This window comes from Coregonus lavaretus (assembly GCF_964263955.1).
Source record: "Coregonus lavaretus genome assembly, chromosome: 24".
Taxonomy (NCBI): Eukaryota; Metazoa; Chordata; class Actinopteri; order Salmoniformes; family Salmonidae; genus Coregonus; species Coregonus lavaretus.
In genome coordinates, this window is record NC_140011.1 from 30,225,661 (window position 1) to 30,369,839 (window position 144,179).

A 144,179-nucleotide genomic window follows, 5' to 3' on the forward strand; every position below is an offset into this window, starting at 1 on the left:
AGTAGCAGCAGCGTAAAAAGGATGGGGTGGGGGGGCAGTGCAAATAGTCCGGGTAGCCATGATTAGCTGTTCAGGAGTCTTATGGCTTGGGGGTAGAAGCTGTTGAGAAGTCTTTTGGACCTAGACTTGGCACTCCGGTACCGCTTGCCGTGCGGTAGCAGAGAGAACAGTCTATGACTAGGGTGACTGGAGTCTTTGACAATTTTGAGGGCCTTCCTCTGACACCGCCTGGTATAGAGGTCCTGGATGGCAGGGAGCTTTGCCCCAGTGATGTACTGGGCCGTACGCACTACCCTCTGTAGTGCCTTGCGGTCAGAGGCCAAGCAGTTGCCATACCAGGCGGTGATGCAACCAGTCAGGATGCTCTCGATGGTGCAGCTGTAGAATTTTTTGAGGATCTGAGGACCCATGCCAAATCTTTTTAGTCTCCTGAGGGGGAATAGGCTTTGTCGTGCCCTCTTCACGACTGTCTTGGTGTGTTTGGACCATGATAGTTCGTTGGTGATGTGGACACCAAGGAACTTGAAGCTCTCAACCTGTTCCACTACAGCCCCGTCGATGAGAATGGGGGCGTGCTCAGTCCTCTTTTTTTTCCTGTAGTCCACAATCATCTCCTTTGTCTTGGTCACGTTGAGGGAGAGGTTGTTGTCCTGGCACCACACGGCCAGATCTCTGACCTCCTCCCTATAGGCTGTCTCATCGTTGTCGGTGATCAGGCCTACCACTGTTGTGTCGTCGGCAAACTTAATGATGGTGTTGGAGTCGTGCCTGGCCATGCAGTCATGGGTGAACAGAGAGTACAGGAGGGGACTGAGCACGCACCCCTGAGGGGCCCCCGTGTTGAGGATCAGTGTGGCAGATGTGTTGTTACCTACCCTTACCACCTGGGGGCGGCCCGTCAGGAAGTCCAGGATCCAGTTGCAGAGGGAGGTGTTTAGTCCCAGGATCCTTAGCTTAGTGATGAGCTTTGAGGGCACTATGGTGTTGAATGCTGAGCTGTAGTCAATGAATAGCATTCTCACGTAGGTGTTCCTCTTGTCCAGGTGGGAAAGGGCAGTGTGGAGTGCGATAGAGATTGCATCATCTGTGGATCTGTTGGGGCGGTATGCAAATTGGAGTGGGTCTAGGGTTTCTGGGATTATGCTGTTGATGTGAGCCAGCAGAGTTACCTCTGCTGCAGAGGATAAGTTCATTAGAGTTACCAGCCTCAGAAATTGCAGCCCAAATAAATGCTTCACAGAGTTCAAGTAACATACACATCTCACCATCAACTGTTCAAAGGGGACTGTGTGAATCAGGCCTTCATGGTCGAATTGCTGCAAAGAAACCACTACTAAAGGACACCAATAAGAAGAAGAGACCTGCTTGGGCCAAGAAACACGAGCAATGGACATTAGACCGGTGGAAATGTGTCCTTTGGTCTGGAGTCCAAATTTGAGATTTTTGGTTCCAACCACCGTGTCTTTGTGAGACGCGGTGTGGGTGAACGGATTATCTCTGCATGTGTAGTTCCCACTGTAAAGCATGGAGGAGGAGGTGTTATGGTGTGGGGTGCTTTGCTGGTGAAACTGTCTGTGATTTACAGTGGGGAGAACAAGTATTTGATACACTGCCGATTTTGCAGGTTTTCTTACTTACAAAGCATGTAGAGGTCTGTAATTTTTTATCATAGGTACACTTCAACTGTGAGAGGCGGAATCTAAAACAAAAATCCAGAAAATCACATTGTATGATTTTTAAGTAATTAATTTGCATTTTATTGCATGACATACAGTGGGGAAAAAAAGTATTTAGTCAGCCACCAATTGTGCAAGTTCTCCCACTTAAAAAGATGAGAGAGGCCTGTAATTTTCATCGTAGGTACAAGTCAACTATGACAGACAAAATGAGGAAAAAAAATCCAGAAAATCACATTGTAGGATTTTTAATGAATTTATTAGCAAATTATGGTGGAAAATAAGTATTTGGTTAATAACAAAAGTTTCTCAATACTTTGTTATATACCCTTTGTTGGCAATGACACAGGTCAAACGTTTTCTGTAAGTCTTCACAAGGTTTTCACACACTGTTGCTGGTATTTTGGCCCATTCCTCCATGCAGATCTCCTCTAGAGCAGTGATGTTTTGGGGCTGTCGCTGGGCAACACGGACTTTCAACTCCCTCCAAAGATTTTCTATGGGGTTGAGATCTGGAGACTGGCTAGGCCACTCCAGGACCTTGAAATGCTTCTTACGAAGCCACTCCTTCGTTGCCCGGGCGGTGTGTTTGGGATCATTGTCATGCTGAAAGACCCAGCCACGTTTCATCTTCAATGCCCTTGCTGATGGAAGGAGGTTTTCACTCAAAATCTCACGATACATGGCCCCATTCATTCTTTCCTTTACATGGATCAGTCGTCCTGGTCCCTTTGCAGAATGTTTCCACCCCCATTCTTCACAGTAGGTATGGTGTTCTTTGGATGCAACTCAGCATTCTTTGTCCTCCAAACACGACGAGTTGAGTTTTTAACAAAAAGTTATATTTTGGTTTCATCTGACCATATGACATTCTCCCAATCCTCTTCTGGATCATCCAAATGCACTCTAGCAAACTTCAGACGGGCCTGGACATGTACTGGCTTAAGCAGGGGGACACGTCTGGCACTGCAGGATTTGAGTCCCTGGCGCCGTAGTGTGTTACTGATGGTAGGCTTTGTTACTTTGGTCCCAGCTCTCTGCAGGTCATTCACTAGGTCCCCCCGTGTGGTTCTGGGATTTTTGCTCACCGTTCTTGAGATCATTTTGACCCCACGGGGTGAGATCTTGCGTGGAGCCCCAGATCGAGGGAGATTATCAGTGGTCTTGTATGTCTTCCATTTCCTAATAATTGCTCCCACAGTTGATTTCTTCAAACCAAGCTGCTTACCTATTGCAGATTCAGTCTTCCCAGCCTGGTGCAGGTCTACAATTTTGTTTCTGGTGTCCTTTGACAGCTCTTTGGTCTTGGCCATAGTGGAGTTTGGAGTGTGACTGTTTGAGGTTGTGGACAGGTGTCTTTTATACTGATAACAAGTTCAAACAGGTGCCATTAATACAGGTAACGAGTGGAGGACAGAGGAGCCTCTTAAAGAAGAAGTTACAGGTCTGTGAGAGCCAGAAATCTTGCTTGTTTGTAGGTGACCAAATACTTATTTTCCACCATAATTTGCAAATAAATTCATTAAAAATCCTACAATGTGATTTTCTGGATTTTTTTTTCTCAATTTGTCTGTCATAGTTGACGTGTACCTATGATGAAAATTACAGGCCTCTCTCATCTTTTTAAGTGGGAGAACTTGCACAATTGGTGGCTGACTAAATACTTTTTTTCCCCACTGTAAGTATTTGATACATCAGAAAAACAGAACTTAATATTTGGTACAGAAACCTTTGTTTGCAATTACAGAGATCATACGTTTCCTGTAGGTCTTGATCAGGTTTGCACACACTGCAGCAGGGATTTTGGCCCACTCCTCCATACAGACCATCTCCAGATCCTTCAGGTTTCGGGGCTGTCGCTGGAAATTCGGACTTTCAGCTCCCTCCAAAGATTTTCTATTGGGTTCAGGTCTGGAGACTGGCTAGGCCACTCAAGGACCTTGAGATGCTTCTTACGGAGCCATTCCTTAGTTGCCCTGGCTGTGTGTTTCGGGTCGTTGTCATGCTGGAAGACCCAGCCACAACCCATCTTCAATGCTCTTACTGAGGGAAGGAGGTTGTTGGCCAAGATCTCACGATACATGGCCCCATCCATCCTCCCCTTAATACGGTGCAGTCATCCTGTCCCCTTTGCAGAAAAGCATCCCCAAAGAATGATGTTTCCACCTCCATGCTTCACGGTTGGGATGGTGTTCTTGGGGTTGTACTCATCCTTCTTCTTCCTCCAAACACGGCGAGTGGAGTTTAGACCAAAAAGCTCTATTTTTGTCTCATCAGACCACATGACCTTCTCCCATTCCTCCTCTGGATCATCCAGATGGTCATTGGCAAACTCAGACGGGCCTGGACATGCGCTGGCTTAAGCAGGGGGACTTTGCGTGTGCTGCAGGATTTTAATCCATGACGGCGTAGTGTGTTACTAATGGTTTTCTTTGAGACTGTGGTCCCAGCTCTTTTCAGGTCATTGACCAGGTCCTGCCGTGTAGTTCTGGGCTGATCCCTCACCTTCCTCATGATCATTGATGGAGCCCCAGACCGAGGGTGATTGACCGTCATCTTGAACTTCTTCCATTTTCTAATAATTGCGCCAACAGTTGTTGCCTTCTCACCAAGCTGCTTGCCTATTGTCCTGTAGCCCATCCCAGCCTTGTGCAGGTCTACAATTTTATCCCTGATGTCCTTACACAGCTCTCTGGTCTTGGCCATTGTGGAGAGATTGGAGTCTGTTTGATTGAGTGTGTGGACAGGTGTCTTTTATACAGGTAATGAGTTCAAACAGGTGCAGTTAATACAGGTAATGAGTGGAGAACAGGAGGGCTTCTTAAAGAAAAACTAACAGGTCTGTGAGAGCCGGAATTCTTACTGGTTGGTATGTGATCAAATACTTATGTCATGCAATAAAATGCAAATTAATTACTTAAAAATCATACAATGTGATTTTCTGGATTTTTGTTTTAAATTCCGTCTCTCACAGTTGAAGTGTACCTAGGATAGAAATTACAGACCTCTACATGCTTTGTAAGTAGGAAAACCTGCAAAATCGGCAGTGTATCAAATACATGTTCTCCCCACTGTATTTAGAATTCAAGGCACACTTAACCAGCACGGCTACCACAGCATTCTGCAGCGATATGCTATCCCATCTGGTTTGGGCTTAGTGGGACTATCATTTGTTTTTCAACAGGACAATGACCCAACACACCTCCAGGCTATGTAAGGACTATTTGACCAAGAAGGAGAGTGATGGAGTGCTGCATCAGATGACCTGGCCTCCACAAACCCCCGACCTCAACCCAATTGAGATGGTTTGGGATGAGTCGGACGGCAGAGTGAAGGAAAAGCAGCCAACAAGTGCTCAGCATATGTGGGAACTCCTTCAAGACTGTTGGAAAAGCATTCCAGGTAAAGCTGGTTGAGAGAATGCCAAGAGTGTGGAAAGCTGTCATCAAGGCAAAGTGGCTATTTGAATATAAATATATTTTGATTTGTTAACACCTTTTTGGTTACTACATGATTCCATATGTGTTCTTTCATAGTTTTGATGTCTTCACAAAACCCTTGAATGAGTAGGTGTGTCCAAACTTTTGATTGGTACTGTATATCATTGAGTTAATAAAGCCGCATACAAACATGGTCTCTTTTTTGTTTTCTTGAGTAACGCAGCTCCAAAATGCAGGTGTTTCAGCCTAGCTCAGTGCTTTCTGTGGTGGTGGGGCAAGCCAGCAAAAAATACAGAGCGTTGCGCCGTGATTGGCTCAGTGTTCTGTCACTCATGGGGACACTTCCTCACCGCCAAGTCTAAGGGTAGAGCTAGAAAATTCAAGCCCCTTGGGTGCTGCCATAGAGTTACATTAGAAGTGCCCATCCAAGAAGGCTCAAGGTCATTGGCCACAGATAAAATGACGTCAAATCACATTATATGTACAGTAGCTTTGATTGGACTGATCATGTCAACATCATACTTTCAAAATCTTAGCTAGCAGTCATCATCATGAATCAAGTCAACAATCTACTGGCAAATTCTTTTTAATCCTTTTCATATGAAGAGAAATAATGAAGAGAAATTATAGATAAAATGTATCGGTGCTCATCGGCCATTGGACATAAACATTACACAACAAGTTGGAAATCGCAAATTCAACAGTGAGTGTTTGGAAGGAATTGGTGACAGTGGCTAACTGCAAGCATTGCAAAGCAGCCACCAGCCTGCTATTCAGTGGAGCGGCTGTGTGGTCCCAAATCTGGGATTATGGGGCTCTTTTCCAAGTTTAAATGATAAACATTCAACATTGGCCATGCTGTCAATGAAGCATGATTTGTGCCACGCTCAAAACAACTGTTAACTCGGAACTGCGAAAACTGAACTTCAGTGAGTTCAAGACAACTGGGAAGTTAGGAATAAACGAGCTCCGACTGGGAAAATACGTTTTGAACGGTCATCCAAATCGGAATTGTAAATCTGGTCTCTTTCTCTCTCTTTGATGACATAATTTGCCCACGAAGGACCGCCGCGCCACCTTCCTGTTCAAGTGAGCACAGCACAACAAGGTGAGTCCAAAAATGTATTGTATGCTGCTGCATAAATTATGTAATATGCCAGAGAGATATGTATACTGTAGCTAAGAAAGTAATACTAAGTGTGTGTTGTGTAGTAAGATGTTAGTAGCCCATGTGCCTCACCCTAATAATTTGGTCTATTTACCCCTCATAATTATGCCATAGTTTGTACATCTCAATTGTCATTAGAAACCACATTTGTTTAAGCAAGTCAGCCATATCAGCTATGTTTTTTTAAAGGCAGTAAATGAGGCTGAATGAACTGTTTCGCTGCCAGACAAGGCTCCGCTGATAATATACTACAGGTGTAGCAGTGGTAAGATGTTGGGACTGCTGTTGGGACAGCTTTATGTTGGCCTTAACAGTTTGTTGGCACCGTTTGTCACCATTATAGTGCAATTAATGTATTGTTTAGTGTTGTGTAGTGGCTTTGCTGGCATGCATCCCACTTTCTTGTTTTTTTGCCCCACCAAGATTGACATGCTAAAATCGCCACTGCAGACTGTGTGTATAGCGTTGTGCGGACAAGCGGTTTGCTGATGTCAATGTTGTGAATAGAGTGCCCCACGGTGGTGGAGTTATGGTATGGGCAGGCAGGCATAAGCTACGGACAATGAACACAATTGCATTTTATTGGTGGCAATTTGAATGCACAGAGATACCATGACAAGATCCTGAGGCCCATTGTCATGCCATTCATCCACTGCCGTCACCTCATGTTTAAGCATGATAATGCACAGCCCCATGTCGCAAGGATCTGTACACAATTCCTGGAAGCTGAAAATGTCCCAGTTCTTCCATAACCTGCATACTCACCAGACATGTCACACATAGAGCATGTTTGGGATGCTCTGGATCAACGTGTACGACAGCATTTTCCAGTACCCACCAATATCAGCAACTTCGCACAGCCATTGAAGAGGAGTGGGACAACATTCCACAGGCCACAATCAACAGCCTGATCAACTCTATGCGAAGGTGATGTGTTGTGCTGCATGAGGCAAATAGTGGTCACACCAGATACTGACTGGTTTTCTGAGCCACGCCCCTACTTTTTTTTAAAGGTATCTGTGACCAACAGATGCATATTTGTATTCCCAGTCATGTGAAATCCATAGATTAGGGCCTAATGAATTTATTTCAATTAACTGATTTCCTTATATGAACTGTAACAAAGTAAAATAAAATAAAATGTTGCATGTTGAGTTTATATTTTTGTTCAGTGTAATTTGAGTGTCCCGGATTTACTTTTACGATGTTTTTAATTATAGTCTATGAGACCAGGCTGAGGCCACAAATGACACAATGCAGGACATGATAGGATATATTAGAACAGTTAATTATTGACATGGTTGAGCCTTTAAGGAAGTGAATTAAAGTAAGCTTGTGGCAAATACTGAAGGATGCCTCTCCTGCCCCCTAAATCTGTGGTTGTGTTGGTAGGAACAGATTGTACATACTATCTAAAAAGAACAGCAGCTCCTTGCATATTTTGGCAATCCTAGGCTAGGGCTGCACGATTTGGATAAAATATCAAATAGTATTTTTTTTGTTGCAATATATTGCAATTGCAAGTTTGAATTCCAATTCTGTTTGAATTCCATCAGACAAGAGTCAGGGTAAAGAACATCTCTTCAAAAATGAGATCATATGAATCAATACATACTGTGTTAACTGAATACAAAACCAAATGAAATATTCTTATACTTATGATAATAGATAGGATTATTACACCTACATATTAACAAACATTCATTTTGAACATGATCATCAAAAGATAGTGTGCTATAACCGCAACACTTATTCATTAATTAATAACATTGAGTTCCTACTTCACAATTATGAGTTCTTAAATAACCTAAGTTAATTATTTATTCAGGCAGCCATAGGCTGCAGATGGAATAGGAAGCTTATAATTGTGTAATTATGTATAAGTAGGATCATTATAAACATTTAAATGGTAAGTCAAAGTGCCTTAAAAACATGTAACACGTAGTCTACCAACTGCAAGGTGCAGCCTGTGTCCAAAACATTGTGTCCATTCATTCAACACGTTTGCACCGTTATCATTATGCATACTTGCTGCTCCTCATTCAGGACCCAGGCGACTAAAGCGTCTCGCAACCCCAGAGCGATGTTTTCTCCCGTGTGATCTCCGGGGAGGTAGCCTATGATGTTTGCAAGCACCGGGCTTTCAGTTGAAACTCATCAGCAAGTGTATTGTCAAACGAATGAAGCTAGGGCTAGGTTGTTCTTGTTCTACTACATTTTGGGGAAGGTGACTTTTGAGAAATATGTGCGAGATGGAATCTTGTATCTCCTGTCCAGCTTGTTTATCATCTTGAAGCCGTCTTTGTGTCAAGGGGTGCTGAAGGTGGGTGTGGTGCATGAATCAAGCGCAGGACGCAGAAGCTCAGTCCAAAAGACTTTAGTGCAATAGTCACGTAGAAAATAAGCACAATAAGCCCGAAGGCGAAATAACGGCGCACACAGGCGTCAATCAAACGGCGCACTAACATGTGCGAAAAACCTCTCCAAAACACTGGAGGGAAGTACGTAGCTCCAACACGAAACAGAAGAGCAATCACACACAAAGACAAACACACACAAAGAGAACTAAATAGGACACTAACAAGGACTAACAAGACACAGGTGTACAACATCAAGACAAAACCAAACGAACATGAAACATAGATCGGTGGCAGCTAGTACTCCGGGGACGACGACCGCCGAAGCCTGCCCGAACCAGGAGGAGGAGCAGCCTCGGCCGAAACCGTGACAGTACCCCCCCCTTGACGCGCGGCTCCAGCCGTGCGCCGACCCCGGCCTCGGGGACGACCAGGAGGACGCGGAGCAGGGCGCGCGGGATGGTCCCGGTGGAACTCCGACAGGAGAGATGGTTCTAGGATGTCCCTCCGCGGCACCCAGCACCGCTCCTCCGGGCCGTACCCCTCCCACTCCACGAGATACTGGACACCCCCCATCCGGCGTCTTGAGTCCAAGATGGACCGAACGGTGTACGCCGGAGCCCCCTCGATGTCCAGTGGGGGCGGAGGAGTCTCCCCTATCTCATTGTCCTGGAGTGGACCAGCTACCACCGGCCTGAGAAGAGACACATGGAACGAGGGGTTAATATTCTTATACTCAACAGGTAGATGTAACCTATAACACACCTCGTTCAATCTTCTCAGGACTTTAAAGGGCCCCAAAAACCGCCAACCCAGCTTCCGGCAGGGCAGGCGGAGGGGTAGGTTTCTGGTAGAGAGCCAGACTCGATCTCCGGGTGCGTACACCGGCCCCTCACTGCGGTGGAGATCGGCGCTCGCCTTGTGACGAAGGACGGCCCGCTGCAGGTGGACGTGGGCAGCGTTCCACGTCTCTTCCGAGCGCCTCATCCAATCATCCACCGCAGGGGCCTCGATCTGGCTCTGCTGCCAAGGTGCCAGAACCGGCTGGTAACCTAACACACATTGGAAGGGGGTTAGGTTGGTAGAGGAGTGGCGGAGAGAGTTCTGGGCCATCTCGGCCCAGGGAATGTACCGTGCCCATTCCTCCGGCCGGCCCTGGCAATAAGACCTCAGAAACCTACCCACATCCTGGTTGACACGTTCTACCTGCCCGTTACTCTCCGGGTGGTACCCTGAGGTAAGGCTAACCGAGACCCCCAAACGCACCATGAACGCTCTCCAAACACGGGAGGGAAACTGGGGGCCTCGATCAGACACTATATCCTCGGGTACCCCGTAATGCCGGAAGACGTGGGTAAATAGGGCCTCAGCGGTCTGTAGGGCAGTAGGAAGACCCGACATAGGGAGAAGACGACAGGCCTTAGAGAACCGGTCCACAACGACCAGGATGGTGGTATTCCCCTGAGAGAGGGGAAGGTCTGTCACAAAATCCACCGAGAGGTGGGACCATGGTCGTTGTGGAACGGGCAGGGGTTGTAACTTACCCCTGGGCAGATGTCGGGGCGCCTTACACTGGGCGCACACCGAGCAGGAGGAGACATAAACCCTCACATCCCTAGCCAAAGTGGGCCACCAGTATTTAGTGCTAAGGCAATGCACTGTCCGGCCAATACCCGGATGTCCAGAGGAGGGTGACGTGTGAGCCCAGTAAATGAGTTGATCCCGAATCTCGAGCGGAACGTACTTCCGACCCTCAGGACACTGTGGAGGGCTGGGGTCGGTACGCAACGCTCGCTCGATTTCGGCATCGACCTCCCACACCACCGGTGCCACAAGGCAAGACTCCGGTAGTATGGGAGTAGGCTCAACGGACCTCTCCTCCGTGTCATACCGCCGGGACAGCGCATCTGCCTTACCATTCTGGGACCCAGGGATGTACGTGATTTTAAATACGAACCTGGTGAGAAACATACTCCATCGAGCCTGGCGAGGGTTCAGTCTCCTCGCTGCCCGGATGTACTCCAGGTTCCGATGGTCAGTCAAAATGAGGAAAGGGTGTTGAGCCCCCTCAAGCCAATGCCTCCACACCTTAAGGGCTTGAACTACAGCTAACAGCTCCCTGTCCCCAACGTCATAGTTACGCTCCGCCGGGCTGAGCTTTTTTGAGTAAAAAGCACAGGGGCGGAGTTTAGGTGGCGTGCCGGACCGTTGAGAGAGAACGGCCCCTATACCAGCCTCAGACGCGTCTACCTCAACCTGAAAGGGTAATGCGGGATCCGGATGCGCCAGCACCGGAGCCGACGTAAACAGGTCCTTCAGTCTTCTAAAGGCCCTGTCCGCATCAGCTGACCACTGCAGGCGCACCGGACCCCCTTTCAGAAGGGACGTGATGGGAGCTGCCACCTGTCCAAAACCCCGGATAAACCTCCGGTAGTAATTCGCAAAGCCCAAGAACTGCTGCACCTCTTTTACAGTGGTTGGAGTTTGCCAATTACGCACAGCGGACACACGATCCACCTCCATTCTCACCCCTGACGCGGACAACCGATAACCCAAAAAGGAGACCGACTCCTGGAAAAACAGACATTTCTCTGCCTTGACATATAGGTCGTGCTCCAACAGCCTCCTCAATACACGACGCACCAGGGTTATATGCTCGGCTCGGGTAGACGAGTACACCAGAATGTCATCAATGTACACGACCACCCCTTGTCCCTGCATATCCCGGAAAATGTCATCTACGAAGGATTGGAAGACTGATGGAGCATTCATCAACCCATATGGCATGACGAGATATTCGAAATGACCTGACGTGGTACTAAACGCTGTCTTCCATTCGTCGCCCTCCCTAATGTGCACCAAGTTATACGCGCTCCTGAGATCCAATTTTGTGAAAAACCACGCTCCATGCAATGACTCTGTCATGGTCGCAATCAGAGGGAGTGGATAACTGTATTTCACAGTAATCTGATTGAGACCACGGTAATCAATGCACGGGCGCAACCCTCCATCTTTCTTCTTCACAAAAAAGAAACTCGAGGAGGCGGGAGAAGTGGAGGGCCGAATGTATCCCTGTCTCAAAGATTTGGCTATGTAAGTCTCCATAGCTTTTCTCTCCTCTTGAGACAAAGGATACACGTGGCTCTGTGGGAGCGCTGCTCCTGCCTGGAGATCAATCGCACAATCCCCCTGTCTATGAGGAGGCAACTGCGTTGCCCTAGTTTTACTAAACACGAGAGCTAAATCCCCATATTCAGGCAGAATGTGCAGTGCGGGCACTTGGTTTGGACTTTCCACCGAAGTCGCCCCCACGGAAACACCCAGACATCGCCCCTCGCACTGAGCAGACCACCCATCGAGAGCCCTCTGTTGCCACGAAATAGCACGGTTATGGGTGCTTAACCAGGGAATTCCCAGCACCACTGGGTACGCAGGAGAATCGATCAGATACAGCTGTATAGTCTCTTCATGACCCCCCTGCGCACACATCCTAAGTGGTGCTGTGATCTCCCTAATCAACCCCGACCCCAACGGGCGGCTATCTAAGGCATGAACGGGAAAAGGTTTGTCAACAGGTAGGAGAGGGATCCCTAAATCTAAACAAAACTTCTGATCAACAAAATTCCCAGCTGCGCCTGAATCTACTAGCGCCTTATGCTGGGAATGAGGTGCAACCTGTGGAAAACACACAGGTATACAAAAGTGCGCAACAGAAAGCTCTGGGTAAGTGGGACGTCTACTCACCTGGGAGGCCCCCCCAGTGCGTGGCCTGTTGCCTTCTCCCCCGGAGAACCCTCCCCAGCACCTGGCCGCAGTGTGCCCTCCACGACCGCACTTGGTGCAGGAGACAGGCCCCCTCGGGCTCCTCCTCCTCCTTTCTCTAGCGCCGGCACCCCCGAGCTCCATAGGGCTCGGCTCGGAGGTGCCGGAGGGCGGAATGGACGGACCCCCCTCGGGACGTCCACGGGTGGCCAGCAGGGTGTCCAGACGGATGGACATATCGACCAACTGGTCGAAGGTGAGATGGGTATCCCTGCAGGCCAACTCACGTTGAACGTCCTCCCGTAGGCTACATCAAAAATGGTCGATGAGGGCCCGTTCATTCCACCCTGCGTCCGCCGCTAGAGTCCGGAACTCTAGAGCAAACGCCTGTGCGCTCCTCCTCCCCTGTCTCAGGTGGACTAGACGCTCCCCCGCCGCTTTGCCCTCAGGTGGATGGTCGAACACGGCCTTGAAGCGGCGGGAGAACTCGGCGTAGGAGATGGTGTTGGCGTCCATCTTCCTCCACTCGGCGTTAGCCCACTCCAACGCCTTGCCCGTGAGACAGGAGATGAGGGCGGAAATGCTCTCGTGTCCCGAGGGCACCGGGTGTACAGTGGCCAGGTAGAGCTCCACCTGTAGGAGGAACCCCTGACACCCGGCAGCTGTTCCGTCATACGCCCTCGGGAGCGAGAGCCGAATCCCCCTGGGTTCCGGACCTGGGACTGGTGGACCGGCCGATGGGGTTGGCAGGGTAGGTGGAGGTGTGGGTACCCCGCTGGCCTCCCATCGGTGCAGGGTGTTGATGACTTCCTGTAGAGCGGTCCCCAGTTGTCGTATCTGGTCATCTTGGCCGCGAAGATGCTCCTCGAGCGACTCAGGCGTAGCTGCAGATCCTGCTGATTCCATTTTGGTGTGTGATTCTGTCAAGGGGTGCTGAAAGTGGGTGTGGTGCATGAATCAAGCGCAGGACGCAGAAGCTCAGTCCAAAAGACTTTAGTGCAATAGTCACGTAGAAAATAAGCACAATAAGCCCGAAGGCGAAATAACGGCGCACACAGGCGTCAATCAAACGGCGCACTAACATGTGCAAAAAACCTCTCCAAAACACTGGAGGGAAGTACGTAGCTCCAACACGAAACAGAAGAGCAATCACACACAAAGACAAACACACACAACGAGAACTAAATAGGACACTAACGAGGACTAACAAGACACAGGTGTACAACATCAAGACAAAACCAAACGAACATGAAACATAGATCGGTGGCAGCTAGTACTCCGGGGACGACGACCGCTGAAGCCTGCCCGAACCAGGAGGAGGAGCAGCCTCGGCCGAAACCGTGACACTTTGCTTACTGTGTAAATAGAACTCATGGCTTTGGCTATGTGATGGATACACTACATGGCCAAAGGTATGTGGACACCCCTTCAAATTAGTGGATTTGGTTATTTCAGCCACACCCGTTGCTGACAGGTGTCAGTGACTTTCAACGTGGCACCATCACAAGATGTCACCTTTCCAACAAGTCAGTTCGTCAAATTTCTGCCCTGCTAGAGCTGCCCTGGTCAACTGTAAGTGCTTTTGTTGTGAAGTGGAAATGTCTACGAGCAACAACGGCTCAGCCACGAAGTGGTAGGCCACACAAGCTCACAGAACGGGACCGCCAAGTGCTGAAGCGTGTAACGTGTAAAAATCATCTGTCCTCGGTTGCAACACTCACTACCGAGTTCCAGACTGCCTCTGGAAGCAACGTCAGCACAAGAACTGTTCGTCGGGAGCTTCATGAAATGGGTTTCCATGGCCGAGCAGCTGCACACAAGCCTGAGATCACTATGCGCAATGCCAAGCGTCGGCTAGAGTGGTGTAGAGCTCGCCACCATTGGACTCTGGAGCAGTGGAAATGCGTTCTCTGGAGTGATGAATCACGTTTCACCATGTGGCAGTCCAACGGAGGAATCTGGGTTTGGTGGATGCCAGGAGAACGCTGACTGCCCGAATGCATAGTGCCAACTGTAAAGTTTGGTGGAGGAGGAATAATGGTCTGGGGCTGTTTTTCATGTTTCGGTCTAGACCCCTTAGTTCCAGTGAAGGGAAATCTTAACGCTACAGCATACAATGACATTCTAGACAATTCTGTGCCTCCAACTTTGTGGCAACAGTTTGGGGAAGGCCCTTTCCTGTTTCAGCATGACAATGTCCCCGTGCACAAAGCGAGGTCCATACAGAAATGGTTTGTCGAGATCGGTGCGGAAGAACATGACTGGCTTGCACAGAGCCCTGACCTCAACCCCATCGAACACCTTTGGGATGAATTGGTACGCCGACTGCGAGCCAGGCCTAATCGCCCAACATCAGTGCTTAACCTCACTAATGCTCTTGTGACTGAATGGAAGCAAGTCCCCGCAGCAATGTTCCAACATATAATGGAAAGCTATATAGCAGCAAAGGGGGGACCAACTCCATATTAATGTCTATGATTTTGGAATGAGATGTTCAGCGAGCAGGTGTCCACATACTTTTGGCAATGTAGTGTAGGTGAAGCCCTTTCTCTCCAGCACCTAACTGCGCGCTCTAAGCAGGGACACTTGTGATTGGCCAGCATGTGCATGCCATGCAGAGTGCTAGAGCCCACTTATGATTGGTCAGCATCCTCTGTGCATGTAGAGAGTGAATGAACAGAGTCAAGTGCATCTAATTGGAGGATGCACCGTAGTCTAGTTGTTGTTGTAGTGTCAAAGAAAGGAGAAAATCGCAGCGTCTTGTGATATGGATATTGCACGTCAATATCGCAATTTCGATCTGAATTCGATTAATCGTGGGGAGGGGGAATCCCTGACCCTATGTATCGCCTCTTCGTCCATCCCAGCAAAGGCACCATACCTAATATCCTGTCCCCATGTTCACTGTGGTCAACTATGGCTATTGCATCCATTTCCTTAGAGTTGACTAGGCGTGAAACTAACCGGTTGTACCACAAGCTTAACTGTTACACTCTTCTGCTCAAAAATGCCATAATATGCATTGGTTATGGCTAGCTCTCAAACGCTAGGCGGCATTCTACCTTCTCCCTACAGTTCTCAGCCATTAGCTTCGCCCATGACTGCCTCATTTGACCTACAATCCCGACGCTGTATTTTAACGTTTACAAACATCAGCAATCATCGCTTGCGATATGGCTTTCGAAACATATGGCCCTTATCTTTCATCAGTGAGAAAGAATCCTTCAAATAAAATAGATACACTTAATTCTTCTACACTTCCCGAGTTGCACCTACACACAGGTGTTCGGAGATAGCTAATTAGTACAGGTGGTCGCCTCTTGTCTTCCATCTGTTTTCCGTAAACAAACGCTGTAACATGGAACTCTGGCCATGTGGGAACACTAACCCTAACATGGCGTGTATCAATTTAACCTTTTGTTTTTTGAAAATTCTTCAAGTGTTTATTGGTGAATCACAACCAACTGACAGTTGCATTCATCGCCACCTACTGTACTGGAGCGCGAGGCTGGTCATGACCTATCTATACCACTATATTCTCTTAACTAACCCTGAAAAATATATTCTCTACGAACCTCACTACTCCCATCACCCCCACCCAAAATACCACCCCCTCCCCATTCCCGTCCAACCTCTCCCTTTCTACATCATACGTTTCACAAAATAATAATACATGTTCAACCGTTTCCTCTACCATACAGCCATTACACATTCCAGTACCATGTTTCCCTATCAACTTCAAAGAGGAATTCAATCCCATATGCCCTAATCTCATCCTACACAACATAACTTCCTTGCTATTATAGCTACTATATAATTTCCATAAACTCCTGTATGAGCCGGAATCCAACAGAACTGAATTTCAATACCATTTATTTGTAAACACAACAACAGCATCATTATTTCTAACCATAATTCCTCACCTTATGTATAAAACCACGGTGACACGTGTCCTATTGCCACAGATGGCCCTATAACAAGGTCCCTGAGTCCAAGGTCCCTGAAAGGCTGGTCATGGCTCACATCAACAGCATTATCCCAGAAACCCTAGACCCACTCCAATTTGCATACCGCCCCAACAGATCCACAGATGATGCAATCTCTATTGCACTCCACACTGCCCTTTCCCACCTGGACAAGAGGAACACCTACGTGAGAATGCTATTCATTGACTACAGCTCAGCATTCAACACCATAGGGCCCTCTAAGCTCATCACTAAGCTAAGGATCCTGGGACTAAACACCTCCCTCTGCAACTGGATCCTGGACTTCCTGACGGGCCGCCCCCAGGTGGTAAGGGTAGGTAACAACACATCTGCCACACTGATCCTCAACACGGGGGCCCCTCAGGGGTGCGTGCTCAGTCCCCTCCTGTACTCTCTGTTCACCCATGACTGCATGGCCAGGCACGACTCCAACACCATCATTAAGTTTGCCGACAACACAACAGTGGTAGGCCTGATCACCGACAACGATGAGACAGCCTATAGGGAGGAGGTCAGAGATCTGGCCGTGTGGTGCCAGGACAACAACCTCTCCCTCAACGTGACCAAGACAAAGGAGATGATTGTGGACTACAGGAAAAAAAAGAGGACTGAGCACGCCCCCATTCTCATCGACGGGGCTGTAGTGGAACATGTTGAGAGCTTCAAGTTCCTTGGTGTCCACATCACCAACGAACTATCATGGTCCAAACACACCAAGACAGTCGTGAAGAGGGCACGACAAAGCCTATTCCCCCTCAGGAGACTAAAAAGATTTGGCATGGGTCCTCAGATCCTCAAAAAATTCTACAGCTGCACCATCGAGAGCATCCTGACTGGTTGCATCACCGCCTGGTATGGCAACTGCTTGGCCTCCGACCGCAAGGCACTACAGAGGGTAGTGCATACGGCCCAGTACATCACTGGGGCAAAGCTTCCTGCCATCCAGGACCTCTATACCAGGCGGTGTCAGAGGAAGGCCCTCAAAATTGTCAAAGACTCCAGCCACCCTAGTCATACACTGTTCTCTCTGCTACCGCACGGCAAGCGGTACCGGAGTGCCAAGTCTAGGTCCAAAAGACTTCTCAACAGCTTCTACCCCCAAGCCATAAGACTCCTGAACAGCTAGTCATGGCTACCCGGACTATTTGCACTGCCCCCCCACCCCATCCTTTTTACGCTGCTGCTACTCTGTTAAGTATTTATGCATAGTCACTTTAACTCTACCCACATGTACATATTACCTCAACTACCTCAACTAGCCGGTGCCCCCGCACATTGACTCTACAACGGTACCCCCCTGTATATATAGCCTCCCTACTGTCACTTTATTTTACTTCTGCTCTTTTTTTTCTCAACACTTTTTTTTGTTGTTGTTTTATTTATTTTTTGTTTAAAATAAATGCACTGTTGGTTAAGGGCTGTAAGTAAGCATTTCACTGTAATGTCTGCACCTGTTGTATTCGGCGCATGTGACCAATAAAATTTGATTTGATTTGATTTGATATTCATCAACCCTTATCTACTGTACTACCCTTCAGTCTTGCCCAGTATGCCAGGGCTAGCTTAACTCGTCTAAGGGATAGTGGTATTTCCCCAGTATCTACTTGTAAAGCGTCAACCGGTGTAGTTTTAAATGCACCATCACACATTCTGAGTGCCCTCGCTTGCATCCTATCAAGACACAACAGTGATGTAAAAGCTGCAGAACCATATACAAAGCACGCATAATCTATGGACGATCTCATCAAAGTACGATAAATATTCAGTCAAAATTGCCTATCTGCCCCCCAATCATGCCCAACTATTGTCCTCATAAGATTTAATATTTTCTTACATTTAGTCTCAATACATGTAATATGATGTCTCCATGTAAGCTGTTCATCAAACCATAGCCCCAAATACTTACATTCTGTTACCCTTTCCATTCGTTCTCCATATAATTGAACACTGACATTTTTAGATACAGATAACTTGAAACCCCATGATAAGGTCCATTCCTCTACTGATACAACAGCACCTTGCATAAATATTTTTTTCCAAATGGCACCATCATCTGCATATAAGGCCTCCCCTATACAATGTCCCATATCCCCAAAGATACCATCAATCATCAACGTGACTAAGATAGGATTAATAGCACTACCCAGTGGAGTTCCATTTTCCACCTCATATTCTCTTGATAACTCCAAACCCACCCTGACCTGGAAGGTTCGGTCAAACAAGAAATCCACAATCCAGTTGTACATTCTCCCACTAATACCCATTCCATTCAACTTAATCAGTAGACCTTCCCGCCACATTTTACCATATGCTTTTTCAATGTCAAAATATACTATTGACATCACTTCCTTCATTGTCAAAGCTTTGGTTACCTCAGTACTAACTTTAACTAATGCATCAAGGGTAGTCCTTGATCTTTAACAGGCTACACAAAAGTCACCACAGCACGTTTCCATCCTGATGGTAGCACTCCTGTCCTCAAAATTTTGTTAAATAAACTCAAAATCTTTCCCAAAAATTCTGTAGGCAGATGTTTAAACATAATGTAGCATAATCGATCCTCACCTGGAGCTGTGCAACCACACCCCTCCAAAGCACTCTTTATTTCATGGTGAATTCAGCATCCAGTGATTCTTCAGATTCCCAGTTCTTATGGTATATATATATCTTCATGCATTCTTAGCTTTTATTCCTTACGTCTTTTATTTTCATCACTTAGATTGTCAACTTAATGCACTGCAGCAAAAGCTCTTCCTAGAGCATCTGCTTTTTCTTTGTTTCTTTTTTTAGGGGGTAGATCAGCTTTAATATTGCAGATAGAATGTAACGTCCATCAATGTAATTGTCTGCATCATTTCCAATCCCCCATATGTTTTTTTTTCTCGCAAATATATATATATGAATGAAGGAACTGTGTATATATATATATATATATATATATATATATATATATATATATACAGTGGGGGGAAAAAGTATTTAGTCAGCCACCAATTGTGCAAGTTCTCCCACTTAAAAATATGAGAGAGGCCTGTAATTTTCATCATAGGTACACGTCAACTATGACAGACAAATTGAGAGAGAAAAAATTCCAGAAAATCACGTAGTAGGATTTTTAATGAATTTATTTGCAAATTATGGTGGAAAATAAGTATTTGGTCACCTACAAACAAGCAAGATATCTGGCTCTCACAGACCTGTAACCTGTAACTGGCTCCTCTGTCCTCCACTCGTTACCAGTATTAATGGCACCTGTTTGAACTTGTTATCAGTATAAAAGACACCTGTCCACAACCTCAAACAGTCATACTCCAAACTCCACTATGGCCAAGACCAAAGAGCTGTCAAAGGACACCAGAAACAAAATTGTAGACCTGCACCAGGCTGGGAAGACTGAATCTGCAATAGGTAAGCAGCTTGGTTTGAAGAAATCAACTGTGGGAGCAATTATTAGGAAATGGAAGACATACAAGACCACTGATAATCTCCCTCGATCTGGGGCTCCACGCAAGATCTCACCCCGTGGGGTTAAAATGATCACAAGAACGGTGAGCAAAAATCCCAGAACCACACGGGGGGACCTAGTGAATGACCTGCAGAGAGCTGGGACCAAAGTAACAAAGCCTACCATCAGTAACACACTACGCCGCCAGGGACTCAAATCCTGCAGTGCCAGACGTGTCCCCCTGCTTAAGCCAGTACATGTCCAGGCCCATCTGAAGTTTGCTAGAGTGCATTTGGATGATCCAGAAGAGGATTGGGAGAATGTCATATGGTCAGATGAAACCAAAATATAACTTTTTGGTAAAAACTCAACTCGTCGTGTTTGGAGGACAAAGAATGCTGAGTTGCATCCAAAGAACACCATACCTACTGTGAAGCATGGGGGTGGAAACATCATGCTTTGGGGCTGTTTTTCTGCAAAGGGACCAGGACGACTGATCCGTGTAAAGGAAAGAATGAATGGGGCCATGTATCGTGAGATTTTGAGTGAAAACCTCCAGCAAGGGCATTGAAGATGAAACGTGGCTGGGTCTTTCAGCATGACAATGATCCCAAGCACACCGCCCGGGCAACAAAGGAGTGGCTTTGTAAGAAGCATTTCAAGGTCCTGGAGTGGCCTAGCCAGTCTCCAGATCTCAACCCCATAGAAAATCTTTGGAGGGAGTTGAAAGTCCGTGTTGCCCAGAGACAGCCCCAAAACATCACTGCTCTAGAGGAGATCTGCATGGAGGAATGGGCCAAAATACCAGCAACAGTGTGTGAAAACCTTGTGAAGACTTACAGAAAACGTTTGACCTGTGTCATTGCCAACAAAGGGTATATAACTAAGTATTGAGAAACTTTTGTTATTGACCAAATACTTATTTTCCACCATAATTTGCAAATAAATTCATTAAAAATCCTACAATGTGATTTTCTGGATTTTTTTTCCTCATTTGTCTGTCATAGTTGACGTGTACCTATGATGAAAATTACAGGCCTCTCTCATCTTTTTAAGTGGGAGAACTTGCACAATTGGTGGCTGATTAAATACTTTTTTCCCCCACTGTATGTATGTATGTATGTATGTATATATATATATGGGGCGGCAGGTAGCTTAGTGGTTAAGAGCGTTGTGCCAGTAACGGAAAGGTCGCTGGTTCTAATCCCGAGCCGACTAGGTGAAAAGTCTGTCCATGTGCCCTTGAGCAAGGCACTTAACCCTAATTGCTCCTGTAAGTCGCTCTGGATAAGAACGTCTGCTAAATGACAAAAAAATATATATACAGTATATATACACTGCTCAAAAAAATAAAGGAAACACTTAAACAACACAATGTAACTCCAAGTCAATCATACTTCTGTGAAATCAAACTGTCCACTTAGAAAGCAACACTGATTGACAATAAATTTCACATGCTGTTGTGCAAATGGAATAGACAACAGGTGGAAATTATAGGCAATTAGCAAGACACCCCCAATAAAGGTGTCTGGAGACAGGCCAGTACATCAGGAGACGTGGAGGAGGCCGTAGGAGGGCAACAACCCAGCAGCAGGACTGCTACCTCCGCCTTTGTGCAAGGAGGAGCAGGAGGAGCACTTCCAGAGCACTGCAAAATGACCTCCAGCAGGCCACAAATGTGCATGTGTCTGCTCAAACGGTCAGAACGGACGACTGCACCGTATTGAGGGGAGGATGGATGGGGCCATGTATCGCGAGATCTTGGCAAACAACCTCCTTCCCTCAGTAAGAGCATTGAAGATGGGTCGTGGCTGGGTCTTCCAGCATGACAACGACCCGAAACACACAGCCAGGGCAACTAAGGAGTGGCTCCGTAAGAAGCATCTCAAGGTCCTGGAGTGGCCTAGCCAGTCTTCAGACCTGAACCCAATAGAAAATCTTTGGAGGGAGCTGAAAGTCCCGAAACCTGAAGGTCTGTATGGAGGAGTGGGCCAAAATCCCTGCTGCAGTATGTGCAAACCTGGTCAAGACCTACAGGAAACGTATGATCTCTGTAATTGCAAACAAAGGTTTCTGTACCAAATATTCTGCTTTTCTGATGTATCAAATACTTATGTCATGCAATAAAATGTAAATGAATTACTTAAAAATCATACAATGTGATTTTCTGGATTTTTGTTTTAGATTCCGTCTCTCACAGTTGAAGTGTACCTATGATAAAAATTACAGACCTCTACATGCTTTGTAAGTAGGAAAACCTGCAAAATCGGCAGTGTATCAAATACTTGTTCTCCCCACTGTACATACTATATACATTTTATGGACACAGTCAATTTTACAATAATTCTATTTTGTGTGTTTTTACTCCTGAACGTGCTCTACCCTCAACCTCTCCGATCATTTTCATGATGCCCATCCGGTTTGATATGCCATATCTTTCTAACTGTGCTCTTTCACAAAAGCTCTCAACCTATAACCTATATACTTATTATGGACAAAGTATGCTTTACATTAGTTATCTTGTTGATATTAATTGTTGTTAGTTCTTATTAGTCCCATCCTTCAACTCCATTCAACACCACCCATCTATCTCTTAAAACCATCCATATTGGATTTCTATTTGCCATATATACAGTGGGGAGAACAAGTATTTGATACACTGCCGATTTTGCAGGTTTTCCTACTTACAAAGCATGTAGATGTCTGTAATTTCTATCATAGGTACACTTCAACAAAAAAATCCAGAAAATCACATTGTATGATTTGTAAGTAATTAATTTGCATTTTATTGCATGACATAAGTATTGTCTGCTATGAATAGCAGGCCTGGTTTCCCAGATTTTTCAGTGTTCTATTGTTTCCAGTACTTGCCTTATATTATCTCCAATGTATCGTCCATGTAAAAAACCTGTCTGGTTATAATGAATAATGTTCGACAATACCTTTTTAATTATATGCGCTATACATTGTGCTAGAATTTTTGCATCACAACACTGAAGTGTAAGGGGCCTCCAATTTTTTTAATGGACTGGATCTTTATATTTTCCACTTGTATCCTGTTTCAGTAATAATGAAATCAGACCTTCTTCTTGAGTGTCTGATAATCTACCATTTACATAGGAGTGGTTAAAACATGCTAATAACGGTCCTCTGAGTATATCAAAAAAAGGTTTGGTATACCTCGACTGGTATGCCATCCAACCCTGGAGTTTTCCCAGACTTATAGTGAGGGAAAAAAGGATTTGATCCCCTGCTGATTTTGTACGTTTGCCCACTGACAAAGACATGATCAGTCTATAATTTTAATGGTAGGTTTATTTGAACAGTGAGAGACAGAATAACAACAACAAAAATTAGAAAAACGCATGTCAAAAATGTTATAAATTGATTTGCATTTTAATGAGGGAAATAAGTATTTGACCCCTCTGCAAACCATGACTTAGTACTTGGTGGCAAAACCATTGTTGGCAATCACAGAGGTCAGACATTTCTTGTAGTTTGCCACCAGGTTTGCACACATCTCAGGGGGGATTTTGTCCCACTCCTCTTTGCAGATCTTCTCCAAGTCATTAAGGTTTTGAGGCTGACGTTTGGCAACTCGAACCTTCAGCTGCCTCCACAGATTTTCTATGGGATTAAGGTCTGGAGACTGACTAGGCCACTCCAGGACCTTAATGTGCTTCTTCTTGAGCCACTCCTTTGTTGCCTTGGCCGTGTGTTTTGGGTCATTGTCATGCTGGAATACCCATCCACTACCCATTTTCAATGCCCTGGCTGAGGGAAGGAGGTTCTCACCCAAAGTTTGACGGTACATGGCCCCGTCCATCGTCCCTTTGATGCGGTGAAGTTGTCCTGTCCCCTTAGCAGAAAAACACCCCCAAAGCATAATGTTTCCACCTCCATGTTTGACGGTGGGGATGGTGTTCTTGGGGTCATAGGTAGCATTCCTCCTCCTCCAAACATGGCGAGTTGAGTTGATGCCAAAGAGCTCGATTTTGGTCTCATCTGACCACAACACTTTCACCCAGTTCTCCTCAGAATCATTCAGATGTTCATTGGCAAACTTCAAACGGCCCTGTATATGTGCTTTCTTGAGCAGGGGGACCTTGCGGGCGCTGCAGGATTTCAGTCCTTCACGGCGTAGTGTGTTACCAATTGTTTTCTTGGTGACTATGGTCCCAGCTGCCTTGAGATCATTGACAAGATCCTCCCGTGTAATTCTGGGCTGATTCCTCACCGTTCTCATGATCATTGCAACTCCACGAGGTGAGATCTTGCATGGAGCCCCAGGCAGAGGGAGATTGACAGTTATTTTGTGTTTCTTCCATTTACGAATAATCGCACCAACTGTTGTCACCTTCTCACCAAGCTGCTTGGCGATGGTCTTGTAGCCCATTCCAGCCTTGTGTAGGTCTACAATCTTGTCCCTGACATTCTTGGAGAGCTCTTTGGTCTTGGCCATGGTGGAGAGTTTGGAATCTGATTGATTGATTGCTTCTGTGGACAGGTGTATTTTATACAGGTAACAAACTGAGATTAGGAGCACTCCCTTTAAGAGTGTGCTCCTAATCTCAGCTCGTTACCTGTATAAAAGACACCTGGGAGCCAGAAATCTTTCTGATTGAGAGGGGGTCAAATTCTTGTTTCCCTCATTAAAATGCAAATCAATTTATAACATTTTTGACATGCGTTTTTTTCTGGATTTTTTTGTTGTTATTCTGTCCCTCACTGTTCAAATAAACCTACCATTAAAATTATAGACTGATCATTTCTTTGTCAGTGGGCAAACGTACAAAATCAGCAGGGGATCAAATACTTTTTTCCCTCACTGTAAAGTCTTTAATTGCTTCCAGAAGTTCCTCCTCTCTAGTTTCACCTTCACATTAGTATTTCTGTATGGCTGTTAATTTTACATTATCAATAGAAAAACATCTCTACAATTAGCTTCAGTTAGAGGAGATGGAGGCGACTGAAACGAAAACATATGCTTAAAGTACTTTGTTTCCTCCTGGTGAATCATGGGTGACTCCGTCATTTGTAACCAGTTTCAGTAAATTATTTATGGTAGCATTTCTATGTTGAAGATTAAAAAATAATTTGGTGCATTTTTCCCCATATTCCATCCAGTTTGCTTTATTTTTATAATATATTACACTTGATCTTTCTTGAATAAGTTTCTGCATTTCTTTTTGTTTTTCCTCTAATTTATTCTGAGCCTCTATGTTACAGTTATTATTGCTATCTATCTGTTCTGTTAGACCTTCTATTTCCTTTGTTAGTGTGGACTCTTTTGACCTAAATTGCTTTTGTTTTCCAGATGAGTATTGAATTACATGGCCTCTAAAGGCACATACAAAAGTGTCCCATACAATAAGGGGATTTGCTGTACCTATGTTATGTCGGAAAAAATCAGTTATAAATCCCTCTGTCCTAGTTAAAAACAAGTTATCATCCAATAGGCTTTAATAAAATTTCCAATATCCTCACCCACGTGGAAATTCAGTAAGAGTAATGTATATGCCAATTATATGATGGTCCGACCGCATTCTGTCCCCTATCAACACTTTCTTAACTTTTGGTGCCAATGAGAATGACATAAGAAAGAAGTCAAGATGATTAGCTTGATTGAGTCTCTGCCATGTACAGTGGGGAAAAAAAGTATTTAGTCAGCCACCAATTGTGCAAGTTCTCCCACTTAAAAAGATGAGAGAGGCCTGTAATTTTCATCATAGGTACACGTCAACTATGACAGACAAATTGAAGAAAAGAATTCCCGAAAATCACATTGTAGGATTTTTTATGAATTTTTTTGCAAATTATGGTGGAAATTAAGTATTTGGTCACCTACAAACAAGCAAGATTTCTGGCTCTCACAGACCTGTAACTTCTTCTTTAAGAGGCTCCTCTGTCCTCCACTCGTTACCTGTATTAATGGCACCTGTTTGAACTTGTTATCAGTATAAAAGACACCTGTCCACAACCTCAAACAGTCACACTCCAAACTCCACTATGGCCAAGAACAAAGAGCTGTCAAAGGACACCAGAAACGAAATTGTAGACCTGCACCAGGCTGGGAAGACTGAATCTGCAATAGGTAAGCAGCTTGGTTTGAAGAAATCAACTGTGGGAGCAATTATTAGGAAATGGAAGACATACAAGACCACTGATAATCTCCCTCGATCTGGGGCTCCACGCAAGATCTCACCCCGTGGGGTCAAAATGATCACAAGAACGGTGAGCAAAAATCCCAGAACCACACGGGGGGACCTAGTGAATGACCTGCAGAGAGCTGGGACCAAAGTAACAAAGCCTACCATCAGTAACACACTACGCCGCCAGGGACTCAAATCCTGCAGTGTCAGACGTGTCCCCCTGCTTAAGTCAGTACATATCCAGGCCCGTCTGAAGTTTGCTAGAGTGCATTTGGATGATCCAGAAGAGGATTGGGAGAATGTCATATGGTCAGATGAAACCAAAATAGAACTTTTTGGTAAAAACTCAACTCGTCGTGTTTGGAGGACAAAGAATGCTGAGTTGCATCCAAAGAACACCATACCTACTGTGAAGCATGGGGGTGGAAACATCATGCTTTGGGGCTGTTTTTCTGCAAAGGGACCAGGACGACTGATCCGTGTAAAGGAAAGAATGAATGGGGCCATGTATCGTGAGATTTTGAGTGAAAACCTCCTTCCATCAGCAAGGGCATTGAAGATGAAACATGGCTGGGTCTTTCAGCATGACAATGATCCCAAGCACACCGCCCGGGCAACGAAGGAGTGGCTTCGTAAGAAGCATTTCAAGGTCCTGGAGTGGCCAAGCCAGTCTCCAGATCTCAACCCCATAGAAAATCTTTGGAGGGAGTTGAAAGTCTGTGTTGCCCAGCGACAGCCCCAAAACATCACTGCTCTAGAGGAGATCTGCATGGAGGAATGGGCCAAAATACCAGCAACAGTGTGTGAAAACCTTGTGAAGACTTACAGAAAACATTTGACCTGTGTCATTGCCAACAAAGGGTATATAACAAAGTATTGAGAAACTTTTGTTATTGACCAAATACTTATTTTCCACCATAATCTGCAAATAAATTCATTAAAAATCCTACAATGTGATTTTCTGGATTTTTTTTCCTCATTTTGTCTGTCATAGTTGACGTGTACCTATGATGAAAATTACAGGCCTCTCTCATCTTTTTAAGTGGGAGAACTTGCACAATTGGTGGCTGACTAAATACTTTTTTCCCCACTGTATATCTCACTAGATCAGGATATTTAAGCCATATATCTACTAGTTCTAATGTATCCATGACATTCACGATTTCCTTAAGAGCGTGAGGGTGATAGTTTGTAATGTGATTTCCTTTACGGTCCATTGTTATATTGAGCTATTTAAAACGATATTATAATCTCCCACCATAATAATAGAGTCTTGTATTGCTTGCAGGGTTGATCATTTATTATATACAGGTAAAAGTCAGTAAATTAGAATATTTTGAAAAACTTGATTTATTTCAGTAATTGCATTCAAAAGGTGTAACTTGTACATTATATTTATTCATTGCACACAGACTGATGCATTCAAATGTTTATTTCATTTAATTTTGATGATTTGAAGTGGCAACAAATGAAAATCCAAAATTCCGTGTGTCACAAAATTAGAATATTGTGTAAGGGTTACATTTTGAAGACACCTGGTGCCACAAAATAATCAGCTGATTAACTCAAAACACCTGCAAAGGGCTTTAAATGGTCTCTCAGTCCAGTTCTGAAGCCTACACAAACATGGGGAAGACTTCAGATTTGACAGCTGTCCAAAAGGCGACCATCGACACATTGCACAAGGAGGGAAAGACACAAAAGGTTATTGCAGAAGAGGCTGGCTGTTCTCAGAGCTCTGTGTCCAAACACATTAATAGAGAGGCAAAGGGAAGGAAAAACTGTGGTCAGAAAAAGTGTACAAGCGATAGGGATCACCGCGCCCTAGTCAAGATTGTGAAAAAAAACCCATTCAAAAATGTGGGGGAGATTCACAAGGAGTGGACAGCTGCTGGAGTCAGGGCTTCAAGATCCACCACCAAGAGACGCTTGAAAGACATGGGTTTCAACTGCCGCATACCTCGTGTCAAGCCACTGTTGACCAAGAAACAGCGCGAAAAGCGTCTCACCTGGGCTAAGGAAAAAAAGAGCTGGACTGCTGCTGAGTGGTCTAAAGTCATGTTTTCTGACGAAAGCAAATTTTGCATTTCCTTTGGAAATCGAGGTCCCAGAGTCTGGAGGAAGACAGGAGAGGCACAGGATCCACGTTGCCTGAAGTCTAGTGTAAAGTTTCCACCATCAGTGATGGTTTGGGGTGCCATGTCATCTGCTGGTGTCGGTCCACTCTGTTTCCTGAGATCAAGGGTCAACGCAGCCGTCTACCAGCAAGTTTTAGAGCACTTCATGCTTCCTGCTGCTGACCTGCTCTATGGAGATGGAGATTTCAAGTTCCAACAGGACTTGGCGCCTGCACACAGCGCAAAATCTACCCGTGCCTGGTTTACGGACCATGGTATTTCTGTTCTAAATTGGCCAGCCAACTCCCCTGACCTTAGCCCCATAGAAAATCTGTGGGGTATTGTGAAAAGGAAGATGCAGAATGCCAGACCCAACAACGCAGAAGAGTTGAAGGCCACTATCAGAGCAACCTGGGCTCTCATAACACCTGAGCAGTGCCAGAAACTCATCGACTCCATGCCACGCCGCATTAATGCAGTAATTGAGGCAAAAGGAGCTCCAACCAAGTATTGAGTATTGTACATGCTCATATTTTTCATTTTCATACTTTTCAGTTGGCCAACATTTCTAAAAAATCCCTTTTTTGTATTAGCCTTAAGTAATATTCTAATTTTGTGACACACGGAATTTTGGATTTTCATTTGTTGCCACTTCAAATCATCAAAATTAAATGAAATAAACATTTGAATGCATCAGTCTGTGTGCAATGAATAAATATAATGTATTTATCATTATATATGTTTGTAAATTTACCCCCCGGATCCCTAGGCCCCTGAGAGGCCAGGACCCATCCATCGAAAACAGCACACAGTGCCACCCACAAAACAAAAGCAGGTCAACCGCCAAAAGCATTTCCAATACTCTCACCTCAATATATATAGATATATATATATATATATATATATATATATATATATATATATATATATATATATATTTATTTTTTAAGATATATAGCTATTCAAATATCTTGCATATCTTAATTTCCATCATTAACAATTAATATGCGTAATAATGTCGGCAGTTCATGCGTAGGATTGTTACCTATAACCCGGATTGCCATTGTATTACATTACATTTTTGTAAAGCAAATATTATTTTAGCAAACAATTATTGTGGTTCATCCTATATTCTCCCTAACATCCTTACCCCCTTGCAACAGATGTGGGATAAACACACACGCACATACTCTAACACACTCAACCCCTTTCCTCCACAATCAACCATAAGATCAGATGCTCAACGGTTGTTACATCCCAGAGCCCAACTCAAGAAAGGACCTGATTTCCGAATGCATATACAGTTACAGCTGTTTGAGAAAGCATGCAAGATTTTGCAAAAATTGACAACAATGTGAGATTTGATTAATCTATGTCAAGTCCTAGGTGATGGAGATCAGATCGACCCTCTTCCCCTGAGACACAAACACTCTGGTCCCCCGTTGTAACCATTTTTCCCAAGCATCTCTGTGCACTCAGACCTTTGATTATTTTGTGCCACCAGGGCCACAATAATATGCCCCCTCTCTGCTTGTTCGAGTGTGACCCTCTCCCCATGGGTTACTGCAGCCAGTGTTGCCAGCACTGCCACTACCTGGGTGGGGGTACCCCACTGGAATCCCTTACCGGCTAGGTACAAGGTCGTCAAGGTTCTCATTAGCAGCTTTGAGAATTTATTTGAATATTATGCTCTCCCATCAGGGGTGTTCTGGCTTTGTAGGACCAACCCTGGCAGGCAGGCTCAGAATCTTGAGGGAGCGGTGCTGCTCAAGTAGGTCTCTGACCGCATTTATTTTTCTGTTTTGGCTGCATATAGGCAACTCACAGCAGGGCCATAAAACAGATGGGGACTTCTCTTTGGTGTATGGGTCGCTCAGGTGGGTGTCTAGGATATAGGGTTGGGGATCATTCCATCATGATAGGACAATAAAAAAATAGATTAGATGTATACTTTATTTGAAAATGTATATCCCTCATCTGCACAGAATTGAAAGCTCTCTCTCACAACCCCTGCTCACAGACACACGTTGGTTCTGGGATATGCAACCATTTCCTTTCTCACTCACTTATTGCCACACTTTTTCAAACACAAAAACGCATACCACACCTTCCATCACAATACATCCACACATACCCACAGACTGTGCCTTCTATGTCTTCTGTTTGCTATGTTTTTATCTCCACTATGTTGATTGAGTACTTGTGTTCTAATTAGTTGTATTTGAAGATGTATTATTTTGCTTGTTATCTTTTCTTGTAATACCGTCTCATCCCTTTATAAAATACTATAAATATTATAAATGTGCTTTATTATTACAATCCCTACCATGGCTAGTATTGGGTGTTCCATTATTCGACTCCTCTATTAGAACTTTCAGAATAGCCATGGAGTACTTTGTGTCGCGGAACATTTTGTTGTCAATATACAATTTATCGACAACGAGAGCAACACGCTTCCCTTTTAATCTATTTTCCTTGAAGATTGGGTACAGAACTTTGCGCAGTTCTGCATTCTCCCTCGGGAACTGATCATTCATGCCTATTTTTGTGCCAGCAAGTCTTTTACCTAGGCTTTTAACCATTACTTTATCCTTTAAAAAAGCAAATTTGGCAACGATTGGATGCTCATATCTCTGTCCGAAACGGTGTACACTTTCGAGTTGGATTTTATCGACAGCCTCGAGTGGGATTTGAAGCACTGTAAGAAAGTAACGGTAACCTCTCCTTCTTTTTCTTGGATACCCGTAAGTACTAGATTTTCTCTCATCGATCTAGTTTGTATGTCTAGTAAGACTTCTCTCAGAAAGTTGTTCTCCTTTTTAAGTTCCTTAACGTCCGTTTCCATCCTAGTGACTGTCCCTTTTAGTTTTTTTGTATCGTTTTCCATTATTGCAGCTTTTCCATCACTCATTTCAAGACTCGCCTTCAACTCTTTTACATCATTACTGACCAACTCTAGTATGCCTAGTTTGTCATTTATCGACTTCAACAGATCGCTTTCCACACTTACCAGTCCCAGTGGTGAAAAGCATAAATCATCTGTATCAGTCGAGGAGTCGCGTTTTCTCTTGGAGATTGATTCTCCTTGTTTATCCTCAGTCATGTTTGAGTGTTGCTTGTTGTTGTAATATTTGTCGATACATTACTCTAGCCTTATGATTTGTTTTATTATCCAGATTAAATGTTATTACCCGTGAATATATGAAGTGCTAATATTTAGTCTAACTTACTGATATTGAATATTATGTTTTTATCTTGAGGTGATTCGTACCACTGTGTATTCAATACGCCATCTTGTCAACCGGAAGTCCTACTACTGTTGGATAGCTCTTCTTACCCAAACTCTTTCTTTGTTTGAAACAGTCATAACATCTTCCTCAGCTAACACAGGTATCTGTACTGTCTTCATCATCCTCCTGAACATTTTCCACATATCCCCCAGTTGTTTCCCTTCCTATAGAAGAACAGAATTCCCGCCATACACCTGTGGTATAGTGCATCGGAGGCCACGTGACCACTTAGCGGACGCACAGCCTGTGCACAGGAGTTGGAGAGTGGGAGATTACAGCTCAATGCACTATACTTGTACGGCTCTGGTTAACTTGAATAAAGAATAACTTATGTTTTAAAGAACAATTGTTTTATTTAGTATTTCTTAGACAAGAAAATACAACATGGTACCAGGAGTGACAGAACTCGCCTTTGACTCAAGTTTTGGTCAAAAATGCTGAACGACGCCGAGAGGCTTTACGTCAACTAGCTAATGTTAGCTAACTAGCCACTGGGCTAACGAGTAGCAGTGCATGCAGTGCATGTAGCTAGTCGTTTTGCAGTGCTAGCTGGCTAACGACATGGAGCAGCTAAAGCCTCCAAGAGAACTGAAACTTAATGGCAACGTTGAAGAGCAATGGAAGCGATTCAAGCAGCGTTTCATGCCCCGTGTACACTAGCATGCGCCGCCGCAGGGTGAAAAGCCACGTTCAATGGAAGGAAAGCGGTGAGAAGCGGAGAGTGCAGGGGACCGTTGGGCGGCACGAACCTGGCGTGGGAGGAAGTGAAAAAGTTTGTCATAACGAATCATACAAAAAATGTACAGTTGAGAAGAATATGTTAGTTAATGCAGAGACAAACGATTATGCATATTTTTTTGTCAAAAGGTAATTTACTACAATCGCTATTTAGCAAGCTAGTTGACTAGCTAACATTAGCCAGCTAGCTGGCTAGCTTTATGGGCGTTGTGACATGAGTATGAAATAGTAATTCTGGTTGTTTAATATTTTAGGGACTCCTGAACCAACCAGCAAACCATGCTGTGGTCTTGTGAAAGAGTGGATGTAGAGAATCTAGCTAGCTAAAGCATTTACTGCAAAGTGAATGTACAATTTTGTAAGCTTGCCTTGCTCATATTTGCCATGCAATGTAGCTGAAGTAACAAAGCTAGCTAACTATTTTCTTGCTTATTGTGCAGTGGAGGATAAAAATACCTGTATGCCTATAGATGTGTATCTAGCTATGTAGCCGATCTGTGTATGGACCCTAAAACCTTTGGAATAAATATTAGTTCAGAACCTAGCTATGAGCCTTGGCTATCATAGCCTGTTGTATTGACTTCAAAACAGTCTGAATGGCATTAATGAAGCCTATGGATTGAGTAGAATATAATAACTTTGTGCCAAGGTTGCAAGTCCTATATACATGTAGTTCTTACCAAGCATGAGATCCCCACATTGCAGCCTGTACATGGAATATATTCACAGATCATGTACTCTACCTTGGCAAATAAAGGTGTGGTTCATCCATTCTATTGGCCAACGTGCAATCATTGGAAAACAAAATGGATGATCAAGAATATCCTATCAACGGGACATTAAAAACTGTAATATCTTATGTTACACTGAGTCATGGCAGAACGACGACATGGATAATATAGAGCTGGCGGGATTTTCCATGCATCGGCAAGACAGAGAAGCTACGTCTGGTAAGACGAGGGGCGGGGGTGTGTGTCTATTTGTCAATAGTCTCGAGGTATTGCTTGCCTGAGGTAGAGTACCTTATGATAAGCTGTAGACCACACTATCTACCAAGACAGTTCTCATCTATATTATTCATAGCCGTCTATTTACCACTACAAACCGATGCTGGCACTAAGACCGCACTCAACAAGCTGTATAAGGCCATAAGCAAACAAGAAAATGCTCATCCAGGAGCGGCACTCCTAGTGGCCGGGGAATTTAATGCAGTCAAACTTAAATATGTTTTACCTCATTTCTACCAGCATGTCACATGTGCAACCATAGGAAATAACACTCTAGACCACCTTTACTCCACACACAGAGACGCATACAAAGCTCTCCCTCGCCCTCAATTTGGCAAATCTGAACATAATTCTATCCTCCTGATTCCTGCTTACAAGCAAAAACTAAAGCAGGAAGTACCAGTGACTCGCTCAATACGGAAGTGGTCAGATGACGCGGATGCTACGCTACAGGACTGTTTTGCTAGCACAGACTGGAATATATTCTGGGATTCATCCAATGGCATTGAGGAGTATACCACCTCAGTCGTTGGCTTCATCAATAAGTGCATCGATGACGTCATCCCCACAGTGACCATACGTACATATCACAACCAGAAGCCATGGATTACAGGCAACATCCGCATCGTGCTAAAGGCTAGAGCTGCCGCTTTCAAGGAGCAGGACACTAATCCGGACACTTATAAGAAATCCCGCTACGCCCTCAGACGAACCATCAAACAGGCAAAGCGTCAATACAGGATTAAGATTGAATCCTACTACACCGGCTCTGATGCTCGTCAGATGTGGCAGGGCTTGAAAACTATTAGACTACAAAGGGAAACCCAGCCGCGAGCTGGCCAGTAATACAAGCCTACCAGAAGAGCTAAATGTATTTTACGCTCGCTTCGAGGCAAGCAACACTGAAGCATGCATGAGAGCACCAGCTGTTGCAGACGACTGTGTGCTAACGCTTTCGGTAGCCGATGTGAGCAAGACCTTTAAACAGGTCAACATTCACAAAGCCGCGGGGCCAGACGGATTACCAGGACATGTCCTCAAAGCATGCGCGGACCAACTGGCAAGTGTCTTCACTGACATTTTCAACCTCTCCCTGACCGAGTCTGTAATACCTACATGTTTCAATCAGACCACCATAGTCCCTGTGCCCAAGGAAGCGAAGGTAACCTGCCTAAATGATTACCACCCCGTAGCACTCTCGTCGGTAGCCATGAAGTGCTTTGAAAGGCTGGTCATGGCTCACATTAACAGCATCATCCCAGATACCCTAGACCCACTCCAATTCGCATATCGCCCCAACAGATCCACAGATGACGCAATCTTAATCGCACTCCACACTGCCCTTTCCCACCTGGACAAAAGGAACACCTATGTGAGAATGCTGTTAATTGACTACAGCTCAGCGTTCAACACCATAGTGCCCACAAAGCTCATCACTAAGCTAAGGACCCTGGGACTTAACACCTCCCTCTGCAACTGGGTCATGGACTTCCTGATGAGCCGCCCCCAGGTGGTAAGGGTAGGCAACAACACGTCTGCCACACTGATCCTCAACACTGGGATCCCTCAGGGGTGCGTGCTTAGTCCCCTCATATACTCCCTGTTCACCCACGACTGCGTGGCCAAACACGCCTCCAACACCATCCTTAAGTTTTCTGACAACACAACAGTGGTAGGCCTGATCACCGACAACGATGAGACAGGCTATAGGGAGGAGGTCAGAGACCTGGCAGTAGTGGAGCAGGTCGAGAGTTTCAAGTTCCTTGGTGTCCACATCACCAACAAACTATCATGGTCCAAACACACCAAGACAGTCGTGAAGAGGGCACGACAACACCTTTTCCCCCTCAGGAGACTGAAAAGATTTGGCATGTGTCCCCAGATCCTCAAAAAGTTATACAGTTGCACAATCGAGAGGATCTTGACCGGTTGCATCACCGCCTGGTATGGCAACTGCTCGGCATCTGACCGTAAGGCGCTACAGAGAGTAGTGTGTACGGCCCTGTACATCACCGGGGCCAAGCTTCCTGCCATCCAGGACCAATATACTAGGCGGTGTCAGAGGAAAGCCCAAAAAATTGTCAAAGACTTCAGTCACCCAAGTCATAGACTGTTCTCTCTGCTACTGCGCGGAAAGTGGTACCGGAGCGCCAAGACTAGGACCAAAAAGCTCCTTAACAGCTTCTACCCAAGCCGGACTATTTACATTGACACCCTCCACCCCCCTCCATTTGTTTTTACACTGCTGCTACCCACTGTCTATTATCTATGCATAGTCACTTTACCCCTACCTACATGTACAAATTACCTCGACTAACCTGTACTCCCGCACATTGACTCGGTACCGGTACCCCCTGTATATAGCCTCGTTACTGTTATTTTATTGTGTTACTTTTTATTATTTTTTATTTTAGTTTATTTGGTAAATATTTTTCTTTAACTGCATTGTTGGTTAAGGGCTTGTAAGTAAGCATTCCACGGTAAGTTCTACACCTGTTGTATTCGGCGCATGTGACAAACAAAGTTTGATTTGATGTGGCGTTTCACTGAAGAATGATGTGGTAGCCATGCTGGTTAAGTGTGCCTTGAATTCTAAATAAATCACAGACAGTGTCACCAGAAAAGCACCTCCACACCATCACACCTCCTCCTCCATGCTTCACGGTGGGAACCACACATGCAGAGATCATCCGTTCACCTACTCTGCGTCTCACAAAGACATGGCGGTTGGAACCAAAAATCTGAAATTTGGACTCATCAGACCAAAGGACAGATTTCCACTAATATAATGTTCATTGTTCATGTTTCTTGGCCTAAGCAAGTCTCTTCTTCTTATTGGTGTCCTTTGGTAGTAGTTTCTTTGCAGCAATTCAACCATGAAGGCCTGATTCACGCAGTCTCCTCTGAACAGTTGATGTTGAGATGTGTCGGTTACTTGAACTCTGTGAAGCATTTATTTGGGCTGCAATCTGAGGCTGGTAACTCTAATGAACTTATCCTCTGCAGCAGAGGTAACTCTGGGTCTTCCATTCCTGTGGCGGTCCTCATGAGAGCCAGTTTCATCATAGCGCTTGATGGTTTTTGCGACTGCACTTGAAGAAACTTTCAAAGTTCTTGAAATCTTCATTATTGACTGACCATGTCTTCAAGTAATGATGGACTGTCGTTTCTCTTTGCTTATTTGCGCTGTTCTTGACATAATATGGACTTGGTCTTTTACCAAATAGGGCTATCTTCTGTATACCACCCCTACCTTCTCACAACACAACTGATTGGCTCAAACGCATTAAGGAAAGAAATTCCACAAATAACTTTTAACAAGGCACACCTGTTAATTGAAATGCATTCCAGGTGACTACCTCATGAAGCTGGTTGAGAGAATGCCAAAAGTGTGCAAAGCTGTCATCAAGGCAAAGGGTGGCTACTTTGAAGAATCTCAAATATAAAATATATTTTGATTTGTTTAAGTATTTTTTGGTTACTACATGATTCAATATGTGTTATTTCATAGTTTTGATGTCTTCACTATTATTCAACAATGTAGAAAATAGTAAAAATGTCCAAACTTTTGACTGGTACTGTATGTATTACAATTATACACTTCAACAGTGTTTACCAATCCTGGTCCTGGGACATCAATGGTTACACATTGTAACTATGCAATAGATTAGAAACATGATTTAACTAGTTAAAGACGGATCTGTAATTCATATATACAGAAACAGAATTTTAAAAAACAGTACACTACACTTCCTATGCATCATGTAAATACTATAAAACCGGTTCATCTCAATATCTAATTTCCTTCATCTGCATTGATCTGAGGACACAGGATAGGTGTAGTATTTCATCAAAAGAGAGACTTAATTTCAACCAGTAGAGAATGTGAAACGCTTTATTGAAAGAAGTTCATTATCCAAGTGTTATATATACATAATACATGGATTCTAAATATTATAATTGTAATATTATATTATAAATACAAGTTCAATCTGTACTTCAACGCACATCTGGTGTGCATTATAAAAACAGAGGAAGAAAGAGGAGGTGGGGAGAGAGGTGTGAGAAAGAGGAGGTGGGGAGAGAGGTGTGAGAAAGAGGAGGTGGGGAGAGAGGTGTGAGAAAGAGGAGGTGGGGAGAGAGGTGTGAGAAAGAGGAGGTGGGGAGAGAGGTGTGAGAAAGAGTGTAAAAGACAGAAAGGAAGAAAGAGGAGGTGGGGAGAGAGGTGTGAGAAAGAGGAGGTGGGGAGAGAGGTGTGAGAAAGAGGAGGTGGGGAGAGAGGTGTGAGAGTGTAAAAGACAGAAAGGGAAAGAGATAAGAACAGAGGAGCAGGGAAGACAGTATATGATTAATGAATTACAGTGCTACTAAACGTCATATTCTCTCAGGTCATCACAATTACATAATAGTTTCTCTAGCGGTGTCTCCTAACCAGACTTGGGCTCCCAGTTGGCCTGAAGGTTATCTTAAGAGCGGGTGAGGTGGCGATGATAGGACTGGTGGTTGGCATCCTCTCTCACATCAAAACACACCTGCAGACGAGAGACAGATGGAGAGAGAGAGATAGAATAAAAAAAACTAGGCTTAATCATGCAAACACTGTCAGTCATCATAATCATCAGGAGGTGAAATGCAAAACTGACCTTGGATCATTAACTCTGGGACTACTACATCTCTATCTGTATTTCAATGTAAAGCATCTCTTTAATAATACTTCCTGTTGACCTGACCAAGTGACCTCTCACCTCTGATCATGTTGTTCCCTCTATGTAGCCAGTTCAGATGCAGGAGGGGTTCACCGACACAGCTGATATAACCTAGAGGATTTAGGGAGAAGGGGGGAGAGGGATGAAGTGAAGGAGAGACTTATTGAGAAAATAAGGTAGTTAAAGAGACAGTGTTCAACAGGAAAATGTGTGTGGCCTCACCTGGTGTCCACACTAAGTGGCTGCAGAGTACTTTATACCAGTGGCGGCTCCTGAAAAAATTCTCAGGGGGGGCAATTTTTCTGATGATTTAGGTGACCTACACACATTTTAAAAAAGATATGTCCAGCAACAACATGAAGACAGGGGCAGCATATAAGTCAATACCAGAAGCATTTATTGACTGATCTCAAAAGTGTTGGCTTACCAGGGTTGGTGGAGCCCTCAGTTTCATCTTTGCCTCGCAAAGCTAACTCAAACACTCCGCAAAACTTCACACACTGGATTAGCCGGCTGAGGATGTGGCGGTTCTTGCTAATGTCGTAGTAAATATATTTGTTATAGTGAATATGGAATATGATATGTTGAGTAAAATGTTGTGCTAAGATCTATTTAGGTCAGGAGCTGGTTATAAGTTCTGTTCCTATCCAATAACAATGGACAAAAGGGTCCTATCTTGTCAGTTTCAGTTCTCCAGTAAACTTGTGATTATCAACACTAACCTCATCGTTGTGGCGGCGGACAGCTAGCCTGTATCCCTCATCCAGTTGAGTGGGAATGTTCACTCTCCCCAAAGCAGACAATCTCAAACAGCTATCCATGTGGGTCTTTGACAGCTCATGTTTCTTAATCTTTCCTGAAAGATGGTGCATGTCCGTTACACACCAGTCGCTGTCCAAGCGGTGCTGTCTGCCGTGCCGCCTTCAGGGTGAAAGAGTAAGCAGGGGGTAGCAGAAGACTGCATTAGCTACATCGCAGCCTGCTAGCCAGGTTTTTCGTTCGTACCAATTTTTGGAAAATCCTCGGGTGTAGGACTTTCCCCCTTTAGTAGAAACCTGTTGAATTATTAAATTTGGTCTGGGAGGTCCTAATTGTTTCGTTGCCAATTTATCTTCATTTGTTCGCCGACAAAAAGGAACTTCTTTCAAAGACACAATCGAGTTGCACTGAAGCCTAGCCATTTTGACAGTAATAGTGAATTGATTGACGCTGCTACCCGCTCTTTTCTTAGTTACGTTCATGGTTATGTTACGTATAACGAAAGCGCGTAAATGCAAGCCCTCAGAAACCCATAGAGATTGTATTGAAAGCTCTGATATTTGAAAAAAATAGATTTTACATGGGAGTCTATGACAGACTTCTGGGCGATTTTCAACCTGACTGAAATCGCCCCAAAAGGGGGGGGGGCCATTTGAAGCACGACTTTAGCCTGATTGGACATTTAGTGGCACTGTGGCAGATCAGACGTCTAGATTACAACACTGATAACTACTGTTGCCGTGATATAATTGATTAGAAAAAAAATCCCTTCCTTTTCCCGTTTGGCAGTGCGTCGCCCATATCGCCCTATTGAACACACCGCCCCTGCTTTATACTGAAAAACATGCACAGACACACGAGGACAAACAATATAGCGTAGTTGTATAACTATTCTCCATGGTTGGTCCTCTTGCCTATTCTTTGAAGGTGGAAGGAGCCACAGCTATACACCTGAGCCTGCTTACAACACAATCCATCAATCAGATTGACACATGAGTGTGTAGGTGTGGGTTTTAGGGTGTGTAATTGTTCTAAATTTTTTCAAGATGGGTGACTTAAAATAGCCTGTTTTGTTTTTGTACAGACATCACCCTTACCTAAACAGAACCCTCACCTGAGAAGTAGAAATCAAAGGGGAGAGAAACTGGGAATTGACTAACTGCAGTTGACATAGCTAAATAAATGGAAGAATACTCTTATTGCAATGTGGATGGCTCTTAAAAGAACCTTTGGTTGTGCATAGTGTAGTCTATGGTGTTGCCAGGGAACAGCACCCTCTTCGAAGAAGTAGGAGGTAAAGATCTCCCGCACACGGATTGCCTCTCTTGCTGCGTTGTTGGACCCCATCCTTAAAACATCCTGCAGAGGAGCAGACTTCTCCTCTGGCACACGGTGGCGAGCTGCAGATCCCCTCCTGGTCCTCGTGTCCATTCTCATGAAGCTATGCAGGACACAGGTAGCCTTCACACACCTGAATTCCCTCAGGAGGCAGTCCCAGATGGCCCTTGTCACCCAACATTGTAACTATAGGCAATTGTTTTGAAGGAATCTCCAATTGCAAGGTATCTGTAGGAATATGGAAGATAATGTCATTATTAGACTTTTACCAGGTCATTCTGGATTACTAAAGTATAATATCTCATAACAAATCATGATAACATTGGATAGATGCATGTGCACACACATGTGCATGTGTAGCGTGTGACAACAGCAGGATCATATCAAGGATAGCATCACAAATGAATACCACTTGAAGATTGATGATGAGTTCATCATTTGAACCAGCTGTGTAGTGCTAAGGCAAAAACAAAAATGTGCCCCCCTTTGAGTCCCCAGGACCAGGACTGAGAACCACTGCTCTTCATTGGAACCTCTTCATCTGCAGACAGGCTTTCACAGTTATCTGTATCTGAGGACGGAAAACATCAGAAGAAACAAACTTCATTATACTCAAATTATACAGCACTGAACATTGTTACTATTGTTACTATTATCTCGGTCCTCTCTTCTAGGGACTAGAACTACACAAAAGTACCTGCCCTATCCAGAATAGCCTACTCTCTCACTTTGACAGTTGGGCTTCTATCCTTTCACCCTCCTCCATGGCTGTTAGCTAGCTACCTACAAATGCATTTGGAATTTGTTTTTTACAATGATAAATACACTACCGGTCAAAAGTTTTAGAACACCTACTCATTCAAGGGTTTTTCTTTATTTTTACTATTTTCTACATTGTAGAATAATAGTGAAGACATCAAAACTATGAAATTACACATATGGAATCATGTAGTAACCAAAAAAGTGTTAAACAAATCAAAACATATTATATATTTGAGATTCTTCAAATAGACACCCTTTGCCTTGATGATCGCTCTGCATTCTTTCAACCAGCTTCACCTGGAATGCTTGTCCAACAGTCTTGAAGGAGTTCCCACATATGCTGAGCACTTGTTGGCTGCTTTTCCTTCACTCTGCGGTCCGACTCATCCCAAACCATGTAAATTTGGTTGAGGTCGGGGGATTTGGAGGCCAGGTCACTCAATCACTCTCCTTCTTGGTAAAATAGCCCTTACACAGCCTGGAGGTGTGTTGGGTCATTGTCCTGTTGAAAAACAAATGGATAGTCCCACTAAGCCCAAACCAGATGGGATGGCGTATCGCTGCAGAATGCTGTGGTAGCCATGCTGGTTAAGTGTGCCTTGAATTCTAAATAAATCACAGACAGTGTCACCAGAAAAGCACCCCCACACCATAACACCTCCTCCTCCATGCTTTACGGTGGGAAATACACATGCGGAGATCATCCGTTCACCCACACCGTGTCTCACAAAGACACGGCGGTTGGAACCAAAAATCTTCAATTTGGACTCCAGACCAAAGGACACATTTCCACTGGTCTAATGCCCATTGCTTGTGTTTCTTGGCCCAATCAGGTCTCTTCTTCTTAATGGTGTCCTTTAGTAGTGGTTTCTTTGCAGCAATTCGACCATGAAGGCCTGATTCACACAGTCCCCTCTGAACAGTTGATGTTGAGATGTGTCTGTTACTTGAGCTCTGTGAAGCATTTATTTGGGCTGCAATTTCTGAGGCTGGTAACTCTAATGAACTTATCCTCTGCAGCAGAGGTAACTCTGGGTCTTCCATTCCTGTGGCAGTCCTCATGAGAGCCAGTTTCATCATAGCGCTTGATGGTTTTTGCGACTGCACTTGAAGAAACTTTCAAAGTTCTTGAAATCTTCATTATTGACTGACCATGTCTTCAAGTAATGATGGACTGTCGTTTCTCTTTGCTTATTTGCGCTGTTCTTGACATAATATGGACTTGGTCTTTTACCAAATAGGGCTATCTTCTGTATACCACCCCTACCTTCTCACAACACAACTGATTGGCTCAAACGCATTAAGAAGGAAAGAAATTCCACAAATTAACTTTTAAGAAGGCACACCTGTTAATTGAAATGCATTCCAGGTGACTACCTCATGAAGCTGGTTGAGAGAATGCCAAGAGTGTGCAAAGCTGTCATCAAGGCAAAGGGTGTCTATTTGAAGAATCTCAAATATAAAATGAATATTTTGATTTGTTTAACACTTTTTTGGTTACTACATGATTCCATATGTGTTATTTCATAGTTTGGATGTCTTCACTATTATTCTACAATGTAGAAAATAGTAAAAATAAAGAAAAACCCTTGAATGAGTAGATGTTCCAAAACTTTTGACTGGTAGTGTACATAAAGACAGCTAGCTAATATGAAGTTAGGTAGCTGGTGATATTTAATTCACTGGTCCTCTGTAGCTCAGCTGGTAGAGCACGGCGCTTGTAACGCCAAGGTAGTGGGTTCGATCCCCGGTACCACCCATACACAAAAAATTTATGCACGCATGACTGTAAGTCGCTTTGGATAAAAGCGTCTGCTAAATGGCATATTATTATTATACTTATCTAGCTAGTGATACCGTATGTAAAGTTGGCCTGCCCTGTAGCTAGTTAGCTAATAATACATTGTTTGTCTTTTTACATTTTAGAAATGTATTTACTTACTTGAATAGGTTCTCCAAGCCATGTGGACGATTGGAAACAGGGCAGCAAAGTTTGTCACCAGAGCGGTTTAGAGCATATTACTATTTACCTGTGAATAAATTCATTTAACGGTTCAAGAATTGTGATACCAAGTGTGTTACAGAAAAACTACAGGGCTACTCCACTAAAAGCTCCTGCAGAGCTGTTGTTCAACAGAAAACTCAAAACTAGGTTGCCAGTACTCCTAGAAACAGAGAAGGATGACATGGTAATTCTTAACAAACGGAGAGAAAAGAGTGAACAGAAAAGGTACTATGCCAAAGGGTCCAAGGTGCTCAGTGCGCTTAGTCCAAATGATAGAGTAAAAATGCATGATGGTAAAACATGGAACATTGAGGCTCATGTGGTGAAAACAGTGGCAACCAGGTCAAATAAACTAAAATGTTATTTGTCACATACACGTGTTTAGCAGATGTTATTGCGGGTGTAGCGAAATGCTTGTGCTTCTAGCTCCAACAGTGCAGTAATATCTATCAAGTAATATAATGGTCTGCTGTAGCTCAATTGGTAGAGCATGGCGCTTGTAACGCCAGGGTAGTGGGTTCGATCCCCGGGACCACCCATACGTTAACAAAATGTATGCACACATGACTGTAAGTCGCTTTGGATAAAAGCGTCTGCTAAATGGCATATTATTTATCTAACAATTTCACAACATATACCCAATACACACAAATCTAAGTAAGGAATGGAATTAAGAATATATACATATATGGACGAACAATGACAGAGCGGCATGGACTAAGATACAGTAGAATATTATAGAATACAGTATATACACATATGAGATGAGTAATGCAAGATATGTAAACATTATTAAAGTGACTAGTGTTCAATTTCTTAAAGTGGCCAGTGATTTCTAGTCTATGTCTATAGGCAGCAGCCTCTAATGTGCTAGTGATGGCTATTTAACAGTCTGATGGCCTTGAGATATAAGCTGTTTTTCAGTCTCTCGGTCCCAGCTTTGATGCACCTGTACTGACCTCACCTTCTGGATGATAGTGGGGTGAACAGGCAGTGGCTCAGGTGGTTGATGTCCTTGATGATCTATTTGGCTTTCCTGTGACATCGGGTGCTTTAGGTGTCCTGGAGGGCAGGAAGTTTGCCCCCGGTAATGCGTTGGGCAGACCGCACCACCCTCTGGAGAGCCCTGCAGTTGTGGGCGGTGCAGTTGCCTTACCAGGCGGTGATACAGCCCGACAGGATGCTCTCAATTGTGCATCTGTAAAGGTTTGTGAGGGTTTTAGGTGCCAAGCCACATTTCTTCAGCCTCCTGAGGTTGAAGAGGCTTTGTTGCACCTTCTTCACCACACTGTCTGTGTGCGTGGACCATTTCAGTTTGTCAGTGATGTGTACACCAAGGAACTTGAAGATTTCCACCTTCTCCACTGCGGTCCTGTCGATGTGGATAGGGGGGTGGACCCTCTGCTGTTTCCTGAAGTCCACGATCATCTCCTTTGTTTTGTTGACGTTGAGTGAGAGGTTATTTTCCTGGCACCACACTCCCAGAGCCCTCACCTCCTCCCTGTAGGCTGTCTCGTCATTGTTGGTAATCAAGCCTACTACTGTTGTGTCGTCTACAAACTTGATAATTGAGTTGGAGGCGTGCTTGGTCACGTAGTCATGGGTGAACAGGGAGTACAGGAGTGGGCTGAGCACGCACCCTTGTGGGGCCCCAGTGTTGAGGATCAGCGAAGTGGAGGTGTTGTTTCCTACCTTCACCGCCTGGGGGGCGGCCCGTCAGGAAGTCCAGGACCCAGTTACACAGGGTCAATGAACAGCATTCTTACATAGGTATTCCTCTTGTCCAGATGGGATAGGGCAGTGTGCAGTGTGATGGCGATTGCATCGTCTGTGGATCCATTGTGGTGGTAAGTAAATTGAAGTGGGTCTAGGGTGACAGGTAAGGTAGAGGTGATATGATCCTTGACTTGTCTCTCAAAGCACTTCATGATGACAGAAGTGAGTGCTACGGGGCAATAGTCATTTAGTTCAGTTACCTTTGCTTTCTTGGGTACAGGAACAATGGTGGCCATCTTGAAGCATGTGGGGACAGCAGACTGAGATAGGGAGAGATTGAATATGTCCGTAAACACACCAGCCAGCTGTTCTGCGCATGCTCTGAGCACGCGGCTAGGGATGTCGTCTGGACCGGCAGCCTTGCGAGGGATAATACGCTTAAATGTCTTACTCATGTCGGCCACAGAGAAGGAGAGCCCACAATCCTTGGTAGTGGGCCGCGTTGTTGGCACTGTGTTTCATGATTAACGACTCATGGTGTAATTGTAGTAACCTAAAGGAACTCAAGTCGTTTTGTTCACCCGACCTAGAATACCTCACAATCAAATGCCAACCGTATTATCTCCCAAGAGAATTTAATGACACCTGATGGAGTTAAATAGAGAAGAAATAGGATACATTTGTTACATGTACCTGAGCATTAGCTAACAGACAGGCAAGAGAGTGACATTAGAAGTCAGACAACATCAAGCCCAGACACTCCTGTGTCAGACTCACCAGGGCAGCCTGTTGAAATGAGACGGTCAGGTAGAGAAGTAAAAGCATTTCTGATGCTGATTGAGGAAGTGTAAATGTGTTATTGAAATGCAGTGTTCACTATGCAAAGAATTGTAAGCAGGATTAATAGAGAATTGTTTTTGTTTTTTCTTATACGGGAAAAGGCATATATTGATAAGGGGGATGTGGCATAGTGTTGGAAAGCGGGAGATTCCAGCTCAACGCACTATACTGGTACGGCTTCGGTTAACTTGAATAAAGAAGAACTTATGTTTTAAAGAACAATTGTTTTCATTAGTATTTCTTAGACAAGAAAATACAACAGCACCTTTCTTTGCATTCTTAATGACTTTCCTAGCCAACGCTCTCTTTCTCTGAAAGACTATCATGCTATCAAATGTCAAATTATTCTTCAAAGTTTAAAAGCATTATCACGATCATTGATGGCCTTATTACATGCTTCAGTCCACCAAGGAACTATCTTTCGTCTACCCCCCCCCCCTCTTATTGGAATAGCCAATAAGGCAGCATCCAATATGACAGAATTTACAGATGCAGCACAGTCATTTATGACCCTCATTTTCACACAAAGTGTGTAAAGTCCCCAGTTTGCTTTGTCAAAGCACCAATTTGAAACCAGTTCCCTTTCCTGAAAACATACTGTACGTCACGATCCATGTTGCACATGACTGGGAAATGAGCACAGCCTATTGTGGATTCTATCTTCACATCCCACTCACATAATAGTACCAGCAATGGAGAACGACACCAATGTAAGATCTAAACATCATTTATACAAACTAGTCCCCTCCGCTCCATAAAATCTTCAACCGCTAAACCATTGGCATCTGTGGTATTGCTCGCCCAGAAACTGTTATGCGCATTGAAATCTCCACACCATATCTCCTTATCACCTGAACTGGATTTCGCAACTATGTCTAATTCAGATAGAGAAATGGGTTTACAAGGATTATAGTAGTTAAACAACGTGATATTACTCGATTATCTACAAATCTCCACCGCCACACATTCATGTTCTTCGAAACCATTAATCACTCTATGTGCTACACCTTCTTTGATCAAATGTAGCACACCAACCACCCAAGCCCTCTATTCTATCACTTCTCACAGAGATAAACCCAGGTATAATATAATCCAATTCAGGTTTAAACCATGTTTCTTGTATACACATCACATCCGGTAAAACATCTAAATCATGTATTTTAAAAAAAGTGTCCATTGGCTATCAAACTCCTAGCATTCCATTGTACATCAAGGAACACCATAATAGTAGGCTACTTATTATCCTGGTCATCATTTTAATTTTGATTCAGCATCTGATGTAGGCCTATCATTTCTACCGTAACTTCAGAAATCCCCAGAATGTATTTGGCTGCCTTCACTTATTATTTTATTTGTGCAGTCCTGCTCATGTGGAGCTGTCATATTGATTGCCCTACACATGAAGGCCAAGTCTACATGATGTACTACCATGGTTTTCTTTATAATCGAGCATGTATGCTTGCATGTCACATTAAGTATCAGCTGAGGTTCCACTGGCCTCCTCGGAGAAGCCACTATCTGCCGATATGTTGTATCTGGAGCATTTTGAACAATCGGTTTGTTATTCACTTTCCGAACAGCCTCAGCATACGATACATTGTTTGTAATGTTGTACCTCTGCGCTTCCATGGCTTTCTGTTGTACTTAACATCCTCCATATGCTGCATCTCCATCAGTTACAACCAATGTTCCCTCAAATGTTTTGGGGCACTGAGCAAATTTTAGGTCTTGTGAGCGGACACTTGAACAGTGTGAGAATTTTGTGCAACTTCCAGTGCGCGTTTACAGTGAACACTGAGGCTGTACCTACCCTTACAGTTTTAGACAGTAGCCAATAGGCTATTGTGGCTATTTGAGCATAATGTAGGCCTACCAACAAAACCAATGGAGCTAATCCCATAACGTTTTCGGAAATAGCTTTTGATTTCTATTATATAGCCTACAGTAGCCTATATATGGTGTTCAATGCAGGCCTACATTGCATGAGACTTTTAAAAACGTTTTCACATTATGAAGGGCTTGACATTAATTCATTATTTTTTTACTTGGTCTGTAACACCATGGGGCCAAATATCTGACTGTAAATTGCATTGTATTGTGTTGTATGATGCAAGAAACCACTTTACAAAATAATATTAATTATTATTACCATACAGAGAATTAGACAATGTAGCCTACCCCTCTGCCTATTGGCTTATTTGCATATTGACGCCTGTCTCAAAATACAACACTGCCCCTTTAATTAAGACGTAAGCTTTTTACCTGACTGGCTTTTCAAAGACAGCTTGAAATGTAGCCTACACGTTTTGATCTCTTGTAGGAAGCAGTAACTCCCAATTGCTGACCTATACTTATCTATAACTGGGCTAATAAATCGCTAATTAGCAAAGAATATCAACACATGTGCACACGCGCGACTCTGCGCTCTGAACTGATCTGAAAAGCCCATTCACTCGCCAGTGATTGAAAGACCGCTCGTTGGCTACCCCCACCAATAGAATTCTACTCCGTTGCGCTTTGCCTACAACAAAATCACAGACTCAGTTTTGCAAAGTTAGATTTGTTTTGGTTTGTTGCATGAAAAGGGGCTGATATAATTTTGATTCGATCACAGGAAAAAACGTTGATCTATATAGTGCAAACTAATGGGTTGAACTCAGTCAAGTTCAATCTCTTGCGTCTCTGCGCGACATGGCATTTCTCCTGCACAGCAGTCTTCGAGAAAGTGCGCGGCCGCGCACGCACGTAGCTTAGAGGGAACATTGGTTGCAACATTTAACTTTAGCATCAGGCAATCATTTCCCATTCTCGTGATCCCCACCACAATTTGCACATCTTATTTTACCTTTGCACACATTAGCAACATGACCCATCCGTTGGAACTAAAGCACCAAAGTGGAGGCGTCACATACTCTCTAACTGAGTGATCCTAGCTGCACCCTATTCGGCAGGTTCCCTTCAAATTGTAACAGTACAGTTGTAGTGTCCACTCGACTGTCACTTGTTTTGCTTTTCATCCTTTCAGCTTCAATAACTTTTCCTCCTTTCCGGGAAGTCTTAACTTCTTCTATGGTAATTTCAAATGGCATCCCAGCAATTACTCCGCTCAGTTTAGACATAGCACCAGGAATGTGACAGTTCACCTGACCCCCATTTAGTGAGTTAAATTTCAAAACGTTCTCCTACTGAATTTTACTATTTGCAATGATCAGAACCTTCCCATAACCCAGCGGTTTGGCATCCTTAATCACCCCAATCTCTTTCTTAATTGCTTTTGTCAAATGCAACGGATGGAAGTACTTACTTGCCGGTTCTGCGAACACTACCATAACTTTATAACCTACTCCAACCTCTTTGTCTAGAGTGGTCCTTTACAGGTCTACTCTCAATACTACTCAATGTTTCCCCAGCAGTATTCATCCCTCCATCACCCTCATTGCGATTTATCTTACTCCTGTTCCTCCTATTTACGATCGACAGGGCTATGTTCAAGAACAAAAGGATGACTAAGAAAAAGAAATACAGAACCTTTCAATAGGTTGTAATATGGCTTTTTTTCTGGCTTCCCCAGTGATTTTACCCACACACCGCTACTGAAAACCAGTGATAGCATAGCGGTTCTTGAACATAGCCCTGTCTTTCATTTTTGTTCATTGATTTCACCTGTGTTAGTTACTCACCTGGTCTCATCAGCTCCTTATTTAGTTCAGTTCATTCTGTTTGTACCTTGTGAGGTATTGTTCGTTTTGACTCTACTAAGCCTTTTCCTAGCTTGTTTGTGAGAACCAGTTATAGCCTTCAGTCCTAGTTTTTGATTATCCTGCCTGTTTGCCTACCTGTGTTTGACCATTGCCTGCCTGTGACCATGATTCCTGCCCTCTGCGAAGGCTAAATAAACACCTGCTGCGCTCTGTGCGTGAATCTACACCTTTTTTCTCCCTGAGCAGGGGCGGTGTGTTCAATAGGGCGATATGGGCGACGCACTGCCAAACGGGAAAAGGAAGGGATTTTTTTTCTAATCAATTATATCACGGCAACAGTAGTTATCAGTGTTGTAATCTAGACGTCTGATCTGCCACAGTGCCACTAAATGTCCAATCAGGCTGAAGTCGTGCTTCAAATGCCCCCCCCCCCCTTTTGGGGCGATTTCAGTCAGGTTGAAAATCGCCCAGAAGTCTGTCATAGACTCCCATGTAAAATCTATTTTTTTCAAATATCAGAGCTTTCAATACAATCTCTATGGGTTTCTGAGGGCTTGCACTTACGCGCTTTCGTCATACGTAACATATAACCATGAACGTAACTAAGAAAAGAGCGGGTAGCAGCGTCAATCAATTCACTACTTCTATCAAAATGGCTAGGCTTCAGTGCAACTCGATTGTGTCTTTGAAAGAAGTTCCTTTTTGTCGGCGAACAAATGAAGATAAATTGGCAACGAAACAATTAGGACCTCCCAGACCAAATTTAATAATTCAACAGGTTTCTACTAAAGGGGGGAAGTCCTACACCCGAGGATTTTCCAAAAATTGGTATGAACGAAAAACCTGGCTAGCAGGCTGCGATGTAGCTAATGCAGTCTTCTGCTACCCCCTGCTTACTCTTTCACCCTGAAGGCGGCACGGCAGACAGCACCGCTTGGACAGCGACTGGTGTGTAACGGACATGCACCATCTTTCAGGAAAGATTAAGAAACATGAGCTGTCAAAGACCCACATGGATAGCTGTTTGAGATTGTCTGCTTTGGGGAGAGTGAACATTCCCACTCAACTGGATGAGGGATACAGGCTAGCTGTCCGCCGCCACAACGATGAGGTTAGTGTTGATAATCACAAGTTTACTGGAGAACTGAAACTGACAAGATAGGACCCTTTTGTCCATTGTTATTGGATAGGAACAGAACTTATAACCAGCTCCTGACCTAAATAGATCTTAGCACAACATTTTACTCAACATATCATATTCCATATTCACTATAACAAATATATTTACTACGACATTAGCAAGAACCGCCACATCCTCAGCCGGCTAATCCAGTGTGTGAAGTTTTGCGGAGTGTTTGAGTTAGCTTTGCGAGGCAAAGATGAAACTGAGGGCTCCACCAACCCTGGTAAGCCAACACTTTTGAGATCAGTCAATAAATGCTTCTGGTATTGACTTATATGCTGCCCCTGTCTTCATGTTGTTGCTGGACATATCTTTTTTAAAATGTGTGTAGGTCACCTAAATCATCAGAAAAATTGCCCCCCCTGAGAATTTTTTCAGGAGCCGCCACTGTCCCTGAGTATTCATTACACCTATGTGTTGTGATAATTGCCTTGTTTGCTCTATAACCTGTTAGTTCATATGCCTTCCAACCAAGATATATAGGCCTAAAGGCCGAGACAATAAGAAGACACAGTGGCAGAATAAATTCAGCCACACCTTTGTTTCATCTGTTCGGTAAAGTCCACAAAGCATATTGCATGTAACAAACAGTTACATGACCTACAGCATGCTCAAGCAAGTTAATGTTTCCGACATTTTTGGACCACTAAAAAACTATTGATTTAGAACCACGAGAGTTACCGCAAGTCGCAAAGAAAACAGGAGCTGCCTCCACTATTCCAGCACGATTTCAACTTCAACATCATCAAATCACCTATGCTTAGTCAAATACAGTGGCAACTAAAAGATACCAAAAATATTTTAGTCCAATCAACGTAAGCTAAATATGATGTGGCTGTCCATGGTTCTGTAAGTTAAAAAAACATGTTGACTCACCCCACTTGTAGAGAAATGGCAATGCCATCGTCCTCTCTTTCATGTTGACGAAATGGTCTATCACTATTTTTTGTTATCCTCGGCTACCTGGCTAAAATGCTTGCTTGCTAGCCTAGCTTCCTTTAATGGGCAACGTTAGCTAGTTAACATTAGCCTTCTACATCTAGCTACATATTGAACTTCCATCTCTCAGGCCAGGGGCACAATGTATGAATTAATGGTTGGATCAGAATCGCCATTATAATCATTGGCCAGTACGGAGAATTAAGTAAAACCACAAGTCCAAATCCCTATCTTCATCCATGGCTAATTTAGGAAAGGGCCAATTTTAGCTAGCTAGATAGCCACTGGAGGACAACAACACAACCACAACCAGATGCAACAATTCAAGTTGTTTTTGTCAATGACATATGCTCTCGGTGAGATTTGATAGGAGTGATGCCAAATCCAAACTGGCTTCCCTTTACACTTTTTTTTGTTGCGCCAGGACCATTCACAATTGAGCTCACTCAGTTTAGCTCAAGGCTGAATGGCTATTATTTTATACTTTTTTTATCAAGGGAGGCCAAATGCTTGCTGGCTTCTCTTGCATTCAATGCTATGGCGGCAACAATGTCATAGGCCTACTCTTTTGGACCAGACAGCACACGATAGATGGCATACACATATAGAGACAGAGGCTCTGTTTCGCTTGCTCCGATGCTTTCTCTGGTGAGATACATTCAACCTCTTGTGAATTGAAGAAAAATTATGAACCACAGAGTGACGAAATATACATTATTTTATGTATTATTTTTTGGGGGTCCATTTTTGGGGCTAGCCTGGCTTCCCTTGGCATCCATGAAAACAAGCCACTGCTGGTTTTATCATCATTATCAATATACATTGCCCTAACGCTACCATCTGAACTAGCCGCCATGCCAACCCCAGTCGTAGTACAGTTGTGCCAAATCCGACAAATACCAAAGATACAGCTTTGTTACCCATCGTCTTCCATAATCCTCATCAAATGTTCCGCGCGTGTTTGCAAGCTACTGTTATGGTTGTCTCTCTTTGAAAATGATTTATTGTTGATATGAAAGATAAGGTTCTTAACTGACTAAAATGTAAATGTAAATGTTAACTTCTTATGCTTCCAAAACCGTAGGCTATCGCAAGCGATGCATGTTATGCCTTGATCACACCAATGCATTTGGTACTCCATAAGTACATTCATTTCCAATGGAACGCTGCATAAGTTTGCAGCATTGCGTTGCAGAGGCAGTTGTAGTGCGTTCTGTGTGGTGCATATGTTGGATGTATCAAACTGACGCTTTGAACACACCGACTGTGTTATTGCGCAAAATGGTACGCAGCATCATCTGAACATGTGTGCAACAAAAGTTCAACATTCGCGTTCTGCTACCATTTCTGTCAAGCCGTCTATACACTGACGCTTCAAACACACCGACTGTGCATTTGCGTTTTAGCACACCAGAAGTACATTCATTTCCAATGGAACGCTGCGTTTGCCTTGCAGCATTGCGTTGCAGAGGCAGTTGCAGTGCGTTCTGTGTGGTGCATACGTTGGATTTATCGAACATATGCGTCAAACTGTAGGCGTAACGGGTTGACAGAAATGTGTACATGACACTGCAACAAAATTTCCCCATGGGGCCAATAAAGTAAGTAAGTAAGTAAGTAAGTAGAAGGTGAATGTTGAACTTTTGTTGCACACATATCTAGATGATGCTGCATACTATTTTGCGCAATGACACAGTCGGCGTGTTCAAAGCGTCAGTTTGATACATCCAACATATGCACCACACAGAACACACTACAACTGCCTCTGCAACGCAATGCTGCAAACTTATTCAGCGTTCCATTGGAAATGAATGTACTTATGGAGTACCAAATGCATTTTGGTACACCAGAAGTACATTCATTTCCAATGACTGACTCTCGTCCAATGACTGACTTCTCCAATGATTGACTCTCTTATGTGTAATGTAATGGAACTGAGAGTCATGATTAAGGGCTGCCTACCGCAGTTCAATAGTTAGTTCAAGGCTAAATTTTCTCTTCAATAATCTGAACATCTATTGATGATTAATCATCATAGAAAATACTTATTTATTAAGGATTAGCTAAAGCATAATATGCTTATCACATCATTGGTAGGGTCGCGCTCTCTACGGTCTCACTTTCACTCAATTGACTACATTGGAATGGTGCACTTACTTTGAAGAGAAAGATGACTGTCTCATTTACATTTACATTTTAGTCATTTAGCAGACGCTCTTATCCAGAGCGACTTACAGTTAGTAAATATTTTTTTTTTTTGGATATATATATATATATTTTATACTGGGCCCCCGTGGGAATCAAACCCACAACCCTGGCGTTGCAAACGCCATGCTCTATCAACTGAGCTACATCCCTGCCGGCCATTCCCTCCCCTACCCTGGACGACGCTGGGCCAATTGTGCGCCGCCCATGAGTCTCCCGGTCGCGGCCGGCTGCGACAGAGCCTGGATTCGAACCAGGATCTCTAGTGGCACAGTTAGCACTGCGATGCAGTGCCTTAGACCACTGCGCCACTCAGGAGTTGGAGGTACCACCACTGAAAAAAAATCTCAATACTAGGTATATAGTTGTGTGCATTCATTAAAATTGTATTTGTTAATGCAATTGACTAACGAAGAGTAAAATGTCACATCAAATGGTTCAAGCGTTATTGAGGCGCATTCCATCACGTGGTATCTCTGCTGCTGCAACAGTGACCACGTTTACATGCGCACAGTACTCCAGATAGTCGTTTATATCCCGATTAAGAATGTATTCAGGATAAACTGTTTACGTGCAGCTTTGATATCCCCTTCACGAGTATCCCTGAATCCGTGAATAACAAAATATTCCTAATTGAAGTTCATATGGGTCAATGGAATAGTAGCCTAACTGAACTATGGACAATGGATGTAGTCCTATAACCTCTCACATGTAGCCAATATAATATGAACTCCTGCAGAATTATGCATTTCTTGTAGTAAAATGATACAACAAATGTTAATTTTGACTCGGGAACAGGAGTGGAGAAATATGATTTATTTCTTTCAGCATCTCTTGAAAAAATGCAAAGGCTTGTGTAATGTGTCATATTTGACTCTGTTATGCAAGCAGACAGCATTTCAACCACAGAAAATATGCGCCCAAGATGAACTGAAGTCTTATCAGAAACGTGTTTTATCGTTTTCTTAGCTTTAATTTCCTAAAACTGGTCAAACTGATGACATTGGAAATTTTGCACAGGACACATCTTTCCACTGTTTTGAAGTTATTGCGTTTTCTCCCTGTCCCTTAACGAAACAGACAACTTTACTGGCGTATCAGCAAAATACATTATTTTTGAATTATTATGGTGGATCGAACTGCGCAGGTAGCCTACTTTTTTGAAGTGATTTATCAGATGAAAACACCATGACACAACACCATAGACTGCACAACACCCATGATATCAATCAATCAATCAGTCAAATGTATTTATAAAGCCCTTTTTACATCAGCAGATGTCACAAAGTGCTATACAGAAAGCTATGCACAACTGAGCCTGCGCAGACCTCGAAAAACAACAGTAAACGGGATAAGATTTTTATATGCCACAGTATCCCGTCTAACATCAGCATATCCCAGGCATGCTATCCTGGTTTCACATAACCGCGATACAAGCTTTTTTCGGGTTATTGTAAATGGGATATGATGTTTATATGTGTCAACTCAAAAACAGAATAGCCTACTTGAGTATCCCGAATAATAACGGGATATTGGTGTGCATGTAAACGTGGTCACTGCCAACTAACTAGTGGGTTTTGACTAGATTAGATGGGATGCAGCTGTCAGAAGTGACTTTTCGTAGCAGAAGGTTTAGAATAGCAGGAAATTAGCTTTAAAAACGCAACATTTTCTCAGCCTCATTGCAAAATGTGTAGAATAGCATGAGATTAGGTATGCTGCACATTTTTCTCTTTGTCCCATGGCAAAATGTGTAGAATTAGCTGTTTCTATTGGACAAATTCAGGTAGGTCCCTCCCAGTTTCGTTCCGTTTAAGAAACGTTTCGCAACAGAATTGGCGGAATGAATACAACCACAGTTCAAGTGTTTCCATTGCACACAAATTACTCGTAAAACCTCTCTAGCAAGGGCGATATTGCGCGTACCCGTGACTCTCTTGCCATAGAAAACAAAGCTGTCCGCGCGGCATCCATTACAGCCGAGTGTGCAGACTTCGGGAATATATGAATATAGACGCTAGAAAACACTCCTAAATATGGATTTACAGCGAGTATAGGATTAGTTGATACTCGGGCCTGTAAGGGCAGTGAGACTGCAGGACACTCGCGAAACTGACGAAATATACAGTTTTTCTCGGGGCGCTTTGTCTTGGCCACCTAGCAAACCATCATTGGCATTCGATTGGAAGCTGTTCGCTAGATGGGGGCTGGGGTACATCGCCATGTTGTTATCAAATAGTAACTGTTAAAAAATACATCTTGAAGTAAAGGCGGAAATTTTGTCCACCAGGTCCTACCTTTTGGCCACAGGGAACCGAATCTCTACAGTCGCGGAACCCACCACTGACTGTTGTCGTCGGTGACATGGCGGAGCAAGGCTACTCTTCTTGGTGAGTGCGCATAGGCATAGCGCGAGCTGGCTAACCAGCCTGACTTGATTGCTGTATGTACTTTTTTTAAAACATAGATATAGTTAACAACCTACTTCGTTCCTAAATAAAACTACTTTGCTTAGCTAGAATTAGATGGCCCTGTTTTCAAATTGTGTTCGTGAGCTAGCTAACTACGGTCCAAGTACAGTAGCGTCAACAGGGCTAGCTCGCTATCTGTCAGTTAGCTAACGGTACATAACTTAGCCTTTCGTCTGTTGGCATTTCATTGGTCATACGGAAATGGTTATTCAAGGTAGACGAATGTGTAAGGTTGTATATAATTAACGTTAGTTCGCCAACTCCTACCCAAATAATATTATTTAGTTAGCTATCTAGCGTGTAAGCCCCTCGTCAAATTCATATTTATGTATTTAAAAAAAAAGATATCGTTAGCCAGTTGCACACAAAGGGAGCCTATGAGCGTAACTAGTTAGCATACCTAGCCAGTTTACACTTGCTAGGCAGACTACGTTAGCAGAAAAGCTCACCGGCTTTATTCATAAAATGTCATATTTTTCAGACAACTGTTATTGTCATTGTGATCTATTTATGACACGCCCGGTGTTTTATCAAGTAAGAGAGAAATAACTATGTTATTGAGTCATCAATCTTTATTTTGTTAGTAATGACGTGCGTAGCTGGCTTGCTAGCTAGCTAGCTAGCTAGCTAGCTAGCTAGCTAGCTAGCTAGTCAACACACCTATATAGTTTAGCTAGCTACCTAGCTAGCTTGTTAGGTTATCTTGATTGTCCATCATAATAACCTGCTTCCTAAGAGTAACGTTAGCTAGCTGGCTAAATAAGGCCTTTGTAAATCAGGGTTTATCTTCCCACATTGTCAGCTATAACTAACTGCTAGCAATCCCTACTTATATGTGCCAGAATAATAGTTTTCAAATTTTGTACATTAGCTAGTTAAGTCATTGTTTTTTATGTATGATAACATGTGGTGCCAGTCAGACCAATATTAGGTAGACAGATAAATAACATGTCCATCCATGTCATTTATCTATTTTTCGCAATTGGAAATGGGGTCATTTGTCTGTCCACTTTAGCTGTAAATTCGATGTTTTTAATTGAAGGCCTATGCTGCAGATCATGGCATTATTAAAGGCAAATTATGTGCCATCTAAATGGCTAGTATTGTCTTTAAGTATTGATGTGGAGGCAACCATTTATAGCTCAGACACACCAGTATGATTGTCAAACGTTTGCCTTTGTTGGCAGCCGATCTCTTTTGTGTTCACACAGCAAAGACCTTGAAGTCGTCAGCAACTCAGCCTTGTTAAAATACTCCAAACCAGAAGGCGGCAGTAGCATTGTTTTGGCAATGCATGTTCGTGTATGTTGCTTAGGTTTGGTGTAGATTCCAACGTTAACTAGCTAGCTGCGCTAATGTTGCTATTTTGAAGAAAGCCCTTGTTAATACTAGCTGGATGGCCACAGCTAGATAACTACCTAGCAAGATGACAAAGAAACAATTTAATTCACTCTCCATTATCGCATACTGTCAGTGCCAGCCCATAGCCAAATGTTTAGCTAGCTATGTAACGTTAGCATATTCGCTACCTAGCACAACAGTGCAGTGTCCATAGCTAGCTAGCTAAGTCGGCAGCTAACACAGGCAGCTGTTTCATGGAAACTAATCCATTGTGATTTAATTATAATGTCTATAATAGCTACAGTGTTTAGCTATCTTGGGGGAAGTATTTAGTGTTGTGTGCATTGCGTCTGTGCACTTAGCTAGCTGCCATCTCATAGCCTACATTGCATATGAAGTATGACTGGCTCATGACATTTAATAATATAATAATATGCCATTTCGCAGCGACTTACACCGTGGATGTACGGAGAAAATGCCCTCTGTTGGCTCCGCCACATGGGGGTTTGTGCTCTCTGATTGGCTCAAAGTCAAGTTGTTGGCCACTGACAAACATTGCGATTCTACAAGTAGAAATGGCAGGTTCGTCGTAAACAGGTCGGCACGCAGCAGGTACTGCTTTTGTTTTAGCAAGAGAAGGAACGGCCACCCACTATGATAAGTACCTATCGGCAGTGAGATTATCTATGTGTTTAATGCTTTAGATTACGCCATTAAGACCAGGTGTATTTTGAATAAGAATGCCCCTCTTGGTCACCAATGTTTGGGAAAATAGCGCAATCACTAGAAGTCTATGGGTATCTGCTGGCATGTTATTAGATATCCATGGACTAATGCCAGTTAGCATATGCTCGCAAAACTACCTCTAACTTTCTTCATACTGGACACAGAAACATAAAAATTATATCCACAAATTCATCTGACTATTGGGAAGTAGATAAAGGACCTCATTGCCAAAATCCCAAAGTATCCCTGTAAACACTGGACCATGTCTTTTATACTGTTTTTCACACTGTATTCATGTACTGTGTTCTTTACATAGCTCATTCTAATATATCTACTACTGGACATTGCATTTTGTTACGCTGTTTATTTATACACTGGATTAGGTCACATATGCCTTCAGAAAGTATTCACACCCCTTGACATTTTCCACATTTAGTTGTTACAGCCTGCATTTAAAATGGATTAAATGTATTTTATTTGTCACTGGCCTACACACAATACCCCATAATGTCAAATCGGAATTATATTTTTATAAATGTTTACAAATTAATAAAAGCTGAAATGTCTTGAGTCAATAAGTATTCAACCCCTTTATGGCAAGCTTAAATATGTTCAGGAGTAAAAATTTGCTTAACTCACATAATATGTTTTTTGAAAGACTACCTCATCTCTGTACCCCACACATACAATTATCTGTAAGGTCCCTCAGTCGAGTAGTGAATTACAAACACAGATTCCACCACAAAGACCAGGGAGGTTTTCCAATACCTATTGGTAGATGGGTAATAAAATAAATAGCAGACATTGAATATCCTTTTGAGCATGGTGAAGTTATTAATTACACTTTGGATGGTGTATCAATACACCCAGACACTACAAAGATACAGGCTTCGTTCCTAACTCAGTTGCCAGAGAGGAAGGACACCACTCAGGGATTTCACATTGAGGCCAATGGTGACTTTAAAACAGTTAGCATTTAATGGCAGTGATAGGAGATAACTGAGGATGGATCAACAACATTGTAGTTACTCCACAATATTAACCTAAATGACAGAGTGAAAAGAAGGAAGCCTGTGCAGGGATATTTTTTTATTTCTTAAACATTCATCCTGTTTGCAACAAGGCACTAAAAGTAATACTCCAAAAAATGTGTCAAAGCAATTCACTTTTTGTCCTGAATACAAAGTATTATATTTGGGGCAAATCCAATACAACACATTACTGAGTATCACTCTCCATATTTTCAAGCATAGTAGTTCAAACGGACACACAAGCACTCAAACACATACAGTTGGCCTTGCTGTTTTGATTTTTGTTGTCGTTGATGTCTAGTTTTTTTTTCATTGTTTTGTTTCTTTTGTTCCCTTTTTTTCTCTTTTGTTCTTTTTGTTGGTTGTTGGCGGGAAGGTTGGGTTGGTGAGATTTTTCGGGGTGGGGGGGGGGTCTCGGATGGTTGGTGGCCTTGTGGTTGGGAGCTTGGGCCGGTGGCCGAGAGGTCGCTGGTTTGGGTGCCCGATTTGACTTGGTGGGAGATCTGTTGATGTGCCCTTGGGCGGGGCGCTTGACCCTGGTTGCTCCTGTGGGTTGCTCTGGATGGGAGTGTCTGCTAAAGCATAGGATTGGCTGCATCATGTTATGGGTATGCTTGTAATCGTTAAGGAATGTGGAGATTTTCATGATAAAAAAAGAAACGTAATGGAGCTAAGTACAGGCAAAATCCTAAAGGAAAACCTGGTTTAGTCTGCTTTCCACCAGACACTGGGAGATGAGGTGGGCGGCAGGTAGCTTAGTGGGTAAGAGCGTTGTGTCAGTAACCGAAAGGTTGCTGGTTCTAATCCCCGAGCCGACTAGGTGAAAAATCTGTCGATGTGCCCTTAAGCAAGGCACTTAACCCTAATTGCTCCTGTAAGTCACTCTGGATAAGAGCGTCTGCTAAATGACTAAAATGTAAATGTAAATGAATAGACCTTTCAGCAGGACAATAACCTAAAACACAAGGCCAAATCTACACTGGAGTTACTTACCAAGAATACAGTGAATGTTCCTGAGTGGCCCGATTTTACAGTTTTGACTTAAATCTACTTGAAAATCTATGTCAAGACTTGAAAATAGTTGTCTACCAATGATCAACAACCAATTTGACAGAGCTTGAAGAATCTTGAAAAGAATGTGCAAATGTTGAACAATCCTGGTGTAGAACCCTCTTAGAGACTTACCCAGAAAGACTCACAACTGTAATTGCTGCCAAAGGTGACTCTCACATGTATTGACTCAGAGTTGAATACTTATCTAATCAATATGTTAAGTGTTTTATTGTTCATAAATTCTAACAATTGTAAAAAAGATTCTACTTTGACATTGGAGTGTTTTGTGTAGATCAAATCCATTTGAATCCCACTTTGTAACACTACAAAATGTTGAGAAAGTAGAGGGGTGTGATTACGTTCTGAAGGCACTGTATTTGTCATGATACGTTTTTTTATAATAAAAACGTATCACTTAATTCAATCGCAACTGTTTTGAGTAGACTGAATAAAAGTCTTTTTAAATTGCGGAGGACTTTCTGGGGATTACTGTTGCCTAGGCTTGGGTGGTAGACTGTATACCAGGGTATTTGGAAAAAGCCACAGGATGGTTTTTCAATACTGTCAACTAGTTTTTAGAAGTTTTTCAATAAATTTGAATATTTGTAGCTACTTTTTAAGTCAATACCTGCAGTCAACTTGTGCAATCCCTTAGGAGATAAAGCAGATTGCGTTCTTCATTTCACCTGTCATGGCTAGTTAAGCTAACGTTTGCAAAGCTAGCTAGGTAGCTAAATATTATAACAAGTGTGCTACCAAAAGAGCTTGCCAAGACTAATACACTATATATACAAATGTATGTGGACACCCCTTTAAATTAGTGGATTTGGCTATTTCAGCCACACCCGTTGCTGACAGGCGTATAAAATCAAGCACACAGCCATGCAATCTCCATAGACACACATTGGCAGTAGAATAGCCCGTACTGAAGAGCTCAGTGACTATCAACGTGGCACCGTCATAGGAAGCCACCTTTCCAACAAGTCAGTTTGTCAAATTTCTGCCCTGCTAGAGCTGCCCCGGTCAACTGTTAGTGCTGTTATTGTGAAGTGGAAACGTCTAGGAGCAACAACGGCTCAGGCGCAAAGTGCTAGGCCACACAAGCTCACAGAATTTTACATTTTAGTCATTTAGCTCTTATCCAGAGCGACTTACAGTTAGTGAGTGCATACATTTTTCATACTGAATGGGACCGCCTAGTGCTGTAGCGCGTAAAAATCATCTGTCCTCGGTTGCAACACTCACTACCGAGTTCCAAACTTCCCCTGGAAGCAACGTCAGCACGAGCTGTTTGTCGGTAGCTTCATGAAATGGGTTTCCATTGCCGAGCAGCCGCACACAAGCCTAAGATCACCATGCGCAATGCCAAGTGTCAGCTGGAGTGGTGTAAAACTAGTCTCCATTGGACTCTGGAGCAGTGGAAATGCGTTCTCTAGAGTGATGAATCACGCTTCACCATCTGGCAGACAGAACTAATCTGGGTTTGGCGGATGCCAGGAGAATGCTACCTGCCCCAATGCGTAGTGCCAACTGTAAAGTTTGGTGGTGGAGAAATAATTGTCTGGGGCTGTTTTTCATGGTTCTGGCTAGGCCCCTTAGTTCCAGTGAAGGGAAATCTTAATGCTACAGCATACAATGACATTCTAGACGATTCTCTGCTTCCAACTTTGTGGCAACAGTTTGGGGAAGGCCCTTTCCTGTTTCAGCATGACAATGCCCCCGTGCCCAAAGCGAGGTCCATGCAGAAATGGTTTGTTGAGATCGTTGTGGAAGAACTTCACTGGCCTGCATAGAGCCCTGACCTCAACCCCATCGGACACCTTTGGGATGAATTGGAACGGCGACAGCGAGCCAGGCCTAATTGCCCAACATCAGTCCCCGACCTCACTAATGCTCTTGTGGCTGAATAGAAGCAAGTCCCCACAGCAATGTTCCAACATCTAGTGGAAAGCCTTCCCAGAAGAGTGGAGGCTGTTATAGCAGCAAAGGGGGAACCACCTCCATATTAATGCCCATAATTTTGGAATGACATGTTTGACAAGCAGGTGTCCACATACTTTTGAAATGTTTGTGTAAAGTGCATTCGGAAAGTGTTCAGACCCCTTCACATTTTGTTACGTTACAGCCTTATTCTAAAATGGATTCAATTAATTTTTTTCCTCATCAATTTACACACACTACCCCATAATGACAAAGCTGAAATGTTTGAAAACCCTTTGCTATAAGACTCGACATTGAGCTCAGGTGCATCCTGTTTCCATTGATCATCCTTGAGATGTTTCTACAACTTCATAGGAGTCCACCTGTGGTAAATTCAATTGATTGGCCATGATTTGGAAAGGCACACACTTGTCTATATAAGGTCCCACAGTTGACAGTGCATGTCAGAGGAGAAACCAAGCCATGAGGTCGAAGGAATTGTCCGTAGAGCTCCGAGACAGGATTGTGTCATGGCACAGATCTGGGGAAGGGTACCAAGAAGTGTCTGCAGCATTGAAGGTCCCCAAGAACACTGGCCTCCATCATTCTTAAATGGAGGAAGTTTGGAACTACCAAGACTCTTCCTAGAGCTGGCTGCCCGGCCAAACTGAGCAATCGGAGAAGGGCCTTTATCAGGGAGGTGACCAAGAACCCGATGGTCACCCTGACAGAGCTCCAGAGTTCCTCTGTGGAGATGGGAGAACCTTCCAGAAGGACAACCATCTCTGCAGGCCTTTATGGTAGAGTGGCCAGACGGAAACCTCTTCTCAGTAAATTGCACATGACCGCCTGATTGGAGTTTGCCAAAAGGCACCTAAAGGACTCTCAGACAATGAGAAACAAGATTCTCTGGTCTGATTTTGGTTATTTCATTAGGATCCCCATTTGCTGTTGCAAAAGCAGCAACAGCTAATGGGAAACCAAGATTGAACTCTTTGGCCTGAATGCCAAGCGTCACGTCTGGAGGAAACCTGGCACCATCCTTACGATGAAACGTTGTGGCAGCATCATGCTGTGGGGGTGTTTTTCAGCGGCAGGGACTGGGAGATTAGTCAGGATCGAGGCAAAGATGAACGGAGCTAAGTACAGAGAGATCCTTGATGAAAACCTGCTCAGGACCTCCGACTGGGGGCGAAGGTTCACCTTCCAACAGGACAATGACCCTAAGCACGCAGCCAAGACAACGCAGGAGAGGCAAAGGTACAAGTCTCTGAATATCCTTGAGTGGCCCAGCCAGAGCCCGGACTTGAACCCAATCGAACATCTCTGGAGAGACGTGAAAATAGACACTCCCCATCCAACCTGACAGAGCTTGAGAGGATCTGCAGAGAACAATGGGAGAAACTCCCCAAATACAGTTGTGCCAAGCTTGTAGCATCATACCCAAGAGGACTCGAGGCTGTAATCACTGCCAAAGATGCTTCAACAAAGTACTGAGTAAAGGGTCTGAATACTTAAGTAAATGTGATATTTCAGTTTATTTTTCATACATTTGCTATAATGTCTAAAAACCTGTTTTTGCTTTGTCATCATGGGGTATTGTGTGTAGAATGACACACACACATTTTCACAGTCTGCTGCCTCAGTTTTGATGATGGCAATTGCATATACTCCAGAATGTAATGAGTGATCAGATGAATTGCAATTAATTGCAAAGACCCTCTTTGCCCTGCCACAAAAGGAGAGGTGAGAGTGTTGACAAGGACAAGGCTGCAGATCACTCTGTCATGCTGATTGAGTTAGAATAACAGACTGGAAGCTTTAAAAGGAGGGTGGTGCTTGAAATCATTGTTCTTCCTCTGTTAACCATGGTTACCTGCAAGGAAACACGTGCTGTCTTCATTGCTTTGCACAAAAAGGGCTTCACGGGCAAGGATATTGCTGCTAGTAAGATTGCACCTAAATCAACCATTTATCGGATCATCAAGAACTTCAAGGAGAGAGGTTCAATTGTTGTGAAGAAGGCATCAGGGCGCCCAAGAAAGTCCAGCAAGTGCCAGGACCGTCTCCTAAAGTTGATTCAGCTGCGGGATCGGGGCACCACCAGTGCAGAGCTTGCTCAGGAATGGCAGCAGGCAGGTGTGAGTGCATCTGCACGCACAGTGAGGCAAAGACTTTTGGAGGATGACCTGGTGTCAAGAAGGGCAGCAAAGAAGCCACTTCTCTCCAGGAAAAACATCAGGGACAGACTGATATTCTGCAAAAGGTACAAGGATTGGACTGCTGAGGACTGGGGTAAAGTCATTTTCTCTGATGGAGCCCCTTTCCGATAGTTTGGGGCATCTGGAAAAAAGCTTGTCCGGAGAAGACAAGGTGAGCGCTACCATCAGTCCTGTGTTATGCCAGCAGTAAAGCATCCTGAGACCATTCATGCGTGGGGTTGCTTCTCAGCCAAGGGAGTGGGCTCACTCAATTTTGCCTAAGAACACAGCCATGAATAAAGAATGGTACCAACACATCCTCAGAGAGCAACTTCTCCCAACCATCCAAGAACAGTTTGGTGACGACCAATGCCTTTTCCAGCATGATGGAGTACCTTGCCATAAGGCAACAGTGATAACTAAGTGGCTCGGAGAACAAAACATCGACATTTTGGGTCCATGGCCAGGAAACTCCCCAGACCTTAATCCCATTGAGAACTTGTGGTCGATCCTCAAGAGGCGGGTGGACAAAGAAAACCCCACAAATTCGGACAAACTCCAAGCATTGATTGTGCAAGAATGGGCTGCCATCATTCAGGATGTGGCCCAGAAGTTAATTGACAGCATGCCAGGGCGGATTGCAGAGGTCTTGAAAAAGAAGGGTCAACACTGCAAATATTGACTCTTTGCATAAACTTAATGTAATTGTCAATAAAGTCCTTTTTGTACCTATTTGTAAGTCGCTCTGGATAAGAGCGTCTGCTAAATGACGTAAATGTTATGGAATGCTTGTAATTATACTTCAGTGTAACATCTGACAAAAATATCTCATAACACTGAAGCAGCAAACTTTGTGAAGACCAATACTTGTCATTCTCAAAACCTTTGACCATGACTGTACACCTTTTAATGTAAACAAACAGATTTGATTACACCTGGTAATACATCTAGGGTAAGTTTGCTGTGCCAGATACCTGAGGTCAAGATATCTCCTCAGCCATCCATCATCATGGTCCAGTACCCAAAGCTGAGAGAGATAGGCAGGCTACATCCCACTGAACGGCTATTGTATCTGTAAGTGTTTGGTTTCTGTGTCTGTTTTCTCAGTATGTTTATTAATGCGTTCATCGTTTTTTTTAACCCTGTGTATTTTTTATAATTTTTAGCTTGTGTATGAACATTTGGGCATGCTCAAGCTGCTACTACCGATGAGTTATCTCTCTGAAACTAGAAGTTGCCAGCCTATAAAATCCATGTTGCGGGCGGAATCACAGAATCCAGACATTTTAAAACAGAATTCAACAATATATTAAAATGTATTGAACTACTTAGGAAATCAACTAAATGTATTGAACCTATTAAAACAATTAATTTGCTCAAGATTATCATAATTATTCATAATCATAATAATGATCATAGCCTTATCTGAAGCTGTGGAAGCCAATCACTCAATCTGCCATCTGTTTTTGTTTTTTAAAGCGACAAAATTGTTTTAATGAAAAGCGCTATATAAAATCTATTATTAGGACTAAATGCATCAGTGATTTGTATTTTCCTTCAACTTTCTGAAGAAGCAACGGCACAGGAATGCCCCTCCTGTGTGTGCGCGTTTGTCTGTAATGCCAACATTCTTCAGGTAGATGGAAAGGTTCCCAAAAACCTGTGCAATTTAAATGTTAACTATAAAGTAGCCTACCTGGCAGAACGATATCATAATTTTTTTTATCAATCCAGTGGCCATTTGTTTTGCGAGCTTTGCAATCACATGAGCGCTACAGAAACATTGCTAACCAAACAACGGTCTCTGGCTAGTGCGCTTGAATTAAAGGGGAACTACACTAAAAAATCTAACTTTCTACGATTTTATTATTATTTCTTTCATTCAGACCTCAAGTGGTCTCCTGATGTGATTTAACCTCTTAAAAGTAATGGCAAAATGTAGGTTTCTGTCCTAAATAGACATACCCAAAAGTAACTGCTATTCATGTGTAATTACATGATTCTGACATGCCAAAACTTGGTATATTTGGAAAGAAGACATCTGGGAGATTATGAGGAAATGATCAGAAGATTGATAGGAGTTACATAGTTAAGAATACACAAGATCAAGTACACACAAAATAATGTATTTTCTATTTTTGAAGTCCTCTTTCATTGACAAGCTATAAGTGAATTATTGATTCCCAGAGCTGGAAACGCATCAGATGGCTTCCACAACATGTGAACAATATCAGAAATAAAAATGGGATTGATGGACCTAACAACTAGAAATGGGCAGATGTTTTAGTAAGTGGTGTCAGGTGTGGTCACAGGACGTTTCCAAGTGCCCCTAAACCTCTCCAGAGTGCCATATGTCGGTAAATTAGATAATTCCAGTGCTATTACATATTTGCAATCCCTAAATGCTATTTGTTCAGTATAAAAACACAATTTCTACCATATCAACCTCACTCAAACATTGTGGTGGTGTTATGGGGTATCCAGGGTACATTCAAGTGTCCGACTGTGGTAGTTGCACTGTTTTTTTTGTACACCGGATGTTCCTGAAAGTTATTGTTCACTATAAAAACGAAATTTCACCAACCTCTCTCAAACATTGTGGTGGTGTCGGGGGACATACAGGTGATATCCAAGTGTTTTTTTTTTTTTTTTTCAACCTCTCCAAAGTGCCTGAACGTTTAGCCTAGGCATATGCAATGTATTGATCCCACATACAAATGAACTGTTTACAAAAACAATATAAAAAGCAGCAGATATACATAAAAAAATATACAAATGTCTTATCAAACAGAAACTTGGTTACACACGTGTCCTTCACCAAAAAAGGTTCAAAAATAGAAAGAAGCTGAACTATTTAAAAATTGCATTCATGTTCATTTTATATCCCAGGTGTAGATGATTACATTTCACTTTCACCGTAGCTTTTACATGTCATGAAAGTCTTTTGAAGCAGTCCCTCTCTGCCAGGAAACAAAAAGCGAACTGGCATTTAGGACAGAAGATCTGGCATTTGACCCTTTTCCCCCCCCTGTGTTTTGTTTAATGCTTGCAGTTCTATCTTTTGTCTTATGGCATGTGTGTTGGATAGTGGCGCTCACCTTGAGTGGGGGGTCTTGTAATGGTTGCTTTGGGCCCCCCAATTCAGCCATTTCCAACACCAGCTGCTCTCGGAAGGCCAACGTATTCGCTCCTCTTTCACCCCAGCTGCCAAACTATCCCTGATTCAGATGACCATCCTACCCGTGCTAGATTACGGAGACTTAATTTATAGATCGAGCAGGTAAGGGTGCTCTCGAGCGGCTAGATGTTCTTTACCATTCGGCCATCAGATTTGCCACCAATGCTCCTTATAGGACACATCACTGCACTCTATACTCCTCTGTAAAGTGGTCATCTCTGTATACCCGTCGCAAGACCCACTGGTTGATGCTTATTTATACAACCCTCTTAAGCCTCACTCCCCCCTATCTGAGATACCTACTGCAGCCCTCATCCTCCACATACAACACCCATTCTGCCAGTCACATTCTGTAAAAGGTCCCCAAAGCACACACATCCCTGGGTTTCTCCTCTTTCCAGTTCGCTGCAGCTAGCGACTGGAACGAGCTGCAAAAAAACACTCAAACTGGACAGTTTTATCTCCAGCTCTTCATTCAAAGACTCAATCATGGACACTCTTACTGACAACTGTGGCTGCTTCGCGTGATGTATTGTTGTCTCTACCTTCTTGCCTTTGTGCTGTTGTCTGTGCCCAATAATGTTTGTACCATGTTTTGTGCTGCTACCATGTTGTGCTGCTGCCATGTTGTGTTGCTACCATGTTGTTTTCATGTTGGGTTGCTACCTTGCTGTGTTGTCGTGTGTTGCTGCCATGCTATGTTGTTGTCTTAGGTCTCTCTTTATGTAGTGTTGTCTCTCGCTGTGATGTGTGTTTGGTCCTATATATATATATATTTTTTTTTTTATATCCCAGCCCCCATCCCCGCAGGATGCCTTTTGGTAGGCCGTCATTGTAAATAAGAATTTGTTCTTAACTGACTTGCCTAGTTAAATAAAGGTTACATTAAAAAATATATGTTGACCCCCCCCCCCCCCCCTCCTCCATGCTGGCATTGTAGTCCTACACAGAAACAGGAATGGGGACATTCTTCCCTTTTCACCCTCCTTGAGACATGGTTGTTATTGAATGCCTTATGCTGTGTGGTGAGCATGGTTACTTCCCTAGTGTCCTTCCATTTCACAACAAGCAGCTTGTTAGTTCTGATTCAACGTATGGTCCCCCTCTCCGCTGTCTTTGTCATGTCGTTTACCTTGGTCTTGGGGAAACCGATTCTGTTAGGACGAATGGTGCCATAAGACCCTATTTTATTTTTCAAGAGGTCTATGAAAAGTGGATGTAGAACCATCAGACGGGGTGATTGACATAGCAGTGGGGGGTGAAGACCTTGACTGGCGGGGGCGCTTGCTGGGGAGGGGTGTCTCCCAAATGTCATCATCCAGATCCTCTGCATCCTCAACTCTGTGGTGAATAAAATAAAGGGATATATTGTTGTAAGACACACAATTACAGTTGACTACATTTACAAAACGACATTACTGTAAAGTTTAGGCGTGGTGTTTTTTTACTTTATCTGTACAGTGATTCACATAGATGTGAAGCACACACACTGCAAACAGTAACACTTTGGAGACAAAGGCAGAGGTGAGAACAAAAAACTAAATACATATAGTACATTAGCCAAATAAAGTCATTTAAAATAATTTACTTACAGATCTAAAAGTGGATCCAATCCTTCTAGAAAGCAATCTTGGTCGGCCGAGTCGAAATACTCGTTGTCCAAATTGCTCCCCTGATCCAAGTCCGACCAGTATTTTATTCAAAGCTTCTATGTCGGTATACTTATTCATAGCTGCCTTCTTTTTAGCTTCCTGTTGGATATTGTTAGTTTTTACCCCCCCCCCCCCCCCCCCTTTGAGAAGCCATCTTTTATGCTAAAGCGACGAAATCTGTTTACAATGTAATGTAGTGTGCTCGGTGCATCTCGTCTCTAAGCCAGGTAGCAATAGTTCGCATGACGCATAAGGTTTTAGGCCTTGCTTTGTCCCACCCAGGTCAACTGCATATCCCTGGAAAGCTTATCTCATTGGCTACAAGACTGTCAAGGTGCCATTGTAGCCAATCCCCTGTGTAATGGATGCCTTCAGCGCATAAGCAGGCAACATCATATTTTTGATGCGCAAAGATAGTCACTCGGTGGACATTCGATATTGCCATTCAGTCATACATCATCAGATAACATTGGCAATATGCTAGATTTGTTCCTACCAACCTAAGGATTCATTTCAGACCCTCCATGTAGCTACAGCTCAAACACAGACCAAATCGAAGCTTACCTTGTAAGATGTTTGGTGAAAACATTATGTAAAATAAACATTTTGACTCTCGGGGGCTGGTAGTCAATAACGGTAGGTCACAGGCAGACAAATAAGACTTCCTCATGATCTGTGGAGTCCTGGCTTTCGGTGTGTGTCGACTTATTCCGTGTTTATTTCCTTTATGCTTCACAACGCTAACCGGAATGTAGGTAGCAGCCGTCTTGAAATGAGGTCATCGGCTCAGCCAGCCCATATACATTCGTATGCCCATATATGGTAGTAAGTCACACCAAAGATTAAGGCACAGATCAATAGCCAAGATACTCAGCTTTCCGCAGACACCCTGCTTTTGCAGATAGGGGCTACCGTTCTCATACCAGACTGAATTGAATAAAAAAATTCTAATAGGGTCCCCAAATATGGGTACTTTACATTTTAAGAGGTTAAGCATGGTTGTGGAGATAACATCCAATTGTTTTTCTATTTACCCTTTAGTCCCCAATAGAAATCTAGAATGCTGCTGTAGATTACTGAGAATTTTCAAGATTAAGCTAATCTTCTCACATTTCAAACAGACATAGCTCAAAAACAAAGCACAAATGACAATTACAAGTTAACTTAGTTTTAAAGAGTGCAACCTCTTCTTTAATGATGCCACATTTATGTCAATAGGAATAACTAATGTTGTCTTCCATTGTGTAAAGACACTACCAAAAAACGATGAACACAACACTACAAAAAAACCTAGCGTATTTAAATTTTACTAAATTACTCATTCAAAATGTACCAAGTATAATATATTATACTTATAAATATTATTTACATGTGCATTCGGAAAGTATTCAGACCCCTTGACTTTTTCCACATTTTGTTACGTTACAGCCTTATTCTAAAATTGATTAAATAGTTTTTTCCCCTCATCTACACACAATACGCCATAATGACAAAGCAAAAACAGGTTTTTAGACATTTTTGCGAATGTATTAAAAATAAATATGTAAATGTAATAAGTATTCTGACCCTTTACTCAGTACTTTTGTTGAAGCACCTTTGGCAGCGACTACAGCCTCAAGTCTTCTTGGGTATGAGGCTACAAGCTTGGCACACCTGGGTTTGGGGAGTTTTTCCCATTCTTCTCTGCAGATCCTCTCAAGCTCTGTCAGGTTGGCTGGGGAGTGTCGCTGCACAGCTATTTTCAGGTCTCTCCAGAGATGTTTAAGCTGGTTCAAGTCCGGGCTCTGGCTGGCCCACTCAAGGACATTCAGAGACTTGTCCCTTAGCCACTCCTGTGTTGTCTTGGCTGTGTGCTTAGGGCCATTGTCCTGTTGGAAGGAGAACCTTCGCCCCAGTCTGAGGTCCTGAGTGCTCTGGAGCAGGTTTTCATCAAGGATCTCTCTGTACTTTGCTCTGTTCATCTTTCCCTCGATCCTGACTAGTCTCCCAGTCCCTGCAGCTTAAGAACATCCCCACAGCATGATGCTGCCACCACCATGCTTCACCGTAGGGATGGTGCCAGGTTTCCTCCAGACGTGACGCTTGGCATTGAGGCCAAAGAGTTCAATCTTGGTTTCATCAGACCAGAGAATCTTGTTTCTCATGGTCTGCGAGTACTTTAAATGCCCTTTGGCAAACTCCCAGCGGCCTGTCGTGCATTTTTACTGAGGAGTGGCTTCCGTCTGGCCACTCTACCAATAAAGGCCTGATTGGTGGAGTGCTGCAGAGATGGTTGTCCTTCTGGAAGGTTCTCCCATCTCCACAGAGGAACTCTGGAGCTCTGTCAGAGTGACTCAGGTTCTTGGTCACCTCCCTGACCAACGCACTTCTCCCCCGATTGCTCAGTTTGGCCGGGCAGCCAGCTCTAGGAAGAGTCTTGGTGGTTCCAAACTTCTTCCATTTAAGAATGATGGAGGCCACGGTGTTCTTGGGGACCTTCAATGCTGCAGAAATGTTTTGGTACCCTTCCCCAGATCTGTGTCTGGACACAATCCTGTCTCTGAGCTCTACGGAAAATTCCTTCGACCTCATGACTTAGTTTTTGCACTGTCAACTGTGGGACCTTTATATAGACAGGTGTGTGTGCCTTTCCAAATCATGTCCAATCAATTGAATTTACCACAGGTGGACTCCAATCAAGTTGTAGAAACATCTCAAGGATGATTAATGGAAACAGGATACACCTGAGCTCAATTTTGAGTCTTATAGCAAAGGGTCTGAATACTTATACTTAATGTATTTGTTTTTTATTTTTTGTAAATTTGGGGTAGGGTGTGTAGATTGAGCGGGGGGGGACAATTTTAATAAATCTTAGAATAAGGCTGTAACAAAATGTGTAAAAAGTAAAGGGGTCTGAATACTTTCTGAATGCACTATAAATACAAAAAATATCCGTAATGTGACCAGAGGAGAATATTCAGAAAGTATTTTAAAACCCACACAAAGTAGGCTATTTGATTGACAACGATTCTTTCTTCTGTAACAATGTAAAAATGCAAATAACTATTCAGAGACTATTTCAAAATGTAGGTAACCTCTCTCAATAAGATTTAGTAAAGGCCTGACACAAAATGTAGAAATAGTAGCCTACTTTGACAACAATTCAGTGAATGCAACAAGTATTAAATAGAGAGAGGATACAAAACACAACTGTTCAGAGACAATAAAAGATTTGTAGGACATATTTCACACTGTCACTTTAGTGTTTGCATTTAGCCTACAACATCTCATGGAACTTCTGGAAGCACGGCCCCATCTTGAAAAGTGGCACAGAACACGTAGAGCACCCAAAAGCGGTTTCTCCCACTCTTTGCCCTGCGTCCACTCCGGATGCACACCACACACCCTCTCTTGTGCCCTTCAAACTTCACCTGCTTTCAAATGAGTTACAACTCAGTTCACACGTCCTGGTGCCACACTCTTGGCTCCCCTCTTCCTGTCACTGTAGCCATATCACAAAGTGAATGCATAAGCTGCATTTTGAATTCCTTCAGGGACCAGCGCCTGGGGTTTCTGGGAAGGGGCCTTTGCAGGGTCCCCCACACAATGTACGCATTTATGATGGCAATGTTGAGCATACCCCAAAACACATACTTCCACCATTTTCTGCCTGTGCGTCCAACATTTGTAACAGTTGTTCAAGATGGTCAACCCCGCCCATTCTCTTGGTGTAATCCATTACAAGCTCTAGAACATAAGTTCCTACCACTTAAAAACGACTCCAAAACCCCTGCCACTGTCACTTTAGGCCCAGGCTGTGTGGCACAAGGGTGAATGGTGGGACTTGGGGCAGACACTCCATGGAAACGTAGGCTTCCCTCTCAGGTGTGCTCTCACTCTTCCCCTCCCTCTGCTTTGTCCTCTCCCTCTGCTTCTTCCTCATTGTCTCCCTCTCAACGTTCCTGTCCCTCCTCTTCATTCTCCTCTTCCTCTCCCTCCACTCTCCTCTCGCTCCACATCTCTATCCCTCCAATAATTTAGAACTCCTCTTCCTCCCTGCCTTTTTGCTGCTGAGCCCTGACTCCATATCACTTCCTTCACTTTCATTGACCTAGAGGAACAGAGTAACAGAGGGAGAGGAGCAACAGATGGGATACAATTGTAGTCAGGAACATAATCCCTCTTTCCCTCTCACACCTTCTCTCATCCTTCCTCTTTCTTTTTCTCAACCACACACACACACACACTGTCTTCCTAATAAGGGGTTTCCGTAATAAATTGTGTGATAGTTATACGCCTCCCATTCCACACACATTCTCCCTGCTTTCTTGCCTGACAGACTAACTACAGAGTTAGCCAATGTTAGCTGATTAGTTACGAAGCTGGGACAGTTTCCAAAAGAATTGCATCGGTAGAAACAGGACAGAACAAGTAACTTGTTAGCTGGCTATGTAAACAAATATCTAACTCATCATATGAGCTCCACAGCGCGGGCATCTACTACTGTAATCAAATAATAGGAAAACGAGGCAATGTATAGCCTATAAATAAATGCACCTAGCAAACATGACAAACCATAACCCAAGCCCAACAGATAAACACGAATTACTCTAGCCTTCATTTCGGTGGCTAGTTAGCTGGTTGTCTGTATGGCTGGCTAGTGAAAGTGACAGCTGAGGTTGACGCTTTGTGAGCGCAGCCCAAATGTACCTCTAACTTGCCTGACAGACTAACCAGTTAGCTAGCTAGCTATAGCAAGCATCTTGGGCCGTTTTCCATATTAATTACATTGGTAGAAACAAGACAAAACACCAACTAGTTAGCTGACTTTATACAGCTAAACACTGCGACTATTTCCATGTGACAGAGCCATCATTCGAGCTCCTCCGCTGATGTGCTCGCCACTGATTTCACTCACTTCGACGTCATTGCTTTTCAAAGTGCAAGGATGTGTCCACTTCGGCGCCGTCATTTTGAGTAATGAAGTTTAAAAACGTTGAAAGTAAAATGACCGCATACACTGTTTCTGGTTGATGACAACAGCCACGCGAATACCACAACAGGTTGTTAGCAAGTTAATTTTGCGATATTGACACAGATATTATTGTTAGAAAAACAAGGCTGTTTGTGGCCGCTATAGTAATTTAAACAAAGGGTAGTAGGAAACGGAGTTTTCTCCAAAATAATACATCGTTTAAATGCCTAAATAATTTAACAGTGCACCAGGAGTACTTGCTACTGTGATTCCTGAAATGCAAAGCCTGTTGATGGAGTATTTTTCGAATCCGAAATTATACTTTTGTTACATTGTTTGCTAGCTCAGCTGGTTAGCTAGCCCTCAGTCTCATTGACCACCAAACGTTGCTAACGCTAGCTAGCTACCCACTTAATGTAACTTGTTTACTCGAAATGTAGCCAAGTTAGCCATGTTATTAATACAACTTTGTTGACATATGCAACACTGAAAGTATACTATGGGCTACTCTGTAATATATTCTGTGGAGGAAATGGATGATCATCTGAAATCTCTCTTGCTCTATGTCTATAGGGCGTACTCCCTCGTCGACTCCAGCCAGGTGTCCACTTTCCTCATCTCCATCCTCCTCATTGTCTATGGCAGCTTCAGGTGAGTCTATCCTGTCCAACCCGCTTACATCACAGATAGGCCAACACTTTTCACTATGGGTCTCATCTTCTTTATCATGTTACTTCCGTTACAGTAAGCACTGAACACCTATGTTGAGCTATCAACTCTTTTTAAAACAATCCTTTGCTATTCTGTCAGTGGGAGAAGCTTGATTTATTTCAGATAGTCAACCTTTCTTTCCACCTTTCCCTCTCTGTCCCTCCATCTCTCCCTGTGCAGATCATTAAACATGGACTGTGAGAACCAGGAGAAAGATAAGGATGGTAACCCAGTCCCAAATGGGGCCTTCAACAATGGCAACACAAACAACAGTGAGTCTCACATATTTGGTGAGACATAAGACATACAGAGCGTGTGTTTTTCTTTTCTGTTTACAAGTTGGAAGTCGTCATACCATGGATTCCATATATTTAGTGGTTGGTTTGTTTGCTGTTACCAAGGCTATAGATGCAGCACATGCAGAAATGTGTATGCCTGTGTCTCTGCCTATATGTGTGTGATAGTGATTGTGTGTGTCTATCTCTGTGTGTTTGAGCATTCTCACTTGTGCATGTATTGTGTTGTCTTGCAGGTATTCAGACCATAGACTCCACGCAGGCTCTGTTCCTGCCCATAGGAGCCTCCGTGTCTCTGCTCGTCATGTTCTTCTTCTTCGACTCTGTCCAGGTGGTTTTCACCATTTGCACCGCAGGTACCTGACCCGTCACACACACACACACACACACACACACACACACACACACGCGCCATAATGTCCCAGAGCAATTTCTTGTCTAAAGGCAAGCAGACATGAATTTAGTTGTTTCCTTAGAGCATGATATATTAGTCGTGCAGTTAGGCAAAATGCAGATCATCATGCATTGATTTGAAAAAAACATTTTCTCTGCATAATGCTTATGGGTGAGATGATAATGACTATGACTCTGTTAAACTGACTGGAAACCAATGGACTGAAACTGTCTGGTTTCGATTACTTTGTGTCTCGTTCACTTATCTAACTCCCTCTTTTTTTATTCCTCCTCAGTTCTTGCGACAATTGCATTTGCATTCCTCCTGTTGCCAATGTGCCAGTACTTGACCAGACCCTGCTCCCCACAAAACAAGTAAGGGAGTTTATTTGTCCATCTCTCTCTCTCCTGCTCTATTTCTCTCTCTCTCTCACTCACTCACTCACTCACTCACTCACTCACTCACTCACTCACTCACTCTCACAAATAAATGCCATGTGAATCGGTGTATACATATTGGTCTGTGAGCACTTTTGCACCAACAATAGCAAAATACCAATAATGGTTCCGCAGCATATGCTAATGAGCCTCTTCACTCCAGAGACACAACTGATTCACTGACTTCCGTCCTCAGGCTCATCAATAGGATGTTAGAGATGCATAGTATCATGTTGGTCCACATGTCAAACTGAGAGACTACCATAGCCAACTATCCAATAATGTCACAACTCTTTTTAATTCCCCTTTTTTGTTTGACTGTGTGAAGCATCTGGCCTTTATCTGAATTCTTAACCTAGACCCCCTTGTGTGTTGAACACATTTTGAGTCAATTTCTTCTGTATCTACACATTTGACCCCGTACATATCGACTTGCGTTTAGAGAAGATCATGTATTTTCCAGTGAAGAGATTGTGTTTTGTCCAGTGTGTATAAACCATCTCTCTCCCTCTCCTCCCCCCTGTAGGATCTCGTTTGGCTGCTGTGGGCGCTTCACTCTGGCCGAGCTCCTCGCCTTCTCCCTCTCTGTCATGCTGGTGCTGATCTGGGTGCTGACTGGACACTGGCTGCTCATGGACGGTATGTCAGTGTGTCATGACTGCCTTTTGTACGTGTGTGTGTGTGTGGGGGGTGTAAACGGCGCGTGTCAGATTATTGGTTTTTCCATACGTCTTGCCGTTGCCTTTCTTTAGTTTCTCTATCTCAGCTCGTGTGTCTCACTCTCCAAGCTCCATTAAATGTGTTTTTGAGCTGCATGTGTTCATATTAGAGGTCTTCATGGGTCCAACGGGCCCAGGTCCTAAATTCTGACTGGGTTGGGTCTGATATAATTGCCACGTGTCTTGAGTATGTGCAATTAAAATTGATTCACCGACTGGACCTGATTGGACCTGTCCTCTGTTAATTTAGTGTTGGTGTGATGAGAACTGCGCAACCTTGTTATCTGAGTCAGCTAATTGCAACTCAATAAAACTTCTAGCTTATGTCCAGCTGAAACTGGTTCCGGCTGCTCATCTCACGTGCGCCTGCTGCTGAGAAGGTGAGAGAGAGTGAGTAAAATGAGCCTTACGCTTCGATCACACCGACTGCATCATTGCGTTTTGGTACACCAGAAGTACATTCATTTCCTTTTTAAATTTTATATATATTATTATTTTTTTTAGCCTTTTTTTCCTTGCAGCATTGCATTGCAGAGGCAGTTGCAGTGTGTTCTGTGTGGTGCATACGTTGGATTTATCGAACGTATGTGTCAAACTGTATGCGTAAACGGGTTGACAGATGGTAGCAGAAGGTGAATGTTGAACTTTTGTTGCACACACATCTAGATGATGCTGCGTACTATTTTGCGCAATGACGCAGTTGGTGTGTTCAAAGCGTCAGTCTAGGCTACTGTTGATTGCGAAGATGGAGTAAAAACGAAAGTTAAGAGGAGGAAGGGTATAGTGAAAAGAAGCCGACAGGGGGAATGTCCTCGGGGACCAGTTTTAATATTGTAGTGGACAAAGATGCGAAGAACGTTGGCGTGGCCAAATGGACTGTGTGCTATTTAGGTTTGATGCAATTTTCTACCTTTCATTTATTTATTTTCGTATTCTATCAATTGTGTAGTTATTATTATTATTATTATTATTATTAATCAGTATTATTATAGGCCTATTAATAATTGAAACCAGTTCTTTAAATAGCTTATGCAAAAAGTGTTATGTTTTATTTTATTGAGACATTTTTGTTGGCTAAATTAAGTTATTTTTAATGTTGTGCTCCGTATTTAGTTTAAGGCTAAATGACAAAAATGTAAATGTTAAAAGTAGCCCTATTGTAAAATAAATAGCATTAACCTATTGCTGTCATTTGTTGGGTAGGACTACGGTAGGCAATCACCTTTGTTGGTAATAGCTGCTTTAGGCCTAGCCTGTTCAAAACTTTTTTGAATGTTTCATTCTCTTGAGCCATTTCTGTTGGCCAAATGAAGTTCCAGCTGCAATGTAGTGGTATTACTGGTAGGCCTACTATGCTACTCGCACTCAAACCATGAAAAATAAAAACCAAAGAGGGCAAGATGCGAAACTTAATTTAATGCCGCAATATGATAACCTGTTTGTATTTTTCTTATAAATGACTTTACTTACTTTTGATATTACCCTAATAAAGTTAAGCAACTTTTGTGAAGGTTTGGTGTGGAATGGCTATTATTAGGCTTAGCTACTGCAGGCCTATGAAGGCAGTGCGCACCAGCACTCCGACAGTTGAACTTAAGGTGAGGAAGACTGTTTTAGGCTTACCAGAGTTGCTCCATAACAATATAATGCTTATCGTTCTAAAAATTATTCTGATAGAAATGTTACGAATTAGCCTCCTTCTGTACGCCTATATCTGTATAGCCGTAGTGGCCTATCTGACAAATATAAAGAAATCCATGTCGCGAACATGGTGCCGGCATATCTCAATTTTTCGCTAGGTCTAAGCTTGTCTCCCTTAATATATATATTTTTAAATATGAATATCATACATTGGACGTATAGGCCTATATGCATGCAATGCCTTGATGCATTTAGCACTTTAACCTCCGACAGCTGAACCTGAGGTAGACAATTTTGTTTTGGGGAAGTAAAAACCAATAAAACAATAGACTAAAGTTTTGAATATGCTACACATCGAAACACAACAAATAGTTTTTTTTGTAATTTGTTATAGGCAGTTGTTAAGGGCACGTAACTGTGGATAATTTGGCCAATATCGCTTTTTTGAAGATGCCGCTGGCAGCAGTGGTGTAAAGTACTTAAGTAGTTTTTTTGGGGTATCTGTACTTTACTATTTATATTTTTGACTACTTTTACTTCACTACAGTCATAAAGAAAATAATGTACTTTTTACTCCATACATTTTCCCTGACACCCAAAAGTACTCGTTACATTTTGAATGCATAGCAGGACAGAAATTGTCAAATTCACACACTTATCAAGAGCACATCCCTGGTCATCTCTACTACCTCTGATCTGGCGGACTCACTAAACACAAATGCTTTGTTTCTGAATGATGTCTGAGGGTTGGAGTGTGGCCCCTGGCTATTCGCAAATTTAAAAAACACGAACAATTGTGCCAACTGGTTTGCATAATATAAGGAATTTGAAATGATTTATACTTTTACTTTTGATACTAAAGTACATTTTTGCAATTACATTTACTTTTGATACTTAAGTATATTTAAAACCAAATACTTTTAGACTTTTACTCAAGTAGTATTTTACTGGGTGACTTTCACTTACTTGAGTCATTTCCTATTAAGGTATATTTTACTCAAGTATGACAATTGGGTACTTTTTCCACCACTGGCTGGCAGCGCCCAGTTGGAGTTTTCTTTCTCGCTCTACTTTCGGATCTGAACAGGTCTCTGAGCCAAACCAGCACGGGTCTGTTTGGGTCTGTTTTCAACGGCCCTTTTCGGAATGGGTCTGACTGTCCTTGGGTCCATTGGGAACGGTCTCCCTTTAAAACATTTTTTATTTCTGCATATTCGGTCGGGTGGGAAAGCCACAGATCCATTTCGGAACGGGTCCAAGTTTTTGGACCCTTGAAGACCTCTAGTTCATATGTCTGATTCCTCTCTCTCCCATCACTGTGTGTGTGTGCATCTCTCGCGCACTCTCTGAGCATCGTGTGTGTGTTCATAAAGGTTTGGTTCCTCTGTCTCTCTCAGATCTGTGTGCGTACGCATTTCTTTCCCTCTCTCCCCCTCCCTCCATGTGTGTGTTCGTATGTCTGATATTCCTCTGTCTCTCTCTCCTCAGCTCTAGCCATGGGGCTGTGTGTGGCCATGATAGCGTTTGTGCGGCTGCCGAGTCTAAAGGTGTCTTGCCTGCTGCTGTCAGGGCTGCTCATCTATGACGTGTTCTGGGTAAGAGAGCCGCTCCCCTCCCTTCACCCCACCGCCACCCAGTTGACCCAAATACGACCGCTAAAACACAGGCAGGGCCATGAGTAATCCGGCCCGCAAGGGGGTCCAAGCCAATCCAAATTCCAAAACACTATAATGGAAAATGAAGTGGGGAGCTGTCAATGTTTTGACCCCTAGTTGCACCACACTTTCCCAATCCATCTTGCTGTTCAATGTGTAAATGTATGTTTTTTAAAACTGTAGTGCTTTGTGTTTGTAAATGTGTCTGCAACTTTGTGTGCTATTTTGGCCAGGTTTCTCTTGTAAAATAGGTTGTTAATTTCAATGAGACTAACCTGGTAAAGTATAATTCAAAATAAAACTATAGATAGAGGACTATTTTTAGCATGTTTTGACGGCGAGGAAATGTATATTAAAATTTTTTTTTGTGTGTGGCAACCCCAATCCCCAAAAGCGGCCCCCGGGGCAAAATGAGTTTGACACCCCTGCTGTAGACAATGTCAAAGTGGCTTACTGTATGTGCGAAGACAAGGTACAGAGTTCCACTGTTCCAGATATCTTAGGTTAATTAAGGTTGACAGAGCAGAACAAGGGATAGAGCAGAATGGCATAGACTGACATTTCCATGCTAACAGGACAGTAGACGTTTCTGGCTCTATCTCCAATGTACACTATGGTAGAGCCTAAAAGGCCATCTCTGTTCTTCGATAACATTTGTCGTGCTTAAACGACGTGTAAGACAGAACTACAAACAGTGGCTATTTCTTAGGATTGCTTGAGCCTCAGTAGATGACTCCTCCATCTGTGTCTGTCCTGCAGGTGTTCTTCTCGGCCTACATCTTCAACAGCAACGTGATGGTGAAGGTGGCCACCCAGCCGGCTGACAACCCCTTAGACGTGCTGTCCAGGAAGCTCCACCTGGGCCCTGGGATGGGCCGTGACGTCCCACGCTTGTCGCTGCCTGGCAAGCTGGTTTTCCCCAGGTACCATAGACTGACCTTGGGGGGTGGATCGCTGGACCTATGTGTAAACCTCCAGCTCCATTCACTAGAGCTGTATTGATTAACCTCTGCCGGTGTTATAAGCGCTGAAACTCGCGCTTGTATTTCCTCTTCTCTTGCCTTTTCCCACCCTGCCTCGCTCTCCTGCTTTATTCCCTCCTGCTATGATACAACCCACGATTCATCTCCTTATTATTCCCTCTCCTCTTCCTCCTCTCTTTGCATCCTCCCCCCCCTCTTCTTTTCTCCCTATATTTCATCCACCTCTCCCCTCCCGTCCTTTTTCCTTATCTCATCCCTCTCTCCTCTCTCCCTCCAGTTCCACAGGCAGTCACTTCTCCATGCTGGGGATCGGGGACATAGTGATGCCGGGGCTACTGCTGTGCTTCGTGCTGCGCTACGACAACTACAAGAAGCAGGCCAACGGGGAGGCGGGGAGTCCAGGCACGCCGGGACGCATGGGGCGCGTCTCCTACTTCCACTGCACTCTCATCGGATACTTTGTGGGTAAGAACAGAGTGGAGAAGCGAGAGCGGCAGGCTGGACCATCATGCAACACAGGGCTGCCCAACCCGGTTTTCGCTCCAACCCGAGTAGTAACTAGGGCTGGGCGGTATACTGCATTTTACTATATACCGGTATTAATGCATGGACCGGTTTGTTTTTTTACTTAACCTTCTATAATGGTATTTCAATGTTTGGTTTGTTAAATGTGATACGCAACACCGACGAGTGTAATGTCCATTTTTATAGTTTACTCGTCTGTGTCCCTGGCTTCCTGCATGCCGCTTGGAGAATGGAGTGGAGATGGAGATTGCCTCATTTGAAATCACTTATCATTTTAGTTGCCACCCTAGGGTCCTGAACTATTCATATTTATAACCTAAGCATATTTTGAACTTTATTATTCAAAACATCAAATGTGAAAAATATTGTGATATGAGATTTAGGCCATATCCCCAGCCCTAGTAGTAACTAACCTGATTCATCTCATCAACCAGTTAATTATTAGAATCAGGTGTGTTATATAACCTACAGGACAGTAGCTCTCCAGGAACATGGTTGGGCTGCCCTGATGTAACACAACCACTGGTTTGGAGATGATATAGCCTAATACAGAAGTATGTCTGTTCTACGAAATACACTGAGTGTACAAAACACTAGGAACACCCACTCTTTCCATGGCATAGACCGACCAGGTAAATCCGGGTGAAAGCTATGATCCCTTATTGATGTCACCTGTTAAATCCACTTAAATCAGTGTAGATGAAGGGGAGGAGACGGGTTAAAGAAGGATTTTTAAGCCTTGAGACAATTGAGACATGGATTGTGTATGTGTGCCATTCAGAGGGTGAATAGGCAAGACAAAATATTTAAGTGCCTTTGAATGGGGTATGGTAGTAGGTGCCAGGCGCACCGGTTTGAGTGTGTCAAGAACTGCGACGCTGCTGGGTTTTTCACGCTCAACACTTTCCCGTGTGTCAAAAAGAAAGGAGGACCAAGGCACTCTTCATATAATTCATTAAAATGCCTTTATTAGTATGGCATGTTCAATAGAAACAAGATATTTTTTTTAATCTTACGCGTTTCGGCTGCATGGCCTTCGTCAGGGAGTACAAAGAAATAATACAATGTCGTCTTTTGAACAGCTTTTCCAATTAGCCCTAATTTGAAGAGGGAGTGGTTACAAAGTTGATTGGACACACCTAGTAAGCAATACTATACACAATAAAAAGTTAAATACTGTAACTATGTTATCATACAAATACAACTCCAAGTTAGAAGTATCAGAACACTTAGAAAGGTAGTTCTAACCTTAAAGACAAGCGTGGGACGTCACGGCCCATCCCAGGGCCCAGGTGGAGCTTCCTGGACAGCACGTCTAAGGGGTTGTCAGCCGGCTGGGTGGCCACCTTCACCATCACGTTGCTGTTGAAGATGTAGGCCGAGAAGAACACCTGCAGGACAGACACAGATGGAGGAGTCATCTACTGAGGCTCAAGCAATCCTAAGACTGTTGTTGTTCATGTTTTGCTGGTTTCTAGTGTACTATGGAATATATTGCTTTCTTATTTTTGACACTTTTCCCAGTCATATTTAAGGTTAGAACTACCTTTCTAAGTGTTCTGATACTTCTGACTTGGAGTTGTATTTGTATGATAACATATTTACAGTATTTCACTTTTTAATGTGTATAGTATTGCTTACTAGGTGTGTCCAATCAACTTTGTAACCACTCCCTCTTCAAATTAGGGCTAATTGGAAAAGCTGTTCAAAAGAGGACATTGTATTATTTCTTTGTTACTCCCTGACGAAGGCCATGCAGCCGAAACGCGTCGGATTTTTTAAAAATCTTGTTTCTATTGAACATGCCATAGTAATAAAGGCATTTTAATTAATTATATGAAGAGTGCCTTGGTCCTTTCTTTTTGATGACCAATTCACCCCTTTGACCAAAGAACACCTTCTGTCTACCAACATTTACTATTGTGTACCTTAGTAGCGCTTCCTTTCCTCCTCTTTCTACTTTCACGTGTGTATCAAGAATGGTCCACCACCCAAAAGACATCCAGCCAGTGGTCGAAAACGGGTCATTGATGAGAGGACAGAGGAGGCTGACACGAATTGTGCAGAGCAACAGACGGGCTAGAATTATTCAACTGACAGTTCAGTACAACATTGGTGCCCAAAGACCCATAAAGGAATGCACAACTCGTCGTACTTTGAAACAAATGGGGTATGGCAACCGACGACCTTACGGAGTTCCACTTCTTTCAGCAAAAAACAAGAAGCTACGTTTGCAGTGGGCATAGGAAGGAAAACACTGGAGAAGGGGTATCAAATTTAAGTTGTCACATGCGCTGTATATAACAGGTGTAGACCTAACCGTGAAGTGCATACTTACGAGCCCTTAACCAACAATGCAGTTATTATTTTAAGATTAGCTAAATAAAATAAAGGAACAATTTTACCACAATAAAATGACAATAACAAGGCTATATATTAGAGGTACTGGTACCGAGTCAATGTAAAGCTGACGATGCGTAGATAATAGAGTAGCAGCAGCGTGTGTGTGGTCAATATGCATGTGTGTGATGGTGTCAGTGTGTGATTAGCCCAGTGAGTGTATCGAGCCTGTGCAAGAGTCAGTGCAAAAATAATAATCAAATAAGGAGGTCAATGCAAATAGTCCGTGTAGCCATTTGATTAACTGTTCAGCAGTCTTATGGCTTGTGGGGTAGAAGCTGTTAAGGAGCCTTTTGGTCCCAGGCTCTCCAGGACTGATTGCCGTGCGGTAGCAGAGACAACAGTATATGACTTGGGTGGCTGGAGTCTTTGACTATTTTTAGGGCCTTCCTCTGACACCGCATGGTATAGAGGTCCTGGATGGCAGGACGCTCAGCCCCAGTGATGTACTGGGCCGTACACTACCCTCTGTTCCCATACCAAGCAGGGGTGCAAGCAGTCAGGATGCTCTCGATGGTGCAGCTGTAGAACTTTTTGAGGATCTGAGGTCCCATGCCAAATCTTTTCAGCCTCCTGAGGAATAGGCGTTTTCGTGCCCTCTTCACAACTGTTTTGGTGTGTTTGGACCATGATAGCTCCTTAGTGATGTGGACACCAAGGAACTTGAAGCTCTCGACCTGCTCTACTACAGCCCTGTCGATGTGAATGGGGGCGTGGTCGCCTTTTCCTGTAGTCCACGATCAGCTCTTTTGTCTTGCTCACGTTGAGGGAGAGGTTGTTGTCCTGGCACCACACTGCCAGGTGTCTAACCTCCTCCCTATTGGCTCTCTCGTCGTCGGTGATCAGGGCTACCGCTGTCGTGTCGTCGGCAAACTTAATGATGGTGTTGGAGTCGTGGAGACTAAGCACTCACTCCTGAGGGGCCCCCGTGTTGAGGGTCAGCGTGGCGGATGTGTTACCTACCCTCACCACCTGGGGGCAGCCCATCAGGAAGTCCAAGATCCAGTTGCAGAGGGAGGTGTTCAGTCCCAGGGTCCTTAGCTTAGTGATGAGCTTGGGCACTATGGTGTTGAACGCTGAGCTGTAGTCAACGAACAGCATTCTCACGTAGGTGTTATTTTTGTCCAGGTGGGAAAGGGCAGTGTGGAGTGACCAGCCTTTCAAAGCATTTCATGGCTACGGAGCGGTAGTCATTTAGGTATGTTACCTTGGCATTCTTGGGCCAGGGACTATGGTGGTCTGCTTGAAACATGTAGTTATTACAGACTGGGTCAGGAAGAGGTTGAAAATGTCAGTGAAGACACTTGCCAGCTGGTCAGCGAATGCTCTGAGTAGGAGTCCTGGTAGTCCGTCTGGCCCTGCGGCCTTGTGAGTGTTAACCAGTTTAACGGTCTTACTCGCATAGGCTATGGAGAGCGTGGTCACTCAGTCGTCTGGAACAGATGGTGCTCTCATGCATGGTTCACTGTTGCTTGCCTCGATGCAAGCATAAGGCATTTAGCTCTTCTGGTAGGCTCCCGTCACTGGGCAGTTAGGTTTCCCTTTGTAATCCGTGATAGTTTGTATGGTATGGAGAACCACATGAGTACATGTATCCATCATGCCGCGTGTCGACACTGCAGGCTGGTGGTGATGGTGTGGGGTGTGTTTTCATGGCACACATTGGGCCCCTTGATAAAAGTGGAGCAACGTTTGAATGCCACAGGATATCGGAACAACATTGCTAATCAGATGCATTGATGAAAATGTATGCACTCACTAACTGTAAGTCGCTCTGGATAAGAGCGTCTGCTAAATGACTAAAATGTAATGGCAGCAGTGTATCCATCTGCGAATAGATTTTTTTCAGCATAATGCTCCATGCCACAAGGTTAGGATTGTCCAGGAATGGTTCCACGAACATGACATTGAATTCAGTTTACTGCAGTGGCCTGCCCGGTCACCAGATCTTAATCCAATTTAGCATCTGTGGGATGAGAGCAATTGAGCCATGCCCTGAAGATTTCGAGGCAGTTCTGAAGGCAAAAGGGGTGCAACTCAATATTAGGAAAGTGTTCCTAATGTTTTGTACACACAGGCCAGAGGGGGTGTGGTATATGTCCAATATACCACGGCTAAGGAAACAGCCGTTAGCTGTGGTATATTGGAAATATACCACAACCACCTGAGGTGCCTTATTGCTATTAGAAATTGGTTACCAACGTAATTAGAGCAGTAAAAATAAATGTTTTTCATACCAGTGGTATATTGTCTGATATAGCACGGCTTTCAGCCAATCACCATTCAGGGCTCGAACCACCCAGTTTATTATCCCAAATAAATGAAATCTCATTTATTTAATTTTTTTGTTAAGCTGTGTGCACTGAACTGACATGCATGATTGTTGCTGACACTCAGATGTTCAGATTAAGGGAATTAAATAGTATATCATGCGCACCATCGCGGCACTCAACTCAAACAGCCTACTGTAGCTGCTGTCAGTCATTCAAAGCCTATACTTTATCATTCAGGTGTGGATGCAACTTTCCAGTGCTACTACTTTTACCATGTAATGTTGTTACTAGAACAAAATCAGGCAACACCATAGAATAGTTTACCTATTTACCTAGTCGGCTTGTTGTGTGTTCTATGCAAGATAAATATTCCTCTCAAGGCGCATTCAAGTTGCAAGAGTCATAGGGAGGGAGACATGTATTCTGACAAGCAGTCAATGCACAACAATACTTACTGCAAAAATACTTTTGAACACTGTTTTGGCCTTTAGTAAAAAAGAGGGGGGTCCCAATTTTCCATTGCTACCACTATTTCTTAATTACTCCTTCAATATTATTAGACTTTCAATTGCACGAGTGGCATCGTTTTACAAATGCAGTTCCAACCAGCGTTTCAAGCATGGTTTAGGAGCAGCTGCGCAACAGTAGTGATGAGTCGTTCGCGAATGATTGGCTCTTTTTGAACGGCTCTTTATGGTGAACGTCGGGAACCGAATCGCATATGTGAGAGACATGTTCATTTGGCTCCTTGATTTGCATACTGTTTCTATTGCTTTTTGGCCTCCATACATCAATTATCTGCAGATAAATTATAAAAACATTCTCTGAAGATGGTAATTCCTCAGTGCAGGAACAATATAGTGAGGAGAGAGCCTCATTCTAGTCCACGCTATTTTTTATTTTTTATTTTTTCGCAGGCTGTCTAATAATTTGGTCAGATAAAAATGTATCTAAACTCACATTTCACCATCTGACGTGGTAGGCAATATTTTAGGCTTTAAAATACTTTTTTTTTTTCATGGTTTTAGGTCAATTTCTAAGCATTACTGAACGAAGAGCCGTTTGGGAGCCAAACGTACGGCTCTTTTAGGTGAACGGAGCCAAATGATCCAGCTCACAGAAAAGACTCAGAATGCCCATCGCTACGCTACACGGCTCAAAGGGGGCAATGGAGTCTTAAAAGGGCAATGACATGCTTTGTAATAAAAAAAACTATTATTTAGTAATTATTTATATGTATTTATAATAAAATAATTAATAATAATAACAACAACAATCAGGATTGACAAACCCCATGCTTCAGCCTATGTACAATTTTGTAGCCACTATGCTTCATCGGTTGGGCTACAGGTGAGGATGCTTATTGCTAATAGCACATCTGACAATAGACCACGCCTCATTCAACTCATTGAAGGCTTGATGATTAGTTGACAAGTTGAATCAGGTGTGGTTTCCAGGATTACAATACAAATGTGTACTGTTGGGGGTACTCGAGGACCAGGGTTGGGAAACACTGGGCTATATGCATGGTCCAATATGTTACAATTATTTTGACTACATTTTTTACCAGTATGTTTTGGGGCTTTTAAGAGGTCACCAGAACTGGGCTCCTCAGTCCTTCGATATAAAAAATTATCCCGTGGAGGCCCCCGGACCCCCTAAGCAAGGTGACTGGAATTGGCCGTACACGCAGTTTAATACATGTACAAAATGACCCTCTTTCCCATAAAACATAATGGTCATGACTTTCTTGCATTAAAGGGGAGGTGAACTTTTTTTTGCTTTAACCCCTGGAAGTTTGACTGGAGTGTTTCTGACCTGTCTCTGTTCCCTCCAGGCCTGCTGACTGCCACTGTGGCCTCCAGGATCCACCGTGCGGCTCAGCCTGCCCTGCTCTACTTGGTGCCCTTCACCCTGCTGCCTCTACTCACCATGGCCTACCTGAAGGTACATATGGGGAGGCTTGATAAGGGGGAGAGGGGCGTGATGGGCTGGGAGATAATATGATGGAGTCAGTCATATAAGTAAGTTAAGAGATCAGACAAAACAGCAGGACTGCTGGGGAATCATTTTATATGACTCAAGTGTTTGGTGTAAATGTGTTTTGACTGAATGCTGACCTAGAGGGAGGGAGACGGGCCTGAGATGAACCGATAGAGGCAGTGTTTAAGTGGTAGAGGAGGCCTAGAGGAGTAATCCAGGATCAAGGCAGATGGGATACCAGGCCAGTGACCAGAGGTAATGGATGAGGACATAAGTTGATGTAGAGGATATTATTGGGGACGTCAAACGTTCAGCCTGCTGCACAGACACTATGGAGGCTCTAGTCTAGAGGGCCCGGTTAAATTGTGTTTTAATGGTTAAATTAGTGATAAATAGATGTCATTGTTGCAGTATTTTGTTAGTGGGCAACATAATATCATCGTAAATTGACATCTATAATTATTTTGCCATATTCAATTATTGTATATTGTGCTAATTTCCCTAATGTGGACAGTTTGTTACTACCTTACACACGCTGCATTTTCACCCCATAACATTTAGTGGAATTACACATCCTTTTTACCTCAGATTGGTGACGTTAGTTTAAAAGTTTATAGTCGTCACAATGACATAAGATTGATTGCTAAAAACAGATCAACATCTTTGGTTTTGTACCATTGATTTAGTCACACATGCTGGGATGTGCAGGACTTAGAACGCAGAGTTAATGAAATGGCCAGGAAATGGCATGGAAAATTCTGGGCGGTCTCTATAAAAGTCGCTGACCACACACCAATACATGGATTTGACAGTCAAACTATTACTTAAATAGAAGCCAACCGTTGTGACTGTTGATGTCTTATTCGTTTAAGTTAACTAACAGAAAAAGTGGTCTGTTCCCTTTTTCTGGTTGGCAGCCTCCCGAAATCAATATCCACCATTCCAAAATATAGATATAAGCTTTCTACAAGTTCTCATCTAACCAACCATGTATAGGTTATTCCAAGTTTCCGTGTGGCCTTTGAATACTGTTATTTTAAACAGCGCTACACCCCAAACATTTGCCCCCTGTTCTATTGATTTCAGCGTGATATCGATGGAAGTGATTAACAAAAAAAGTGTTGTTACACTTAGCGGGTTGGCGTCCCACTTCAATGAAAATGCAACCTTTGTGGTTTTGGTAATCAGTGTCAGCTGCGATCTCATCGTCAAAACTAAGACCATCGCCGAAACAATGACGGTTCTGCCAAGTTATTTGAGGAATGAAGCAGAGGAAGGCTCCACACAACTCTCTCAGTTGGGTATCTTACCTAGTTATTTTCAGATCTCATTTTGCTTTTTTGTAGCTTTGGCAACTGTGTGTTTTCTATCCCAGTTCGGTCCTCTCCCTGGGGGAGGCTGCAAGCCTTCTAATTTAGTGTACCCTGCGCGCACAACCCATGTGGAATTCCTGGTCTCTGGCAGAGTTTGGAACTGCCAATCGGCGGTCAAGAACGCAGTTCATCTCAGCCTATGCTGTCCTTCAGTCCCTAGACTTTTTGGCCCTGACGGAGACATGGATCACCCCAGAGAACTACTACTCCAGCTGCTCTCTCTTCATCTGACTACGTTTTCTCTCATAGTCGGAGAGCATCTGGTCGTCACGGTGGTGGCACAGACCTACTCAAGTGGAGATTTTCTCTTTTCACCCTCACTCACCTGTATCTCCTCATTTGAATTATATACTGTCACTTGTCCACTCAAGCTCAACATGGTTGTCATCTATCGCCAACCAGGTGCCCTTGGAGAGTTCCTTAATGAGTTTGACAACTTGATAAGCTAATTTCCTGACGATGGCTCATTGCTCTTCATACTGGGTGACTTCAACATCCTGACGTCAACATCCTGACGTCGGCCTTCGATTAATTTCTTTCCAACTCTTTCTTTCCCCTCCTTGCCTCTTTTGACCTCATCCTTTCCCAGTCCCCTCCCACTCACAAGGCAGGCAATACTAGAGGCTGTTCGCCTACTAATCTCACAGCAACACCTCCAGGTCTCTGATCACTACTTTGTTTCCTTTTCTGTCTCCCTCTCCTCCAATCCTAGGCACTCAGCCCCTCTTGGATTGCACCCTACCTGGCAGGCCCCTCCTACCAGGTGACGTGGAGAGATCTGTGTCTGCACCACGTGCTATCACTTCTGGTGTCCCCCAGGGCTCAGTTCTAGGCCCTCTTCTCTCTATACACCAAGTCACTTGGCTCTGTCATAGCCTCAGATGGTCTCGCCTATCATTACTATGCGGATGACACTCAACTACTTTTCTCCTTCCCCCCCTTCTGACACCCAGGTGTGTGCCTGGCAGATATCTCAGCTTAGATGTTGGCCCACCACCTCAAGCTCAACCTCGACAAGACTGAGCTGCTCTTCCTCCCGGGGAAGGACTGCCCACTCCAAGACCTCCATCACGGTTGACAACTCCCCTGGACAACACCCTGTCGTTCTCTGAAAACATCAAAGCAGTGACTCACTCCTGCAGGTTAATGCTCTACAACCTCCGTAGAGTATGACCCTACCTCACACATGAAGTGGCGCAGATCCTAATCCAGGTACTTGTCATCTCCCGTCTGGACTACTGCAACTCGCTGTTGGTTAGGCTCCCCACTTGTGCCATCAAACCCCTACAACTTATCCAGAACGCTGTAGCATGCCTGGTGTTCAACCTTCCCAAATTATCCTGTGTCACCCAGCTCCGCCACACACTCCACTGGCTTCCAGTCAAAGCTCACATCCACTACAAGACCATGGTACTTGCCTACAGAGCAGCAAGAGGAACTGCCCCTCCCAACCTTCAGGCTCTGCTCAAACCCTACACCTCAACCTGAGTACTCTGTTCTGCCACCTCTGGTCTCTTGGCCCTCCCACCCCTACGGGAGGGCAGCTCCCGCTCAGCCCAGTCCAAGCTCTTCTCTGTCTTGGCATCCCAATGGTGGAACCAGCTTTCCCCTGAAGCTGGAACAGCAGAGACCCACCCATCTGCCGAAAACATCTTAATCCCAACCTCTTCGAAAAGTATCTTAAATAATCACACAGCACCCACCCTCGCACCCCCTTCTCATTGTAAATGGAAAAACACTTCAGAATGTAGCTATCTGTCTTCTACAAATTTTCCTCTAGCCAGTGATGTACACATTATCATATGGTTTTTGAGATGTTAGTTTTAACAGGACGTGCAACCTCATCTCCCCCCTCTCTCGCAGTTGATTTCAACGTGATGTCAATATAAGTGTTGCGTTTCTCTTTGCGCTTCGGCGACCCCAAATCAAAATGCATCACTCCAAAATGTAGCTGGCTGTCTTCTGAAGGTTGCTCACTAACTAGTGATATTTACATTTTTTTCCTTTGGTTCTTTTAGTTAGTATTCAATCGGATCCCCCCCCAGCAATCGATATCAATGATTTATTACCACAACAGGGTTTTTGGTGCACGTGCTGTTTTTATAAGGTGCTCGTTTAAAATAAAATACAAGTAATATAATTACAATTATTGCAAATGTATGTATTGTATAGATTTTTAGGTTTTCATAACTAACTGTTTCTGCATATTGGTTATTGATTTGGCCATGTTAAAACTGTGTTTTGACATTGGGCTATTTATCCAAATGTCTTGTCATTTCAAGTTTTAGGAATATAAATTTAACTTTCAACATTCATTTCCAATGGTATTGTACTTAATCAGGTAAAAACTGCTAAATGAGTCCAAAAACATGCTGCTATTTGATTTATATTTATGATATACCAGAAATCACTGAAACGGGTTTGCCCTGCCTAATATGTGGTAAGGAATCCGCTAGGCTAGTTGGTAAAGGCAGTCTAACACGTGGTATGCCTAGAGGAGTAATATCTGTGGCTGAGGATAGGAGTGGTGTGATAATAATTGAGCCACTAGTACTTACAGGGAAGCTAACCCTGTGGTGTGGCCTACAGGGAGACCTGCGGCGTATGTGGTCAGAGCCTTTCCACACAAAGGCCAGCAGCTCCCGCTTCCTGGAGGTATGATGCACCCTGGGAACACAGCCAGCGTGGGGAGGACCAGGGACCCCTACCCCCTGTCCTGAGAGAAAGGGAGCGAGCGGGAGAGTTGCACACTGAAGAGAGGCCTCGTCCTCCTCATCACTAGTTCATTCTTTCCACCCATCCTCTGAGCAGCAGACCTCACATATGGACAGCAGTGTGTGGACCTCATTGCCAGACATAACTCCTCATTGCTTCCTGTTTTCCTCTCTCTCATCTCTTCCCTTTCTTTCCTTATCTTCTCACACTTCTATTTTTGTCCTCTCTCTCGCTTCCCTACTTTTCCATCCCTCACCCACCTCCCCCTCCCTTACCATGGTCCATTTCATTTTGTCAGGCCTCTCCCTCTCTCCTTTTGCTCTTGGTCTCTGTTTTACTACCGCCCCTCCGTCCCCTCATCTGTGTATCTCACCGTCTCTGCCGGACTCCAAGGCCAGGCCTCCCCCTATATGGACTACTGTGTGTGGGATGTGACTGAGGCTTTTTTTTAGCATCATCTCCATTACAGTTATTGTTATTATTCTGGAATGAACTGCAGAGGAGGATAGGAGAGTAGGCAGAACTGTTGCTGCCACTACGCAGGACAATGACATCAGTGCACAGGACCAGCAGCCTACGGGAGAGCGAGAAGGAACGGCAACGGTTCATCAGTCGCTCCCTCCATCCATCCATCTCTCTGCCCTCCATCTACCCCTCTGTCCCCTGAATGCCTCCTCTTTTTCCTCAACACCCTCCCCCTCTCTAACAAGCTCACCTTTCGTCATTCGCTGCCCCATCACAGATACAGGTATTTTATTTAGAAAATATTTTATTCTTGGCATATACAGAAATTATGCATTATAAATTGTGAATGTGTCCCTACTATTGAGGGGGAAAGCATCTCTCTTTGTATATATAAATGTGTACACAAGTATTTGGGTGTCATGGTGTGTGTGTGTGTGTGTGTGTGTGAGCGCATAGTATGTGAGACTGTGTTATTTCATTATTATGAACCATTGAATGATGTTTTTGATTTTAGATCCAGGACAGGTATAAAAGACGTTGACAATGAGAACTTGTGGTCGTTTTTTGGGCAGGTCTCTTACTTGGATCACAGCTCGGTTCTATAAGGTTAGACACACTAGGAGTGGTTTACTTGTGAACACATTCCCTCCCATGAGTGACAAAATGGACATCGGGGAAACAAAGTTAACCCTCGACATGTGCCGTGGCTGCACCTGGAGGTGTGTCTGTTTGTGTGTGTGTGCCTGGTCTTATAGAATTACCTCTATAAAGTCTGTAATGGACCTTGAGGGAGGAAATCTCTATTACGCCCTTCAGAGGGATTTATCTCAATAAAGGATTGTAATCAATGGACCCTGAGAGGTTAACTAACCCATAGCTAGGTTTTACTGTCAAAGGTTGGGTATCCCAACAGTTATTGGATGTTTTTGGATTGTCATTCCTCCCACAGTTTTGTGGTGCTTGTCAGTTAGATCAGGGCTTCTCAAACCCCTCTGGGTGCACGTTTTGTTTTTTTCCCTAGCACAACACAGCTGATTGAAATAATCAAAGCTTGATGATGAGTTGGTTATTTGAATCAGCTCTGTAGTGCTAGGGCAAAAAACCAAAACGGGGGCCCCAGGACCCAGTTTGAGAAACCGTGAATTAGATCATAGCTTAAACAATGCTGGAATTAAAGTGTGTGCGTGTGAAAGAGTGTTTGTGAGAGCAAAACAGTCGGAGGGAGAGAGAGACTTGAATGGAAAATGCAGTTTACTGGCTTCCTGTCTTGAGTTTTATTTTTTACCTGTTTTTTATGTTTGTTCTCTGGCCTTGCATGTCAAGTGTACAGTGTGTCATTCCTCAGACTGCAGCAACAGGGCAGAGACTGCTGGCACAAACCAATGCATTAAGCTTTGCCAGCAAGGCTGCAGAGAGGAAAGTTACATGGACATAGGCCAGAAGTCTGGAGGACTAAACAGTTCTGACCCAAAAGGCCGCCTGGCAGATCTGAGACTCGTTTAGCCCCGAATTTCACTCTTAATACATTACCTGGACATTGTCTGGCTGTGGGACAGACCACTGTCGGACAGCCTAAACATCATGGACCTGTATGTTACCACAACAACTCCATCCCTGTCCTCTCTGCCTCTTTATGGACTTGGCAAAGAAAAGAGAACTGATGATGATCATAGTGATGAATAATTGAAGAAAAATACAGATGTTTTCATTTTTTTATGGAAGATGGCTTTCTATTTCTCCCCTTGTTTGTATGTTTTAGGGGTTTCTTAGTTTTCCATCTTATACTTTTCTTTCCTCCTCCCTTGCAGCAGAGGGCTCTAGCTCTTTTGCTGCGTTGACATTACAGCTGAATGGATTCTGTATAAAAAAAAATATATATATTTAAAACTGTTTAGTGACACATGAATCCTAATGAGCTGAATCTAAACAGTTTGTCTCCTTTAACCCCCCCTGTTCCTTTCCCTCCATTCAGTCAGGATTCTGCTGTAAATAAAAGATGATTCTAACTGTACTGCTCCTGGGTCCATCTCTTATTGCCATAGCTGCTAACTTAGGGGCAGAAAGTTGGAGACCTTTTTGATAGATTACTTTCGTCCACACTAGCTCCTGTATCGGGCAAAGAGGATCATGTTTGATTAATTCAGTCATACTCCGTGTGATGAGGCCAATGTTACTGGTGGTTTATATTAATAATACTCTGTTTTTGTACGAGGAATAGACGTTGAAATGTGTTCTCTTGAGATAAAATATGAGCAAATGCCCTTTTGTTACACTTATGTAAAGATGTGCTGTAATTCTAAGATGTACCACTGGATGGCGACACAGTCCAAGTCATACTTGAGGCATGGTGAAAATGAATATCTAGACATGCTCAAGCCCGATTATGAATAGCTCCCTCAGACACACAGCATGTGAATTACAACAAATAATGTATACAAAGAATTTGCTTGGGCTCCCCCAAGTGCATTAGGTTAACTAAACAAAACATTTATACTGATATTTTCACTTTGAACACTGCTGAACTTGTCTGCTATGCGTTGATTTTAAAGCACTGTATGGTGAAATAGGTGTTTTGGGTTGTGCCAGGTGTTTTGTATGTGTCCCATGATCTGAAAGGCTTTCCCTTGAAGAAGCTGTAAGGTACAGTATGTTTTCTGTATTTTTTTTTACCCTTGTGGAGCATCTGACAGAATTGGTGAGTATCATTCTATTTTCTAAAGATGCTTTTCTGCTCTGTTTTCCATTCTCTAGTCTAGGTCCACCAGAGAATCCGCTGCACGTCAAAGGATTGATGGAAGCTCTAGCATGGAGAAGCCTTTTAAGCTTCTGTGGGAAAATGGCTGCCTAATCGCACCAAAGATGCTGAGTAAGGGATTTATCAAGCACAGTGTGAAAGGCGACTGGACCAGAGTTGCGATGGGTGGCAAAACTGCTGAGTCACCTCTGGTCCTGTTACACTTGTCTACCTAAATAGGAAAGTGGCAATTAAGATGTTGCATTTTGTCTATAGAAAATCTGTCTGCAAATGAATTTGGCCATGATCTGAATATGCTATTGGATGGTGGTGGGCAGTGTGTACATCGAGATTGAATTAACCGAAGACACTTGTATCAATTTAAAGCTTCATATTTGTTACTGAAGCCACAACCAATCTGCCCACTTCCGACATTGATCAGAGTTACCAGAAAATGCCTATCAATCAAAAGGCTATCACACCTAGCGAATATGGTGAGGAATTCTGTACCATTTGACAGGAAGAGGGAGTAGGCTACTGGTGGGCGAGCGAGAGCGACCATATTGAGAGATGGCGGGGGGGGCTTCCAGGACATTGGGGGTGGGGAAGGGTCAGGGAGGTCAAGGCAGAAAGCGGGACAGACGGGCTGTTGAATTTCCAGGGTCCGCCCCTCGTCACGTATTGGCCGGGGCATCCAGTAGTTTCTCCCCAGTTACAGGGCCCTGAGGTGGCAGGATTCCACCGGGGCCATGGGGATTGTAGCATGGCATCTGGAACATGGTTCGCCAAGCTGGGTGTCCTAAAATAAGGAGAAGTCAACCCACCATTGGAATGTAGGGTTCTGTGTAAAGAGGAGGTCCCTTTCACATGAATTTTCAGATAAGACCGGCAGGTAAACGGGCAACCCAAGAACTAGCCAACCACTGAGTAGATTGATAACCTTACTCTCAAGAGTAAATCAGTTATCAGCCAAATCCTTATTTTCAATCTGCCAAGAAGACATGTTTTGACAATGACATCACTCATGTTAACTTATTATGGTCAAAAACAGAATGATGAAAATCATACTCAATTAAAAAAATATCTTGCTACATAATTCAGAGGAAGGCCCTCAAAATTGTCAAAGACTCCAGCCGCCCTAGTCATAGACTGTTCTCTCTGCTACCGCACGGCAAGCGGTACCGGAGAGCCAAGTCTAGGTCCAAAAGACTTCTCAACAGCTTCTACCCCCAAGCCATAAGACTCCTGAACAGCTAATCATGGCTACCCGGACTATTTGCACTGCCCCCCCACCCCGACCCTATCTTTTTACGCTGCTGCTACTCTGTTAATTATTTATGCATAGTCACTTTAACTCTACCCACATGTACATATTACTTCAACTACCTCAACCTAGCCGGTGCCCCCGCACATTGACTCTGCACCGGTACCCCCCTGTATATATAGCCTCCCTACTGTTATTTTATTTTACTTCTGCTCTTTTTTTCTCAACACTTTTTTTTGTTTTATTTTACTTTTTTATTAAAAATAAATGCACTGTTGGTTAAGGGCTGTAAGTAAGCGTTTCACTGTAATGTCTGCACCTGTTGTATTCGGCGCATGTGGCCAATAAAATTTGATTTGATAATTACAGAACAAGCATATTTGTTATTCAGTATTAACATTTTACATTATTTTGTTGGCCTTTACCATAACTTTTGCAAACTCAAGTACTATAGTAAGCCTACAACAATGGTTGTTAGTAGCCTGCTATAAAAGTGTGTATGCATGTGCTGGTCGTGACCCATTCTCACACCCATGCAAATGGCAGAGGTTTCTCCCATCCCCTCCGCTCCTGTCCTGCAGCCTGGCATTCCAGGCTTGTTTAAATAAGGTTTGCCTGCCCGGGCGTGGGTGGATTCCCCTCTGGCCCTTTGCCCTCTGACCCTAAGTGCATTCCGCATGTGAAGTGAGGAATTCCTCTGAAGTTCAGTTAATGAGGTTGAGTTTTCATCCTTTGGACTCTGCTCCAAATGGTTAACCAATGGAAGGAAAAACAATCTTGGTGTACACCGAAGAGCCATAGGTTGAGTAGGCAGTTTTTTACTTATTTGTAAAATACCATTCTTACAAGAAGACTTCAACAATGATCCTCACAATCCATTGGTGATTGTTTTTTTGGGCAATGGAGTAGAGGGATTTTAAACTATCTAAAGTAAATACATTATCCATAAGTAACTGTTCTATTTGGGGTGGCAGGTAGCCTAGCAGTTAGAGCTTTGGGCCAGTAACCGAAAGGTGGCTGATTTGAATACCCGAGCCGACAATGTGAAAAATCTGTCTGTGCACTTGAGCCAGGCACCTAACCCTAATTTGGTCCAGGCGTGCCATACTACTATGGCTGACCCTTTAAAACAACACATTTCACTGCACCTATCTGGTGTGTGACAATAAAAATTTTCTTTATTGTTCAAACCATTACAGTAAAATAAATTAAATGAACAATTTTAATTGATTAAATTACAATGACTTGTATAGTATAATGTCCATCTTTTGCTTTGATACAAATGCAATGGGATTGACTAAACAAGTAAAATCATTGCATTACCAGTTACTCCTGTAGACAAAGTAACTACTATCATTTGGTCAATTACACAGTCAGTTTGATTAACTTTTGAACAACACTTCCCAAACACTTCCTGCCCAACTTCACCGTTCAACCATGACTACATTACAAAGTAACACTCCCAAGCACCTGGTGAAACGGAGGTAGGTGTTTTCTGTCGCGCTGAGCTTCAGAACCCCTCCATATGGTTGGAGACGCTGTAAAAGGCAGTGCCACCCACACAGCTGGAATGTCTACTCTAAGTACTAGAGGTGGGGTCTACACTCTGTGTGAGAAAAGATGGGGAACACCCCACCCCCACACCGCCCATACACACACAAAAAAAAACGAATCCATTAACCTTTTTTGGTGGGAAGTTATCAATGACTATCCATCACAGTTGTTTGCCTTTCTCCTGATGAGAGGGAATCTGAAGAGAGACTGTAGATGGGGGGTTGGGAGAGGTTAAAGGGCAGAGGAAGAAGGGAGGTACATTTTCTGAGGAAGGGAGTTTGGAAAAATAGGGAACAATAACTCCCATGTTTAAAAGGATCCTCTCAGCCCACATGAGACCTCACAGTTGAGAGTTTAGAATCAAAGCATGGAAAAGGGACTGGCTGTTTATTGCACAACATTTTTCAGGATTCACACTCTCCAAACATGCTATTGGATTAGGCTGTTAATTATTGGCTAGGGTGTATTTTTATTTTCTTACAAATAAATCCATTACCAAAATAGGTAAAGTACATCAAGATATAATTTCAATGTATTGAACTGTACGTATATAGGACAATGCTAAAGCCGGGTAGGTGTTTATACCCATTTCCCTCTATTTGTAATGCACAAATAGCAGGGAATGTCTATCCATAGTGTCACCAACCATTGAAGACAGACTCTTGGCAAATATTTGCCATACAGTCTACATTGAACCTTGAATATGTTTGCAACCGTTTGTTTTTCAACATCTGTTAGAACAGTATTTTGCCTAAATATTGAAAATATCAATTACCAGTTTTATTCTAGATCTGCCTTTTGAATATTAAACCTTGAGGGTAATTATTTAGTTTGGTTGTAAGGAAACCCATCAGAAACCCTGTGATATGATGTTGGAAAACACTTATTTCGTTATCTTAAAATATTTAATATCTATTATTTTGGGAAGGATATTCCTTTTCAATCAAATACAATTGCCCTTCCAAAAAAACAAGGTAAGTCTGTTCTCTCTTGAAGTTTGTTTTGAGTTAAACATTACATTAACATTTTCATTATTTCATCAAGTAATATTCTGAATATATCAAGAGGCATGTTGTTTTCAATGAAAGTACTCAAGAACATCTTTAGTAAAATGCTTCTATCACATCAAGGAGTTTAAATTAAACTTGTTCATGTTCATTCTTGATCCTTGATCACATGAATGAAATCAGTATACATTTATGAATGAAGAGCTAAAGATGTAATAGCAATGGGAAGACATTAATGAATGAAACTGTCTTACTAAATTATTTTCAAGTTACCACTTTGCACAGGAAGAACAGAACATATCTTGCTTGAAAACCTGTACAAGACTATACAAGTACATTATTGATTATATCAGTGGTATTCTGCCACAAATAAGTTTATTTAATTATAAATCAGATAATTATAAAAATCAATTATACAATATTTTGTTTGATTCCTTAAGTATTTTGAATGTAATGATGATAAGGACAATAACACTGATAAGGATAGTTGGAAAAATAATCAAAATTAATAAGACCTTGGCCGTGACCCCACTCTCCAAGGGTGTCTCGGGGGAGTTGGGATATGCAAAAAATAATAATTCCAATTCACACATGCGTATAATACACAGTTGTACATGAAATAGGACAAATATAAGCACCCACCTAATTATTATTGTTTTTATTATAATACATTTGAGTATATACTTTAGCACTAATCTTTTGTTTGTGCCACAAACTCAAGCTTCAGCAATTTTGTTAAACAATGTTGATATCGCATGGTAATTCTTATATTTAAACCCAATATCCTTTCATATTTAGGCTAACATATAAATATGACATAGTAAATACACTTTTTGAATGATTTAAAAAATTGGTTTACATTGAGATTCGATGACAAGAAATACTCACATGTATGTGTTTTCAATGCTTAAAAGTTTCTATTGAAGTCATTAAACCAATTTCAATGCAAAGAATATATTCTATGTACAGAGCTTCTCTTGAAGCTGAGATGTTGTTGAGTTCTGTTTCTGAGTTGATAGTTAAAGTGCAGGGTTTAGATACTGCCAGACCCTCATTGGACAAACCTGCTTCCCAAAGAAGTGGTGGTCGTCTGGTCTAACTCCTTAGTACAAACAACTTAACAGAGGATATAACAGATGCTTATTCTTTATTGTATAAATCATTTTTAGTATGGAGTGGACATTCTGGATACTATTAGGATGATACATTAAAGGTTCTCTATTCTAGAACTGGGATTAATTTTACTCTCTCAGTACACTCTAATCTCATTCTCTATTCTGCTCTTCTCTCTCCCAAAGAAGAGTTAATTTATTTAGCTTAAATTCAGTTCCCCTTAGGAATCCATAAATGCAGTTCCACAAATGTTTTCCAATCAATACCTCTTATTTGTTGTCCATGGCATGTTTCTCTCGGACCAGCAATAAAGTTGATATCAGTGAGACTAATTAACAGTTACATAAAATTGGCCAGTATGTTGTCAAATACTTCAATACCTTTCAATTCCTTCAGCTTCACCACTATTCTCTTTCATAGATTGATCTGATGTATCAATTTAGAATTACTTCAACTTACAGTATTTGTTCATAAAAATTGTTTTTCTATTCAGGTTCTATGTCAGTTTGCAATCTTGAACCAAATTTATAGTAGTTATTTGTAATGAGCTCTTTGGTCTAGATTGTGGTCTGACATGGCAAGAGATACTGACACTAGCTACATCCCATACCAAGCCACCCACTGGGCACAGACTTCAGTTAAATGTCTATTTTTATTTTTTATTTTTATCTCACCATGTCATTGGATTCAGGTTAAAAGTTGGGTGAAAACACCATTGAGTCAACCAGTTTTTGCCCAGTGGGCAGTGCTTTGAGGACAGGGTCAAAGAGGGAGGCATGAGTTCTGGGGGGCAACAGAGACTTGCTATCAAGAAACGTTTTTGAGTGGCATCTTTTACAAACTATTCAAAGTCTATATTGGGAGCATTGATCAATGTTCATGACTGTTTTATGTTCTCCTCTTTGTATATAGAAAACAGTTTGATCTGACTATTTCTGTTGAACTAATGAGTGGTAATGAAGAGACTTTCAGTAACCTACTGCTTTATAGAGAGAGATGAGTGAGAAAGAGAGAGACATTGAGACAAATAACTCCTTCTGTGGTGTTTAATGGCAGTGTGTAAACCAAGAGATAGAGCGCATCCCTGGCCTCCTCTAAATCTCTGTACCCCTCTGAATTCATCATGCCCCGCCGTACTTTTTTATTTTTATTGCCGATTGGCTGCACAATCAGATCCCTTCAGAGTTGGGTGGGGTGGGGTGGGGGGTGAAAAGTGGGCCCTCTCCCACTCTACAATACCATTATTTCAGCTCCCCTGGTCAGGAATGCCAGATTTCACAGCCCGTTACCCTCCTCCAGGCGTCAATCAAAACTTTGCAAGGGTTCCAGTGCCCACTGGTCCACTCCAAAGTTATAAACCAACCCCAGAGCCCCCCAAAACCTATAGCCTATGTTCAACTCATGAAACAATTCAAACAGTCATCACTGTTGGAGAAAACGGTCACAATTTTGAGTTCAAATTAGGCATACATATGTTTTTAAGAATTGCCAAATGTATAATGTGCTTATTTGAGTGGCATGGCTGGGTGTGCAAAAGTGTGTAGGAGTCAAGTATCATTAGCTAAATCTAGGCAATTAGATGGGCATAAGATTTAGTTTATATCCACATATCTACAGCTCTGACAAAAACAATCATAACATTTAAATATGAGGTTATTTCTTTAATCACAAATAACTGTTTATTATTGGCTAGGCTAGTTTATTCACATCTTGAGTGTGGTTGAGGTTAATTTATGTCCTAAAGCTAGTCTTAGAGGTGATGTTCAAATTATAGTAATAACATCCACAAGCATAATTATAATCATTAGGCTATGCTATTGTTTATTCATGTTATAATCCCTTTTAAAGGCGTGTGCGACTTTTACGCTCGAAAAGGTGGATAGAGTAACAGCATAATGAAAAGTAATGGTGATGAGAAATTTGTGAATGGAAGATAGTTAATCATGCATTCGGTACAGGCTGTGGCGCTCCTTGTATGTGACCAATCCAGGAACCGATAAAAACGTTGAACACCCCGAAACTAAACCAATGGCTTATCATATGGCAAAGACTAGCGCAAGAAGAAGCCAATCAGTAGAAGGCATGCAAACGAGGAATTTGCTCCGGCAGGCTCTGAATGTCAAGTAGTCAAAAATGGAGTCTGGATCTGGGAGGTCGTGCGGTTGTGCATGAAAGATTTGCTATTTTATCTACAAGCGCGAGAGAAATTCGTTTCTACTAAAGCGTTTGGAAATGACGGGGAGAATTCAACTTTTCCTTATTTTCATTTTTTGCCTAACGGATTGATTGTCCCTCGTCCCTCCCTTGGCTAGGTAGCCTACCATTCATGAATTTGTGTGTGTGTGTGTGTGGGGGGGGGGGGGGGTTCTCTGTTTGTGTGAGTAACGTTGGGTGGAAATGGCGGGAGCTCAGGGCTAAACTGGGAAGTTGGGAAGGGTGGAGATGGGAGTGATCTAAAGGTTTTTTTTTTTTTATAATTAAGGGAAGAGAACATCAAGAAGGGCTTGTCATTTTCATGCGCATCAGGACCTTGCTTTAAAGACTGGGCAAGGAAGGGCTCCCTCTACAAGATTCGACCAGTTAGTGATTTCGTAATGCTGGATTAACCAGGAAAAATGCATGTTTAGTCCTAAATCGATGTATCAATTATTATTTTCTGGCTATAAGAATTGCGAGGGACATTCGCTATCATGGATTGTGCATAGTCAATGCAGGCTACAATGTAACAAGTCGTCTGCGTGGTAGTGAGAGAGCTGTCACTCTTGGTTTGCAGATTGTATCCATTCCTGCTGCTACTGATAATTATCCTATTGATATAGAAGTTGAAAGCTCAAGAAAAACAAAGGTTCGTTGACAAGTTTGTGCTCTCTCTGTTGGTATTAGACCTATGTGAAATATCTGAATGATGTCATTGTAATGCATGGGGACAACTGCAACATAAATGTAGGCTAGGTTACAGTCTATTCATTTAGCCATTTTTCATTTGACTTGTTATATTGTAATAACAAGTGTATTATATTACAGGGCCTAAGGTAGGCTATTCACTAGCTGCTGTAGATGAGTTTGATGAGTTGAGCTAAATGCTATGTTCAAACGTTTTCGCCTGAATTGCCGACCAATGATATGCTTTAATATTTTGTATATGTTTAATTAACTTTTAAATAGCCTACCTCTGAGTTTCTATTTTGTTGCACATGTAATACAAACGATAGGCATAATAAAGGGCTGGTTGGTGAGTTAAGAGTTTCAAGTCTAAACACAAAAGTGAACAAATAATAAATGTGCCAGATTAATTCTCAACTATGATTTAAGAGTACAAAGTCAAATGAAAATGTTGCACAGTAACAAAATGTCCCCCTGTTCTCAGAATTAGAATACATTTCATTGGAACTAGTCATGATTCTGGGAAGACCATTCTTCTCTCAGTTGAGTGAGGAAAAACGTTCATTTTTCATGTTGCCTCTTAAAATTATATAGCACAATTCAACCTATATACAATAATTAGATGATTTGAAAAAGGTTTGCATATTTTGTATTAAAGGGTAATTAATTGAAATAGTTCCAATTTTTTATGTGAAGGATCTTAATTTGAGCCAGTTTGCTACAGCAGGAAATAATCCTGCAGCAACATGAAATGTGAATTATTATGTGGATTGTAATTAATTGACATTTTTTTAGGGGTTGATACATTTTTCGTAAGGGAAAGTCAAGTCTGAAATATCAAAATGTAAATGTAAAACGTCAGAAGCCTTTTTAAACCTCAAATAGACTACAAGTTTTAAATTTCCTGCATTGCAGGAACATTCTCCTGCAACATGGTGATCATATTAAGAACCTATATCTGCATGTGATAATGATGCTTTAATCCAGTTCTGGTAAAATAAGCCTCCCTTAAAATATTGTTTGCGAGAAAGAGGGCAGGTAGTCAACTTGATAAGATTTGTCAGCAAACATGCATGTTTTTTCCTGAGTTGTCTCCAGAAACTACTTATTGATAACTCTGAGTACTTTCCTTTTTCAAATTGCTGCATTTCCTAAACTACTTGGTGTTAACTATAATGAGTCTCTCTTAACATTGTATATTTTGTGAAGTTACAAATCAACATGAAAGTATGGAGTAGTAGCCTATTGTTGTTAAACTGGTCAGTGATTCTTACACGTCAGAGTTGATCAGCCAGTGCTTGTTTGACAGTGTCATGGAGGAACAGGATTGGAGTAAGAAGCACTACTATCTTCAGATGAGGCTGATGGTGTCCATGTTGTCGTCCATTGCCCCTTTTCTATTGTACTACTGGGTATTGAGATGAGCAGTGCAATATTAAAAGGGCATTGGCTGATGAAACGGAGACCCACACCTCCCTCTGCCTTAACCCCTCACCCCTCTGAGTTGACAGGCAATAAATATGAGGGGCCTACACATGTGCATGTGGGTGTGTGTGAGGCTACAGGAACACTAAATATAAGGCTCCTTAATAACTTCTTTACAAAGATTAAACTTGTGATGTTTCTGAAGTTGAACATGTGGATCACTGTCAGAAGATTTTAAGTCAGTACAGCTTTATAGCTTTTGATTTATATTATTGTGCCCACATGATACAAGTCAATTAGACAGTATTTTGCAGGCATTATCATTTTACCTTAGGTGTGTACAGGTATCTGAAAAACTGTTAGGTTTGAATGTAGATTCTATTTTATGGTTATCTAACCACCCAAGTAATGTCCAAACTATTGATGGGAAATGTGAGCTAGACATTGCTGCTTATGTAAAAGTAGTTTAGCTTTAGCTGGTTGTCTTCTATTGGCAATGGAGAGTGGCTGTCCCCATGTCCACGTGCTGACACATGCTGAGGTCAGCTGCTTTGACAATGTTGCACTACTGTACCATTCATTCTAGCAGTGCAATAGTATTGTCATAGCATTTGGCCTCAGCTCTCTCTGAATTGGTGGTAAGGGGATGCTGGGAGAGACAGGAATAGTTTTATATTGATTTCAACGTCGGTGTTTCAGAATTATTAGAAGTAATTCATAAATCAATAGTAGTCACCTCGTGGCCACAGTGTTTTTCTTAGAACAGCCTATAAGTCACTGTAAAAAGTTTAAATGACCTCACTCCAGTATCCTAATTTAATTGAAGTGTGTTGACTAAAATATATTTTCCACGTAGTTATAGTGGCAAATAAAACATCTATGTACAACACAGCTGTATACATTAGGAAATAAATGACTTACAAAACACCCTAAGACTGAAAATATTTCAATGTAGTTAAAGGCAAGACAAAAAAATGAGTTATTTACTTTTTATTCAGATTCTTGATGTTTTCTAAAATATCTGGCCTTTTCAAAATAGCTCTTGAAGGCTTCACTTTTTGTGTCTTAAAGCTGGTTTAGAAAGTAATATACAGTAACTTAGTAAAAATATGTTGTTGTGTACACACATGTAAGTTCCCCCAAAGTAAATGAGAAAAGGTTATATAGGGGAGAATTGATGTGTGTGTTTGAGCATCCTTTGTAGTGGCAGGCAGGTCGGTGGGGGAGGGGAGTGTTCTGGAGGAATGCAGGGAGGCAGGTCCTGTTCAGTGTATGCTGATGGTGGGGGATGGGGTGAGCTGTGGGATGGGGGCTCAGGGAGCGCTCCTGTGTGTGTGTGTGTCATTTGGGAGACCTTCAAAGGATCAGACTGCTAGGAAAGTTGGTTGTGAGTGTCATCAGGAAATTATGTTCTGCTTCAAAATCATTATAAACATAGGTATTTTTTTTGCTCATAACTAAATCAAATGTATGTTTAAGCAAACATTCAACTGCCAAATGCAATTCACTTTCAGTGGAAGAGTCAACAATTTCTTAACAGTACAGAGAAAAAGTTTTAGTGTTGGAGAAGATCTCAAGCCAAAGCACCTTGATCAGTGTCACACAATGTTGGTGTAATGTATGCCCACTGTTGTTTATATCTTTCTATTTAAAAAAGAAAACCCTATCAACTGCCAGCCTGTGCTTACAGTCCCATTAATACATTTGGTTTATGCTTTTTCTGTCACTGAGCCTATTTGATGTTTCTGCAGCTACTTTCCCAGGCTTTGTCAATGGAAAAGTGACTTTGTTTGCTTGAGGGAGGGACAAGATATTTGTTGATCATTGATTTGATTTCACACTGAATTGAAGTCAGACGGTATTAGTAAGGTGGAGCAGATCTAGCTCAGCCACTTGACTGTGCAAAATTCCCCCAGAGTGAAGAATGTGACCTGTTGAGGCTTGCTTGCAATGCTTTCTGGGAAATCCTGGAATGCGGGACGGTGGTGCGTCTGCTGTCATACCTGACTGGGTAGAGCACTGAGAGTCCTGCACTGAATCCAACAGATTTGTGTTTGGGAGCACCACTTGTGTGTGGCGCAGGCAACCCCTACTACACCCCTTTAACTGCAGAGGATAAATTAATGAGTTAATTAGCTAGTCATACAGAGGACTCACAAGGCTGTGTGAGACACAATGTACTCCAATTGATTCACAAAAAAAACACGTTTATTTTAATGTTAAGTCTCATAATGTTAAAAGTGATGCTTTTGAGTGAGTGCATTTGTTGTGTGTAGTAAATAAAATGTTTTAATCAGAGTTTTGTGTTGGTCTGCTCTGTTAGCATGGTTTATTTGATCAAAATAACAAAACATAGAACTGCAAAAATGTAATCATTAGGTTAATATGAACTGTTGTCATAGTGCTATTACTTTTCTTTAGATCTCTGACTTTATTTTAATTTTGTCATTATTTAGGATATGGGGAGTTATTACATTGTGTCTGAATAATTTGATTAATCATTGAAAGTGGTCTTCATTGTACAGTTAAATAATCATTCGTATTTAATTTATTTATAGATCTACTTGGTAAATTGTAGGCTATTTGTAAAGGCCACATTGCCTTTGACAGTTTTTTTCTTGAAAATGAACGATATGCAATTAAATATTGTGTAGCTATAGTCACTATAGTCAAGGCTAACTGAAGTGATTGGTCATTCTATAGAAAGGACCCGGAAAAATGAGGAACAAGGGCAAAGTGAACACACATGTTACGCGCCCGTGTTCCCGAACGTCACCCAGCCCCAACATCTATGGGGCCACCTTTTGCAGTTAAAAGGCTATAGGAAGAGCATGCCATATGTTTTCAACCGGTAAATACCAATTAGGCCCAGGTTACTACATGTATGACATGTATTCAATACCCTATAACTAGCCCTATATTTGTTTTATAATTTGAAGGTTGGTTAAATAAATAACTTACATCTGCTGAAAACGTAATGAATGATTACTAGGCAATACAAATGTTATTGGCCCATGGACACTTACAGCTAAAGTGCTTAAATTGCTGCCTATGAATCTGTATTACCAAAAGCAAATCCTTAAGAAAATTATTATTTTGACAGGAAATGCAGTAATCGGATGTTGGATTTTTTACGATTTGGCGAGAGGCAAGGGGGCAAAAAACATGCATTGGGCCAGTGGCACACGCTTCCATCTCAATATGAAGCGGTATGCCTAGTTGAACATTCAATACTCATGTCATTTTATTCATTCAATTGTATTATTCACTTCACATTTCAATGGACCAGTGCTTTAGAGGGTAAAGGGTTCCTAATCCATGTAATTTATTTTGAATGTGGAAGAAACACATTGGGCCTATAGTGCTTACAACCTACTGAGCACAGACGTCAATTCAACGTCTATTCCACGGTGGTTCAACGTAATTTCATTGAAATTACGTGGAAATAACGTTGATTCAACCAGTGTGTGCCCAGTTGGACGTCTCGATGTAAATTACATCCCATAGGTTTGCATACAGTGGGCTGCAAGCGTTTTGCACAGAACAGCGATTTGTTGCCATCCAATGGGCAAAGGGCGTCAGTACGCCTCAAGAGCCTTGTTTGTTACATTCAAATTATTGTTGAAATTACGCTGCAATTTTGTTTCACCGTTATAGAAAGGATAAATGTTTTGGACTCATTACTTTTATTTATTTATTTATTTATTACTTATTTATTAATCTTTAGGACGAACACCTAATTACATAGCCCCCATAGGCTAGGGTAGGCTTCTAATACAATGTAGGGTATGAAGAGTAGCCAACAAGAGTCATTCTTTTAGTTTTTTTGTCACTGATAGGTTCATGTTATAATTGTCATAAATCCACCTAACCATGGTCACGTACTAACCACCACACAAGAATGCCCACCACAGAGCTAGTTACATACTTATTGAACATAGGCTACATGAGCCAACCTGCATAATAATTCACCACAAACACTTGACATTTAAATGGTCACTGAGCATGTTTCAGTTTACATGCTAATTGAAGTTTATATACATTCGCACAGGGAACAAAATCAGTATTGCAAATAGGACGTGTAAAAGTACTGTAGCTAAATAGATAAGCACACATAAAAACAGATGAATAATAACAAATATTAACTTAAACAGTAACCTAGAATCAGTGACATATCCAAGTTGTCTTCCCCCCTTGACATACTGTAAAAACTGTCTTACAGCAGGTGGCGCTATACTTAAGCGATAAGGCCCGAGGTGTTGTGGTATATGGCCAATATACTATGGCTAAAGACTGTTGCGGAGTGCCTGGACACAGCCCTTAGCCGTGGTATATTGGCCATATACCACAAACCCCCGAGGTGCCTTATTGCTATTATCAACTGGTTACCAACGTAATTAGAGCAGTAAAACTAAATGTTTTGTCATACCCGTGGTATACGGTCTGATATACCATGGCTTTCAGCCAATCATAATTCAGGGCTCAAACCACCCAGTTTATAAATAAAAAAGAAGATGGAATTAATTGCCAGTCAAAACAAACACACAGCCACCTTTTTTGAGATATGGAGGAACAGTCGGAATAACAGAATAATTGTTTTGGTAAATACATCCTCACATGTCTTTCAGTTCTGCTGTGTTATCTTGTTCACTCGCCCTCTAAGAACAGAAAGGTTATATTTTAAAATCAATATGGACAATGGAAGATAGAGACAACAAAGATATACTTTTTCAGGGCTTAAATCTAGACTGTTTATTTTAACAGATAAATAGTGTTTATTTAAACAGAAAACGCAACATTTGTAAATAACAGATAGCTGTAGGTATGAGTGTCAAACCTTGGCTTCAGCTATCTTCTGGACATGATCCAGAGCGGAGAACTCAGGTGAGGGGAAGTTAAGGGGGTGATGATCCACCAAGGACTCATGGGGCATCTGGACAGCATCAGGGGGGAAAAATCCATGTTTTTTCATGGTAATTTCAGCAAGGGATTTGATGAAAGAGTAGATGCATGTCCCTGTTATTATCACAGGAATATCTGAACAGGAACTCACCAGGACAGGTTGGGCCCTGAACAGGTAACTGAAGGGGTAGTGGAGCAGGTTAATGCAGGTGGAAGAGTACAGGTCAGCGTAACGCATGAGCTGGCTGGCGAACAGAGTCTGTCTGGAGCCACTTCGCAGAAGGCTGCCCATCTGGCCGTAGGAAAGATCCATCCTATAAATCACCACCTGTAAGACACAAAATGCAGTTAGCAGCACATTGAAATACACCATAAAGCCAGACGAAGAAATTCTCACTCAGGTGTAATTATGAAAACATTTCAGATAAATATGCCTGGGAAGCACATAAAAACAACCTCGGTGGATGATGTGTTAGAGCATTTCTCAGAGAGGGATTATGTGTCAGTGGGCATGGTTTACCTTCATCCTGGTCTGAATGGCACTGATGTCTGGACGATCTCGACAGCTACTGTCTAGGTGCCTGAGGGGAAAGGCCAGCCAGATGAACAACATAATGCAATCTCTGTCAAATGCAATACTAGACAAGTGTCACTCATATAACAGAGGAAATGCCCACTCACTTGTACAACTCAGCTAAATACACATCAAGACGCTTCAGCTCTTCAAAGAGATCTTGAGAAAAAAGAGAAACACTCGTCAAAATGGTGGCCTCAACTTCAAGATTACATTACCTAACATAATGTATGTAAGGTGGCCATGTGATGTCTGTGTGTGGTATATGATAGGTCAGTGTTAGGGTCACTGAGGTCATGAAGAGGAGGTTGACCATGTTTGTACTTACGGCTCTTCTCTGTCCACACCTGCAACTCCTTGGCCAGCTCAGGCACTACCAAGAAGGTCTTCCAACCTTGCCTCTTCTTAGACTTCAGGATGTCCCCAAAGATGTGGTCCCCCACATAGAGGATGTCCTTCCCCTTCACGTCCAACAGGTCACACACAATGTCTGAGGAGCCTGCAGGGAGGAGAGACAGATGGAGGGAGAAATGGACAGATAAAAGAGGATGGAAAGGAGATGTGACACCCACTGAAACCAAGATGGGTGAAACACACTATTCCTCTCCCATCTCAATCTCATAGCTTCCCATTTCCTCTCTGTCCCTCTTCCTAGAATATATTACCTATTTTTTATCATAATATGAAAAATAACAATTATTACCTCCAGAGTAGACCGTTCCATGCTGGAGGTCTCCAGTGTATGTTCCGATGCGGAGCTTCCCTGTGTTCTATGTTGGATAGATTAGAACATTTATCTAATTGTGTGGTGTGTTAAATTATGTTTTCTATACACACCATGTAATGATGAGTCAAAGTGCCTTACCGTGTCTACCTGTCTCAGCACAGTTCCCTCTGCAAAGAACTGTGGCTTCCTGGTATCCACGACGACAAGGTCAAAGAATGCACGCCACGGTTTCTTTGGGTACTTATAAGAAAATAAATATTGAAATGTTCATTAGAATTAATGTTAATTTGTTCCCCAAACCCTTTTCCTTAATTTGAAACTGGAGACACCTAGACTAACCTTGGCACCTGGTGGAGTTTCAAGCAAGTATTTCATGATAGCCTAAGGAAAAGAACAAAGACACATCCTTCGTGTGAAAAATAATACAATAGAATAGACGTCATGTATCGAATAGAATAGACATAATGTATTGAATAGAATGGACATAATGTATAGAATAGAATGGACATCATGTATTGAATAGAATGGACATCATTTATAGAATGGACAATTTATGGAATACAATGGACATCATTTATAGAATAGAATGGACATCATGTATTGAATACAATGGACATCATGTTTTGAATACAATGGACATCATGTATTGAATAGAATGAACATAATTTATAGAATAGAATGGACATAATTTATAGAATAGAATGGACATAATTTATAGAATAGAATGGACATCATGTATAGAATAGAATGGACATCATGTGTTGAATAGAATGGACATCATGTATTGAATAGAATGGACATCATGTATTGAATAGAATGGACATCATGTATTGAATAGAATGGACATCATGTATTGAATAGAATGGACATCATGTATTGAATAGAATGGACATCATGTTTTGAATAGAATGGACATCATGTGCCATGAAACCATGCAACATTAACAACTGACCTCCGTGTAGTTGTAGTCACTGTTGGTTGCCAGGAACACTTTGGCCACCTCCTTAATGCGAGTCAGGAGAACAGGCAAGTTTGGCTGTAAAGAGAAGGAAGTAAAGGAGAGGGTAATTTCCTCTGGATAGAGAAATTATGTCCAAAGCACTTTGACAATATACTGTATCCATAAAAGGTATCCAATATGGAACAGCAATTAAGGGAGGTTCAAAGTTATTTTCACTCACATCTCTGACGACATATTTATCCAAATTCTTCAGAGTGCTTTCCTTCAGAGTGCCCTATATGACAAAAAGGAGTCAGTCTTTCCGCAAAGACAGACAGTAATGTTTCATAATGTGTGTGTGTGTATATGTGTCGGGATGGCCTGGTATGTACATTATAATGCTAACCGTATCATGAACAAAGTCCATTGCATCTCGAACATCCTGGAACATGCTTCTGAATGACATGAACAAGTCACCATGTTTGAAGCCTTTCTGGCAGCTTTGAAAAACAAAAGAGCAGAGAAACGACAGTCACATTATTCTCTTCTTTTTAATGATTTACAATTCTCACAACTGTAGAGAAAAAGAGAGGGTCAACGAGAAGAGGGGGGAGAAAAATAGCCACTCACTTTACATATCTGCTACATCTGGTGAAGAGGTCCACAAGGCAGCCATACAGATATGTCTCTGTGGGAGGAGCAGGAGGGCATTACAAAGTCATTCTACTTGACTTTTTTTGCAGTATGATTGTACAGAACTACAGAAAGTAATACTGTTGTTGCTACCTGAAAGGTTAAAGAGAGTGTTGAGGATATAAAAGCGGTCAGTGTTGCCTCTCTGAATGAAGTTGTTGGGGTAGTAGTCGTGGATCTTGTCCCTGTAGAGAAGGAAAGTATTCATACAACTAGCAAATTAAGAGTAATAATATATGCCATTTAGCAGATGCTTTTATCCAAAGCGACTTAAAGTCATGCATGCATACATTTTACATATGAGTGGTCCCGGGAAGTAGCCACAGACGCATACAAAGACATGTATCATGACAAAAACATGCATACTGTGTACACACTCGGTCTGACAACCTCCCCAATAACACCAAACAGTTGCTATTGGAGCATTTCCAGATGATGAGTCATTCTGGGAGAACCCACTGAGCCAACAGATAACATCCAGAGGGCACTTAACCCACCAGCACTATCAATGACAAGACCTCTCTTTGAGTCTCATGACTATGTTAGGGTGTCATTTGAAAATACCAGCATTTACACATTTAGATTCTGTCAATTGCAGCTTTTGTAGGTGTTTTGAAGTTCGATCTAGAGCTACAGTGAGGGAAAAAAGTATTTGATCCCCTGCTGATTTTGTACGTTTGCCCACTGACAAAGAAATGATCAGTCTATAATTTTAATGGTAGGTTTATTTGAACAGTGAGAGACAGAATAACAACAAAAAAATCCAGAAAAACGCATGTCAAAAATGTTATAAATTGATTTGCATTTTAATGAGGGAAATAAGTATTTGACCCCTCTGTAAAACATGACTTAGTACTTGGTGGCAAAACCCTTGTTGGCAATCACAGAGGTCAGATGTTTCTTGTAGTTGGCCACCAGGTTTGCACACATCTCAGGAGGGATTTTGTCCCACTCCTCTTTGCAGATCTTCTCCAAGTCATTAAGGTTTCGAGCCTGACGTTTGGCAACTCGAACCTTCAGCTCCCTCCGCAGATTTTCTATGGGATTAAGGTCTGGAGACTGGCTAGGCCACTCCTGGACCTTAATGTGCTTCTTCTTGAGCCACTCCTTTGTTGCCTTGGCCGTGTGTTTTGGGTCATAGTCATGCTGGAATACCCATCCACGACCCATTTTCAATGCCCTGGCTGAGGGAAGGAGGTTCTCACCCAAGATTTGACGGTACATGGCCACGTCCATCGTTCCTTTGATGCGGTGAAGTTGTCCTGTCCCCTTAGCAGAAAAACACCCCCAAAGCATAATGTTTCCACCTCCATGTTTGACGGTGGGGATGGTGTTCTTGGGGTCATATGCAGCATTCCTCCTCCTCCAAACACGGCGAGTTGAGTTGATGCCAAAGAGCTCCATTTTGGTCTCATCTGACCACAACACTTTCACCCAGTTCTCCTCTGAATCATTCAGATGTTCATTGGCAAACTTCAGACGGCCCTGTATATGTGCTTTCTTGAGCAGGGGGACCTTGCGGGCACTGCAGGATTTCAGTCCTTCAAGGCGTAGTGTGTTACCAATTGTTTTCTTGGTGACTATGGTCCCAGCTGCCTTGAGATCATTGACAAGATCCTCCTGTGTAGTTCTGGGCTGATTCCTCACTGTTCTCATGATCATTGCAACTCCACGAGGTGAGATTTTGCATGGAGCCCCAGGCCGAGGGAGATTGACAGTTCTTTTGTGTTTCATCCATTTGCGAATAATCGCACCAACTGTTGTAACCTTCTCACCAAGCTGCTTGGCGATGGTCTTGTAGCCCATTCCAGCCTTGTGTAGGTCTACAATCTTGTCCCTGACATCCTTGGAGAGCTCTTTAGTCTTGGCCATGGTGGAGAGTTTGGAATCTGATTGATTGATTGCTTCTGTGGACAGGTGTATTTTATACAGGTTACAAGCTGAGATTAGGAGCACTCCCTTTAAGAGTGTGCTCCAAATCTCAGCTCGTTACCTGTATAAAAGACACCTGGGAGCCAGAAATCTTTCTGATTGAGAGGGGGTCAAATACTTATTTCCCTCAATAAAATGCAAATCAATTTATAACGTTTTTGACATGCGTTTTTCTGGATTTGTTTGTTGTTATTCTATCTCTCAATAAACCTACCATTAAAATTATAGACTGATCATTTCTTTGTCAGTGGGCAAACTTACAAAATCAGCAGGGGATCAAATACTTTTTTCCCTCACTGTAGAAACATCCACAGGCCTTCGCCATTGAAGCATCACTACTGTCTGCCTCACTGCAAGAGTATGAGGCAGAAATGCAATGGATATTGAGTGGATTTGAAATGGAACCGGAGCCTCTCGATAGCTTAGCTGCTGGTAGGGGATCCCAAAGGCATCTAAAGCCTGATTTATGAATGGAGGGTGGGCAGGCCCAAGTGCCCTCTGTATACATGTCCAACTGAAGTATAATCAATATAGTCTTTCACGATACACATAGTCCTACATACAACACAATAAACACAAAGATTAACAAAAGGAACTCACACAGTCATACAATAACACACACCTAAACACACACATACAGACATTCATTCGCAAATCCCATGGCACCAGGTGCTGGATATAAATATACTTTTTAATATTTGTGAGCTGGTTACATCACCATTGTAAGCCAATGGAAGAGTGAAGGATTCCAAAATAGTGCTGCTATTCTGCATTCAATTAATGTTTAGAAAAACATTGTAACGTTCCTGCACACCTTGTGGTGTATCATGTTGGTTGTGAAACATGCAGATATTTTGCAGTCATTTCTCAGTCCTCCATGAAGGAGCCAGGACAATGGGGGCTGTTTTATGTTGAAGGCTGAATATAACAGCAGTATGTAGGTCTACTGAGACACATGCTCACAGTTGGATCTGACCGAGGTCAGGATCAGGCTCCCTTGGTCTCCAACATCCTCTGTTGTATTTTTAAATTTTCATAATTGTATTTTTTAAGAAACTCTGTCCGGCTTTCAACTTACTCTTGAAAGTTGTAATAGTAAAATGCACAAGGTGCAATTTCGAAGTTGGGTAATGCATCATCAGTTTTCCTCTTGTCATGTCAGTCATTGCATACCTTAGAGAGCTATTTATAACTTGTAAGAAATGTCCAGATCAACTAGCCCATGTCAGCTAACGTGGGATGTTCCCCAATGCTGAAGGGGGGCCTGAGTGAAAAAGTTTGGGAACCCCTGTGCTAAATGACTAAAATGTACAAATGTAAAATGTTCCCCTGCTTAGATGACTTTGTAAAGTGATTGTGCAGATATTGTGCAGATATGTTCTCAGTGACAGTGTTGACCCAAGGACAACCTTTTACAGAATGAAAACCAGTACACTCAGAACAAATCACCACCACACACACACACACACACTATTGTATTTCCTGTGATGTAGCGCTCACCTTTTTAGAAAGGTGAAGCCATGACTGCACAGCAGAATTTTTCCATTGGAGTCCACCTTCAGCAAGTTGCCATACATTGTGTCAAATACCAGGCCACTAGGAAGGAGGGAGGAGAGATTGGGATGAAAAAGAGGATGAGAGCATGGGGGTGAATAAAGTTATACAGAGATAAGCAGAGAGAGGAATAGATTGGAGAGGGCAAGATGATATCTTTTAGATGTGTGGCTGTTCTTGATAGAATAAGTAGGTTACTTTTTATTTCTCCTCTATTTTGACGTATCTTGTTATACTGTTACCAGGCCTTTGGGGAAACTATCTCTGCAGGATGTCTGTTTATACTGATTATATTGTAAAATGTTTCTCCAGCAGTGTCCCCCTGGGCCAAGGACACAGAAAATAGACTGCACAGAGCAACAAATGGCTTAACAATAATGGTTAGGGGTCATTTCATAAGTAGACTCCCATGAAGAGTCCATGCTAACTAACCATGCTTTGCATCTACCCAATGTCTTTGTGAGTAGTGGGTCATGTTATTTACTACCAAACTAAACATATGTAAACATAAACAGCATGCAAATGTGTGTGAGATCAACAGGATGAGAGAACTTACCGAGTGGGGAAGGTGGGGTCGTAGTTGTAACGCAGTAGCTCATGGGGATAGCCTATAGACACCAGCCTGTCTCGGAGCAACTCAAAGCCTAGATCCTCATAGTCAGGAGACTTGTACGCTACACATACAGAACACATGAACTGTCAGTACATTCATCAGTGGAAATGTTACAATATCTGTATGCTTATATACTTAAATCTGTGAGACATAGTGACTAGATTTCCATATTTTCTCAAAATATCTGCCTATTTTTTTTGCCCTTCACCAGTACAAGCACATCTCTTTGTTGGTGTAGGTCTACTGGGCTACTAAATAAACCTACCTGCCAGCGTGTAGTCCATGTCAAAGCCATAGCATTTGATGTTCTCCAATGTTACACTTCTATTGACGAACACCCTGTAATCAAAGGAAAACAGGACTGACAGTTGGAGTTTCTGGGGATAATATCTAGGAGACAAACACGGGTCAGTTGAGGAAAAGCAGATATGGGTATGCCGAAGCTTTTCAGGATACCCAATCAGCTGTACAAGGGTCATTTATAAAGACTGAACAGGGTGGGTTCAATGTGGCTCTAAATCTGACCTGTTGTCTAAGACCAGATAGATGCAACCTTCAAGAGTAGAACTCATTTTGACAAATTGACAACTTGCTTCATGATCAGATTGGTTGTTATTTCATTTTTAAAAGCCATTTAGTCTAATATTTCTCCAAACCATGGGAATCATTCCACTTGAGCTTAATGGGGCTGGTTAAATTGGGATATGCCTCACCAACTAAACTCTTGGGGATCAACCATTAAAGAATATCTTATGCTACACAATCAGTCAAATCAGTTGGTAGTGCCGTAGCGGGCTCTATATCCTACACTATATCAACAGTTCATTAACATCTGTCATCAATCCTGCCAACATGGGCTAGACACACTAAGAGTCTCAGACACCCATGTTAATCTAGAGGAAGGTCATTTAAGGTGAAGGCTTTTTTTAAAAACATTATTAAGAGGCGGTTATAGTATTGGCAAGGATTTCCAAGACTTTGTACCATTAGTCACGTACCATGATTAATGTATCATGATTCAACTCAATGAACACACTCTGCATGTGATCAAACTCCGCAGTCTGTGGTGCCGTAGCAGAAACTGTGGTCGCACAGTTCACACATCACTTTAGCTCTCTAGTATCTACCACACAGAACTCCCTCAAGTCTTCATTAACAGGTTTATATTTCAGTAATGGATAGCCTATGTAATAACAAAATCCATGTGTTATAACAAAAATAATTTTGTTAAATAAAGGAGAGAAATAGATTGCTGTATTCAGAAAACTCCAGTGCCCTTAGCCCTACCATTATTTATTGTTTCCCCAACATAGCATTAAATTAGCTAAAGAGAGATTGCTTTTGTTCAGTCATTCATGACAGGTTGACAAGGTAACCACAGAGGGGTTTCCTGTGTCACCAGGTGATATGGAGTCTCTGTCACTGACATCCTGGGAGAGAGACCCATTTCCCTCCTGTCTGAGTGGCCTACACCTCTGTCGTTCCCTCCCCAGCTCCTGCCAATAGCAGCCAGTTCAAACATATAGAGTTGCTGTTAATAATTCACCTGACAGCTCCTGTTCTGGAAGTGTGTTGCTGAGGAAGCCTCATGTGAGCGAACAGTCACTCTGAGACAGTGAGTGCCTGGGATGTATGAACAAGGTTACTGATGGAGTATATCTGGTTTGAAGCACCCTATGAATGGTGGACACTGACAGTAATTGGTTAAATAGTCTACCTAACACTGGTGTAAGAGGATATCGAATTGTGCCCAAGTGTGCATTAGACCAAGTGTGATTTACACCTGAGTGAATGAGAACTCGTATAAAGGTTAGAAAACCTGAAGACCTGAGATGCTCTTCTCCTTTAGACCGCAGCCAAACAGCTGTCCCATAATGTGGAGGAAGAACAGAAATGGGTGATTCTTACAATCTAGGTCTGAAAGAGAAGGCCTCCCAGATAGGCCAAATTTACAATAACCTTTCTTCAAATCGTTGGAAAATGATTATATATGGGTCTACCTTATATATGGATGTAATAATAAATATTATGCTACATCAAATAACTCACTTGTGCTGATAGTCCCTGTTCTTCAGCAAGGCCACATCGGGCGAAACGCTCGGGTCTGAAGTAGGTTGATCTCTCACAATCCGAGTCGGATCCTCCATAGTCGTCGCTGTTTCAGCCTCTCTAGAGGCTACCCATATCAAATGCCACTATCCCCCTCAGCCTTAGCTGTCATCTCACTATTAGCCTACTAATTGGAGAGGCATTTAAAGTTGTAAAATACGCAGATGTGCGCGTGAAGAATGTCCCTACACGTCAGTAAACAACAACCACTCCCCTTAATAAACGTAATGGCTCCGTAGTTAAAAGTGGGTGCGGGTGCTCTGGGACCTACGCATCTTGTCTATGAATTGGTTGGTCACACGTACCGCGGTCTGGAAGTTGGCTTAAAACACCGAGATAATGTTATCAGACACGCACACACAGAGAGGGCGACGCGCGTTTGGCTCGAGATTGCAAATAGCACGTTTTCTGAGATCTGAACAAAACTGATCGATTTTCAAAAACAACACACAAAGAAATTACTTCAGACTTTTATATTAGGATATATATACACTACCAGTCAAAAGTTTGGACACACCTACTCATTCAAGGGTTTTTCTTTATTTTTACATTGTAGAATAATAGTGAAGACATCAAAACTATGAAATAACACATATGGAATCATATAGTAACCAAAAAAGTGTTAAACAAATCAAAATATATTTTATATTTCAGATTATTCAAATAGCCACCCTTTGCCTTGATGACAGCTTTGCACACTCTTGGCATTCTCTCAACCAGCTTCATGAGGTAGTCACCTGGAATGCATTTCAATTAACAGGTGTGCCTTCTTAAAAGTTAATTTGTGGAATTTCTTTCCTTCTTAATGCGTTTGAGCCAATCAGTTGTGTTGTGACAAGGTATACAGAAGATAGCCCTATTTGGTAAAAGACCAAGTCCATATTATGGTAAGAACAGCTCAAATAAGCAAAGAGACAGTCCATCATTACTTTAAGACATGAAGGTTAGTCAATACGGAACATTTCAAGAACTTTGAAAGTTTCTTCAAGTGCAGTCGCAAAAACCATCAAGCGCTATGATGAAACTGGCTCTCATGAGGACTGCCACAGGAATGGAAGACCCAGAGTTACCTCTTCTGCAGTGGATAAGTTCATTAGAGTTACCAGCCTCAGAAATTGCAGCCCAAATAAATGCTTCACAGAGTTCAAGTCACAGACACATCTCAACATCAACTGTTCAGAAGTGACTGTGTGAATCAGGCCTTCATGGTCGGTTTGCTGCAAAGAAACCACTACTAAAGGACACCATTAAGAAGAAGAGACCTGATTGGGCCAAGAAACATGAGCAATGGACCTTAGACAGGTGGAAATTTGTCCTTTGGTCTGGAGTCCAAATTGGAGATTTTTGGTTCCAACCGCGGTGTCTTTGTGAGACGTGGTGTGGGTGAACGGATGATCTCCGCATGTGTAGTTCCCACCGTAAAGCATGGAGGAGGAGGTTATGGTGTTGGGGTGCTTTGCTGGTGACACTATCTGTGATGTATTTAGAATTCAAGGCACACTTAACCAGCATGGCTACCACAGCATTCTGCAGTGATACGCCATCCCAGCTGGTTTGGGCTTAGTGGGACTGTCATTTGCCTGATACTGTATATATATAAAATATTTTTTTCTCATGAATATAGGTGACAGTAGACATACATTTCCAAAAAATACTCTCAAAGTGAGTGTAATAAATCAGACAGATAAGCTATGCATGGCAGCCCTGCTGACTCAAGGCGAGCTGATTGAATCATGCTAAATGTATGTACCTTGTTCATCAGTAAAGTACATACAGTATGCTGACTTTACAAGTGGGTGTCAGAGGTAAACCGAAAGGTCGCTGGTTCTAATCCCCGAGCCGACTGGGTGAAAAATCTGTCGATGTACCCTTAAGCAAGGCACTTAACCCTAATTGCTCCTGTAAGTCGCTCTGGATAAGAGCGTCTGTTAAATGACTAAAATGTAAAATGTAAATGTAAAACCTCTCCCTCCCTGATTAGTGTCTGTATGCCTGGGGCCAGAGCCTGATAATGACAGAGACCTTGGCCTGCTCACACTACTAAAACTACTTTAATAGGTGACCCAGAGAGGTAACAGTTTTATCATTTGATGCTTACCATCCTAAAGGTCAAAATGATTGATTTGCAATCAAGATGACAGCAGACTGGAAATGGCATGGGTGTGTGGGGCAAATGTTAACAGAGGGGTTTTCACAAAGACAATGTTTTAACAGGAACGACAAAACAATGTGCAAGTCAGACACACTGTCATTGATTATGGCAAGTGTTCAGAATTTGGTGGTTGTGCATGCCTTGATATGACTGGGTTCAGGAGATCTCGTCTTTCCCTCCCCCGAGGATCCCCTGTTGGGATGCATCCTCTGAAACGCGGCCGTGATCTCCATGATGGTGCAGTTCTTGGTCTCAGGCACGTTGTACCACACAAACACCCCAGACAGGAAACAGAAGATGAAGAAAATCAGGAAACAAAAGTAGTCCAAATTCGCCTGTGTATAAGAACGTACTGTAAGTGTATGTGTGTGACATCAGCTGCCACGGTCGAACTTATCAAATAAGAGTACCTTTACCTATGTAATTACTACGTAATAACAATTGAGGTACTCAGAGTCACATAATACTTAAGGTACAACTGTTACACCTGTTTGCGGTTTGTGTATATGATAAGATATGAGAAGCTGAAGTGCTCACCACTATGAGGGGGAAGAGCATCCCCAGGAGGAAGAGGCCCAGCCAGTTGAGGGTGCAGCCAATGGTGAAGGCAGCTGATTTGAACGACTGGTTGAAGATTTCTCCAGGTAGAGCCACTGTCACTCCAGCTAGGAGCAATGAACAATGAAAATACCAGATAAATAAGTTGATCAATTTTTTGGCTTGGCTTAGTCATACGTCAGGGTATACGACCCACCTGGTCCACTGGAGAAGAAGAAGATGAAGATGAAGATGAGAACCATACTGCAGTAAGGCATCCAGGAGACTTGGATCTGAACAACAAACAACAAAAGGTGTAACTTATTAATGAGCCATTGTTGTTTCCACCCACTGTAAAACATTGATGTAACCCAGTGATAATATATAGGGACATTCTGTGAACTTTAGAGATAGATGACATGCCTCAGAGAATTCCATTCTTTCATTTGTAATGAGTATTGTTCCATTCGTGGTAAAGATGTCACCCACATACTATGTAGTTGATGACAGAGCAGTGTGTTGCTTAAGGTTTGACTTACCTGCAGGTAGAGTGTAAGGGTCAGGAGACCCAGGGTAACTGCCATGCATAGGTAACCCCTATAGAGCATTAGCTTCTTTCCTGTGCTCTCAATCACCATCACCTGTCATACCAAAGGGGGGTTAACTATCAGTGTCAAGTAGTGACAGTAGGAATTTCACTCAACATACAGTTGAAGTCGGAAGTTTACATACACCTTAGCCAAATACATTTAAACTCAGTTTTTCACAATTCCTGACATTTAATACTAGTAAATAGGCCCTCCTGTAGCTCAGTTAGTAGAGCATGGCGCTTGCAACGCCAGGGTTGTGGGTTCGATTCCCACAGGGGGCCAGTATGAAAAATGTATGCACTCACTAACTGTAAGTCGCTCTGGATAAGAGCGTCTTCTAAATGACTAAAATGTAAATGTAAAAATTCCCTGTCTTAGATCAGTTAGGATCACCACTTTATTTTAAGAATGTGAAATGTCAGAATAATAGTAGAGAGAATGATTTATTTCAGCTTTAATTTCTTTCATCACATTCCCAGTGGGTCAGAAGTTCACATACACTCAATTAGTATTTGGTAGCATTACCTTTAAATTGTTTAACTTGGGTCAAATGTTTCGGGTAGCCTTCCACAAGGTTCTCACAATAAGTTGGGTGAATTTTGGCCCATTCCTCCTGACAGAGCTGGTGTAACTGAGTCAGGTTTGTAGGCCTCCTTGCTCGCACACGCTTTTTCAGTTATGCCCACAAATGTTCTATGGGATTGACGTCAGGGCTTTGTCATGGCCACTCCAATACCTTGACTTTGTTGTCCTTAAGCCATTTTGCCATAACTTTGGAAGTATGCTTGGGGTCATTGTCCATTTGGAAGACCCATTTGCGACCAAGCTTTAACTTCCTGACTGATGTCTTGAGATGTTGCTTCAATATATTCACATAATTTTCCTTCCTCATGATGCCATCTATTTTGTGAAGTACACCAGCCCCTCTTGCAGCAAAGCACCCCCACAGCATGATGCTGCCACCCCCGTTCTTTGCGGTTGGGATGGTGTTCTTCAGCTTGCAAGCGTCCCCCTTTTTCCTCCAAACATAACGATGGTCATTATGGCCAAACAGTTCTATTTTTGTTTCATCAGACCAAAGGACATTTCTCCAAAAAGTACGATCTTTGTCCCCATGTGCAGTTGCAAACCGTAGTCTGGCTTTTTTATGGCGGTTTTGGAGCAGTGGCTTCTTCCTTGCTGTGCAGCCTTTCAGGTTATGTCGATATAGGACTCGTTTTACTGTGAATATAGATACTTTTGTACCTGTTTCCTCCAGCATCTTCACAAGGTCCTTTGCTGTTGTTCTGGGATTGATTTGCTCTTTTCGCACCAAAGTACGTTCATCTCTAGGAGACAAAACGCGTCTCCTTCCTGAGTGGTATGATGGCTGCGTGGTCCCATGGTGTTTATACTTGCGTACTATTGTTTGTACAGATGAACTTTCAGGCGTTTGGAAATTGCTCCCAAGGATGAACCAGACTTGTGGAGGTCTACAATATTTTTGCTGAGGTCTTGGCTGATTTCTTGTGGAGGTCGACAATTATTTTTAGATTTCTTTAGATTTTCCCATGATGTCAAGCAAAGAGGCACTGAGTTTGAAGGTAGGCCTTGAAATACATCCACAGGTACACCTCCAATTGACTCAAATGATGTCAATTAGCCTATCAGAAGCTTCTAAAGCCATGACATCATTTTCTGGAATTTTCCAAGCTGTTTAAAGGCACAGTCAACTTAGTGTATGTAAACTTCTGACCCACTGGAATTGTGATACAGTGAATTATAAGTGAAATAATCTGTCTGTAAACAATTGTTGGAAAAATTAATTGTGTCATGCACAAAGTAGATGTCCTAACCGACTTGCCAAAACTATCGTTTGTTAACAAGAAATGTGTGGAGTGGTTGAAAAACGAGTTTTAATGACTCCAACCTAAGTGTATGTAAACTTCCGACTTCAACTGTAAATTTACATTACATTTACATTTTAGTCATTTAGCAGACACTCTTATCCAGAGCGACTTACAGTTAGTGCATACATTTTCATACTGGCCCCCCGTGGGAAACGAACCCACAACCCTGGCGTTGCAAGCGCCATGCTCTACCAACTGAGCTACAGGAGACTACTACTTGTCAAACACAGAGAACTGATACTGTATACTGGATGTTGGGGTGGGATTGGCATGGGGTGTGGGGGGTCTGTGGGTGGCTTTTGATATTTTTTTGATATTCATTTCTTACTCATTGGTAGGAAGAAGTTTGATCCAAATCGGATGTTGGGTACTATATTTCTTAAATATGATCTGAATCCTATCAATTAAAAACGGCCAATTTGGGTGCAATCAACCAGCCCAACTTCGCCAAGATAAAACTACACCCCAACAAAACAACGCTCCAGGAATGCCAATCTAACCCGCCTCCAATTAAATAAACAACTTCAGAACTATCAGATGGTGGGTGTCATGGCTTGCTGAAATGACATGGAACGACTCGCTCTCCTTCTCAGTCAGAGTCGCTCCAAAATAAATAAATAAATGACACGCCACTTCAACTGTGATACAAAAAGCGGCATCGGTGTGCTTTAGGGCCATGAGGACGCCTCAGTGCAGTCAGGTAGGCTGTTTGGTGGTTTCAGACGGCTGGATTTAGGACCACGCGGACACCACAGAGCGTGCGAACAGAGGCAGCTGTTGTCTGTGTGTGTTGTGCTTTTTCTCCGAGTTGTAAAAGCAAGCAGAACAGAAATTGGCTACTCTTTATTTGACTGATGTAGCTGGCAAGGTAACTGCTGTTTGACTTAACTGAAGAGAAAAAAAATCCCAGTGCTGAGCTAGTAGTGTAACTGACATATAATGTTAGCTAATCTTTCATCCCCTCTCGACTGAAGTTCTGTCTGAAGTGAATGAACTAATTTAGCTAGCTAGCTAGTAGCTACCACAGCCAGTTCAGCTCTAGCCTCTAGCTATCTGTCAGGTAGCAGTATCTAACAGCTGTTGTGTGTATGGAAATGTTTTGCAGCCTTTGTTTTGTCGCAGAACGAGGGAGAGCTCGGTTTGTTGTTTTGGAAAGTTTGTTGTTTTGAAAGTCTATTGAATAAGTTTGGTTACTAGCTAGCTACCTTTTGAGTTTGGATCCCGTGACGCGGTTAGCATCAGTTGCTGGTACCGCTATTATCTGTTCAGTGATCCTGCCGACCAAGGCCGGGTCTGAGGAGCTGCTTGGCGTAGCAGCTAGCCTAGTTGCAAGCTAGCTGCCTATCAAGCTAGCAGGTTTTTCTTGAGGGCTTGAACGCAGCCTGCAACGCGGTTAGCCATTTTGGCTGGGACCGCGGATTGCCCCGGGCTTGTGGCGGTCTAGATCCCTGCTGTTTGTTGTTTCCAATCTTCCCTGTGACCTGCCCTGTGTGGAATTGTGAGGAGTAACAGTGTAACTTACGTTGCTACCATGACAAAGACCAAAGCCGGCAGGAGTACCGTTGAGGACAGTGTTGTCACTCTATCACAGGTGAAGGATCTTTTAAACAAACAAAAAGAGTTCAACAAGCAGTTGTTACTACAACAAGAAAATAGTTTCAAGTGTTGTGTCCAAATACTGGTGGAGTCAACTAATAAAATAATGGACGACCTGACCAGAGAGATCCAGGACCTAAAGAACAGCTCCCAGGGTCAGCTCGATGAGTTTAAACAGGAGAACGGCAAGATGACAGCAATCTGTAAATCATTAAGAGAGGACATCAGTTCTGTTTGGGAATCCATGATAACAATGATGGAGAAATCAGATTATCTCGAGAAACAATCAAGGCGGAACAACATGGTTGTGGACGGAATTGCAAAATCTCCATGAGACCTGGATGGCATCTGAGGACAAAGTAAGGGAAATGATCTCTGAGAAACTGAAAATGGACCACAGGAAGATTGAGGTGGAGTGCGCCCACAGGATTGGAAACCCCACCACCGGCCCAGGTGACAGGCCCAGGCCGATAGTGGTCAAGTTCCTGAGGTTCAAGGACAAGGTAGCTGTTCTGGAAAGAGCCAAGAACTCAATGAGGACTATCCTGAAGCTGTGCACCATAAGAGGAAATAACTTATCCCAGCCATGAAAGCCGCCAGAGTGCGTGGGGACATTGCTTACATCCGCTATGACAGGCTTATTGTCCACCCTCCCAAAAGCCTGGAAGGGATGAGAAAGCCAAGCCTATGGGTTCGTAGCTTCAACCTCGCAGCACACACACACACACACCAGCTGATTAATGGACTGCTGAATGTATATTTATTTATCTTGCTTTGTTTGCTCTTTTCCATATTATGTCTATTTTTATTTTTATTTTATTTTTTTCACCTTTATTTAACCAGGTAAGCCAGTTGAGAACAAGTTCTCATTTACAACTGCGACCTGGCCAAGATAAAGCAAAGCAGTGCGATAAAAACAACAACACAGAGTTACATATGGGGTAAAACAAAACATGAAGTCAAAAATACAACAGAAAATATATATACAGTGTGTGCAAATGTAGCAAGTTATGGAGGTAAGGCAATAAATAGGCTATAGTGCAAAATAATTACATTAACACTGGAATGATAGATGTGCAAGAGATGATGTGCAAATAGAGATGCTGGGGTGCAAATGAGCAAAATAAATAACAATATGGGGATGAGGTAGTTGGGTGGGCTAATTTCAGATGGCCTGTGTACAGGTGCAGTGATCGGTAAGGTGCTCTGACAACTGATGCTTAAAGTTAGTGAGGGAGATAAGAGTCTCCAGCTTCAGAGATTTTTGCAATTCGTTCCAGTCATTGGCAGCAGAGAACTGGAAGGAATGGCGGCCAGAGGAGGTGTTGGCTTTGGGGATGACCAGTGAGATATACCTGCTGGAGCGCATACTACGGGTGGGTGTTGCTATGGTGACCAATGAGCTAAGATAAGGCGGGGATTTGCCTAGCTGTGATTTATAGATGGCCTGGAGCCAGTGGGTTTGGCGACGAATATGTAGTGAGGACCAGGCAACAAGAGCGTACAGGTCCCAGTGGTGGGTAGTATATGGGGCTTTGGTGACAAAACGGATGGCACTGTGATAGACAACATCCAATTTGCTGAGTAGAGTGTTGGAGGCTATTTTGTAAATGACATCACCGAAGTCAAGGATCGGTAGGATAGTCAGTTTTACGAGGGCATGTTTGGCAGCATGAGTGAAGGAGGCTTTGTTGCGAAATAGGAAGCCGATTCTAGATTTAACTTTGGATTGGAGATTCTTAATGTGAGTCTGGAAGGAGAGTTTACAGTCTAACCAAACTCCTAGGTATTTGTAGTTGTCCACATACTCTAGGTCAGACCCGTCGAGAGTAGTGATTCTAGTCGGGTGGGCGGGTGCCAGCAGCGTTCGATTGAAGAGCATGCATTTAGGTTTACTAGTGTTTAAAAGCAGTTGGAGGCTACTGAAGGAGTGTTGTATGGCATTGAAGCTCGTTTGGAGGTTTGTTAACACAGTGTCCAATGAAGGGCCAGATGTATACAAAATGGTGTCGTCTGCGTAGAGGTGGATCTGAGAGTCACCAGCAGCAAGAGCGACATCATTGATATACACAGAGAAAAGAGTCGGCCCAAGAATTGAACCCTGTGGCACCCCCATAGAGACTGCCATAGGTCCGGACAACAGGCCCTCCGATTTGACACATTGAACTCTATCTGAGAAGTAGTTGGTGAACCAGGCGAGCCAGTCACTTGAGAAACCAAGGCTATTTAGTCTGCCAATAAGAATGCGGTGGTTGACAGAGTCGAAAGCCTTGGCCAGGTCGATGAAGACGGCTGCACAGTACTGTCTATTATCGATCGCGGTTATAATATTGTTTAGGACCTTGAGCGTGGCTGAGGTGCACCCATGACCAGCTCGGAAACCGGATTGCATAGCGGAGAAGGTACGGTGGGATTCAAAATGGTCGGTGATCTGTTTGTTAACTTGGCTTTCAAAAACTTTCGAAAGGCAGGGCAGGATGGATATAGGTCTGTAAGAGTTTGGATCTAGAGTGTCACCCCCTTTGAAGAGGGGGATGACCGCGGCAGGTTTCCAATCTCTGGGGATCTCAGACGTTACGAAAGAGAGGTTGAACAGGCTAGTAATAGGGGTTGCGACAATTTCGGTGGCTCGTTTTAGAAAGAAAGGGTCCAGATTGTCTAGCCCAGATGATTTGTAGGGGTCCAGATTTTGCAGCTCTTTCAGAACATCAGCTGTCTGAATTTGTGTGAAGGAGAAGCGGGGGGGGGGGCATGGGAAAGTTGCAGCGGAGGGTGCAGAGCTGGTGGCCGGGGTAGTGGTATCCAGGTGGAAAGCATGGCCAGCCGTAGCAAAATGCTTGTTGAAATTCTCGATTATTGTAGATTTATCGGTGGTGATAGTGTTTCCTAGTCTCAGTGCAGTGGGCAGCTGGGAGGAGGTGCTCTTATTCTCCATGGACTTTACAGTGTCCCAAAACTTTTTGGAGTTAGTGCTACAGGATGCAAATTTCTGTATGAAAAACCTAGCCTTTGCTTTCCTAACTGCTTGTGTATTTTGGTTCCTGACCTCCCTGAAAAGTTGCATATCGCGGGGGCTATTTGATGCTAATGCAGTACGCCACAGGATGTTTTTGTGCTTGTCAAGGGCAGTCACGTCTGAGGAGAACCAGGGGCTATATCTGTTCTTAGTTCTGTATTTTTTGAATGGTGCATGTTTATTTCAGATTGAGAGGAAATTACTTTTAAAGAACAACCAGGCATCCTCTACTGACGGAATGAGATCTATATCCATCCAGGATACCTGGGCCAGGTCAATTAGGAAGGCCTGCTCGCTAAAGTGTTTTAGGGAGCGTTTGACAGTGATGAGGGGTGGTCGTTTGTCCGCAGACCCGTTACGGACGCAGGCAATAAGGCAGTGATCGCTGAGATCCTGGTTGAAGACAGCGGAGGTGTATTTAGATGGTAAGTTAGTCAGGATGATATCTATGAGGGTACCCATGTTTACGGATTTAGGGTTGTACCTGGTAGGTTCGTTGATAATTTGTGTGAGATTGAGGGCATCTAGTTTGGATTGTAGGATGGCCGGGGTGTTAAGCATATCCCAATTTAGGTCACCAAGCAGTACGAACTCTGAGGATAAATGGGGGGCAATCAATTCACATATGGTATCCAGGGCACAGCTGGGGGCTGAGGGGGGTCTGTAGCAAGCGGCAACAGTGAGAGACTTATTTCTGGAAAGGTGGATTTTTAGAAGTAGAAGCTCAAACTGTTTGGGCACAGACCTGGATAGTATGATAGAGCTCTGCAGGCTATCTCTACAGTAGATTGCAACTCCACCCCCTTTGGCAGTTCTATCTAGACAGAAAATGTTGTAGTTGGGGATGGAAATTTCAGAATTTTTGGTGGCCTTCCTAAGCCAGGATTCAGACACTGCTAGAACATCAGGGTTGGCGGAGTGTGCTAACGCAGTGAATAACTCAAACTTAGGAAGTAGACTTCTGATGTTAACGTGCAGAAAACCAAGGCTTTTACGGTTACAGAAGTCAACAAATGATAGCTCCTGGGGAGTAGGAGTGATACTGGGGGCTGCAGGGCCTGGGTTAGACTTTACATCACCAGAGGAACAGAGGAGGACTAGAATAAGGATACGGCTAAAGGCTTTAAAAACTGGTCTTCTAGTGCATTGGGTACAGAGAATAAAGGGGGCAGATTTCCGGGCATTGTAGAAAAGATTCAGGGCATTATGTACAGACAAGGATATGGAAGGATATGAGTACAGTGGAGGTAAACCTAAGCGTTGGGTAACAATGAAAGAGATAGCATCACTGGAGGCACCGATTGAGCCGGTCTCGGCGTGTATGGGGGGTGGAACAAAGGAACTATTTGAGGCAGTTTGAGAAGGACTTGGGGTTCTACAGTGAAATTGTATAATAAGAACTAACCCAAACAGCAATAGGCTAGGCATATTGACATGGGAGAGAGGCATAACGCAATCACAGGTGTTATTAGAGAGAGCTAAGACAACAACTGGTAATGGCGATAAAGTTTGGGCTGAGGCTAAACAGAATAAACAGGACAGGGTACTGTGTAAAGGAACAGTCCAGCAGGCATCAGCTGTGCAGCTGAGTGATCATAAGGTCCAGTGAACAGCAATATGTGAGTCCGAGAGCAGTTCAAATTGGTGCTGCAGCACAGCGAGCAGGAAGCATGGTTGTAGTTTGCGTGTGCTAGCGGGCCGGGGCTAGCAGATGGATCTTCGTGGTCGTCGTAACGGGAAGCCTGTTGAAACTACAGATGATTACATCGGCAGACCAGTCGTGATGGATCGGCAGGGCTCCGTGTCGACTCTAGGAGGTCCCGTCCCATTGACAGAGAGGTAGATAGCCGGGAGATGTGCTTGACTCAAGGCTAGCTCAAGGCTGATTAGCCAACAACAACGTTCATATGGTTGCAGCTAGCTAGTTGCGATTATCAAGTCCAGTGATTCAGTGATTCTGGGTCGATAATAGCAGACTGGCCGATAATAGTCCAGACTAGAGCTGGCTGGTAGGTAGTGCAGGCCACGGACAATGGAGAAAAAGCTGCTAACGGTGGCTAATAGCAAGTAGCTAGTTAGCTGGTTAGCTGGCTACTACCGTCCGGTAGACAGAGAGGTAGATAGCCGGGGCTAGCTCAAGGCTCAAGGCTAACTGGTGCTATGGGGGCAGTGGTAATTAGCCTACAGCAACATCCATTCGACATCCATTCGGTTGCGGCTAGCTAGATCCGGTGTTAAGGTCCAGTGATTCAGTTATTCCGGCAGAAAATCCAATGTTCTGGGTGAAAACCGCTAACGGTGGCTAATAGCAAGTAGCTAGTTAGCTAGCTAGTTAGCTGGCTGGCTAGTTTCAACTGGAGATTCTAGATAAAGGTGAGTAAATAATAGAATCCGTTCCACATTGAGTGAGGCGGTTTGCATGAAAGTATATTTAGTAGTGGGATGAAAAGTCTGGCACCCCAATGGTGGAACAAGCTCCCTCACGACGCCAGGACAGCGGAGTCACTCACCACCTTCCGGAGACATTTGAAACCCCACCTCTTTAAGGAATACCTGGGATAGGATAAAGTGTTCCTTCTAACCCCCCCCAAATTGTAAAGTGGTTATCCCACTGGCTATAGGGTGAACGCACCAATTTGCGAGTCGCTCTGGCTAAGAGCGTCTGCTAAATGACGTTAATGTGCCCTTGAGCAAGGCACTTAACCCTAATTGCTCCTGTAAGTCGCTCTGGATAAGAGCGTCTGCTAAATGACTAAAATGTAAAATGTAAATATGGAAATACACTGCTCAAAAAAATAAAGGGAACACTAAAATAACACATCCTAGATCTAAATGAATGAAATAATCTTATTAAATACTTTTTTCTTTACATGTGCTGACAACAAAATCACACAAAAATTATCAATGGAAATCAAATTTATCAACCCATGGAGGTCTGGATTTGGAGTCACCCTCAAAATTAAAGTGGAAAACCACACTACAGGCTGATCCAACTTTGATGTAATGTCCTTAAAACAAGTCAAAATGAGGCTCAGTAGTGTGTGTGGCCTCCACGTGCCTGTATGACCTCTCTACAACGCCTGGGCATGCTCCTGATGAGGTGGCGGATGGTCTCCTGAGGGATCTCCTCCCAGTCTTGGACTAAAGCATCCACCAACTCCTGGACAGTCTGTGGTGCAACGTGGCGTTGGTGGATGGAGCGAGACATGATGTCCCAGATGTGCTCAATTGGATTCAGGTCTGGGGAACGGGCGGTCCATAGCATCAATGCCTTCCTCTTGCAGGAACTGCTGACACACTCCAGCCACATGAGGTCTAGCATTGTCTTGCATTAGGAGGAACCCAGGGCCAACCGCACCAGCATATGCTCACAAGGGGTCTGAGGATCTCATCTCGGTACCTAATGGCAGTCAGGCTACCTCTGGCGAGCACATGGAGGGCTGTGCGGCCCCCCAAAGAAATGCCACCCCACACCATGACTGACCCACCGCCAAACCGGTCATGCTGGAGGATGTTGCAGGCAGCAGAACGTTCTCCACAGCGTCTCCAGACTCTGTCACGTCTGTCACATGTGCTCAGTGTGAACCTGCTTTCATCTGTGAAGAGCACAGGGCGCCAGTGGCGAATTTGCCAATCTTGGTGTTCTCTGGCAAATGCCAAACATCCTGCACGGTGTTGGGCTGTAAGCACAACCCCCACCTGTGGACGTCGGGCCCTCATACCACCCTCATGGAGTCTGTTTCTGACCGTTTGAGCAGACACATGCACATTTGTGGCCTGCTGGAGGTCATTTTGCAGGGCTCTGGCAGTGCTCCTCCTGCTCCTCCTTGCACAAAGGCGGAGGTAGCAGTCCTGCTGCTGGGTTGTTGCCCTCCTACGGCCTCCTCCACGTCTCCTGATGTACTGGCCTGTCTCCTGGTAGCGCCTCCATGCTCTGGACACTACGCTGACAGACACAGCAAACCTTCTTGCCACAGCTCGCATTGATGTGCCATCCTGGATGAGCTGCACTACCTGAGCCACTTGTGTGGGTTGTAGACTCCGTCTCATGCTACCACTAGAGTGAAAGCACCGCCAGCATTCAAAAGTGACCAAAACATCAGCCAGGAAGCATAGGAACTGAGAAGTGGTCTGTGGTCACCACCTGCAAAACCAGTCCTTTATTGGGGGTGTCTTGCTAATTGCCTATAATTTCCACCTGTTGTCTATTCCATTTGCACAACAGCATGTGAAATTTATTGTCAATCAGTGTTGCTTCCTAAGTGGACAGTTTGATTTCACAGAAGTGTGATTGACTTGGAGTTACATTGTGTTGTTTAAGTGTTCCCTTTATTTTTTTTGAGCAGTGTATATACGTAAAATACAAAAAAAATACAAAAAACTGGCTATTTACATGGACACACAAGAGAACACGACCGCACTGCTACGCTATCTTTGGTAAACCTATCTCTGATAAGCTACCCAGGAAATGGCTGAAAATAGACCATAATAATATATGTAGCCTTAAAAATAAGGTTAATGAAATCAATAACTTGCTAACATCAGATAACATTAATATATTAGCCATTTCTGAGACTCGCTTAGATAATTCATTTGATGATACAGCAGTAGCAATACAAGGATATAACATCTATAGAAGAGACAGGAATGCTTATGGGGGAGGTGTTGCTGTATATACAGTTTATTCAGAGCCATATCCCTGTAATGCGTAGAGAAGATCGTATGTCAAGTGTTATTAAAGTGTTGTGGTTGCAGGTTCACCTGGCACATCTAAAGCTTTTTATTTTGGGGTGTTGCTATAGGCCACCAAGTGCTAACAGTCAGTATCTAAATAATATGTGTGAAATGCTTGATAATGTATGTGATGTAAACAGAGAGATCCACTTTCTTGGGGATCTGAATATTGACTGGTTTTCATCAAGCTGTCCGCTCAAGAGGAAGCTTCTCACTGTAACCAGTGCCTGTAATCTGGTTCAGATATTAATCAACCTACCAGGGTGTTTACAAACACTACAGGAACAAGATCAACCACATGTATTGATCACATTTTTACTAATACTGTAGAACTTTGTTCTAAAGCTGTATCCATACCCATTGGATGCAGAGATCACAATATAGTGGCTATATCCAGGAAAGCCAAAGTTCCTAAAATAGTGTATAAGAGATCATACAAAACATTTAGCTGTGACTCTTATGTGGATGATGTCAAAATATTTGTTGGTCTGATGTAAGGAGCATCCAGATGCTGCACTTGATGAATTTATGAAATTGCTTCTTCCAGTTCTTGTTAAGAAACTAACTGTTAGAACTGTTAAGGCTCCATGGATTTATGAGGAATTAAAAAACTGTATAATTGAAAGAGATGGGGCAAAAGGACCGGCTAATAAGTCTGGCTGCACATCTGACTGGCTGACTTAATGCATATTGAGAAATTATGTGACTAAACTCAACAAAGAGAAAAATAAACTGTATTATGAAGCCAAGATGAATGATGGAAAAAAAACTTTGGAGTACTATAAATGAAATTATGGGCAGAAAGACAAATTCAAGTCCATCTTTCATCGAATTAGATGGCTTATTCATCACAAAACAATTTGATGTTGCCAATTATTTTAATGATTACTTCATTGGCAAAGTGGACAAACTTAGGCAGGAAATGCCAACAACAAACAGTGTGCCATCGTATTCATGCACAAAAAACGAATAATTAAAGTAAATCATTGTAAGTTTGAGTTTTGTAAAGTTAGTGTGGGAGAGGTGGAAAAATGATTGTTATCAATCAATAATCACAAACCTCCTGGCATTGACAACTTAGATGGAAAGCTACTGAGGATGGTAGCTACCTCCGACTATAGCCACTCCTATCTGTCATATCTTTAATCTGAGCCTAGAGGAAAGTATTTGTCCTCAGGCCTGGAGGGAAGCCAAAGTCATTCCGCTACCCAAGAGTGGTAAAGCGGCCTTTACTGGTTCTAACAGCAGACCTATCCGCTCTTAGCAAACTGTTGGGAAAAAATGTGTTTGACCAAATACAATGCTATTTCTCTGTAAACAAATTAATAACAGACTTTCAGCATGCTTATAGAGAAGGGCACTCAACATGTAGTGCACTGACACAAATGACTGATGATTCGTTGAAATAAATTAATAAGAAGATGATTGTGGTAGCTGTACTGTTAGATTTCAGTGCAGCCTTTGATATTATTGACCATAACCTATTGAGAAAACGTATGTGTTATGACTTTTCAACCTCTGCCATATCATGGATTCAGAGCTATCTATCTAATAGAACTCTGTTTTTTTTTTAAATGGAAGCTTCTCTAATGTCAAACATGCAAAGTGTGGTGTACTGCAGGGCAGCTCTCTAGGCCCTCTACTCTTTTCTATTTTTACCAATGACCTGCCACTGGCATTAAGCAAAGCATGAGTGTCCATGTATGCTGATGATTCAACCATATACAGTTGAAGTCGGAAGTTTACATACACTTAGGTTGGAGCCATTAAAACTCGTTTTTCAACCACTCCACAAATTTCTTCTTAACAAACTGTCGTTTTGGCAAGTCGGTTAGGACATCTACTTTGTGCATGACACAAGTAATTTTTCCAACAATTGTTTACAGACAGATTATTTCACTTATAATTCACTGTATCACAATTCCAGTGGGTCAGAAGTTTACATACACTAAGTTGACTGTTCCTTTAACATCCTGAGTGGCGCAGTGGTCTAAGGCACTGCATCGCAGTGCTAACTGTGCCACTAGAGATCCTGGTTCGAATCCAGGCTCTGTCGCAGCCGGCCACGACCAGGAGACTCATGGGCGGCGCACAATTGGCCCAACGTCGTCCAGGGTAGGGGAGGGAATGGCCGGCAGGGATGTAGCTCAGTTGATAGAGCATGGCGTTTGCAATGCCAGGGTTGGGGGTTTGATTCCCACGGGGGGCAAGTATAAAAAATAAATGTATTCACTAACTGTAAGTCGCTCTGGATAAGAGCGTCTGCTAAATGACTAAAATGTAATGTAAATGTCTTTAAACAGCTTGGAAAATTCCAGAAAATGGACTACGGTTTGCAACTGCACATGGGGACAAAGATCATACTTTTTGGAGAAATGTCCTCTGGTCTGATGAAACAAAAATAGAACTGTTTGGCGATAATGCCCATCGTTATGTTTGGAGGAAAAAGGGGGACGCTTGCAAGCCGAAGAACACCATCCCAACCGTGAAGCACGGGGGTGGCAGCATCATGCTGTGGGGGTGCTTTGCTGCAGGAGGGACTGGTGCACTTCACAAAATAGATGGCATCATGAGGAAGGAAAATTATGTGGATATATTGAAGCAACATCTCAAGACATCAGTCAGGAAGTTAAAGCTTGGTCGCAAATGGGTCTTCCAAATGGACAATGACCCCAAGCATACTTCCAAAGTTGTGGCAAAATGGCTTAAGGACAACAAAGTCAAGGTATTGGAGTGGCCATCACAAACCCTGACCTCAATCCTATAGAAAATGTGTGGGCAGAACTGAAAAAGCGTGTGCTAGAAAGGAGGCCTACAAACCTGACTCAGTTACACCAGCTCTGTCAGGAGGAATGGGCCAAAATTCACCCAACTTATTGTGGGAAGCTTGTGGAAGGCTACCCGAAACGTTTGACCCAAGTTAAACAATTTAAAGGCAATGCTACCAAATACTATTTGAGTGTATGTAAACTTCTGACCCACTGGGAATGTGATGAAAGAAATTAAAGCTGAAATAAATAATTCTCTCTACTATTATTCTGACATTTCACATTCTTAACATAAAGTGGTGAAAAACTTAGTTTAAATGTATTTGGCTAAGGTGTATGTAAACTTCCGACTTCAACTGTACGCATCAGCAACCACAGCTAATTAAGTCACTGAAACCCTTAACAAAGAGTTGCAGTCTGTTTTGTAATGGTTGGCCAGTAATAAACTGGTCCTGAACATCTCTAAAACTAAGAGCATTGTATTTGGTACAAATCAAGTTCTAGACCTCAGCTGAATCTGGTAATGAATGGTGTGGCTGTTGAACAAGTTGAGGAGACTAAATTATTTTGTGTTACCTTAGATTGTAAACTGTCATGGTCAAAACATAGATTCAGTCGTTGTAAAGATGGGGAGAGGTCTGTCCGTAATAAAGAGACGATCTGCTTTTTTGACACCAAGTCCTTCAGGCTCTAGTTTTATCTTATCTTGATTATTGTCCAGTCATATGGTCAAGTGCTGCATAGAAATACCTAGTTAAGCTGCAGCTGGCCCAGAACGGAGCGGCACGTCTTGCTCTTCATTGTAATCAGAGGGCTAATATTAATACTATGCATGCCAGTCTCTCTTGGCTAAGAGTTGAGGAAAGACTGACTGCATCCCTTCTTGTTTTTATAAGAAACATGAATGTGTTGGAAATTCCTAATTGTTTGCACAGTCAACTTGCACACAGCATTGATACACACACTTATCCCACCAGACATGCCACCAGGGGTCTTTTCACAGTCCCCAGGTCCAGAGCAAATTCAAGTAAACATACAGTATTATACAGAGCCATGATTGCATGGAATTCCCTTCCATCTTATATAGCGCAGGTGAACAGCAAACCTGTTTTCAAAAAACAAATAAAGCAACAACCTCACGGCACAACGCCTCTCCCACATGTGACCTACTTGTTGTGTGTATGTACTGACATGTACACTACCGTTCAAAGGTTTGGGGTCACTTTTTTTTGGTAAAATAACATCAAATTGATCAGAAATACAGTGTAGACATTGTTAATGTTGTAAATGGCTATTGTAGCTGGAAACAGCTGATTTTTTATGGAATATCTACATAAGCGTACAGAGGCCCGTTATCAGCAACCATCAGTCCTGTGTTCCAATGGCACGTTGTGTTTGCTAATCCAAGTTTATCATTTTAAAAGGCTAATTGATCATTAGAAAACCCTTTTGCAATTATGTTAGCACAGCTGAAAACTGTTGTGCTGATTAAAGAAGCAAAAACTGGAGCATCAGCAATTGTGGGTTCGATTACAGAATCAAAATGGCCAGAAACAAATAACTTTCTTCTGAAACTCGTCAGTCTATTCTTGTTCTGAGAAATAAAGGCTATTCCATGCGAGAAATTGCCAAGAAACTGAAGATCTCGTACAATGCTGTGTACTACTCCCTTCACAGAACAGCGCAAACTGGCTCTAACCAGAATAGAAAGAGGAGTGGGAGGCCCCGGTGCACAACTGAGCAAGAAGACAAATATATTAGAGTGTCTAGTTTGAAAAACAGGTGCCTCACAGGTCCTCAACTGGCAGCTTCATTAAATAGTACCCACAAAACACCAGTCTCAACGTCAACAGTGAAGAGGCGACTCCGGGATGCTGACCTTCTAGGCAGAGTTGCAAAGAAAAAGCCATATCTCAGACTGCCCATCTTAATCTTTTATTTTTATTGGCCAGTCTGAGATATGGCTTTTTCTTTGCAACTCTGCCTACACACATTTCTCAGAACAAGAATAGACTGACGAGTTTCAGAAGTAAGTTCTTTGTTTCTGGACATTTTGAGCCTGTAATCCTCTGCTGGAGGTGTAAAACACAAAAGGGGACATATTTCAATATGTTATGCTATTGTGAAGGCTGGCTGAATTCTGGCAAAGAGTATGTTATTTTATCTCAGCATGTCTATAGATCCTCCCTTCTCCCTGTTTTTGTTTGCTTGGAAATATTGATACTGGAGACTTATTGGAAAAATCTGTGTTACCTAGCATTTATAGTGGCTAAGAAATGCATTGCCATTAATGGGAAGGTTGGTTATCCTCCCACAATGCCACAATGGATGGCAGAAATGTCAAGTTATGTATCACTAGATTTGATTTATTACAAGATTAAAGGTATACTGTTCAACTTTCATAAGGTCTGGATGCCTTATATGGAATACTGTATGACAAAAGGAGTCTGTATTGAAAACATGCACACGGCAGGGGAGATACCCATTTAGGCAATCCCTAGCTGCTGGGCTGCTCAGTCCTGTCCCTGGGGGTCTGACGTACTGTTGGTTGTCACTCTGGCCTTGGCCTAACACACCTGAAACCAATAATGAATGTTTCACTAAGATCCTAAAGCTGAGTGGGGTGTGTTGGGTTGGGGCGCTGCAGGGCGGTGGACCCCTAGGGGCAGGACGGGGCGATCAAGCTATATTGTGTGCAAGTAAAAAGAGCTCTACAGTACTATTAGGCCTATGATATGAATTAGTGCCCTCCTTAATTAATGGGACAGTTAAGTATTTTTTCTTCTTTTGGCTCTATACTCCAAAAGTTTGGATTTGAAATCAAACATTGACTATGAAGTTAATGTGCACACTGTCAGCTTTCATTTGAAAGTATTTTCATCCATATGGGTGAACCGTTTAGAAATTACAGCACTTGTTGTACATAGTCCCCCATTTTATGGGAGCAAAAGTATTGGGACAAATTCACTTGTATGTGTATTAAAGTAGTAAAACGTTAAGTATTTGGTCCCATATTCATAGCACGCAATGACTACATCAAGCTTGTGACAAATTTGTTGGATGCATTTGCTGTTTGTTTTGGTTGTGTTTCAGATAATTTTGTGCCCAATAGAAATTAATGGTAAATAATGTATTGTGTCATTCTGGAATCACTTTTATTGTAAATAAGAATATAATATGTTAATAAACACTTCTACATTAATGTGGATGCTACCATGATTACGGATAATCCTGATTGAATCGTGAATAATGATGAGTGAGAAAGTTACAGACGCACAAATATCGTACCCCCAAGACATGCTAACCTCTCACCATTAAAATAACAGGGGAGGTTAGCATTTTTGGGGGGGTATGATATTTGTGCCTATGTGAACCTTCACAGTTCATAAAGGTTAGACCCATGGGGCGGCGCACAATCGGCCCAGCGTCGTCCAGGGTAGGGGAGGGAATGGCTGGCAGGGATGTAGCTCAGTTGGTAGAGCATGGTGTTTGCAACGCCAGGGTTGTGGGTTCGATTCCCACGGGGGGTAAAACAAATAATGTATGCACTCACTAACTGTAAGTCACTCTGGAGAAGAGCGTCTGCTAAATGACTAAAATGTAAATGTAAATATAGGGTTAATAAGGGTTAGTGGTGAGGGATATGGTGAAACACGACTCACACAGGCAATGGAGGTAGAAACCTCACACAGACCGGTTCCCAAAGCAACATAGCGTAACTGGTGTGTGGGGATCCCTGCCGCACGGAACACGTCAAAAGAGTAAAGGTACACCTGCAGAGGAGCACAATGACAATGTTTATCACTTAATCAGACATATCTACACTGAACCAAAAATATAAACACCACATGCATCAATGTCAATGATTTTACTGAGTTGCAGTTCATACAGTGCCTTCTGAAAGTATTCAGACCCCTTGACTTTTTCCACATTTTGTTAGGTGCTATCTAGAACCTAAAAGGGTTCTTCAGCTATCCCCATAGGATAACCCTTTGAAGAACCCTTTTTGTTCCAGGTAGAACCCTTTTGGGTTCAATGTAGAACCATTTCCATTCCATGTCATATAGCGTAAGTAAACAGCAAACCTGGTTTCAAAAAACAAATAAAGCAACAACTCACGGCACAACACCTCTCCCCGATGTGACCTACTTGTTGTGTGTATGTACTGACATATATGTGTAACTGATAGATGCACACACACACACTACATGTTAATGTTTTTAAATGTATGTAAATTGTAAAGTATTTTGTCTGTAATGTCTTTTTTGTTATGTGTCGGACCACAGTAAGACTAGCTGTCGCCACTAGCGTCGGCTAATGGGGATCCTATTAAAACAAAATCAAATATAGCCTAATCATATTATTATCTGTAGTAGAAAGCAATGGGTTAGAAGAAGCCTACATAACCAACCCATAAAGTAAAATGCAACAACAATTGAATTATCCTGCAATAGATGTCATTCAATTGGTAATATACATTTTTGTCCTCTTCTAATGCCTCTTAAAGGGAAAGTAATCTGAGTTTGGGTAATCCAAAAGTTACGTTACTGATTACAATTTTGGACAGGTAACTAGTAACTGTAACGGATTACATTTAGAAAGTAATCTACCCAACCCTGTCCGTAGCTTATGCCTGCCCATACCATAACCCCACCGCCACCATGGGACCCTGGTGAGGACAACGAGCACACAGATGAGCTTCCCTGAGACGGTTTATGACAGTTTGTTCAGAAATTCTTCGGTTGTGCAAACCCACAGTTTCATCAGCTTTCCGGGTGGCTGGTCAAAGACGATCCCGCAGTTGAAGAAGCTGGATGTGGAGATCCTGGGTTGTCTTGGTTTCACGTGGTCTGCGGTTGTGAGGCCGGTTGGACATACTGCTAAATTCTCAAAAATGACGTTGGAGGCGGCTTATTGTAGAGAAATGAACATTCAATTCTCTGGCAACAGCTCTTGGATATTCCTGCAGTCAGCATGTCAATTGCACGCTCCCTCAAAACTTGAGACATCTGTGGCATTGTGTTGTGTGACAAAATTGCACATTTTACAGTGGCCTTTTATTGTCCCCAGCACAAGGTGCACCTGTGTAATGATCATGCTGTTTAATCAGCTTCTTAATATACCACACCTGTCAGGTGGATGGATTATCTTGGCAAAGATAAATGCTCACTAACAGGGATGTCACCAAATTTGTGCACAAAATTTGAGAGAAATTTCTGGGATCTTTTATTTCAGCTCATGAAACATGGGATCAACTCTTTACATCTTGCGTTTATATTTTTGTTCAGTATAACTGAATGGACTTAAGGTAGGTTTTGATCAGACAGTGACATGCTATGGTACATTTGTATATTTTAACTCCAACTCTTGCTCAAACACATCCAAACACACTGTCCTCGTGGACCAACTTCATGCATCAACTCACAGCGTTGATGCCACTGAACTGCAGGGTGGTGAAGGCGACGAGGATGGTGAGGAGCTGCCAGCGTATGGCCTGGTCCAGGATCAGGTCCAACACAGTGTGGCTGCGGACTCCCTTCAAGGAGGCGTGCTCCAGCAGCATCTCCTCCACCTCCGCACTGTGGTCTCTGCTGCCCCACAGCCTGTGGATGGCTACAGGGGGGAAAGGCCCAATAAGATACACAAGTGGAAAAGGACATAAAAGCCCAATAAGATAGATTGCTGAGTCAGGCATGATGATGATGATGATGATGATGATGATGATTGTGAGGATGATTATGATAACACTAATTGCATCAAGTAAATATTTCGTGAGGTAGCTTTCCTTAGGCAACCCATTACCTGTCCATATTCCTCAGAGCTGCACCCAGGTGCTTACCCTTCTCACAGCCCTGGCAGTCGCCCCGGTCCAGTAGCAGGTATTTGGGTGACTCTGGGAGGAGGGGCAGGGTGACGAGCTGGAGCAGGGCGGTCGCACCACTGAAGCCCAGCAACCAGGGCCACCTGTCCTCTGTCCCCAGTAACTCACTGCAAGGACAGAGTACAATATCAAATAAAATCACATAGTGTTTGTTCACCACAGGTTAAACTGATATAAGCATCCCTGACTGACACACTAGAACCAGATAGCTCACCTGATCCCCAGAAGCTGACCCAAGAACTTCCCCATGGACAGAAAGGTGGCAACAGACACACCCACTATCCCTCGCAGCCTCTTGGGGGCACATTCCACCAGGTACATGGTGTGGACACTGAGGCCAACACCTGCAGCATAAACAAGAAAGGACAAACCTTGTCACAGACACAGCTTGGCAGCATTATTCCTCTAGTGAGATATTAAGACAGGTATAAAGATTACCTTGTTTTGTGGCCTACAAAACGATGGAATCAATTCGTAAGAAGAAAAATCTGCTTACCTGCATTAATGCCGTAGAGGAAACGTCCAACCATGATCATCTCAAAGGACATGGCTGTTTTGCTCAACAGCATCATCCCAGCACCGCCAATGGCAAACAGGTTGTTCAACAACAGGCATCTCTTTCTGGAAAGTGTGGTGGGAAAAAAATCTACATCATTCATGTTCTACTACAACAAATAGTAACCACACCAACACACCTTCAAATAAGAGGCGAAAATCCTTGCATGGCCAGGATGCATACCCCAAGTCCAGGCCCAGTATGAAGCCTAACACTTCCTACTACAACCCCTTACCTCCCATATGCTGATGAAAGGCGGCCGGCACACAGGGACCCGAGAAGGCCCCCGATGCAGAAGATGGAGACGATGAAGGACCAGATGAGAGTCACTTCCCACTGCTCCAGGGATATACTATACCGCTGCAGGCATGTGGTGTTCACCAGCTCCTTTATGAACTACAGTAACACCAAGAGGGTGGCCATGACGTTTGGAGTTGGGTCAGTCAAACATTTATGGATCTCAAACAATTTCTCATTTTCCCCCAGAGTTTACATGTCTCCAACTGAAGTTGTTGTTGCTTTGTTTAGAGAAAATAGTGATTCAGAGCTATTACACTCAAGTTTCTATAACATTCATGTAACAACTGTGCTTGTTTTGCAAAGCAACATTTATCTGTTAATACTGACGTGGTGGTCTACTTTTGTCATTTTAATACTTTTGAAGCGGATCTACAGTACTCACAGAAGAAGGTGAAGTCAGGACAGATATATGAAAGCCGAACTGGAATGTCCCACCGATGCCACTAATGAAAATGGCCGCAATAAGAACAGGACTTTCTAACTGCACAGAGAAGAGGAAACATGAGTAAGCCTGCAATGATACACCATAAAAACGAAAATAGCACTAGCAATTATAATTGACAAAAATGCAGTGATATAGTTGGGCATTGCGTATTTATCATTAGTCACAAATGGCCAATCCCAAAAAAATTGTACAAGAAAATCACAAATATTGCCACTTACCAGAAGTGTCAAGGCATGTGCCATAGCTAGTCCCTGGTTCAATGCCTTGAATGAGGGTAAATGAAACTCAACTAAAACGGATGCCTAACTGAAAGTGGTGAAATGTTAACCTTTGGGATGTGAAGATTATGGAATTTTGGGTAACGATTAATTGTCACACAAATGGCCAAGGTTAGTCATAATTGTCTTTTTTTTTTTGCTTGTAATTCATCTTTGAAAAATATATACCTAATGAATACAACACAGCGTTGGTGTTACCTCAGTCTAAAAAACAAATGGTTTTGACCATGTTTGGAAATTAAGCTTCTCCTTCCAACTGTGCGGTTCTGCTCTGCTCTAAAAATGATTACCAACTTCACCCTATTTATGTAAAAATGAAAAACTGCTATTGGGTAAAGTATATCTACTTGAATATAAAGTTAAATCCCCCTTCACCTAAAATGAATGTATTAAGACTATAATTGTTGGTTACACGATTATACAATAATTGTGCCAGCCCAAGTTAATGTATACACAGCTGAAATTATTAACCAAAAGTTAACATCAATGCAAACACCCTCCTGTCCCCTCATAAAAACAAATGCACATCCTTGTAGAGAAGAATAAGATCCAACTTCTTATGTGCATCCTGCAATGTCAAGTGGTATCTGGAAAGAGATTCTTACACATTGCACACAATTGACATTAATATAACAATTGATCCAAAATATTTATTTCATTTATACCAATATAAAACATGTTTGTTATTGACAAAGTCATCTTTATCACCACATGGATAATAAAATTAGAAGGAGCTAATACAACAACCTTTGAATTAAATAATTTGTTGCGAGGGCAACTGACTCACATACAGTGGGGAGAAGAAGTATTAGATACACTGCCGATTTTGCAGGTTTTCCTACTTACAAAGCATGTAGAGGTCTGTCATTTTTACCATATGTACACTTCAACTGTGAGAGACAAAATCCAGAAAATCACATTGTATGATTTTTAAGTAATTAATTTGCATTTTATTGCATGACATAAGTATTTGATACATCAGAAAAGCAGAACTTAATATTTGGTACAGAAACCTTTGTTTGCA

The 144,179-nt window shown here is 42.8% G+C and overlaps 3 protein-coding genes and 1 long non-coding RNA gene across 5 annotated transcripts; 1 reads left to right on the forward strand and 3 right to left on the reverse strand.

Moving 5' to 3' along the window:
* Positions 1-37,277: 37,277 nt before the first annotated feature.
* Positions 37,278-55,671, reverse strand: LOC311100144. Its single transcript, XR_014609799.1, has 3 exons — positions 55,590-55,671; positions 37,884-37,955; positions 37,278-37,670 (listed from the first exon to the last, which is right to left on the reverse strand). It is a non-coding gene; the product is annotated as an uncharacterized lncRNA (long non-coding RNA).
* Positions 55,189-94,400, forward strand: LOC311100137 (signal peptide peptidase-like 3). 2 transcript variants are annotated; one of them, XM_084140912.1, is made up of 11 exons: positions 55,189-55,682; positions 74,393-74,470; positions 74,711-74,820; positions 75,063-75,182; positions 75,516-75,594; positions 76,184-76,296; positions 79,506-79,612; positions 80,432-80,595; positions 80,933-81,120; positions 87,691-87,800; positions 91,799-94,400. In XM_084140912.1, the coding sequence occupies exons 1-11, from the start codon at positions 55,657-55,659 to the stop codon at positions 91,868-91,870; spliced, it is 1,167 nt and encodes a 388-aa protein (XP_083997038.1). In that variant the 5' UTR covers positions 55,189-55,656; the 3' UTR covers positions 91,871-94,400. The 2 variants fall into 2 exon arrangements, with proteins under 2 accessions (XP_083997038.1, XP_083997039.1); XM_084140913.1 differs by having other exon boundaries at positions 74,711-74,802.
* Positions 94,401-108,350: 13,950 nt separating this feature from the next.
* Positions 108,351-118,657, reverse strand: LOC311100132 (cytosolic purine 5'-nucleotidase-like). The gene is made up of 18 exons (XM_084140903.1): positions 118,354-118,657; positions 116,570-116,643; positions 116,248-116,365; positions 115,638-115,733; positions 112,299-112,390; positions 112,143-112,200; positions 111,919-112,012; positions 111,754-111,807; positions 111,525-111,608; positions 110,912-110,953; positions 110,711-110,812; positions 110,549-110,615; positions 110,174-110,344; positions 109,953-110,004; positions 109,792-109,852; positions 109,423-109,599; positions 109,207-109,302; positions 108,351-109,027 (listed from the first exon to the last, which is right to left on the reverse strand). Exons 1-18 carry the CDS (start codon positions 118,449-118,451, stop codon positions 108,983-108,985), a joined length of 1,581 nt encoding a protein of 526 aa, XP_083997029.1. The 5' UTR covers positions 118,452-118,657; the 3' UTR covers positions 108,351-108,982.
* A 2,024-nt stretch (positions 118,658-120,681) lies between these two features.
* On the reverse strand, positions 120,682-143,119 carry LOC311100134 (solute carrier family 2, facilitated glucose transporter member 11-like; the record flags this gene model as incomplete). Its single annotated transcript, XM_084140906.1, has 12 exons — positions 120,682-120,900; positions 121,103-121,230; positions 121,320-121,395; positions 121,642-121,743; positions 139,358-139,468; positions 141,121-141,308; positions 141,535-141,683; positions 141,791-141,920; positions 142,073-142,197; positions 142,368-142,528; positions 142,815-142,913; positions 143,096-143,119. The coding sequence occupies 12 exons, from the start codon at positions 143,117-143,119 to the stop codon at positions 120,682-120,684; spliced, it is 1,512 nt and encodes a 503-aa protein (XP_083997032.1).
* Positions 143,120-144,179: the final 1,060 nt, after the last annotated feature.

What these genes read in the sequence shown, in the direction of transcription:
- LOC311100132 (XM_084140903.1), bottom strand. Translation starts at nt 118,451, where the DNA reads ATGGAGGATCCGACTCGGATTGTGAGAGATCAACCTACTTCAGACCCG. An exon ending in AACAGGGACTATCAGCACAA is followed by an intron (nt 116,644 to 118,353) that starts GTGAGTTATTTG and finishes CTTTGATTACAG; the next exon opens with GGTGTTCGTCAATAGAAGTG. An exon ending in GTGACTACAACTACACGGAG is followed by an intron (nt 110,954 to 111,524) that starts GTCAGTTGTTAA and finishes TCTTTTCCTTAG; the next exon opens with GCTATCATGAAATACTTGCT.
- LOC311100137 (XM_084140912.1), top strand. Translation starts at nt 55,657, where the DNA reads ATGGCGGAGCAAGGCTACTCTTCTTG. An exon ending in ATTGTCTATGGCAGCTTCAG is followed by an intron (nt 74,471 to 74,710) that starts GTGAGTCTATCC and finishes CTCCCTGTGCAG; the next exon opens with ATCATTAAACATGGACTGTG. An exon ending in TCATCTATGACGTGTTCTGG is followed by an intron (nt 79,613 to 80,431) that starts GTAAGAGAGCCG and finishes TCTGTCCTGCAG; the next exon opens with GTGTTCTTCTCGGCCTACAT.